At 36.2% G+C, this 144,179-nt stretch overlaps 2 protein-coding genes across 4 annotated transcripts; one reads left to right on the top strand and one right to left on the bottom strand.

The window, feature by feature from the left end:
- Positions 1–10,423: 10,423 nt before the first annotated feature.
- GJA1 (gap junction protein alpha 1) lies at positions 10,424–20,178 on the bottom strand. Its single transcript, XM_079332592.1, has 2 exons — positions 19,546–20,178; positions 10,424–13,526 (listed from the first exon to the last, which is right to left on the bottom strand). The coding sequence occupies exon 2, from the start codon at positions 13,508–13,510 to the stop codon at positions 12,365–12,367; it is 1,146 nt and encodes a 381-aa protein (XP_079188718.1). The 5' UTR covers positions 13,511–13,526; positions 19,546–20,178; the 3' UTR covers positions 10,424–12,364.
- Positions 20,179–59,583: 39,405 nt separating this feature from the next.
- Positions 59,584–131,822, top strand: TBC1D32 (TBC1 domain family member 32). Of its 3 annotated transcripts, XM_079299332.1 has the most exons (34): positions 59,584–59,683; positions 61,821–61,975; positions 65,276–65,437; positions 66,620–66,797; positions 67,443–67,514; positions 68,673–68,798; positions 69,656–69,734; positions 69,892–69,992; positions 70,078–70,139; positions 70,618–70,762; positions 71,463–71,522; positions 73,326–73,425; positions 73,681–73,818; positions 75,190–75,282; positions 75,537–75,679; positions 76,364–76,488; positions 77,416–77,617; positions 80,801–80,883; positions 82,511–82,649; positions 83,158–83,245; positions 84,673–84,791; positions 85,407–85,523; positions 88,842–88,930; positions 98,833–98,955; positions 100,202–100,310; positions 101,166–101,259; positions 108,769–108,894; positions 115,128–115,211; positions 123,177–123,246; positions 124,051–124,166; positions 125,144–125,298; positions 126,712–126,852; positions 128,589–128,777; positions 131,053–131,822. In XM_079299332.1, exons 1-34 carry the CDS (start codon positions 59,618–59,620, stop codon positions 131,170–131,172), a joined length of 3,969 nt encoding a protein of 1,322 aa, XP_079155458.1. In that variant the 5' UTR covers positions 59,584–59,617; the 3' UTR covers positions 131,173–131,822. The 3 variants fall into 3 exon arrangements, with proteins under 3 accessions (XP_079155458.1, XP_079155459.1, XP_079155460.1); XM_079299333.1 differs by lacking the exon at positions 75,190–75,282 and having other exon boundaries at positions 59,599–59,683; positions 131,053–131,722; XM_079299334.1 differs by lacking the exons at positions 59,584–59,683; positions 61,821–61,975; positions 66,620–66,797 and having other exon boundaries at positions 65,370–65,437; positions 131,053–131,722.
- Positions 131,823–144,179: the final 12,357 nt, after the last annotated feature.

Raw genomic sequence — 144,179 nt, 5'->3', positions numbered from 1 at the left:
TGTATAGACAGTGCAGCCATTGAAAGACCTTTAACCTGCTTATCTTTCCCTAATAAAGTTTTTGCAATCTGTGAAAGAATGACTTTGTTATTCATCACCAAGCTTCAGCACATGACCCAGCTTTTTCTACCATTCAAGGAATGTAATTTAAACTAGATTTAGAACCCTCTGCATGGCCAAGAGTGATGCCCACTGGAATGTTCAGCTTATGTGGAATTGTTTGGTTCAGTTTAAATAAATAAATAGCATTAAAATCTAATCATGGAAAATGTAGCTGTTAAAAATAGACTGAGGTAGAACTAACTCAAAGCCTTGAGAAAAGGTATGTGCAGGAGGAGTCTGAGAGCCGATTCATCAAGTGCAAGAGCAACCAGATGACCAGCGCTGGCGAGCTTTCAGGCACGTAAGCATCGCCACCAACTCTCCCCACCCTGCAGCAGGAGCTCCCAGCTTGAGTTAGACCTGTTTCCTTCTCTTTGCACCTCAGCCACCTGCTTTCCCTCCAATCAGATTCTCCATGGAGATACGAGATTCTCATCGAACCACCTGTGGTGAGCCTGGCACCCAGCATGAAAACCACTGTGCGCAATATTTCTCCACCTGTGAAGCAGCTGTTTAAAAATGAAGCAATACTCAAAAGGAATCTATTTCTTAGTTTTGTTTGCAGCTTTTGATGCTGAGTTTTGTTTCTCTGTGCCAAAGTATAGCCACAGCAAGCAAAAGATGCCATGAATCTAGATGGCAAAGACAGTTTCTCTCAAGTTGTTTCACCTTGTGCTGTTTTCTACTTACTTTCTGTCAGCCTTAAACATGAAACTGTTATCATTCTTGATTAAGACATGTAAGTTAACCAGAGAATTTAACAACAACAACAACAACACTGCTAATAGCAAGTCATTTTACATCTTGGGTTCCATTATCAGCTTGTGCTTTTTGACTATTTGTGAATTTTTACAAATGGAAAAGAGTACTCCATTTGGAGCAACTTATTTTGGATGTTCCAAGATGCACCATGAGAACAGAAAAAAGGCCTGGATATGGTGCATCATGAAGCCTTTAATGCAGCCTGGAAACCAACCAGGAGAGCTTATTCCAGGCAGCAACTACTTCAAAGACCAAGTGATGCTTTTCTCTATTTTTGTGGTATTTTTTTCACTGCAACTTTCTGTACAGCATTCCATTAAATTCCACTTTCATTTTAGCTCCTGAGAAACTAAATGCCTATGGAAAACACAAAACTTTCTGACCAACTGTACTCAAGCATAAGAGGGATTTTTGATAGTTGAATTTCTGTCTCTATGATTTGATGGTGATGTCACTAAAGATGGCAAGCAAGGTGCTCAGCTCCCTACTTCAACTGCACTGCAAGAGAAAAGAACAACTCTGTTCCTAAATCACTAGGTTACAGTGAGATTTGGTTTAAAACTGTGATTAGAACTGGCTGTGTAATGCTGATATACACATGAAATCTCTGCAGGAACCGACTGGTCAGTGGACCACATCTTGCTGCCCTGAGGACTGGTGCAGCAGACCAGGGCAATGATTCTATCTGTTCTCCAAAGGTGAACCCTGCCTATGTCTCAGATGAATCTAGTTCTCATTGCCAGTAATCAGTAATCTCCTTTCCCCAAACCTTACAATTTATCTATATAGGGCAGACAAGGGAAGGGAGTTCAATTGACATTTTTTTACAAAGGAAATCCAACAGTAAAGGTCATTCAGTCACAGACTGGAGATTTCCTGAGTCTTCTTATAGGGATCCTTTTGTAGTCACTATTATTGGCTCTGATAAATTCCAATTCATGTGTTAAATATCATATGTGATATCAGGTCACTACAACAAATTTTATGAAATTCACAAAAAAATTTAGAAAATGTGTAACAATTTGAAGTTTTTTTAGAAGTGAATAAAGGAAGTAAAAAACTCTATGAGAAATATGTATGTTTGTGATGAATGTTGCCTGCAAAAAGCTACATGATATTTTCAGCTCATTTACTTGCAAATTTATTAAAGAGCCGAAGAATACGCAGGTGCCAAAATAATAATTTCTGACACTCTGGCTCTAAAAAGCTGCAAAATGAATCCTTCTTTGCCAAAAGTGTCTAACCATCAACAGATCAACTACTCATTTACAGGTGATAAGGAATACCTGAAAAGCTCACAGTTTGAAAAGCTTGTCAGAACATGTCCCAGAGCAATGGAAAATAGGGCAAGATGTGACAGAGGTCAGGTGGGATCCAAAAACACAATTAAAACCTAGGAGAAAAATCAGTGTGGATGAAAATGCTGAGCAGGCCTGCTGCAGACAGCAGCCTGGTGCTGCTCTTTCCTGAGATTTCCTGTCCTGGAGCCAGCACCAGCCTGGGCCAGTGCCTGCTGGTGACTCAGCTCAGCAGGGCGTGACAGCTCCAGAAGCGTGGCAGCCACACTGCTGTGGCACTCAGACCTGCTCAGTAACATCACCTTCTCTGCTGGACACACTGAATCACCCACAGTGTCACTGGGATGTGGAAATACTGCCCCAAGCCCTAGGGCTGGCTGTGCCTCTGAATGGGTGTGCTCAGACATGTGAGTACACCTGGCCACTGGATAGAGGCAAAAAACAGGGGAGCAATGTCAGACAAATAATAAAAATGTAGGGCCAAACAAACCTTCAACACAAAATGACAGTGGGAAAGCTGAACATAAGGCTTTGAAAATGAGAAATCTAAATCTGGAAAAAAAAGAGGATGAGTTTCCTCCTCATACCCTTGAAGTGGACATTTTCCCTCAGAGTGGCTGTATACTGCTTGGCAGAATTGTGCAGCAAGCCACATTTCTCTGCTGAGATATGTATTTATTATTTATGTATTTATTTTAAAAGAGTGCAGTCAGGCCCAGAGAAACTCCATGAATTCCTAGAGATTCTTAAGCTCCGAGTTTCTCACCTCCAACACTTCCACACTGTAATCTCCAATTCAAAGTTCCTTTATTGTTACATATGGGAAGATCACAGAACATCTTTCTTTTGAAACATCCGTTTCCCAGCTGTCACCTTTTTCCTACACCACCTCTCATGTAGCTGTGCCTTGTCACTCCCTTTCCTTCCTCCTGCTCCGAGATCTGCAGCTCCACCACTGTAAAAATAGCTGGTGTGGAAGGCTAACTTCTATTGCTGCAGAAATAAAACAGCTGTGATTGCTTGAAATCTGGAAGAACTACCCAAATCATTCCTCTCACTGCTCTTCCCCAGCCCTTTTCCTTGTTTCACTGCTTTTCTAAAACATTATTTCTTGTTTGAGGATAGGTGGATGTTATAGTTGTTCTATAGTGGCTGTGTTAATGAAGCTGTACTGATGCACCACAGGAGAGAGAAAAGGCAACTTTAGTAGGTGTCTCTCATGCTCTTGAGGTCATGTGCTTTTCCTTAAGCAGTCCAAGAGTAGCTAAAAATAAGCTGAATGTAACATACTCAGAGAATACATTTCAATTAAAACTAATGGAATAAGCAGCAAAAATAAAAGCAAAGAGTCTGAGTCCAAACCATCATTCATCAGTAAAGCCATTCTGACATATGGTTATGTTTATGGTTTTGTGTGATATTTAAATATAACACAGAAGAACACCAGTTTTTAAAAAAGAAACAGTAATCTTTAAATGGAGCAAAAATCAAGACATGTGAGTGCACGTACCCATTAGCTGCATGGGAAGCAGAGCTGTTTCTGCCTGTCCAGCAATTCTGCCTGACCACAACTTTTGAAAAATACTCTCAAGACTATTCTTCATTTGACCATGAATATATACAATGATGTAAAATGGTGTCCTTTTGTCCTATGGAATCATCCATAAGAAAAATTTATTTGGAAAAGGGCAAATAAAGCACCTTAGGCTTTGTGCTGAGAAAATAAATGCTAGGCAGTGTACTAGAGTGAGACAAATAAAAATTAGTAATATTCAGAGATACTCCAGGCATCCTTTATACAAAAATACTCTGTTCCTCTGCATTCTTATTCCCACCAGTTTGAATGGACTCTTACTGCTTTTTTTTTCCTTCTCTTTTCCTGATGCTATAGTTTTGAAAAGGCTGTTTACAAATTTATGTTGGGAAGATAATCTCCAGCAAATGTAAAGCTGATTTAAAGAGCAAATTACTGGACATTGACAAGGACTTGTTGTAAGCTAACTAGAAATACAGGGAAAAATACTATGATATTAAAATTGTACTCAGCTGGACTGTCAATTGCCAATGGCATACTCCAGATAAATTGTTCCCCTGGAGTCCCTCTAAAGTTTGTACAAACCTGTTTAATGTTATATTTGTTGTGTCTGCATCCTTTCTGGATTCATCAAATCAAAACTTTTTACATTTTTAAAAAAATTGATAAATTTTAGTTGCATGAAGATGAAGATTCCATGCAATAAGATAATCTACCTGTGATCTTCTGCCAGCTTTACTGAGACACAGTTCAAGGTAAAATGTGTTTAGAATATGTTTAGAGATCTGAAGTAGTAGATTACCAGCAAAGAAAACATTCCTGTTTCCTTATCATAGGGAGACTGGCTTCCTGCTGGTTGTGGATCCTTCTCCTGTGTATAGTGTTACAACATACTTGTTCAGCATTTTCAATTTCTTTTAGTAGTGATGTGGAGGTTGTGTATGGTCTCTGTGACTGTTCAGATTCCCTGTTTGACTCTCACAGTGGGTAGCACTGGGGTTCAGGCAGTATCGTCAGTGATGACTCCAGAGCAAACTAATTACACAGGGTTCTCAAAGCACTTTGAAGATGAAAGGCACTGTATCAGTGCAACTCCAAGTATTATTATTATTATTGTTTATATAGCATACATAATTATTAGTGGGAGCCTAGATATGAGTCCCTTTAGGACTAAGGTGGGAGGAAGATTTGGACAAACTCCATGTCCTGACACTTTCACTGCACCTGGTTAAGGTAGATAACTAGAATTCTGAGTTCCTCTGCTGTCTTCCTTAATTGTAAAATAGTGTGAAAAAGAAAGTTATCTAAGAAAATGTAGACTCCTATGAGGTGAGATACAAAATTACTTCCTAAGCTGTCAGAAAAAACTTTTAGTAGTTAGCACTCATTCTAAATAAATTAAATAGAAGATACGCCAGCTTGTTAATTAATAGATATTTAATGGAGCAGGTTATTCTAAGAAATTTGAGTAGTCCCCAGCACATGACACAGGAAAAAAATAATCATATGGAAGGCTTTTTTAAAAACAAAACAATAAATACCTGTGGCATAAGTGATATGCAGAAAAGAAGAGAGTGACAAGAGAAGATGACTCCATGAGAGGAGTGAAGAAGACAACAGAGATTAAGATGAAACTGCAGCACATAGTTGAAGGCTCTGTCAGAATGCAGGAACCCTTTCACACCTTTGCAGTTTGACTTCTCAGGACAGGGAAGGATGTATTACCAGCTTGCCCTGATTCTATAGGAAATCCTATGGGAAACAATCCAGACCCACTTTTTCTATTTTCACAGCCTTTGCCATCACCAACTACCCTAGTATTGAGGGACTGTGCATTACAATCCACTCCAAGTCTACAGGGCTGGGACAACCAAAATGGAATCAGAAGAACTTCCTCAGAGATTATCCTAGACCTCAGCAAGTTACATAGGCTCATGGTCTCATGGTTGGATCCTCTCTGTGCTTAAAAAAAAAAACCAAAAAACCAAAAAAAACCCAAAAAAACCAAAAAAAAAGCACCCAACAAAAAAAAAAAAACCCTACAGGGACTTGAACAAAAGAAGGAAGTAAGAAAAGCTCAGAGAAGAGTTTTCATCTCACGTTACTCAACAGAAACTCCTTGTCCTCAACAGAAGTGCTAGGTCAGGCCAGGTAGGATTCTTGCCTGAGTAATACTTCTTTGCCTCCACACACAAAACCCAGGTGGCAATCTTACAGCTGGCTATATATTCAGCTTTGAAACTACTATGATGAGTCTCCCAAATATATGTCAGAGTACTCCCAGCGAAACACTTTGAAGTAGTGATGCATAGATAATTTTGAATATTCCCCTTTGAATAGGGAAATTCAAAGTGTAAGCAGAGCCTGTGTTTTGAAGAAGCCTTCCTGTGGAGGGTGTCCTATTATATGCAAATACTACCGAGAATAGCATGCAAATTTGGTCATTAAGGAAGGTCTGAACTTTTCCAGAACAACTTCAAATTTGAGCCAAGGTACTTCAGCCTTCAAAGGCAGCAAACCCTGTGACTCAGCAGAAGCTGAGCCTGAAAAGGCCTGTTTCAGCAAGGACCAGTGGATTTCAGATGCTAAAGTATCCAGAGGATTTTCTAATGCCTTAAACTATTTTCCATGTTTCTCTCGTCTTGAGTTGGTTGCAGACATGCAAAAGAGAACTACTACCTATTCCCTGATTGTAATGTTTTGTTATCAACTGTGATTGCATTTATTTATATATTTTGGACAACTTCTGTTTTCCAGTATGGAATTTATACTATAGATGGAAAAAGAAAGAGGGGGGTGAGGATGAAAAGACCTCTACCCAAGCAAAGCTCTCAGAGAAACTGCTCAGGTGTTTGGGATATTAAAATCTTTCTAACAAGGTTGAAGAGAGACAAAGTAAAGATTTCACTCCCCAGCTGCCTAACCCAGAAGAGTTAGATGTATGTTTTATATTAACCCACACTCCCTTATGTAATCCTGCATAAATTTGATATGGACATCATGTAAATGTATTTCATTACATTTAGAGAATTCATGTCTCTTTATAAAAAACGCAAACCTCTAGACTATTTTTCATAAATTTGCCTCTAGACCAAGTTACAGTAAAAAAGACTGTGAGGAAATAGTATGATTACACATATTAAAGCAGTCACCTTCCAAGATTTCATAGCTTATACTCATCAGCTTTCCCCCGTCAGTTATATAAATGAAAATTAAATGTCATAATATGTCTTTCTGGGTCCAATCTGTTTATGTTTGATGTTGAAAAGCATTTTAGCATTGATTTAAATGACTGAAATCCTGGAACTCATGTGAGCATTTTCTGTCAGTTCTAATGGGAAGCATGTCACTGTGGTCTAGGCTTGTTTCAAGGAGCAATTTAAATGTCTGAGCATTTTCCCTTTTATACTGGTCTAAGCTCACATGCCTCATTTTATTACACAAATTTCCTCAACACAGCAGCAGAGACCTTTAAAGTGATGGGGCTACAGCCCCCAAAACCCCATTATTTTCACGAGTGACTCCCCCTGGCTGTGTATTACTAACCCAGTACATGCTGTCCCAGATTCTCTGCTTCCAGCTCCCAGAACTAAGCTTCTCCAGAACTTCCAAGGAGTCAAAACAAGCAAAACAATCATTGTAAAAACATGCCTGACTTTGTCCAAGGTGCTTTTGCATTGCGAATACCAGAAAGCTCAGAAGCCAGATTCAGCATTTTGGCTACCAGGCAGAAGGAGTGAGGGCAGCCATTTTAGAAGAGGCTGGTTTTACCACATTACTGACCAGCTGGATCTATTTAAACTGTTTATATTCATGGTATCCATTGATAATGCTCAACATGTTTACATCCACATCATCTTCATAGTCTTGGTAGTGCTCCAGGTTAGGAAGTATTTAAGATAAGTTTAAGACAAGTGTTGGTTTTTTGTTTTTGTTTTTGGTTTTTTTTTTGTATGTCTATCAAAATACCTTTTAAATAAGAACAGGAACAAATAAGCTCTTCCTGTTTCAATCTAGTGATGTGCTAGCATCATGTAATTTACTTCTGACACACTTTTCTAGGACTGGTAGAGTCTGGGTGTGAATATATCCTTGGGCACAGTCAAAAGCACATGACTTAAGTCAGAGAAAGGCAGTCATCTCTTTGCAGAGCTGATTTTACAGCCCCATGCTTTGGAGCCATTGTATTAGAATAAATTTAAAATGGAGGATAATCAAATAGTTTCATGCAACTGAGGCAGATAATACATCTAGGCAGTGATTTCTCAGACATGACTTATGTTTCTGACCTTATTGTCTATGTTGACAGTAGAAATGAAAGTAATGTAAAAAGTAGCTCTGTGTCATCAAAGGACTGGATTTTTGCCAGAGAAATCCTCAAGGGCCGTCCACCCCGTCTCTGTCATCTGAGTTCTTTGGTAGATCTAACTGCATATGGCTGGAGAAGCATGACTTCTCATGAGCAGCATGAGAAGTCAAGACATCTTCAAGGAGATTATGGCAAATCTGACCATTTGAATAATAGAGTGCATTAAAAAATGTATGTCAAGCTCAGTAGAATGTGCGGTTTGGATTAGGGGTAAATAGGAAGGAACAATTCTACAGGAGAAAAATAAATCCTACGTTCTGCCCTATTTTGTTTAAATTCTTGAAAAGGGAGCAGTGGTAATCATGGAGGAATTGCAAGAAGAATTAAAAGTAGTTCTGTCTCAGCAGAATAGAAACAGACACCACAAAACTGGAGGAAGTTTTGATCTGACATACTCAGAACTCTGGAGTAAGCAGTCAAGGTAACCTCAGAACTCCTACATTTGACTTGAAGAACCCTACTTCTTACATAACTTTTTTTTTTTTTTCTCTCTGTTTTAATCAATAACAAGCTGTAGAGAAAGTCTGAGGCAAAGGCAGCATGGTGGTAGTGCACAGCTGAGCCAGTGTGCTACTGCTGAGGAGCACAGGGGTGCTGCAGACAGATGTGGGAGATGTGGCTCTGGACCAGTGACACAAGTGCATTGCTTAAAAATGATGGATTTCAGTGGGTGAGACAAATACACTCCCATAGTTAGTTCCAATTCTCAAACAATTACTGTAGCTTCCACTTTAAATATAGAAATTGAATTTCTAAATTAGGAAATAACCTTCAGTGTGTGCTCACTGTATTTAAAATGTCTTGAAATTACATGATATGCATATAGATTTAGGCGGTCTGTAACTTTTCCTTCTAACTTTACTCTTTGAAAACATTTCAAATTACTGGGATAGGGTGGAGGCCTTAAAATGTTTTCCCTTTTTTGCAAAATACTGCTACACTAAACTCAAACAGGAAGTGAATTTGGCATTTATGTTTTTCTTTTAATTACCTTCAGAGATTGTATTTTTCATCTTTTCCAGTTTGAAGTCAATATCTAACATATCCTTCTACAAAGGCTGAGAAGTGTGTGCTAGCTTTGTATCACAGCTTATTTTGTGTCTGCAGACAAAGCGAATGCTGCTGCAGGGATGCACTGGGAGAAAGAGCCTAAAGTGCTAGATGAATGGCATACAAAATTATGATGACTTTGAAGTGTATTGTAAATAAAGTTCACAGAAATAAATCTAGGTGGGAGAAATTGCCTCTGGGAAGTCTTTACCCTACACATGCACACACATGCATTACCACTAAAAAAATTCACTGAGAGCCTTGGCACTGAAGCACTAAATTACTTCAGTTGTCCCAGACGCCCCATGGGACATACCTGACAATCAGCCTTCTAGGAGACACTGCATTTTATCTCAGGGTGAGCCCTTCTCTGGATGCTTCAGTGTCCACCTTTCCAAGGGCATGATCCTTACAAAATGCATGGAATGCCCTTCCGTTTGTACAGACGAACTAGGACAAGGCAGATTAAATATGACTCATCGTTAATATTTAAGGAAAATTTCAAGGACTCAGTTCTTGTGCTGGTACTTATGTAGTATCTCTCAGAGCTGTAAATGCACTACCACTGCCCTGCTTTTCCCCCATCTTTACTAATAAGAAGGGGAAGAATTTAGACTTAAAATAAAAAGCAAATTTGAAAGTAAAAGCTTTTACGATAATCATATGAGAATTATATTTTGATTTTTCAAATAAAAAAAGGAGTTGAACCACCTTGCATCTATAGTTCAATTCTGAAAAGCCAAGCACTGTATGACTTTATTAGTGATGGGGACATAAAAGGAGAGGCAACATCCAAAATCCCAGCCTTATCAAAATCAGTGCCTTTCTCCTATCAAGTTTGAAGAAATTAGTTTTTAATTTCAGAAATTGAAACTGACTCTCACTTGAGCAATCTGATGACATGGGGAAATGTAAACTAGATACAATTATTTCATAATGTTAAATCTAAGCCATACATAAAAATTGCTTGAAAAATAATGTGGTAATATTTTAGTACTATATTTTTTATAATAGTTTGCAAATAAATATACATTTTCTGAGACTTCTGGCAAGATTTACTCATGCTGAACATTACTTTGCTTCAGGAGTGGCAGAGACAATGCCTGTTTTTCCAGTTGTTGTGAGGGTGTCTGAATCTGGGCCTGTGGAATTTCAGTTCAAAGCAAATCCAGATGGATTAAATAAAGGATGCTTCTGAAATGGAAAGTGGCTGGGGAAAAAAAGAACAAGGGAGGAATAAGTTTGGATTATCAGACTGAAACTAAAGATATATATGGACATATGAAACAGTAAAAGACAATTAGAAAATGTATTTATACTAAATTAAAACTTTATTGACTAATGTTCTCCAGACAACATGATCCGACAAACTATGGCTGCATACATGCAATGAAGTTGAAGACAACAGTAGTTTAACATGGAATGTCAAACAAATTAATATAATGTATTAAATGAAACAATTTATCTGTGTTGCTGCAAAATGAAACCAAGCTATGTATTTCCTTGGTCAATCTGTGTTCAGCTAAGAGGCTATGCATTTGAAGAAACTGGTAGATTTCTTTAGCATATATTTCAAATAAATTAGTTAGAGTTGTACTCTTTAAAAATCCTTTCAACTTCACTTGCATTTTAAACATAATCTAACTGTAAACACTAAAGTTGCTAGAGCCATCTAGAAAGACTTAACCATCAAACTCAGTGGACATTGCAGTTCAGTAAATGTGAATATTTAGAACAAGAAAAATACCAGTTACTGCAAAAGCCATTTAGGCATATTTTATTATTAATCCAGCACAAAAGCACTTCTTCTAAGTTTCTCACATAAAAGTCTAAAGCTTGCTTACAGTACTACATCTTCTATCATTCAAGCATCATTATTACCTATCAGGGAGAATGGCTAGATGACCTAATGGGTCCTTCCCACCCCTACCTTCTAAAAAAAAGAAAATCATTCATGCCAGCAAGAACATGGTTCGCTACATCTTGGGCTTGATCCTGTAGATTTGTTGAGGCAAAACTCCCAACAGCTTTAAAGAGAGATTTTCCAGAGCAAGACATCCAGGATTAGGCCCTTTAGTTTTTTTTATTTTTATTTTTAAAAGAGCATCCATTTAGGATACATGGAAAATATTTCATAGAATTAAAAAAATATAACAACGTGTGCTTCACTTACATTGAAGGAATCAGAGAATGTAAACACCATAGTGGCCCACATCTTCACAACATCCATGAGAAAGTGTCAACTGCAAGTAACCTGTGTGCGTTTATTTCTCAGCCTATGCTTCTGAGGGTGTTTTGTGTATACCTTTTCCTCCACATCCACACACATACTTATGCCCTTAGTACACATAAAGATGTGATAAAATTCACTAAAGGCAGTTGCTTGCTTGTCTTGATGCTTAAATCTGCAAGTGGGAGCAAACTGTATTTTCTATAATACTAAAGAGATCTATGTAAGTAGCAGGACACAAGTATCGCTGTGGGCAAGACTGTGTCATTGCTGGTTCCACATGTGTGGAGCCCTCCCATTTACGCACATCACAAAATACACCTGCATGAAGGGTTGGAAGAGCAGGTGACCAAACTATTTCTTGGTGGGCCATGCCTGAAATTTGAATTGAATGACTCAAAGACTGCAAATCGTCCTCACAGGAGCCTTCCAACCACCCGGAAGACCATGTAGGAAAGTTTACCTTCAAAGTGCACTTTCTAAGAATGGAATGTTCTTGACAGGGAAATGATCAGAGGCAATCCTGGACTTTTTTGCTTGTTGAATAGGAAAAAATGTTTTCATCTTCAGGTAGCACTTCACCCTGACAAATGTGAGTTCAGTTATTATTGGGTTTTAGTATTACAGAAGATTCTTTAGAAACAAACATGATAGTACACACATACACATACACTCAGATATTTACAGCCTTTCTAGAAAAACAGCCCTTTACCTTAGTACTACATTTTTTCCTTTTTTTTTAGTATTTAAATTCTTTAAACCAGCTACATTAAATATCAATGTGTACTGTACCACCCCACACCAACCCCACACCCCCCAAAGAACCAGCAAGTATTTCAAAAGTTTGTTTGCTTGTTTGTTTTGCTTTATTTTTTTGCCTTTTTTTTTTTTTTTTTAATGATTGTTAAAATCTCCTGCTTGAGACTGTTAAGTACCACCTCCACTGGAACAAGATCAGCACTGACGGCATCTTGGGATGCACGTCGTTTCGTAGTTGAGCAAGTACTGCATCAAGAAGCTTAGATCTCCAGGTCGTCAGGTCGAGGCCTGCTGCTGGCTCGGCTGCTGGCTCTGCTGGGAGGCCTCTGGTCCACAATGGTGAGGGGCTGCAGCTCATGTCCTGACGCCAGCTTTTTCGTGTTCTGGTGCTCGTCGGAGAAGTCGAAGGGCTGGGCATGCGAGTTGGAGATGGTGCTGCCAGCCTGCCCCATCCTGTTCTGCTCCGCGCTGTAGTTGGCCCAGTTTTGCTCGCTGGCTTGCTTATTGTAGTTACGACAGGAGGAATTGTTCCTGTCTCCAGTAACAAGCTTGTAGCCTGGGGGAGACATGGGAGACAAGGGGGCGGTCGGTGACGAGCAGCCATTGTAATAAGCATATTTGGGGGAGCCACAGTCCTTGGAAGGGCTCATGGCACCGCTGTGGGAGTAGGGGTCGGTTTTCCCTTTCACACGATCCTTGACACCCTTGAAGAACACGTAAAAAAGCTCAATGATGTTCAAGGCAAGAGACACCAAGGACACCACCAGCATGAAGAGGATGAAGATGGTTTTCTCAGTTGGACGGGAGAGGAAGCAGTCCACTCTGTGCGGGCATGGGTCTCGCTCACAGGTGTAGATGGCGTTCAGACTAAACCCATAAATGTACCACTGTATCAGCAAGAAAGCCACCTCGAAGACAGATTTAAACAGGATGCTGATGATATAAGTACGGAGCAGTCCCCCACGCATCTTCACTTTGCCATGCTCTTCGATACCATACTTGAACTTCTTAATTTCTATTTGCTTGAGATGCATATCCACATTCACACCATCATTTGCAACTACCTTAAGCTCTTCTTCTCTTTTGTTCAGCTTCTCTTCTTTCCTCATTACATAGAACACATGTGCCAGGTACAAAAGGGTAGGTACAGACACAAATATGATCTGCAGAACCCAAAAGCGTACATGTGAGATAGGAAAAGACTTGTCATAGCAGACGTTCTCACAACCAGGCTGTTGAGTGTTACACCGGAATGCAGACTGCTCATCTCCCCAGGCAGATTCGACTGCTGTTCCCAGTAGCAAGATTCGGAAAATGAAGAGGACAGACAGCCACACTTTCCCTCCTGCAGTAGAATAGGCTTGAACTTTGTCAAGAAGCTTTCCCAAGGCACTCCAATCACCCATTTTCACAGGATGCTGGCTAAACAAGGACACAAAAGAAAAAAATAGCAAGGGTTAGGTCAGAGTTTTAATACCTTTGATACTAAACCACTGATCAATGTTAATAGAGCAGTGGTGCCAGCTTTGTTGTCATTAATGTATTTTACACAATCAAGAAAGACTGGAGTTTTAGTTAGTCTGCAGGTGAAGCGGGAAGTCAGGGAAACTGAAAAGAGAAAGTAACATATAATGTCTCAGAGCACAGTTGTAAAAGTTCCTAATTTCACTCCAGTTTTCAGGAAGCCCATTACCCTCAGTGACCACCGTGTTTGGCACAGCCTCCTTGATGGCAGCCTCAGTTCAATGACTGATACCTGCCTCAGGTGAAGAAGAGCTGTGACACACAGCTGAAGCAGGGTGTGGAGCTAAGTAGTAGCACTGCCTAAATATGCTAGGAATATATGAAAGGATTCTACATTTCAGTATGGATTGATCATTCAATGTAATTTTAAAATTCACTCTTTCACATACTAAAAAAGCAAACCACAGCATAACCTAAATACAATAGGTTAACTTAAATTAGTATTAGGGTCACACAACTAAAATTCTACCTTTGCAAAATGCACGCAGTTTTTCCTACTCAGCAATATTAAACTAATATTGCTAAATTAACTAGTATAATTAAACTGAGTTCCTGCCTATCACTTCATAGCACGTAATACATTTAAGAGTATATTTCTAATGATGCCAAGTTTACACTCCGCTCCACTTCAGAAAAAGTGTTTGCTGTCTAAATTAAGCTTATGATTAGTATTTGCATCAATAAGATCAAAGAAAGCATCCTTTACCTATAGTTTTATGAAGGAATGAAAAATAGTAAATACATGAAACACACCTAAGATCATGTTACCATATTGGAGGAACTGGTTTGCTGTTTATCTGTGATTTGCTTAATTCATTGCAGTTTCAGGTTTGTATTTGCATATTTTTGTATTTAAATTACTTCTTCTTTTTTTTTGAAAGGAAAAGTTTTAGCAAGGGAAAAATAAAAAGGTAAACATGCTCTGTTTGTAAGGTGACTCCTGGCTTGCAGTTTGCATTCCAAGTGTTGAACACTGCAAGTTAAAGTTTCCTGACTTGAGTTTTAAAGCACGCGTTTCTAGGACACAGGCAGCTTCTCAGGATATCTGGAAATGCACAGGATGAAAGAAATGAAATAGTTTGCTTGATGATCTAGATTCCTAGGGAAAACAGATTTCGCTACAGATTTTTATCATCTGAAGAATGGCAATCTTATAAAAACTTACATTTTAACTTCCCTGACATAAGAAAGCATGAAATCAAATGAAATCAGGAGCTTAAAAGGAAAAATAATCATGAAGTTTCCCTTTTAAAGGGAATGCTGCTGGGCATAGATATTTGTTCCATGGATGCTGAGTAATCCCTTCCTGGTATTAACAGTTTTGATAATGTCCAAATGATTTCCTCCCAACTGCATCATGGATATATTCCCTAGTGAAGGTCATTTATAGAACATGCGCTTTTTAGATAATTTATAAAATAGGAAATTTTTAGCACCAAGGAGACTTGCTTTCAAGAAGCAGTGAGTCACTGGGAACACAGATTATAAAGCTGGAAAACTCAAACATAACAATAGATGCCAAATAAAAACACACCATTCCTGCCACCTAGTCTGAGAGACTAATGCAAGACAAGTATTCAAAGCACTCGTTCTGATAGCTCTGAGATGCCAATTATCTTTGAACCCCTGAAAAATATCCCAGGGCCATTTCCTCCATCTGCCTAAACAGCTGGCTCTGAAGTTCAGGCACTGCAGCCTATTGACCCTTCCTCATGTAATTAGCTCTTCTCATGAATGAATCCCCATCAAGGGATCAGGCCTACTTTAAAATTTTTAAAACTGGAAGCCTCTGCCAGGAGAAGCACACAGAGCATGTTTGTCTCTGACACAGCCCCTCAGCTTTCATCCTTCCCAGAAAAATTGAGTTTGTCTTTTGTGGCTGGTGCGGCAGAGAAGGAGTCAGGCAGAGAAGTGTGGAGGTCCCTGGAAAGGCTGGAATGAAATGTGACCACGTTCCTCCTCAGGCAGGGATTGTTAAAACAGAGAACAGCCTGTAACTACACAACACGTGAAGTTTGTTTTAAAGGCAAGTTATTTGCTCCATGTCCTAAAAGTGCAAGTGGACAGAAGGAGCCTTTTTCAAGTAACAGCTTCTTGATTTAATTAGTCAGCTCACCAGTGACTAGAAACTATCGGGTTAACAGACTTTCCTCAGACTCAACATACTTTTTTACTGTCTAAATGTTATTTCAGATTGAAAGCCTGATTAAGAAAACAGAGGATATGTTATTTCTAGGCAGATATGTGTTGTTTGTTTTCTAATTACACTCCTCTCTGGTTCATTAATGCAATATGATTTATTTCAGTTTTGACCTTCTTAATCCCACACCTGCAATATTTGGAGAATTTACTACCGATTTTTTAATTTGCTTCAGCATGCAAAATTGCTAGGTTCCATTTGTGTCCGCTGGCAATATAAACTCCAGGAGGAAACATTCCATGCTTGAATTACTCATACATAGTTCTGAAAAGCAACTTTTTAAAAAAGAGATCAGTTACACGCTAGCCTTTGCCAGTGATAAAAAACCCCACATCAATTCAAAACATTGTACTGTTAATCAGATAACCTTGTGGTGGCACAAATATATTATTCCTTTTCTTAAGTGGATTCCATTGCTTTATGAAACACAGTACTTTGCTTTGTTGTAGAGAAAATTCATTCATCGGATCTAACTTGTTTACTTTCAGGGCACTGAAAGACCAGTTTTATTAACTGATTACAAATCTGTTTACCAGGTATAAAAAGAGGGTTTGTATCAAACAGGTACTTAGCTTTGTAAGTAGTTTGAAATGGTTGGCAGACAACCTTTAAAAATAGCTCTTTAGTGTTGTGGACTTCAGCTTGTTTTAGCACCTCCAAACACGTTAAATGAGTCCACTGAATGACACAGGCTTGCCTATTGAATTGATACAAATTCAGTACTTGAGGAGTTTAAGGATATGGCTGATGATGAGTACATGCATTTAATGAGTTCCTATTGATTAATACTTCACAGGATCATAACCTTCTCTGAGGCAGACTAATGCTGGCCTAGCATTAAAATATAGCAGTCCTTAAAAGATGGATTTCTTCCAGGTCCTACTGTGTGTGGGTAAAGGCAGGGAAAAAAAATACGTAGAGCAGCAGGAGATCTGACAGCATTCATCTGCACGGGTTTGGGATGACCACATATATAAGACATTTGATTTGTAAGCCACAATTAAGAAATTCTAGAACTGTATTTTATGGATGGCATTCATGTGTCATCTGGTTCATATTTTCCAAGAAGAATAATGCAAACTCGGTGCTGTGGTCTGACTATAGTGTTAGAAGGTCACAGCTAGGGGATGGAAGAGCAGCAAGGGTTAGAGTGGGTTCTAAAATGGGATTGAAGTAATTGGGAAGCAGGCCAAAGCTTTTGTTTTCCAAATTTTTATATCTTTTTTTTTGTGCTCCCACACACCTAGACAACAAAAGAGAAGGCTCTGGACCCTGAACACAAATAAGGTTGATTAGGTAACATTCATTGCAGAGAAAGCAGCTGAGATGTACAACTCATTGGGTCTGGACCTTTTGGAAGAGAGAGAGCTAGCTTTCCAAAATCTTATGAAAAGAGGCAAATGCCTTGCATACATTCCCTTGGGAAGGTGTAGTTCATATACAGGTCTGCAGATGAGCTTCAGTTCACTTCATCCACCGGACAAAGGTTACGCACAAAATGGTTGCAGTAACTAGAATTTAAAGTGTCACAACCGTGTTTCTTCCTTTGTCTGCCAGCACTGCTGGTGGTCAGTCACTACCAGACCTACCCCATAGCCTCTGCCTCTCCCATCCTGTACCCTTCACACCTAATTTAATTTGAAAGCATATTTGTAAAAGCAACTGTAAGCACTTTCTTAGACATTCTCTAGTTGTACAATTCAGGTCTATCCTCTGTGTTAATGCTCAGATTCATCCCTCTCCTGACTCACTTTGGAATTAAGAGAAGAAACGCTGAATTCCCTGAGGGAGCTCAGGCCCTCTGATGGTCCTGCTTGAGGATCTTGAAATCTGGATGTCTAAATACATAAGAGGCACAAGCAACAGCCCAGGTGCCTCTACATGAGACAAGTTCAGTGAGTAACATGGGAAGGAGATACCAGAGATTGGGGGGAAGAAAGCAATGTATCTAATGAAACAGATGCATTGCTCAATGTCCTCTAACCTTCCCCATACCCACAGGAATCCTTGGCCCTGGTTCATTGCAGAGAAAAATAAAATTAATCTCTGGGGCTTGCATAATGTGAGACCCGAGATAACTTCAGAGTGCTGAATCTGTCTGCACTCCTGTGTGTGTAAGCATTCAGCTTTATGTCGCAAAACAAATCCCTTGTGTCCATCCCTCTCTTTCCTCTCCTGATCCCTGCCTGCTCCTTGCCTTTCTCTCATTCGAAGGCTTGTTAGGTATTGTGGGTCAGCGCCAGCGTTTGGCTTTGAAGTTTCTGAAGGAAACACTTCAGTAAACATCCCAAAGACTAGAGGCTTAAACTCTGCCGCGCAGTGTGCTGTCCAGATGTTAAAAATGGCAGGATGAAAGCTTCACGCAAAGCGCTCCAACTCGCTCCCTGTGCACACACACACACGCGTGCACACACGGGGACGTCAGGGAAAAGGTCTCTGTGTCCCGTTTTTGTGCTCATTACCAGGCTTTTTGTCACAAGTATCACGTACAAAAATGAAAAGGAAATCCTCAGAGGAAATATGCTGCTTCATGAGGCTAGCTGATTATCTCAAGGCAAAATATGAGGACACATATAAGCACACAATATTCTTGTTCATGTGTTACTCGATAAGATAGACTGTCTGCTTTGTCTGCCTTTCAGCTGAAGGCTCTTTTCTCCTTCCTCGTGCTGCTTTTTGACTACTGGTGAGCAGCAGGCAACAATTGCTACAAGAAATCACTCCAAGTCTCGCAACATGAAAAGGTTTTTAATTCTCCAAGAGATGCTACTCAAGTGTTTTTTCTTCTGCATTTTGACAATTAGGTCTTTGAAGCATTATACAGGGAATGTGTCATATGGGGATTATGTGTAGTCCTTCCTAGAAAACTTTCATTTATGTCTAACCAAGACTTTCACAGACATTGCCAACGTGGTAAGGCATATCATGATATCCCACATTCCTTCTCTAAAATCCCTCACTGAGGTTGCTAAAACAGAGTAACTATATACAAACCAGGTTAAAAATCCATAACCCGTGTCTGGATTGTATCACATCTATTTTAAAAGAAAAGGGAAAAAAAAAAAAACTTATCAGGAAGACCACGTGAAAGTCTCTACTTCAGTAGCTGTAGCATTTAACAAGGCATCTAATTAAGAAGCTTGCTCTGCTCAAACTATCAGGCATCAATCAGGATTTCCATATGAAAGCAAAACGTATGGGGAAGAAATGGGACGCGTCCAAGGCAAGGTCTCCCTGTTACTAACTTCTGATGCAATTTGGTACAGCAGAGCAGAGTAAAGCGCACCTCGGCTTTTTCTTTAAAGGAGCTGAGTGAACCCAAAAGCTGCGGAGGGGAGAGATCGCTCGCAGCAGCAACAAATCTGCAGCTCGCTCTCAACTTCGGCTCAGTGCCTCCTTCGGCTGAACAAGGTTACAAGTTGTAAAAGTGTAGCACTTCTAGAAATGTATAGAAATGTGGCAAAAGAAAGCAAAGAATTCCTCCAAGCTGGAACTTAGCACTTTAAGAGAATCTAAGCTGTTTAGAGATGTGTGTTTTTAAACAAGTTCAGCCTTCAGCTCAATAACAGAATTCCTAGGGTGGGGGGGAAGAAAATTATAAAAAAAAAAAAAAAAAGAAAAAAAAAAAAAAAAAAAAAAAAAATTAAAAGAAGTGTTTTCAGAAAAAGAAAAAGAAAAGATACACAAAATAATGAAAAAGGAAAACTTTCAACTTACCCTTGCTGATCAGCAGTGAAAATGGATCAGAGTACTTCTTTGGAGGGTTAAACTAAAATGGAAGAGCACGTTCAGGCACTCAGACCTGTCTATTTAAACTTTAAAAGTCTACTGCAGTTTTGTATTTTTCATCCTTCCTTCCCCACTAATGAAAGAAAAGTGCTGATACCTCGTAAAAGTTTTTTCTAACTTGGAACGCTGGGAGAGCTTTTAACAAGTTTTGTAGCCTCTGACTGTGCGAGAGGAGGGGAGAGGGAGGGGAGGGAGCCCGGGAGGAGGGGCGCGCTGCGGGCGGAGAGCGGGAGCTGGGGGAGGAGGAGGGAAAGCATTGAAGGCACAGCAAAAAAAAAAAAAAAAAGAAAGAAACAGCCCGCGGAAAGTCAGAGAGCATGGCAGCCCGCTCTTGCTGATGTAACAAAACAAATACACGGGCAGTCAGCAGCTGCCCCACAGCCCCGGCCCTGGGGCAGCCGGCTGGCACGGTGACCGCGCTGCGCTCGCCTGAGACACGCAACAAGTTGGGTCCTGGGGTGAGCCAGGAGTTTCGCGGCGGGGAAAGGCAGAAATGCAGCGAGAGGCATTAATGGGAAACCAGAGTGGACATTCTGGGTGCTGGGGCTGCTGTCTCCCAGCCACCACCCAGGAGAAGAAGCCCTCCCAAGCCCTCTCTGCTTTTTCGTTGTGAACGCAGCCTTGTTTGCTAAGGTCAATTTCCTTTACGTGCACACATGAAAGTACACACCAGGAGCAGCGTGTTTGTTTCCACGGGAGATACAAATCACATATTTTTTTACTATTATTTGTGTGTGCATGTGTGCGTGTGTCTGTCCCACGGGAGAAATTAAGAAATGATCTCACATTCCAGGAAACTCTTTCCAGGAAATTTCAGAAAATAAAGCATAGTACAGACAATCAGGCTTCAATAGTGAGAAATGTTCTTGATAATTTTTGAACACATTCTAAAGAATGCTTCAAAACTGATCTATGCAATTGGAACAAAACTAGTTTGGCTTTGCTCATGCCTAGACCCTGGTTAAACACTCCTTGAAAACTGCCTTGTCTGTAGAACTGAGATTAATTGATTTGTCTATGTTAAGCTCCTCATACATGGAGCTCAAACGCCATTAGGGATTGGTCTTGTCCTATCATGGAGTATTAGCTGCTCCATGGGACTTCTTAAGAGCTTCTCTAGAAGTGCTCCTGATCAGATAGTTCTCCATGAAGTTTCACACTTTGGGTTGTACCAGGCTCACTTGGGTCTCAACTCTTGTTATTCTCAAGGGCTATTTCTGGGCTCAGTAGCATAGATAAGCATTTTTTGCTCTTTGAAGGGGAGAAGTTCAGTAATGGGTATGGAGCTACGCCTAGGCAAAGGTCGTCTTTACAGTTTATTTTTGAAATAATGAAAGTTACACTGTGCAACACAACCTAGGTATTACTGCTTGTTTTTTCACAGCTCTTCCCCAGTGTTTTTTTTCACCCAGTTCTCTCCAGAGAAGAGGAGAAGATCTTTATAGAAATATACTCAGCAGGGAGCTTTGAAGTGAGGAGCTAAACACACTCATCTTGGTTCTTGCTCTGGAGCAGTGAATAGCAGCCCACACTGCCTCCTGTTTGCCAAAAAGAGCTAGTACACTACAATGCACACCTTCCATTCTCCTTCTTCCAGCTGCAGATGGACACAACTGCTTTGTTCAGTTTCCTCTCTTTCCTGTGATAGTGCCTGTTAGTTTGTTACTCTTGACTTTTCTTTCCCCCTCCCGCTCTTGTTTTTACACTTGTCCAAGCCATATGGCAGAAAGAAACTTCATGTTTTCTGAAGGTAGTTTTCAGATTGCCTTTTCTCATCACATTAAGGGAGAATTGGAGCATTGTGCCTCACAGGCTTCTTCTTGAGAACTGTAAGATAAACTGTAATATACAAACCCTAGTGTTTCATTGTATTCATGACTGTGGTACAGACAGTCAGCACCGTACACGAAGGGGCTCCTGCTACTGTCTGTGAAACACTAGTTATTCTGGAGCAAAGTATAAAACTCTGTCAATGTGACTATGTGTGTCAATGTTGAGACACTGAGGACATTTTGGATCTTGAATATGTTGGTCCTGAAAAAATTGCCCCTTAGGAAAGCAGAATTATGCCAGGAACAAACCCCTGAATTATAGCATGCAAGAATACAAAGCTATCATTCCCTGTTGAAGCTGGCAAGATCACAAGATCACGGGGTCCAGCTTGTCTGATCTTGCATTTTCCCATTATCTTCCAGTATAAGCTTTGCAATTTTTCAAACATTATGGTTTTGAAGGAAGGAAGAAGAAGCATTTCTCCACTGAAATAAAAAAAAAAAAACTTCAGTATTTGAGAGATGCCAAATAATCTTAAAACCCAGTTTGGAAAACTAAAGTCTGTACATTAGCAACATGGGAAGAATGGTTTTGCAGCCATATTAAGCATAGAACTTGGTTTTGCTACGGCATTATCTACATGAAAAGGGAAAGTTTTACAAGTCTCCACCACAATACTGCGTAGAATTGGGGAGGACTATTGTCTGTCCTGGTAAGAACTACTTGGAAATGTCTCTTGGAGTTTGGAAATATGTCTCCATGATCACATTTTACAGTCTATTACCAGAATATATTCAGCTTCAGGTGATGCAATGATCTACCATTTCACAAGGTTATGAGAAAATCTCACATTGGTTTGCCTTGCAATGGAAACAATTGTTTCAGGTGGAACAAATGTCCTCACTCACAATCCTTCTTCAGCAGAAACTGTGTTCAACAGTAAAGCACAGGGGTGTCACATGTGAAATATTTGTAGATCTGTTCATAGTTATGCACTAAGAGAGGGGTAAGAAGATCACAGCTAGGTTTGAAGTCATGCATTGTAAAAGACAATTTCACATAAAAAAAATAAATATTTTGGGGTATTGAACTGTCTAGGAACTCTCTTGCCATCCATTGACACTTTGTCTTTTGGAGCAAACAGTACTGTCCTGACAGTTCAAGGACTCCAGAACCTGCTTGTCTTTGTTTTGGAAGGCAGCACAATCTGTAAGGGCACAGTTGCACCATGACCCAGGTGCAAAGCTGGAGCCCGGGCTCTGCCAAGGGCATCTCTGAGGCTGAACCTCAGGGTGACTTAAACAGTTCTTCTGTCCACTCTGTGCTGGATCCTCAGCTAAATCAGTGAAATAATTCAGAATCCACACTGCCCACTGCTGCTGCTTTTCTATGCAGACTTACCAAAGGGAACCAAAATTTGGATTAATTAGTGTTTGCAGCTTTTGGCAACATTCATGGTTAATGCAGAACTCACTCCACTATTTTCTTTGTAGTTATTACCTTAGCACAAGTTCAGCATTTTGTAAAAAAACCTTTTTTATCCCGTATTTCTTCCAAATAATCCCTCCATAATATTTGAGCAACCTCATTTACTAGAAAAGCCCTAGTGAATATTCAATTTGGAAGGCTATCCAGTCCTTTGACCTTTACCAAATCTCCCACGGACACCAGTGGGGTTCATGGTCTACTTCTAATTAAGCATGTCTGTAGTTTATGGAGCTCTTAAAATGAATCACATGCCTTCACTTGTTTCCAATTTGCTTGCAAAATTCCCTTCCCAGTACTTGCATGCACGGCACTGTCCTCGTCCTGTGTGATTTGGGAGAGGAATCCACAGATCAAGTAACATAAGCTGAATATTCACCAAATGGAGATTAATATATACAGGCAGTGCAGATTCTCTTGAGTGCTTTCAAGGTAGCTGTACAGTTCCCCGTGACCCTGAATGGCACATAAGCTTTGGTAGGTTGTCACTGATATCCCTTCTCACACATTTGGCTTTGAAGACAAACTTGTTAATAATGCGTGGCCCTGTATCATGCCCCATGGAAGTAAAGCTTTTCAGAACATCCAAGAAACAATATTATAGTATTTCATGATTACCTAAGCACATAAATGTGCAGACTAATGCTTTTCTTTTCTTTATTTTTTTTTTCACCCAGTGCGTTTTTTTTTTTTTTTTCCTTGTTTAACGAATTTGCGTCACATAGAAATACAACTCACCTTTGAAGTAGCTGACCACAGTGCTTGCACACTCTTTCAGCTGGGGTGACTGGGTTGGAGCCCACTGATGCACCCAGCACACCCTTGAGTCTGAGAAACACAGCCCTGTCCCAAGTTTCAAAGGGTCATTGCTTGTTCGAAAGAGACAGCTAAAGTCAATTGTCATACTTCAAGGTAGTATCTGGTCTCACTTGGGTGGCACAGTGCATAGTCTATAAGCATATTTTCTGATAGTTTTTAAGGATAGTAATAATAAGGAGGATAATCACAAGGCTGCCTCTTGGTGCGTTCACCTTCCATTCCTTGGGGAAACAGGTCTCTCAGATTCATTTAATTCAAAGCTAGATATTCCTCAGGGGAAAGGGAGTCTTAGTCAGCATAAGATACGTTTCTGCTCTTACTGCCTGCAAAAGAAAATAATTGCTGCTTTAAAAGAGACCCTGCTGGACAAAACAGCAGACTGAAGCACCCAAAATGACAGCAGGAAGCTCCCTATGACAGATGCCATTGCATCAGAGAACCACCCTAGGAAATGGCCACCATTCTCTGGAAATACATTCACTGTTGTATGTACAGTCATCTGTCTACAATCTCAGAGTGTTCTATAAATATTATCACAGAAGAAGTTACGTTACAGTAACTTTTATGGACTTGGAAAATTTGTCATGGAGAATATCAGCAGCTCTTCTGAGTCAGAGACAGCTCATGGCACAATCAGAATGGGAAGCAAAACTTCTTAATGCCAGCATCCATCCTTTAAGCCCCAGATTTTTCTGATTTGTTATCTAGTTGCATTTTGGAATATCAGCTAGCTGGACAAACAACTAAGTGTGAGTTTCTTTTAAAAATTTATGAGGAGAAGGAAAATAAAGTGCTCAAAACTTGGGGTGATTGTTTCCTTTCTGTTCTTTGTGCTGGTCAGAACTTGGCACTTGATAGCACTAAGGTGTCACCAAAACTTCATGGAGATACTCAGCTTGCTCACTTTCACATTCTGAATTTAGAAATATGAATTCACTCCTGTGTCACTGATGGAGAAAGTGAGAAGGATAATACCTGAAGGTTCAGATGTTCTTCAGCTGTGCCAAGAAAGTTCTAAACCCCATTAAAGACAGCTTAAACACCAGAAAAAGTTGGTCTGAAAAGTATTTATCCCAAGATTGTGAATGATTACAATCAATACGTCCTCCAAACTAGCTGCCCCTCCAGAAAGACACTAGAAAAGTATTCAAACAAAGATTGAAGTATGAGTTCACAGATCCTTATGAATTTGGCTCCACCTTCTGTACACAGTGAAAATAAACATGAATTATATTGGATCTTGAATGCCAAGTAATAATTTTGTTTATTTTATTTTTCATTTCTCTTTAAAAAAATCCAGCTGTGAGAGGGTCTTACAGTATTTTATGGGCTTTTGTTTCTCTCTATTGGTGGTGGGGAGGCTTCCAAGTCTTTCAGTCCCAAAGGATGGGAGATTTTAAAAACCAATATGGCCATTTCATGTTTTTGAACCATAGAGTAACATAGAGTAAAAGTAACATTGTCTTTCACAAAACTTTCATTATATTCTTCAGGAGGTCTGGAAATGGTGGAATATATTAATAATTAAATAAATTTCAGGATATGCATTGGCATTTTTTGCTACTTAGTCTTATGGGAAGTCTCACAGAAGACAATAAATTTACATACATAAAATACAATCCAGCAATATAAATAAACGTTGTACAACCAAACTACAAAACAGCAATCTTCCCAAAAGAAAGAAAACCAGAGTAGGTAAGTCCCCAAAATTAATACCCAGCTGAAAATACTTTTGTACCTTTATTGATGAAAAAAAAAAATTTTATTATAAAAAAAAAAAAATGCTGTGCAATAATCATTTGGCTTGGATGTTTAGAATAAGTGAGCTGTTTTGACATAATTCTAATACTTTTTATCCAGAATTTACAAACAGAAACTGCTCCTTTATATGGAAGTCTTACAAATCTTGTAGAGATTGATGAGTTTTCCACATGTGTCTGAACTGAGGGACAGAAAGTTTGGCTACTTTCAGAGGAGCAAAGAGGAAATGGGTGAGCTTCCTTCCCCTCAAGAAACCATGCCTTTTCAATCCTATTTTCAGAATACCCTCGAGTTTTATCTAATTTTGATTTTTTATCTTATTTAAATAATTATAGATTCATCACCATTTGAGTAAATTTGTTAATGAGTGGCACTCTGTTTTACTAACAGAACAATATTTTTACATTTAGCTAGACAATATAATTGGTTACAGTGAATTAAACTGAGCTGGTTCAATATTTCAATAAGCACTGGAAACTAACTAAAAGGGATTTTTATCTAGAACATCAAAATGAATATATTTCATTGTTAGCCTATACATTTATATTTAGGGAAAAAGTCCCTTTTTTATCAATTCCTACATAGAAAGAAACTAGGATCAATATTTTATAGACTCTCTTATTATGTCATGCATTAGAATAAAATGTGTTAATCATATTGTAATTATAACTGTTTTGGGGTGGGTTTTTTTTGTTTTTGTTTTTGTTTTTGTTTTTGTTTTTGTTTTTGTTTTTTTGTTCCTCACAAGATTAAACAATGCTTTTGGGAAGCCTTTTCCTGTGGATACAATTATTTTTAGGTTGACATGTGGCTTCATTCACATTTCACCGTGTGACTCTGCTCACTCACCTGCAGACAGACCATGCTGGTCATTTATTTTAAATTCTTCTCCCCACATGACTGCCAAGGAAATAAAGAGGTTTATCTTTCCTCTCCCTTTAAGAGGGTTTTTCCCTGCAGAAAAGAGAAATTTAATGTCATCTAAGACGATGGGCCTGAAGCACACTATTTAAAAAATTTCTGAAAATCAGGGGCAGGGTGAGTGAGATGTTCTTGTCTGAAAGGGAGAAGTGCACTCACTGGATTTCTTGATAGCACCACAGGGATGTTTGAGGACATGAACATTTCAAGGCTTCCCTCTCATCTCCCCTTCACCACTCTGTTGCCATTTGCTGTACAGCTGCATAAATGTTGGACAGAATCACTTGAGCATAACTGCTTCCTTCTTTTGGCAGCCTGCAGGATTAATGGTGGTGTGGACATGAAAGGGTATGCAAAGAACTAAATGTCAAGAAATTCTACATAAAAGCAAAGTAAAATTATTAATAGGGTTTACTGCTGGTAAAAAACACAAGTTGATTTAAAATATACTACTTATTAAGGGGTTCCCATAAGAACAGCTTTGGGAAAACAACTGGAAAATTAATCTACTGGAATTAGCAGTTTCTGTTATAAGATTTTCCCAGAAGGGGATCTTCTGGTATAATCCATGAGTCATTTTCTTAGGCAGTAAAGAACATCAGGCCCAGAAATCTGCTTTGAATTTAAATGTGTGTGCATTCATTAATTTAATTTCTCAAAAATTTTTAGATTAACTGAACTGAAAAAGAAATGTAGTCAAGTTACACAGTATATCAGTAATCTAATGACATGCACAAATGATGCATAAAGAACATCAGAATCCCTGACCCCACAGTTTAGGCTGGGACCTGCTCATTAGTTACTGCTCAGCAAACATGAACATAGGTGCATAAGGGAAAGCATCACATAAAAGAGAACAATAGATTTCAGCTATTAAACTTCAATGCAAAGTATTCTGTATCAAAAGTATGCTGAAAAATGTGAGAAAAATTAGTTGTAATGGACTGAGTATTAAACTAAGGGTTTTGTTTTACATATCAAATTTGAATAGTAAAACCCAGCAGCTTTACAACTTTATGAAGCTGTATTAAAAATAAACAACTCTCAATTACCTGCCCTAAAAACTGACACCGGTGCATTATCCAAAAATGTAGTTCTTGTACACTTGATACAATGAAACTCCAAATGGGTACTAATAATCTCAGACTTTTCCATATGTACAAGATACTTTTAGAAGAAGGAATGTAAGAAATAAATGAGTATTCTCACAACCAAGGTTATGTCTGGCAAATTCTGTCTAAAATCGAAGTGAAAAATGGTAGACAATGCCTGTAAGATGCTATCTCCTATGAAAAAGGAAGTTCTTATGCAATAGTATATTGATGGTGACCTAGTGTTTTCAGTAGTGAGGATGAGAATGAATACAGAATTAAGGTCCCAGCACAACAATGGAGAACTGAGGCACACAAGTCCTAATATCTGGTCCTGCTGCCTTTTTCAGTGATCACCAGGCTCTGGAAAATCATGGATTCCTGCAGAGCTCAGGAAGCACCCGTGGCGCCCTCCCATCCTTTCTCTGACCAGAAACCCCAAAATACCAGAGGTGCTCCCCCTCCCTCCCCAGAAAGGCCCCATTTTGTCCCATATTATCTGAGGCAGCCCAGGAGGAGCTGCCATGTGTGGCTCCTTGCACCATCCTGTTCTTCCTGGATTAAGCTGATTGTGATTCTGCTGCTGCTGCTGAGATTTTTGCTACTTATTCAGTGATCAGAACACTTGCTCCCAAAGTGGTAAGCTTGCTTGCAAGCCCTGCTGAGACTGTAAAGTTCAAAACAGCATCTTTAGCTTTCAAAGCCACTGCTCTAAATATAAAAAGCAAGGACAACTGAAGGAAAACTGTGGTTTAGCAGTGGGCTTTCCCACATGCTGGACTTATGGTTGGACTCAATAAAGATCTCTTCCAACCCTAATAATTCTATGAGATTGGAACTAGATGATTTTTATGGTCCCTTCCAGCTCAAACCATTCAATGATTATATGAAAAAGAATTGAAAAATTTAATAACATGAGAAATAATTGAGAAAATTATTTTTTCTTAGTCTTTTTTTTGGTTTTTTTTTTGGTTTTTTGTTTTTTTTTTTTTTTTTCAAAAATGGTCCTAAAAATGGGATAAGAATTCATAACACTGTTAAAGAAAGTAAATTTATTTCTGTTGGTTTCAGGTGATCACAGCACAAAGTGCATGCAATCTACATGAACCTGAGAACCCCCTGGGCCACCCACTGCACTCTATTCTGTGGAAATTGTGGGTGACTACTACATTTTGGATTAACTTCTTTATTTTGATGAACTTCTTTATTCAGTTCTTCTGAGTAAATTCTTAAGCATGGAAAGCAGTCATGGGTATGAAGCCAGTTAAGCTGATATCTGTAGAAGATAGTGCTGCAAATGTTTACTGATAAAGGAAGATCCTGCTGATTAGCCAAGTAAGTCAGAAAAGAAGGGGTAATGTGAGTATAGGACAGGGAAACACACTATAAACTGCAAGTTAAATGCTAAAACAGAAGTAAAATCTCATTGGATTACTTCATGAATGACTATATAAAACACAGATCCTTTTATAAATGCATATAAAGTGATACAAATGCACTCCCACAAATTTTTTGCCTTTCCATGGCACATAAACAGCTCTTCGTTGCCTATTCAGCCTTTGTTCTCTGCCCTCAACAGCATTTGATTTCAAGAAGGAATTCTACATCAAGAACAAATAGGGTCTCTACCAGCCTTTGAAATGGAAATGCAAAAGTCTCAGTGTGAAATTGTAAAAGTCCTTGATATGCAATCTGCTTGACCTGCAGACTGCATCTGAGAAGTGCATCTGTTGGGAACCCTGGTGCTATGTATACTGCCATAAAACAGCTCACTTCTACCACTGGTCTGCTGTAACAACTCACCATGAGTTTTAAAAGAAGTGTTTTGCTCTGATGGCGTACATATGTGTAGATTTATTAAAAGACAGCCACCTGGGAGTTAAGTATTTATTGACTGTAATTATTCTAATATTCATGAAATTTAGGTAAACACATTAAGGCAATAACATGCACTTAAAAATGTGTGAAGCATCTTTAGGCTCCTTTATGAACTCCCAAGAGCAAGACTGATAGGGAAAAGCATATTACTTCTTTTGTCCTATAAATTGTCCTGAGGAAAGTTTATTCCCATAAAACTATGAGTGCTTGCCTGTGTTTTCAACTTAGGAATGGAAAAAAATAAAGCAACAAATGCATGAACAAAAGTTATAAAATCATTGCCAGGATATTCAGGAAAGAAGCATACTGAAGATCTCTGCAGATCAAATCCATAAAAGGGATCCCTACACCACAGGACTGGTCAGTATGGCCACACTGATGGCCACCACAAACACAACCTATTCAGAGCCCTGTTTTAGCCTAGAAAGGTGCTTTCCTTACCCACAGTGAGGCACCAAGCAGCTTCATGCTCTGAAGACCAGCATGCCCCTCAGCAGTCACAGCAGGAAGCAATTAGTGACTTCTCAGAAAATGAGGTGCCTCCAGATGCAGCAGTTGCTGACTTGGAGCTTCCAGGCTATTGCAGCAGGAGAGAAAGGCCTGAAATATAATTCAGCACCAGAAACATTGCATGTCTTTAGACCAAAAATCTCAGACTTAATTCCCAATGTTACACTGAGACATAATCTTTCTTTCTGCCCCTGTTAATTACCGGTTTTATGACAAGCTCACATTTCTAAGCAGCTCTGCAGACCAAGGTTGCAGAGAGATATTAAGACCCAATTTTCACATTGTGCCAAGAAGAATAACTGCTGCTGGGCAAAAAGCCCAAAGGACTGTTCTGACATCCCAATCCTAACCAGGGTTTGAAGTTTCGGTGGCTAGAAAAAAGAATAATCTGCCAATACAGCAAATTAGCCGTGAAGACATCGAAAGACATCACATATGAATTTTTACATTTTACATTTACTATTCAGATTTGCCCTACATCTAAATATAAAAGAACTTAGGGGAAAAATATACATAAAACCACAGCGATATAAATAAATATTTTAAAAATATATGTTTAAAAATATTTTTAATTTCTGTACTGTGTCACTAAATAATTTAAAGGCGGATATTTTGATTTAAGGTTTTGAATAAGGAGAAAGAGTCCGCGTTTCCGGCAGGTGCCGCCAGGGGGCGGTGCGAGACAGGGGAGCCCTCCGCAGGCGGCTGGACCGGGAATGGGTGGGATTCGCCCTACACCTAATACAAAAGAAGCCCTACACTTAGGAAAAAATATACATACAGCCACCCTCAGTTGCCTCTTCTCCAGGCTGAACAGACCCAGCGACCTCAGCTGGTCCTCACACAGCTACCCTCAAGGATGCTGTCTGTGGTTTAATCGCTTTTTTTACGTTGAGGCACCCCAAACTGCACACAGCACTCGAGGTGAGGCTGCCACAGGGCAGAGCAGAGCAGGACAATCCCCTCCTTTCCTGGCTGGTGATGCTGTGCCTGATGCCCCCCAGGACACATTTGCCATTTACACGGTGTAGTGATTTGGCTAGTATCCCAGTGTTTTCAAGGTCTATTAGTACAACTAATTAATTGTCATTAATTCTTTTTTGCTTATTTCCTGTCATTCATATTACTCTATTAAAATGTTCTGGTTCTTCTGGGAACAATATGTTGCATACTTTTGTCAATAAACCTACAACACAAACATTTTTCATTAAAAGTGTCAGTTGCACAGAAAGTGAGTGATCACTTGTAATTGATTTGGTCAATTTCTTCTGGGAAATATGATAGAGCAATTGTTTTAACAACAATTTCCATTTTAGAGATTGTATGTCAGGTCATAGTGTTCTTCTCTGGAGATAATGTTTACCTGCAGAAAAAAAAGAGTACTTGGATCACTTGAGATCTAATTATCTCTAGAAGCATTGAAATTCCTTTACAGTAAGTTAATATAAAAAATGTCAACTGGTAATGATACTTGAGGACATGTTCCCATCTGATGTCACTTCTAGAAAGTGCACTGAATGCATTTGGGAGAAAAAAACCAAACTAAGCCCTAAGGTAAGTAACCTTAGGTAATATGTGGAGTCACTGGTGGATGTAAGCTGCAGGAGTTTAAATGTTTTCTTATTGCTCTTTATAGGAGAATCAAAGCACAGGAGGCACTCCACTTGTACTGTAGATACAAGTTAATGTTGCAGTAAATAAATTAACAAAAAGTCAAGATTTCCACAAAAAAGTTAACACTTCCATTAGTCTTAAGTTGTTGTAGTGGTCATGAAATAGTACATTATAAACATAGTAAATAGAATATCTAATTAATTTAGGCAATTCATTTAGATATTTACATATTTCCAGTTTGATAACTGCAAAAGTATCCATTGCTAAACACTATCCATTTAAATATTTACATTAATGTATTGTAGGAATGTCTTGGAAACACTCCTGCAACACCTAATTCCAACTCTTTATTTCCAGCATGAGTTATTTGTAAACTACAGTTTGTGGTTGTTACATTGATTGACTTCTTAAACCCAGAAAGGACCTTCCAGAATGTGTGCTCTGCTTGTTCACCCCTAAAAAAAGACACCCATATTAATTTGTTTCTAATATTTGATTTTCAGAAAAAAAAAAAAACCAAAAAAAAAAACCTGATAACTTATCCTGTATGAATATTGTGAAGGAAATGTAGAATACAGCATAAGATAGTAGGCAAAACAGTGCAATCTAAACCCCAAACCAGTAATACAAATAGAAATGAAGGATAGTGGTAAAGTTTGGGATTTTCTTGTTTACCTGATTATTAGGCTTTTTGCAGAGAAGGGGAGAAAATACAGTTAGTGAAAATGAGAGGTAGAAAGAATCTCTTGAATGAAGGAAAATGTTTTCCACTTGCCAGGAAATGGAAACTTCATCTTGTTCTCAGTCTTTTTATGGCCTGAGTTGTTTATAACTAACTTGGACACAAATCCTCAAAAGACAAAAATTTTGCAACAGCAAAACCATAGGTGAGAATACATAATGAAAGCCACTCTCAGCTCTACATCTTCTGATTTTGCATTTCAACAATTGAGGTCTTCTCCTTTTATTGGGGAGATCTGACATATAGTCATAGGAAAATGAAAGACATCCTCTACTTGTGTCTTGTTTGAAGGCTTCAAAGATCACTCTCAATGAAGTGAACAGTACAAAGAGATATCACCAAAGGCATGGGTGTTTTTTAAACATCAAATCACAGAAGACAAAACTACCTGAAAAAGAAGCATAGCACACAGAGATGAAAACTACTTACTGAAAGCCATGCTGTGCAGGATGGATATGCACAAACTTATTCAATATTACTACAGATATTTCTAGTAAACTGCTATCTCTTTAGAAAATATATTTTAGAATTTCCAATAGCTGGAAGGAAATCTCAACATGGAGTTGCTCTTAATGATGGTGCATCCTTCAGAAGTTGAAGGTTTTTTATGGGAGAAAAATGCAGGTAGGTCTGTACAAAAATAGCAATGGCACAAAAGAAATAGTGATGTGATTAATGCTTCAATATGGGTTATACTTCCAAAAATGTAATCTTATTTGCTCTTGAAACAACCATATTGAGGCATTTGTTTTATTGTGATCATTACATGGACATAGATTTTCAGTTTGTCTTTTCAGTTCTGGCTTTTGTTTGTTTGTTTTTTTACCTTGTTTTCTACTTGCTCTGAGTGTCCACTGCTCAGAATTAAAAACTTTTCTGGATTAACGAAGTTCTCAAAATCAGATTAAGTACTGAAATAACCTGGGCTTTAAATCATGGCTCAGGATGGAGCAAATAATGGATAGATGTAGGAAATATAAATTATCTCAGTTGTACAGGTGTATGTGAAAGATAATTTCAAAAGGTATCTCAGTTATGTGAGATTTAATGTTTGGATAGACTCAATAAGAAGTATACCTCCATTATGAATTTTGTGCAAAGTTATGGAATGTACACATGCAGTGCTGCACCATTAGTGGTTTTGCTAGATCTTACTCTAACTCATTTGGTCACCTTTTTTCACCAGTTTTTGGAAACTATTCTCTTTCTATCAATCAGGGTTATATTTGACACATACCCCCTCTGGCAATGTACTGAAGGAAGACATGGCTATGAAAGAGGCTATATTAAAAGACGTTTTTTTCAACGTAAAACTTCTGTGGTAGCTATTGTATTTACAGTATCTGGGATGGAAAGCCAGCCTTAAAACTCACAATTTGAAAAATCAAAATAATTGACATTTTGTAAGCAGGTGCAAACTTTTATTTGGAGGTGAAAGATGAGTAAGATAATCATTTGGGAACTGTAATTACTAAAGAGGGAACAATACTCCAGTCTGCAAGTCTCAGTGCCTCCTCCCAAAGCTGAAGGTCCACAAGTCTTACAGTTATCCCTGATATAATTTCTTCTGTAGGTTAGCCCTTCCCATGCTCCAGATTGTGAACCAGTGATTGCTTCCAAGGCAGAGCTTTTGCTCAGGTGAGTGCACTAATGTGTGCCAAATGATCAACAGGTTCATATCTTATTCCAATATTTTAATACCAACAGTTCATTTTTTTTTCCCACTTTCTGAGATCAAAACTCCAATTTTTGTGGAGACAGGGTTTTTTCTAGCCATGATTCTCTATGTAGTTCTAGGATTTGGTTGCTTTACCCTCAACTTTTCCTCCAATTGTAAACACAAACACAGGTATATGAATTCCTGTCAGGTGGTTTCCAAAATAGCCTGGCTATTGAAGGATTAGCATTCAATATCTGTTACATAGTGTTCTTCCATCCAAAGCATAATTTGCCAAAGACTTGAATTTTCTTTCTGTCTTGAACTGGCTGGTTCATACATGTTTTTAATTTTGAAGTTCAATTGCTAAAATTCTGAATATTTGAATTTCCTGAATTATTAAATAATGCTGCAGGGCAATGTAGCTTATTCATGGTCTATCCATTTAAAAACACAATAGCAATTTTATCAATGTTTTAAATAATTATTCATACTGAGACACAAATAGCTAGCTATTAATGTGAACAATTCTGTCATAGTGAAGCAAGGATATTGAGGGAGGTATATTTGTTGGAATACAGAACAAAATTATATAAAGCCATTTTTATACAAGGCATTTCCTCCTTCATCAGAATTTTAGTTGAAGTTTTCTTCTATTATTTATTCGAATAATGTAATAATCTGTTGCAGCGCAATTAAAAAGACAGATTGGACTGAACCCATATTTGGAAAAGAAGGATATATCACTTTTTGCTGCTGTAAAAATTCTGTTTAATTAGCAGTGAAATTGGCAGCACTTACCTTTCTACCTAAATTATTGTAGCCAACTAAAGGCAATACTTCCATACCTGTAAAATGTTCAGTATAATCAGGAAGGAGCAAGTGGAGCCTTCAGACTCTCCTACAGATATAGCTGAATGCACTCACAAATAAAATCTTTACCAGTATCAAAGTAGTAGATTACAGAACTGGCAATAGCTTCAGATTTGTTAAAAGACAACACAGCTATTCAATAATTTAGAGTTGAATCCATTAATTTCTTGGTCTGAAAACAAATCTGTTATTTTAATGTTCAATGTGCTCAGCAGAGGCAGGCTGTGGTCTGTGTGCGTTTACATAGGAGAAAGCAAGAGGAAGGCTCACCAAGAACAGAAACATTAAGGCCCAAATGTTCTCAGCAGTTGCACAAACTGGAAAATTGTCAGAAGCTGGGCAATATCAGTCTAGCAGTGTCACCTGCCTGAGAGCCCAGGGTGCATGATTTTAATGTCACAGTCAAATTGCTCCATATGCTGCTGTCTCAATGATCGTTGTGGAGATGCAGCCTGTTCCACAAGCACCCTTCATCTTTCAGATGCTTTTAGTGAAATTAATAAGAACTTCCAGCCCAGGAACCCCTACAGAGTTTCTGTGGGATGACTTCCAAGACAAGAGACTGCTTTGGTGAGAAAGGCTGGCAATCTTTGTGAGGAAGAACGAATTAGGAGCAAAAGGGTGGGAAAAGCTGACAGATAAGATAATATTTCTTTACAAAAAATAGTTTCTTTATCTTTTTGATAATTTGCCATCATGAAGAGTATAAATTTCTATCTGGACCCAGGAATTTTCATAAGAGGGAGCTGCACTGAAGGAATTTGCCACCCAAGCACTATGATTTTGTATCAGAGATATCCATCTGCTTGTCTGATCCTTCCAGCCACCATTAACCCTTCCTGCTAATCCTACCTCTTCTGACATCCACAGGGCATGGATTTTTTCTTATGAGATACCTCTTGTGGACCACCCATAACACAGCTCAGGAACCTCAATGGAAGGAGCATGATACCCGGTTATTCAAGTATGAGTAGCTCATTGGTCAATCAAACTTGCCTCAGTAAAACACGGAATGAAATCAGTTTCTAACTTGTCACTACAATATTGTAAAATTGTTTCTAAAGACACATTTTAAAGTTCTGGCTCCATTTGTCTTTGAGGGCCTTGGAACTAAGTTCTGTGTTCCTGCTGTAAAACTCACACCTTTTTGATGGGCTCTGAACTGGAGTTTGTCCTGGGAATGGGTAAAGAATTCTTCAAGATGATTTGAACTGTGCAGCTTTGAAATATGTTTTTCTAGTAGGAATCTGTCAAGTATCACATTTCTACCTTATGCATTTTATTTTAAAATATAACTACAGTCAGATGCTAATATGCCAAACATCCATGCCTCTTTCTCCTGTCACTGACGAAGAAGTATTTTCCTGATACAGAAAACTAGCTCTTTTTTTGCTGTTTTTATGGGGTTTTTGTTTCGTTTTGTTTTGTTCCTGGAAAACAAAAAATATGGGTTCTAACCTGAGTTTACTGGGAAAAGTCAAAATTGATAAGAATAGCAGATTCTAACTGAGATGTAACTTGAAGAGAAAAAATTGTATGACAGCAGGGGTCTTTTCTGTGTTAAAAAGTAAGATAAAATAAGACACTGCCATGGCTAAATTGATCCTCCCATCACAAATCATAAGCTGATATATGTTATTGATAAAATAAAGAGAAGGAATTGTCTTTCATTTCCATTTGTTTAATTGCTGTATTCACCACTCTGATCCCACACACATTAAGTGCCTCAGAGTTAAAGGGGATGAGTGAAAAGCAAATAGGTTGAACTACACTTCAGTGACAGGTGTGGTTTCACACACAGGATGTAGGGACCTAAACAGAAAGTAAGCAGATGTTAAGGATAAAATCTAGTTGCGTGAATTGCACATAGTGAGACTGCCTATATTTACAGGTGACTGGGGCCATTTGGTGCACTTAGGATATTCAGGGGACTGTGAAAAAGACAGAACAGAAATACAGGAGATGCTCAGCCCTTTGACAAGACTTTCCTCTAAGTTCAACTAAAGTTTGTTCCTATATTAGTAGGAACTTTCACCTGAAAGTGAGCTTAAACTGAAGGATTGATTCAGCAGACTCAAAGAGACACCTAGTGCCATTTGGGATGCCTTAGGGCATTTCAGACGTGCATACATCTGGCAGATGTGACAGAGGACAAACAGGATGCCCACACCGTTCTGGAGCATCTGGGTACCACACACTGGGCCCAAGAATATCTCAAACTAAATTGCATTTATAGATAACTGAATCTGATGCTTATTGTCCCACAAAAGGTTTCAAAACAATTACCCACAACCATGTATTGTAATATAGCAAAAGAAGGCCACACTTAACCCAGGAATTTTCATGTGAATTGCCCTACAATAAAAACCAGATTTTGTTAACAGATGGATTGTTTTCCCATTGTTATTTTTATGCTGTTCCAAATCATGTTCCCTCCAATTGCAGGGTACTTTACAGTCCTCATTGCAATGAAAACTCACAAATATCAAGTAAGATGGCTTTGCATGTCCCAGTTCTGCGCAGCAGGGTGGTTCACATAGCCAACAGATCAACACTTGCCCACATGCCACTGCTGCTCCGCCAGATACTGACAGAAACAACTTTATGAGATTCCTTTGAGCTCACTAAACAGAATGTTTTAATCAATTGTCATTTGTACTTTCATTCTCAGCACTGATGACGTGGAAAGTAATGACCCATGTGCAGACAGAGCTGAAGCAAAGGCTGGCAGGTGCTGCAAGAGCCCCTGAACACTGGAGCACTTCTGTCACTTGCAGTCTGTCAGGGAAACAGGGTAAACTGTTGCATTCCAAAGGAGGCCAGGCAGAAAAGAACTTTAGCACGAAGTCTATGACTCCATGTCATAACATGGACCTCACCTTAGCTAATTCAGTTTCTGTTTCCTTTGGCTCCCATTTAGGTGATTGGTACTTACAGAGATTTTGAAAGTAATTTAGACAGATTCTCCCATCACTTAGAATATTATAAATGGAACATGACTTCCAATGGACTAACTTGTTGGTATAAAATAAGCAAAAACAGGGAGAGAAATCAAATCATTTTAGATTGTCTGCATGCCTTCTCTCCATTTACCACTATGCCATTAAGTCCTTTTGATTTTCTTTTGTTTATTCTTCTAGTTAGCAGTCTCTCAGTTAAAGAATTTATTTTTGCCTTGTTTGTTATTCTTAGGCTCTTGGAATAATCTAAAATAACTGATTTCATTATTTTATAAACTAACTGGTTTATAATCCAATTCCACTGAATAATTTTCATTAATGTAAATACTTGAAACAAATTAAGTGTTCTTCCCTTATATGGCTTGAGATTTGCAGTTGTAAATTACTTCAGATTTACCCAGCAGGATACTTCATAATAATAATAATAATAATAATAATAATAATAATAATAATAATAATAATAGTACAAGAAGAATGCAAATTAGTGAGTGTTCAGAGTTAAAGTGTAAATTAAAGGACTTTGAAGGTTGAGAAAGTAATGGGAAAATATTAAATTGAAAAATGTCAATACTAACAGTGTGACATTTTTGAAGAGAGATGCATGCAAACATTTACAGGGTAAAATATCTACTATGGAGAAAGCTTTATAGCAGTGCCAAGCTGGAAAGTGCAGGACAAAATTTGTGAGTGGAGACAAAGAATTCCTCACTGGAGGAATCCAGTTATGGTGAAAGAAAAAAAATTAGGAAGTATTATAACCTCATTTTTTTAGGAAACACAGCAAAACCTTAAACAGAAAAGATTCCATGTTTCATGTAAGGACCACATTGCTTTGTACTAACAAATATTAATCCATCCCACCCACAAACCTGTGCTGCAGGAATCTGAAGAAAAAAATATTGGCAAACCAGAGACTGATAAAGAAAGATGCTAAAGAAAAGAAACTGCCAGGGACTCTGTATTAATTCAGGAACTTCTTTGCTGTTATTTTTTAGCTGAAAGATGACCAGATACTGTGATAATGAATTGGAGTATAAAAACTATACTGAGAGTTATTTTCAAAACAGTAGCAGTGAGACTGGCTAATCAAAATGCAAATCTGATTATCTGAACTCTCACAAAAGCTACCACATCAAAAAGAAAGCAAAACAAGCACGCATGCACTAGAAAACTCTGCTGGAGTATATTGTAGAAGAAAATTCCTTGACAGACTTTAGGACAGAGGGTATGATCTTATGAGCCAAGTTTTGAAAGGCTTTCAGCTTTGGCTCTAAATCGAGTATGTTGCCTGCAGGCACAAACAGGATCTGTGATTATCAGATAAGATTTTGCAATGTTCTCAGATCACTACTGGGTCAGTCACACACTTGCATGCAGTAGATCTACACGAGACCATTAAGGACTCTTGTAAAGTTGCTATGACAAGTCATTTCCTTCTCTGATTCATGCAGCTCTGCAACAGACCATGCTAATCTATGGACAGCTTATAGCAAGAGCAGATGGCATCAAGCACTGAGTTTATTCTATCAGCAGGCTCAAAGCTTTTCACTACTGGGAATGTAATGTCATTATATATTTCTAATACCAACTTTAATTCCATTGTGACTCTCCCTTCAACTTACCTCTTTCATTGTAGTTTCCTCAAACCTTTTTCTCTTTTGCTCCTGGTCCCTCATGCTAGTCCTTCTCTCTTTCTGCAAAATCCTAGCTCCTATTCCAGCCAAAAATATCTGCTCTGAGCCTGTAAGAGGCTGCAGGTTTTACTGCTTTCTGTCATCCTTATACTGAAAATTTATTTCCAAAAGTAGTTGAACTGGAAGAATGCAAACTCTTTACGCAGCTTTCTCAAAAAGAAATTTCAAATTTCGATTTCCTGCTATTATGGACAAACACCACAAGACAAACTGGCACACTCACAGAACAGATTAGATGGAAAGGAAGGGTGCACAAACAGAAGTTGGAATGCTTTATTTATAGAGGATATTCTTTCTTCTGATGCTAAAGTGGCTCTTTAGATTAGTTTTGGGAGGCTTCTCCCATCACCTAGAACTGATGTAAGAAGGTAGACAGATTTTCAGCAGTAGCTGGCAGTGATGTGTGCAAAGGAGACACAAAGGAGCATTTCCTAAAAAGCATGCCCCACCAAAGTTTCCTGAAATATACTTAAACACCCCAAAAATCAACTATATTTTCTGAAAACCCTCATCTACACTTTTTAACATCCTCACAGTGTGTCACTATGAATAAGCTCTTGAGGGAACTCTGAGTAAGCACTCGGAGCTCTGAATGGCCATTTCCTCTCTCCACCTAGGGAAACCTTCATATCCACTGAAGTTAATCAAGTCATTTACACAGTGATCAAAATCAACACAAGAACCCCAGTGTGTTTTGTTGCATTAAGGGAGCAGCCACTATAACTTTAAATAACCAAATTCTGATGGTGTTTTTTTTCAAGCCTCCAGCAACCAGTGCAAAATCCATGTGGTAGAAATAACCTCTCAATTCAAGCACACATCTCTAGCCTCTCAGTCTTTCCTTTATCATTGATGTAACCACTTCTTTCCTGCCACTCAACACATAGATTCTGTTTTCTTTGTATCCAGTCTTGTAATAAAATGCATTGAGAAATTACTAAGTAGATATAATTAATTTTTTTTCTCTTGCCCTCAAAAGACATGCTCAGAGTGCAGTAATGGCTGAGCGGTCCTGAAATGTTATAATTGTACTAAACAATACAAAACCTCAGAATTAAGAGGAAATCTTATCTATAAGCACAATGCAAAAATCAGGGAAGAGTGGAAAACATTATCAAGTATCTGTGTTGGAACAGACCAAATCATAACTACAGTATCTATACATTTTTTTTAATTAGAAAAGAAAAAGAATTTTTTCTCATGTCATTTTATTAAATATAACATAGCCAAATATGCTAATGGTTTTAAAGCAAACACACAGCCCCATCAATTTTTCACATTTTTCTTTAAGGTGTATGGCCAGTGTTTAACAATTATGCAGCACTGGCCAAACATTGCACTCCCTGGTGGAAAGAGTGGGAACTTTATGGCCAGCTCAAATGTTCAGTCTCTGTGATCTGTCAGAGGTTCATATGGCTCTGGACCCTGTACAGCAGCCTGCTTGCTTTCTTCAGAGGACTGTGGGTTTCTGTCCTTTGGACTAGTTAGACACAGGCTGAATGGTCAGTGGCAGGGAAAGTTATATTGTTATACATTAGGGATGTAAGCATTATTTCTGACGCGTATAATGGAAAATTAAAATGTTTCCCATACACTCATATTGTGTGTGACTAGGAATATGAGGCACTATGGTGCTGTTCTGAAGCAAAAGCCTAAAGCAATGTAAACATCTATTTATTCTTAAGTATTTCAGCCACCATTGTGTCATTATGTTACTAGATAAAACTGCTGTTGCTCTTGCTGGTAATCTCCTACTCAGTACATGCATAATCAGTGTAGACCTAATGACTTCTATTCACAGCTAGATCAGTGGCCACAGGCACTGGTATACAGACTGTATGATGTTTCCTGTACTTTGTGCACTTTGCTAGAGCTCATTACCAAAGGAGAAATGCTCCAGCCCTGCTGGGTGGGCAGAGATCCTATTCTGGTCTCCTGGGACCAGCTTCCTATTGCAGGCACCTTGCATCAAGAGAGCACACAGGATTTAGATTGTGAATGGCTTCATTTATCCTTCGAGTAAATAATAAAGTTCCACAGCTTAAAACTCACATTGCTGACTCTGGGCTTTTCCCCATTGAAAAAAATAGCAAGGAACCAATTGATTGGACTGAAAGGCAGCTGCTAACACTGCAGCACCATCTCCTCAGGTCCATTAGACTTGTTAAGTGCTATCTGAAAGTCTGCTCAGGAGCACTGAGAGCAGAATTCTTTACAACTATTTGGTCCCACTGAAAATGACTGGAAGAGATTTTGCAGCCTAGGGGAAAAAAGATAGGACATTGACTTGTCTAGTAGTAATTTACTAATTCTAAAGAATAAGAATTTCTCTCAAAACTATTCTCCACCGTTCCCTACAAATCTGACTCGAATATTCATTAGCTAAATAACTGCTTTAAGTTTAGTATTTTTCATGAAGATCTAGGAAAATTTAGACTGTGGTTTTTTGGCCACTCCAACTTTGTACAGCCTAATTCAGTCCAATAATCTTCAAAACACTTCAAGTAACTCTTAATTGACCACACAGTAAGCTATATTTTCATGTAAAATTACTTTAATTTTCCTGACTGTTAATAAAACAATTTAAAGCAACCTTCAGTAATGTAGTGAAAACAGTTCTATTGATTGACTTCCTGCAACACAAGTTATCAAATGTCACATGTGGAAAAGGAAAAACAGTAAAGCAAAATGCCTCATCAGGAGGAAAACATCTAGGATTCAACAAGCAGAGTATCACTTTTACAAAGCATATCCATCCACAATTCTTCAAATGTCTGTAAGGAATTAGTAAACTTTGTTTTTAAATGCAGCTTCAGCTTTTTGAGAAGGTGTTAGTCATTGAGGCACCTTGCAAGTATGCTCCCACCCTATTGCTGCTTGGTGCCCGCAGACACATTTTTCTGTCTGATTTCACGCTTTTCTCTTCTCCCCCACTTCAGCAGACCACCAGACCACAACCACAGGCACAATGGGGAAATGTTCCTATGATGTGGTTTCTGAAATTTGTCTCAGTTTTTCTTTTCTTGGCAAAAGCTTATTCATTTCCATGCTCTGCGCCAATGCTGTTCCCAGTAAATGATAGCTGTGTGAATACACAGTGCTGAATTTGGCTTTTTGTGTTCATCTGGTTTCACAATGACTTCTTCTGACTCAGTGTTCATTCTGGCAAACAAATTCAAATTCTAGTAAGTAGGGTTGCCACTTAGCAATTTATTTTTTTTTATTAGTAAATAGATTTATTCCTACTTCTTTGATTTTGTTTTCTTTTTCTCTGACATTTAAAATCAAATCCTCATTTTTAAGAACCCTCTAGAGTACACTAGATTAAATTTTCAGATGTAAGTAACATAGTTCAACCTCGACAGAGCTCAGTTGTGCCTGGTTCCTACTGTAAGCAATCTAAAAAGTTACTTACATGGAAAGAACAGTTCTTCAGAAGGGGGAAAAAAACCCCAAAAAATAAACCAATATAATTTCTAAATATATCCTTTACAGAATGCAGACACTGACAGTTGTACAAAGGTTATATGTTAAAATGCTTGGGAGGTCCTAGCTGCAGCCCTGCTACAGGAGGCTCAGTGCTGGGCTCAGACTGGGTGCTCCTGTGATGTCAAACAGAACAGGTCCCTGGGCAGATGCACTGGTGGCACTTCACTGCCACCAGCCCCCAGGTAAACACAATCCTCTAACTATTCTCTGTCCTTGGAGCCCAACCATCCAACTGCTCTTTAACCAAATATCTGTATGCCTGTTCACAGTGTAATGACTCAACTTAGTTCCACGAATTTTGAAGGAGGGTCTGTTGGAAGCCTTGCTGAAGTCAAGGTACATGACATCCACTGCTGTCAGTTTGGTAAGGTATGATTGATCACTACCTGGAAAATCCATGCCATCTGTTGACAATAGCTTCCTTCTTTACCTGTCCCAAAATGCTCTTTAAGAGGACTTGTTCCATGGTCTTTCCTGGGATCAACATTCTGGAGACTACTCTAGCAGAAATTGTTCCAAGTTCCATGTAAAATAGATTGTATTGTCTTCTTGTCCAATGTCCTTCTCTACTATCGGATTTGAAACCTTCCGAGTGGATACAACATTTAATTGATAACTGAACTTCATTTTAAGATGGTGTCTTCAAGACTGAGGGTCCTGGCTACAGTGAAAGGGAAGAATCATCAACATAGATCTAGTTGATAAGTTCTGAGACACTTCTAGGTTATGTGTCACTGCCCAAAACAATTTTTCCATAGCTTTATTTCTTTCCTTCCCTTCTCCATACACATCGTTTATTATGACAAAATGGGGATCACAATTGCCTGGTTTGTCTGGCAGACAATTAGCAAGAATTCAGCTTTTCTTCTCCCTGCTCTTGCTCTATATATCATACTTCAGGGAAACATACAAATTTGGGGGCACTGCAGCAGACTTGGAGATAGATCTAATTCCAGTCTTAGTTGTATGACTTGGCATTGCGTATTGATTCCATTAGAAACAATAACTGTTTTTTTTGCCTTGGCTTCTGAATTAGCCCAGCCACAGAGTTTCACAGACTGTGAATATTTCAGTTTGCTATCATAGTCTATCCTTGTGGTCCATGTGTTAAAGAAGGCCAGTGGCAGTATAAGGCATTTACACCTCAGCAGAAACTTACCAGAATTTAACAGGACAAAGAAAAAACATTTCATCAACTATAACTACTCCTCCTGTCAAAATCCTTCTGCAAATTATACACACCCACCCACCCACCCATATATATATATATATATATATACATATATATATATAATGAGTCTTGTAGAAAAATTTGCAATAATGCTATTAAATGCAAAGTGTATAAAAGCCAGTATTTAGCTGAGTTTCAAGATAGCAAAAAGGAGTGCAACTCTGTAATTATATCTCAGAAGGCCATCTGCAGAGGTATTAGCCAACAAAGATGCTTGAAGAGCTGTGTCCAGCTTTTAACTCCACAATTCATAAAAAGACATGCACAGGCGAGAGTGGATCTAAATGAGGGTCATGAAGATGATTCAGTGGCTGGAAAACTGGACTTACAAGGAAAACTGAAGGAATTAGGCCTTTTCTCTCATGAGAAAAGACTCATGTGACCTCATCACAATTTTCTAGTACTTAAAGGGCAGTTAAAAAAACACACAAAAGTTCACTTCACAAGGACACATATGGAGCAAACAAGGGACAATGGGCTCAAGCTCCATTAGGACAGGTTTCACTGTGATATAAGAAATAATCTTTTCACAGTGAGAACAATCAGGCATTGGAACGATCTCTCAGTTGTGTTATAGTCTCCATTGTCGCAGGTTTTTAAGATACCACTGGAGAGGGTGCCAGATAACATCATTAGGGCTCCCTTTCAAATGAAAGTTTGAAACAGATGAACTGCCTATCTTTTCCAACTTAGGCTGTTCTATTATTCTATGACCCCCATCTACTACTTTTTGTTAGCATTTGGACATTATTAATTAGTGTGCCTTGCTGGATTTTTTTGTTTAGGTTTTGTTTTTTTTTTTGTTTTGTTTTGTTTTGTTTTGTTTGGAAAGGGGAGTGTTTTGTTGGGGTTTTCTGTTGTGGATTTCTTTTTTTTTCTTTTTTTTTTTTTTAATTCAGAAGTTCTATCCAACCCTGAAATGTAGAAACAGATGGGACAATTTACCATTTGCTTGCCTAAACAAGATAACATCAGAGATCTCCAAAACGTTTTATTATCTCCTTTATCTCATCCTGTTTACAATTCTGGATTCTGAACCACATTTGATAAATTGTTTGAGGATTTGGTTTTGACATGAACAATTGCCTTTTGTTGTGGCTCCAATTCATAGTCAGCACTGAACAAATGGCTTATCTGCCTCACACTATGATTCTTTGGCTGCCTAAAATAGAGAAATTATCAATATTGCAGTGACCTCTTTTTCTCCATGATGAAGGATCACACTGATTTTTTGTAATAAACTAAATTACTTTGAACATCTAAGCTGGCAGAGATAAGAAACTAGAAAAAAAACCCTACAGTTGAGAAATCAGAGTAAAATGAGGAAATTGTTAAAAATATCAACCAACAGAATGCAATTTGTGGATCAGGTTGCATAGATTTTGTACTTTCTTAATTTGACGTAACTTTAAGCACAAATCCAGCACATAAACCCCAAGGATTTAAAAACACATGAAATTCTAGTCATCAGAAAAAAATAAAGGACTCCAGAGAATATTCTGATTTATTCTTAAAGGCTGGAAAATTGTATCTTGAGGTCAAAAATAACTGTCAAAAAAGAAAAAGAAATTACAGAGGAAAGATCTTGTGTAACTTAAGCCCAGAACTCACGAATACTTGAGTATGCATAATTAGGATATATGTGTGAAGAAGAAAATTAGGAGTTCCAAGATATGTGAAGTAATTTCTTCAATTGCTCATTAAAAAATATTAATACATCATGTCCACCCTGTTAAACTAATTTACCAGTCAAATATTGAAATCTGAACAAGACTATTCTTAGACTGTCGGCTAAGATGTCGACAATTTTTAAACTACTTTCAAGAAGTAGAAAAACTTTATTAAATTAAGAAGTTCAGTGAAGAGTAACAGAAATGGTCAGAATGTTGGGACTCATTATAAGGGACAATTAAAAGTGTTGAATACCTCAAACTTAGCAAGGGGTCAGCTGAAGAGCAACAAAAGATATTTCTTTAAAAATGTTAACTTAAATATGATATGAAGTAAAACTTGAAACAACAGGGTAAGTATCAGGAAAAATTAGAAATACACATTTTCTTGTTTTCTTTATGAAAAATGAAGGAAATCGCATACCATAAGAATATTTGGTGCATGATGCATCATTGTAATAGTGCAGATGTATTATAAAAATCAGTTGACCACTTTCTTTTTTTAAAAAAAGTTTTTTTGTGGAGAGGGAGCAAGAATTCATAATATTGCTATCACTGAAAAAGTAATATTTCCAATACCTCAAGAAACAAGAAAGATTTTCTCACTGCTGCTGTAGTTACCACTGACTATAACAGTGAACAAGTGTTTTGGAGAATGAGGGAGAGCCATGGCATTGTCCTGGATTCCTGGATAAGGTTGCTACAGAAAGAAATTCAGACTAACATGGCTGCAGTCTCACGGCCAGTACCAAAACCTCCCTGAAATTATTGGAGTCTTTCCATGGTCTTAAATAGACTCTGTCAAACTGCCATAGTGAAAGGAACTTATGGCTAGCACCCAAAGTTCAAGAAAGCAAGAAAGCCCAGAGGACAAGATCCTGACCTTTCTATGCCTAACAAGGGGAAAGAAAAAAAAAAAAAAAAAAAAAAAAAAAAAAAAAAAAAAAAAAAAAGAAAAGAACAGTAAAAGAGTAGGGCAGGCAGGATAATAATGGAGGCGTAAAGGAGAATAGGAACTTTGGGCTATGTACCTCTTGGAGAAATTGATAGGGAAGGGAAGAGAGATGATCCAAGGAAGCCAGGTCAAAGAAGAGTGATGAAGAAGAACTGGAACAGCAGAGGGAAATTAATAACACAGTTGGCAGCCCCTTCATGGAGCTCTGATTAGAGCTGCAAGGATTCAACGTCCTCCAAGCACCTCTCACACTTTCCTATTCCTATTGCAAGTTCCAGCAAAACTGAAAGCAAAAGAGTAAAGAAGACAAAGAGGAAAGCTTTTGCATTGGAGCAAGAAGCTAGTTTGCTAGTAATGAGAAAAAGAGAGAATGGAAATCACAGACCAATGCAAGTTGCTTGCATTCATAAGTTAACACTGAAGAAAAGGTTTTAGCTCAGAAAAACACTTTATGTTTAAAGAGAAAGACACATAATCCAAAAAGATTATTAGCCATGAGCATGGTAAAAATGGTCCTCTATTACTCATGAGCATGTATGAAGCAGAATGGGTGGCCTTAGAAAGGGATTATGAGAAGAGATGGGGAAGAAACAGAACACCCACATCAGAAAACTGATGAAATGCATAACAACAATAAGCTTATATTAAAAATATTTTAAGCTAAGACTGCACTAAGAGAGCTTTAAAATTCTCCGTCCTGGGAGATGGTGAGCAGACCACCTTTAACTATTGATGAAGACAGCTCCTCACCCAGGCATGGGTCATGGTTCAGATGACAGGTGCTTCTCAGAGCTTTCATCAGCAGTGACTTGAGTGGAAGGGTTTTGCCTTTCTTCCCCTGCCAGCCAGTCCAAGCACTAACATTTATTCAAATGAGATAAACAGTAGAAACAATTTTTTGGAGGAAATAGATATTCAGTTTATTAGGACCATGAAAACTCAATGCCAGATATTTAAAAGTATAATCAAACCACTTAAGTCCAGCCATAACATTTAGATTCTATTTAATCCTAATGTATTTTTGTAACTGATTTTTGATGAATCAGGCTTTTAAAATTTTTTGCTTAAACAGTTCTTTGGATTTATATGCAAATACTATCCTTTGTAAACCAAAATGTTGGCATATATTCTTTCCACAGTGTACAAGTAGCCTAACTATTTACCCATCAGTTTATTTCTAGATTTTTTGATGGTAAATAGCATCCAAAAGGAAAGTGCTACCTTTTGGTATACCACTACAATAAACAAGAAGGCTAAACTGAACCTGATGGGTTAGCTCAATTTTGTTCTGATTGTTTGCTTAACATATGCATTAAGAACAGTTTGGGAAATTACCCACATTATATATGAGCTACTTCAAACACTGCTAGAGTTTGTCAAAACATGTCATCTTGCAATGTTCCTAGTTGACCAAAATGGTATTCTTACCTCCAACTGAAGTGAGACACCCGAATATAACAAAATTCAAAATAGGCTACAAATCAATCTCTTGAACACTTGCTGATCTCCTGTACCAGTCTGTTCTACAAAAAGGGAAAGAACCTTTCATTTTCTTATGTCCCCATCCTGCTGCAGCAAAGTGTGCTTCTTAAACTTCTCAAGACACTTGCTTTTACTCACTACCACAGAAGCTTTCACAGTTATGTGTTTGCCCTTGTGCTACAGATATTTTCATCCCTGTTCAGTAAACTGGAGTGGTCTAAAAAAGTCATAGAGGCTACAGAAAACAAAAGTCACAGACTGAGTTAACACGATATTTAAATATAGTGAAAGGCCCAAAAATGTTAGAGCAAAAAGTCTCTAACCTCACCTTTTAAGAGGAGCAGAGATTCAAACTTTATCTTGCGTCCCACACTCTACATTTTATGGGTGACTGAAAGTTGTAATTTCAATGAAACATGGATGATGTTCATTCTGTATTTTGGTGCAGTCTGTAATTACAAGCTCCTACAGAGGCTTTCAGCTCTACTTCATTTATATATTTCTCATAGTAAAGAATAAAAAAAACCCAACTCTGAGTAAAACACTCTTCTTAACACACAGAAATATACAAACCCCCTCCAACAGCACATTACTACATTAGGCACCACATTGCAGGTCTAATGTGATGTCCCAAAATTCTTAGCTAGCACATTCTACATAAACACCCTCAAATATCACATTTGAAATGCAAACATACAGGATTAGGCATAATGAAATAATATACTATGCATATATTTAATATAATGCAACATGAAGACAAAGTAATATTTTTTTTCTCATCAGTCAATTAGATCTTGCTCAAACAGGCACTATATGTAGTTAGGATTTATGGAGATATTTTGAAGAGTTCACACAAAGCTCTATGCAATACTAAAATTTAGAGAAGAAATGTAACAAGGTTCACCTGGGGACACTTTTAGCTCATTCCCACATATGTTCTTTAAATGTATTTTGTCCCTTGGTGCTGCAGAAGCAAATTAACAACATGGGAAATCTACTAAGGAAAACAGAAGGTGTACATTAATTTCACACCTAATTATTAACTGATTTGCTCAGGCTCTGCCAGAATAATCAGCACTTGAACAGCTTCACTTGTTCCCAATGAGCCTCTGCAGTGCCTGTGTTTAAAATTCCAGGGGGGCACACAGCAGCAGGGTGAATAGTAATGATTGTAGGGATTCTGAATCTGGCTAGGGTATTCTTTCTGTGGGGCCTGCACCACATTCCTTTATAGTACCAAGAATGACAATGCTAGAGCAGATAGATAAAATTTCTTTCTAATAGATGTGCTACACTATCATAAAACTGAAGGGGAGGATGATACAGATGAAGCAGTTCCATTGGTTTTGTGTTGCTGTAAAATCACAACAGCATTAAGACAAAGTCTGTGTTTTTCACACTGGAAAAATCACTCAGGACAAAAGAATCTGCATGATGTATTATAAAACAAGGAAGGTTTGGTGCACTGATACAAACAATATGTAGTGTTGGGAGATGACAGGTTCAACTAACATTAAATAAAACACAAATCATCTTTGACAGACAGATGACCTGAAAGGCTGACAGGAATTTTTCTACATGCTGCCTCTATTGCAGATAAAACGTCTAAACATATAGCCCAATGTTTGATCCAGATTGTCTTCCACTTCCTTCTGTACCCCATGCAGATTTTAATTTGCTGTAACAGCTGTCTGATAAAAAGTCTTACATTTAGAAGTGAAAATTTGAAAAAACATATTATGCTTATTTAAAGATACAAACATCTTCTACATCCTATCCTTATTATGTTATCCCAGGTTACAGAAATTGATATATAACCTGTCATTGACCCAGAAAAAGCGGCACATGTAAAAAACAGAAGATATTTAGGATGAGATTAAGAAGGTCTGAAACTGAAAATTAGGGTGCAGCCTCCTGTTTGGCTCTGAAGACCCCAAATACCTACACACCTCTTTGCACTTCAGTCTCACAGTGCCTACTGACAGCATCTAACTCAGCTCTAGAATCTGCTCCTATGAGAATTTTTTGGCTGAGAAACAGGCTAGGCTCATGAGGACTTTCTCTTCTGCTGAAGATTTGTGAAGGAGGTCGTGGCTTGCCAAAGAGGGAGGGAAAGCCAACAAGTGGAAAATTGACTTTGCAGAGACACTTGGGTAGGAGTGAGTTGTGGGACTGTGTTGTCAAGACTGATCATCCATTTTATATTAAAGAGTGACTGGACTTCATAAAAAGAATAGTAATAACACTCCCGCATCAGTATTACCACAATGCTACAGTCAAGCTTCACTACTGTGCAAGATTTTAAGGAATTTTTAATTCCTTTGGGAAAGGAATGCTTTCCTTCCCTTCTCTGTGGAGCTCACCATACAGGACGCTCAGAGGGGAAGATTTGCCTAAAAAATGCAATTTCAGTGGCTCCTTTTGACTCTTAGGTCCCTTTCTGGAATTAAGTAAATAAAATGAGAGCCACACAGTATATTTCTGCAAAGCTCAGCTCATCTCACTAAGCTTAGGATCATATCACAGAACAATAGAAAATTTATTTAGTCTCTAAATTTATTCTCTTAGGTGAGTATTTAGTCTTTGATAGATAGGAATTGGGGTGTTGTGGTTAGCATGCAAAAAAAAAAAAATCTGCATAGGATAAATAACAGAAAGAATAAATGGTTTTGGTCTGCAAAGTTAGATTCTCGGCATCCATTGCCTTCAGAAACAATTGAGAATGTGCAATAACACTCAGGAGTGATCTTCAAGTAACCTCTGAGGCAAAGCATTACAAATAAAAACTAATTTCAAAAGACAAGTGTAAAAATCATAAAATCCTAGCAGAGCTTATTTACTTTTTAATACCAAGATCTATGCTTCCATAAAACTTTGTGAAACTGCACCTAATTTACCACGAGTTATTTCTTGAATAAAAACTAGGAAGAAAGGTAATAATAATTTCCCTATAATTTTATATTATTTTTATCACAGTAGGTAACCTACCTATAATAAAAATCCACCAACTTTGTTTTGTAGTACTGTGTTTATTGTATTGAGTTATATGCAATATAATACACATCAATACCATATGGTGCATCAGCAGTAAAATAGAGTATGAAACACAATGGCATTGCAATTATTTAGGGCTATAAACACTGTAAAGCATCAGAGTAGCTAGCAAAATTGTTCTAAAAACTAAGCAGGTATTTTTAAAATGTCATGAGAGCTTTGCCAAGATCTACTCATCTGTGAGTATATTCTCCTTTCTCCTTAACACTGGGGCTGAATCTTCCACTGGTGTATTTTGATAGATCCATCCGCATAAATCAAGTTAATCAGCATACAACAGCCTAGAGTTTACATCCACATGGATTTTTCTCTCCATGCTACTGAATTATTTTCCTTGCAATGCAAGCCCAGGAACCTCAGTTAAGCAAAAAAGAGGGCACCAAAAGGGAATCAGACTTTAAAATTGTAATTATCACATTCTCAGCATACTTTGCATTCTACAGAAGTTCTCCAAGGATTCCAAGCAGAATAATCAGTCTCCAATCAAATCACAACAAGTTCACAAAACCCATCTGACAGATGACAAAAGTCTGAAGATTACACTCAGCCTTATCAAAACAGAATATGCTCCCATTTGCTTTGACTGTAAAGCCAGGTTATGATGTTCCAACCCACATCAAGAGCAACTTTTATTCCAGAATCACAGCTCTTTGCCCCTCAGCAGCACCGACTTGCACACTGCAGGTCTGGTATAATAAACATGACCATTCACAGGTCTGGTAAAAAGATACCTTCTGAATCAAGAGACCTGACTCTCACCTTGTGAATACAAATAAACTTCTAACCCAGGAGAACAGGAACTCAGTGTGTGTTTGTTCTGGCAGTCGCCCCAGACAGGTGTACAAGTACAGTTTCCTGGTTCCCTGAAAAAAAAAAAGGATTGAGAAGATGAATTTTCTGGACCAAAGAGGAGATGAGGGATCTGGATTGATGGGCCAAGGCCAGTTGTCTGAGGTTGAACAAGTTGTGCCCTCAGGTCCCAACAACCCAGCACTACAGGCTGTATGAAAAAAATATGCATTACAAAATTTGTAACAGTCAGTGAGCAGGTGTATCAAGATATAGAAGTATTTGTTTGACTGACAAAATCATCTCTCTACTGGAATTTTACTCACATCATGAGGTACTTAAAAAATACGAGTGAAAATATTAAATATTCTTGTTAGAGATTTTTCATGTCAGAGAAATGTATTTACAGATTCGCTGAATCTAATTAATCCTTATCACTAAAATTCACTAGAATTATATTGAGATGAGGGTGGCATATTGACTTCAATAATGCAAAACTATAAGACTTTTTTTTCCCCCCAAAGAAATTAGATTCATTATCTTAAGAAATGCATGTTACTAATAAGATTCCATTGCACAACAGATTCTGTTATCTTAAAATAAATTTTTATTAAAAGACCTTATTTTGTGTATGAAGGCATTCAGGACTGGTGTTTTTCTTCATCTATTTTTCTTTATTTCAGACACAGTATTTGTCCAAAGAATCTCCAAAACCTTTTCTCAGATATAAAATTCTGTTAGGAGCACAGACATTATCTAAGTGAAATAAAAGAAAAAGTAAAAACAAGTGTTTTCTGGAATTTAAATAAACAGTATTGTTACCAAGCAATGCTTTTACTATTTCTTTAAAACACAGCTTTGAGGAGGAGGCCACAGTTTGCTAGGACACAAAATATTTAAAAAACAAACCACACAGTTCATGTTGCTGAAAGTACACAAAGGAATAAAGTGTGGCAAAGGATGGGCCAAATTCTGTCTTCCTGAGCCTGTCTTATGAAAAGTACGGCTTCAAATGAGCAGCAAAGAGCACGATTTGCTTACTTTTCAAGCATTTTACAACATTCCAAAAATGAACAGAACAAAGTTATCTGTGCGTCACATCTGGCCAGATTAATCTGTACTTTAGAAGAGACTCTTACAAGAAGGCCATAACTTATATTAACAAGAGAATATAAAAGAACAGCTTACATAGCAAATGTCTCCAGTATTTGACTCCCTGCAAGTATTAAGATTACAGACAGCACTTGGTTGATGATGCAGGAAGGAAACTGTATTGTGTTTGATGCTGGGATTCTGAACTATAGCAGGATAAGCCATTGGGTAGGGAGAGCAGCAGTTTATCTGGATGGCTATAATTTCCAGAAGACAAATGAGAAACAGGAAAGAGAAGGTGTGGTTGTTCAACACTTGAACCACAAGTAACAAAATCACTTATGCAGGTTTTTTAGTAATAATGGTGTAATAAAGGAAGTGATAGCAATGACACATTTTAGGGAAATTTAAGAGGGAGCAGAAATGCAAAGAGGAATAGCAGTCAGTGTCTGTAAAAGAACAACACATCAGCAGATGAGCTGATGAATGAATTCTAAAATGTGACAAGTGCAGGAATTAATGCTGATCTTGAGAGGAAATCTGAAGGAAGTTACTTTAGCTATACTTTACTAAGAATGAACATAAATTGAGCAATTATAAAAATATTCAACTTCAGGATATCAAAGTACTGTTTTGAGAGGTAGGACAAACAGTCATTGGCAAGGACAAGAAGAAAGATGAACAAATCTAAGGCACAGGAATATTCACACAGAACGACTAAAAAGGCCACCAGGTTTGCTGAGCAAACTCCATAAGAAGCACAGTGTAATAAATTCTGTCAGCGTAATTTAAAATCGTACCATTTCTGTTCCATGCATATTTAGGAGAGGAGACTACTTTTTTAAAAAATACAATTTCTTCCTTACTTTTCTTTCAGGATGAAACAGTTAGATCTGAAGGCATGCAAAGATAAGGGAGTCCATTTGGACCAGTGAAGACTTACAAGGAAGACCCTGTTTATGTTTTGCATTTTCTTTAGAAGCATGGCCACTGGCAGCTATGCAATTGACAGAATCACAGAATAGGTAAGGATAGAAGGGACCACTGGAAATCATCTGGTCTAACCTCCCTGCCCAAGTCAGGTCATCCTAGAGCATGCACAACAGGATTGTGTCCAGATGGTTCTTGAACATCTCCCATGAGTGATACTCCACAGACTTTCTGGGCAACCTGTTCCAGTGCATGGACCCCTGCACAGTAATGAAGCCTTTACTCATATTCAGGTGGAAATTCCTGCATCAGTTTCTGTCCATCGCCTCTTGTCCTGTGGCTTGACACCACCAAGAAGAGCCTGAGTCCCTCCTCTTGACACCCACCTTCAGATACTGATAGACATTGATGACATCCTGTGTCAGCTATCTCTTCTCAAGGCTGAACAGGCCCAGCTGCCTCAGCCTTTCCTCCTAAAGGAGATGCTTCAGACCCCTCATCATCTTCATAGCCCTTGGCTGGAGCCACTACAGGAGCTCTATGTCCCTCTCGTACTGAGGAGCCCTGCATCAAAGTGGCATTTCTGGGACAGCAGTACCAGTACTTGGGCCCTTGTCCTGGATGCATTGTGAGAGCAGCCTGGAGCTGACAGAAGACTTGCAGGCAGAAGAATCCCCTGACATAATGCTGGTTTGTTAGTGAAAGACAAAGGGGAGGAAAGCCTGCTGCAGAGATGTCTTTATGGGCTTCCATGATCCTCCATTTAAACTGCAGTGTAATCTGCAACTCCCTGACCAGGCAACTGCTAGCAAAATGAAAGGACACAAAAGTTCTCTAAATTATTTAATGCTTCTAATGTTGATGCAACTAACTTGCCTCAGTAACAGAAGCATTTAACCATAATGTGTAAAAGAAGAGTTAAACTTTCTTTTTAATTAAAGCCCCACGATGCTGTAAGACAGTTGGCCTGAGTGGCTCTAGCAGTGATTTTAAATGATTAAGATCAAATGGAGGAATGGAACTGAAAGAAGCCCTACAGTCAGGCTATAATCTTCCTTCAGTGATCACACACTTGCAGTGTTTTGAGAGCTCCACAAACGAGCTTACAGCTCACTCCAGAAAAGTGAGGCTTCAATGAAGAAAAAGAAATTTTAACTGCAAGCAACAGTGATTCGTTAATTAAAAATATTTAATACTTTAGGAATCCTCCTTTAGTTTATGAATTTTTATAATACAGAAGAAGCAGCAATTCTAACACTCCAGGTCAACCTATTTTCTTCATATTTTTTAGTGATATTGTACATCTACAATATGTACAATGTCTACAACTACACATTATGTCATCAAATTTCAATTTAAGCATAATATTAATATTAATAAATAAGAAGGCATTTGCATTGAAAGAAATACTGTATTACAGGTCAATAGGTTCAAAAGTCAGACATTCATGCAACTCCTGAATACTGCTGCCACCTTCAGGAAACACATGATAAAAAAAGGACAAAAATATTAATTAGAAAAGAAATGGAAAATAAAGTCAAGATCTATGAGGTCACTTGTTTTTTATGTTGTACTGATGTGAGATTGATTTTCATAACAGCATATAAAGATAATTTTATTATTCTCAATTTTCGATAAAGACCTAAGTCTGGTGCTAAGAGATCTGCCTAAGACGAGTCAAAGCTAGTAACACGTGTCCTTGGCTCCTGGAAGTTTTGCCAAAAGAAAGTTGTGGATAGGAAAATTATTTTATTGGCATTTGGATATTTATATTGTCATTGAAGCTTATTTTGTCTTTGATTCTTTGAGGTAGTTACTTAGCATTGTAGTATAAATTTCATCACCTAAGTTCCAGTAGTTACTTTCACAACCACAAGCAGAGCATCTATTGAAAACTGAATCATAAAATACAAATGGAAAAATCAGTACTTTTATATTCACTAAGTTAGATTTTTAATCAATAACATTCCTGATTGGTATTGGACAGGCTGGTTCAGAGCTAGTGCTTTACAATGTTATGTGAGAGTCCTATTGATTTCCTGTCAGTTTCTTACTTTTCAGAAAAAAGAGATCAGAAACAACAAAGTAAGATCTTTGGTCTTTTTCAAATGTCAGCATAACTGAAGTTTAATAACCAAATAAGCAAATTGACCCCTTTTTTTTTTTTTTTTCGATTCCTATAATAGTTTACATGCATCTCATACCAGCTTAGCTCTCAACAGGTATGTACAAAGTCATCTGATGTAACTTAGACCTGTCAGGACACTTTACATCTTCCCTGTTATGGAACTGATATAAATTCTGTTTGCACGGGTTTTTAACACAAGACTTCTAAGTGCAGCTGACAGCATAAATGCTCCAGCCTGCAACCCTGTGACCATTTACCCACCAGTTCCTTAGTGTTTTAACGGAAACATCTATCCAAGGGTTAGTATTTCCCCAGAGTGCACAAGGAGGAAAGGACAGATGGTCTCCAAACCAGAAAATTTCCTTTGGAGATTATTTTAAAAGATTTTCCCATCAGCAATAATATTTTAAGCAGTTTCCTTTTTGATATTTATGATTAGATTATGATCTAATGATGTCTTAAAATATGTTCATTGTTTCTCCAAATTTGGGAAACTGCCGTCAATATGATGTGAGAGGGCAACAAATGCCACAGCATTCATAGAAGGGTTGATGAAGTGTCCTTATCTTTTATTTGGAAGCTCAAGAACTGCTTAAGGGATGTCAGTGTGCAGAAAGGTGTTGAAGACTTCTTGTGCTACCTCCAGAATCAGAATTCACACTTATTTCTCCTTTCCTAACTCATTTCCTCCTTTTCATATCTTAGTCCCAGTTTGAGAAACTCTGAATTGAGGACAACTTAGCTCCCTCTGATCCTGATGTAGCTCTGAAATGGGAGTATAGAAAATTGCTTTTCTTTTGGTTTGGTTGGGTTTGTCTTAGTCTAGTGGAGTTTGCCTTCCCTTTTAGCTCTTTGTGATATACTCCTTTGAAAACTGTATCAGCCAAGGAAAGGCTGATAAACTGGAATTTTAATACATACTGCTATGCTAATTTTTAAAATCAGATACTAAACCCCAATTTCTCTACACCTTCGTGTGTCATCCAGAAAAAAAAAGTGGTCTTGTGGGAAGTAACAGTGAAGGAAAAGAGAAAAGTCAGAGCAGAAAGAGAGGAAAGTATGTCCCTGTTGTAATGACGTGCACTAATATAAGCTATTGCCACTACTTCCACCAGATGTAAAGAAGATTCCTCTGTTTTCCACAGTTTCCTTTTTTTCTGGTCTGCCACATTGAAGACACTGCAGAAACATTTTAAATTTACAGAAAGTTGGCATAAACTGGTAATTCAAATTTTGGGACATGTTCAGGGTATGGGAAGAAACCCATACAAATTAAATGAAACTTCTCTATACTACTTAAATTACTCACATTCCTATAATGCTTCACAGTTTGAAACTCTGCTTAGCTTATATGCTACACACTCTAAGTATTTGTGTAGTTATTGTTTCCTTTAAGTTTCTAAAACTATAGAAGTGAGCATGTGACTTTCTAACAATGCTGAGACCTTATAAAGAGTTATTTGTATGTCATGTCGTCCTGAATCGGGGTTAGGAGCCAGGTTTTCCTGTTTGTACAACCGAGAGAGAACATCTGGAATATTTTTACCAAGGAGAAGGAATTCCTAGAGTAAGAGAGAGTGGAATTTTACCAGTGTGAAATCCACATGAACAATTTTGCAGCCTCTCATGAGACAGACATCCATCCATGTAAATGTCCTGTACTTCAGAACTGTGTTGTTCACTCTGGAGTATCACCCTCAGAGGGTGTCTGCCTGGATGCATCCCTATAATCATGGCCAACAGCATCTGAGGTCTGCCAGCTTTGTTCACAACAAATAGCTTCAGGTTCCAAAGGCTGCAAAATGTGGCTAAAGAAGCTCAATGCAAAACAGAAGGTGGGAGAGTGTAGAAAGGAATGGAAGGGTTTCAGGAACACCGCAGGCATCATGAGAACATCCTTCCACGATGCCACTACAAGTGCAACTTTTCTTAAAAGGTGTTTTATAAGATAGGGAAGTCTTGTTAAAGTGGAGGCTCTTTCAGTAAGGGCTATGAATCCTGAACATTATGTACATTGATTTTTTTTCTATTCCTTATCAGCTATGAAACTGAGATGCTGTCATTTGAATCAGTGTTTGTGAAGTGATAAAGGAATTAGTAATGTTGGAATGAGGACAGAAAAGAAGCAAACTATTCTGTTGCCTGTGAAGGAAGAGCCTGGCATAGATGTGGAATAAGCTGCTGTCACTTCCAGCCCAACAGATGGGCTGGAAGATGGGGAGAGTGCATGGCCAAGCTAACAGGACTCTGGTCAGTTTACTGGAGCTTCTTTGCAAGCAGTACCCAGCAGACAATTTTTCCAATTTTATCTTGTGGGTACCTGAGTGCACTGACCACATCCAAGCACTGAAGAGCTCCGCTGCTAAAGGTATCACAGAAACTGTTGCAACCGATCAAAATCTGGTTTTCGAGAACCGGCAGTAAGAGAGGCTGGTGTTGCTATTGAATGTCCCTTTCAATAGAAATAATACAATTTACAAGCTTAATTCTACTGTGCCAGTAGACTCTCAGAACTAAGCAGAGCTAAGTGAAGGGGGCTATAGGTCCAATCAAAGAAACGAGTCCCCCTGGAAGATTAGCGTTTAATCCATTCTATCATCACAGAAAATAAACATTGAAATGACGCATTATCATGGAAGATTAGCATCACCCAACATCAGAATCATTAGTAAAACGTAGGAGGGAAGGATAATAATACATTATGCATGCAAACACATTCATGTGTGTTTACGGCAACCAAATTCTGGTTTATTATAGCCGACCTAATAGAAATTATTTCATATCAAACTGCTTTTGCTGGTTCTGTGTTATGCATTTATTTGTTGGAGAGAAAAAGTACTATTTGGCATTTTTGTAGTAATTCCTTCATCACAGGAGGGAACGGAGAGTTAGAGGACTGAAAAACTTCTTGTCTTTCGCTATTTTATTTACTGAAACAACCAGCTCCCCTGCTGATGCAAATTGGGAATAACGGCATGACTGTACTCCTTCGGGAAACCTGGGGCCACCACCCCGGGCTGGACAGAGGTGAGCCCGTAGTCAGGCAGCGCTGGGTGCCGCGAGCCCATCCCGCCGCCGGTGCCGCGAGCCCATCCCGCCGCCGGTGCCGCGAGCCCATCCCGGTGCCGGTGCCGCGAGCCCATCCCGCCGCCGGTGCCGCGAGCCCATCCCGGTGCCGGTACCGCGAGCCCATCCCGGTGCCGGTACCGCGAGCCCATCCCACCGCCGGTACCGCGAGCCCATCCCGGTGCCGGTGCCGCGAGCCCATCCCGGTGCCGGTGCCGCGAGCCCATCCCGCCGCCGGTGCCGCGAGCCCATCCCGGTGCCGGCGGCGGTTCCCCCCGCAGCCCCCACGGCGGCGGCACCGCCGTCCCGCGCGGGCGGAGCGCGCGGCCTCTCGCGATGTTTCCAGGGCCCGGCGAGACTCGGCGGCGGCGCCGCGGTTGCCAAGGGCCGCGGCTGCCCAAGGTGAATCCCGGCGGGCCGGGCAGCGGCGCGGGCTGCGGGCAGGGAGCCGCCCTAGGGCAGGGCTGGACTGGACGGGGAATGCGGGCAGGGAGCCGCCCTGGGAGGGGCAGGGTTGGGCGCGGGGGCGAGCGGGTGCGTGGGGCGAGCGCATCCGCGGTGGCCGGGCAGAGCTCGCCCGCGCTGTCTGCGGTGGCTGCGGGAGGCGCTGGGCAGGCGTAGCTTGGGAGGAGAGCGGCTGCTCTCCTCGTACTGCAGGGGCTGTCCGGGAATCCTGCTGGCGCAGCCGAGGGACGGGCGGTAGAGCGCCAGAAGGGGCAGGGATTCTCACACTGCTCGCATTCTGGGAGCTGCTCCCCTCGGTTTGTTGCTGAAATTGACTCCTTGGCCGGGCAGGGCTTGTGTAAGGATAAATGATGGCGACAGCAGGCTCCTTCTGAATCGTTGCCTGAGTTGTGGGGGAGGATTTGCATTCGGGATAGAGCCGGGACCTTGCAAAGACTGCTGTAACTGGGCTTTGGGTAAAGTTACAATTTAGGGAGAAAACAGCCATTTAAATATTGCCCGGAAACTGACTGGGGGATATGCCTGCTGGGAAATAACCTCCAAAGCAACAACCGCCAAAAAAACAAGCACAACAAACCACAAACCTTTACAAATGAAATGTTAGATATGTGTATTTGTTAGTGATGACATAAGTCAGGTAAGACTTTTCAAGGTGAACTGGAAGTGGAGCTGCAATATTCTTATGATTTCCTTCTATGAATAACCTGAGGCGTTACACTGACTTCCAGCCAATATCTCCATACCTTGCACTTCTAAAAATGCCTGCTTATACCGAAATACTTGGTGATTCCCCCAGGGGATTAGGATATTGTCTGATGTTTATATTGACCTAAAAGTGCACTGACTTTGATTAAGTATCTTGAGATTCTGTAAGAAAAGAGGGCTGCAAATCAGTGGGAGGGATTACAAGGGATTCGGGGTGTTTTATTTGCTTGCTCTGGGATTAGTTTAATGAAATTTCTGGTGAGACAATTGAGTTAATATTGAATAATGATAGATCAATGTAAAATGTTCAGCAACTGTGCTACTTACCGCAAAAAAACCTGCTACCTTGAACTGTTATCTTTCATAGAAGAACTCTTCCAACTGGTGCAATATGGTGCCCTTTTTTTTTTTTTTCCCCTTTCCTGGTTGATACTATTTGATACTTAAACAGTAATTTACTCCATTGTCTTTTCCAACTGTGTATGTATTGCTTATTCACAGATACTTAGAGAATCTTTAATTTTTAATTCAAAAAAGTCAAATATCTCTGAGTAATTTTTTCCTTAAATAGGTTAGAAATATATACGCTAAAACTGATACTGAGGTTTGAAAGTATTTAATGGCATATAAAGATCGTTAAGCCATTGATTAATCAAGATAAAAAATGAGCTTGTATGTTTTTTTTTGCAGCTCTTGAAAATTTAACTGACATCTGTCTTCTGGACTTGATAGATGTTTCCAGTTTCTCACTGCTTCTTCTCCTCTCAGTTTTTTCTCAGCAGTTTCATTTAATTGACAGGTCAGGTCAGGTCACTGCTGTTGATTAGCACCATTAAACTGTTAGGGCAATTAAACTGCTCTGATAATTCCACCTTGCCCTTGCAAAAACTGGCAGCAACTGCTCTAAGTAGAGGGATTCCAAAGTCAGAACTGGGTAGTAATAGTGGATGAGAAGCAGATGAGAGACTATAAAGTTTTCTTCTCAGGATAAGATCATTACATCTGTAAAACCTTCCCTCTCTTTTATTTTTTTTTTTAGCTTATCATGTGGTCCTGTGCCTCTATGATGGGCAAGTACAAATAGGAATATTCAAGGTTTTCTTAATGTGATATCTCCTTTTCTTAATGTGATATAATTCCTTTAAGAATGTAATGCTACCATATCAGGACTTTTAGTGAAACTGATTTGATTGTTTTCAGTTTGTTTGAAGATAAGCTCTATCAAATATTTGTCTGTGATTGTGTCTTTTGATAGAAAATCCTGTTGATAACAGTAAAAAAGTAGCGATTTAAGGAATTTGTGCATTTCTTAGCATTTTGAGTAAAAACAAAACTGTGAGAGTTTCTCATTCCTGTTTGTTTTCTACAGATGGCTCATTTTACAAGTGAAGATGAAGCTCTATTACAGTCTATGGTTAGACAGTTGCTGCAGAGTGTGAAGGAAAAAATCACTGGAGCCCCATCAGTAGAATGTGCAGAAGAAATTCTCTTGCATTTGGAGGAAACAGATGAGAATTTTCACAAGTAATAATATTTTTTGCCGTTTTTAGTATTTTGAAGAAGTTGGTATATGTTAAACTGTACTGTTCTTGGGAAATGCCTACACTTCATTGCTTTGTAAACGTGTGTATATTTATACATATATAGATATTCATGTCACTAATCAACTCTCAGATGATGCTAATTTAAATAATAAAATTAGTGTTGCTATTTTCTAGATTTGCTTTTTTGTGGATCCACTCTTGCTAATACATTTTTACTGTAGTAGTAATTAACGAGTGTTTGTGAGAGACGACTTTACAAAGCTCTGATCCATGTGCACACATAATGCACACGTGAAAAGGAGCTAGAAAAACTAGTCATTGAAGACTCTGAATATATTTGACACCTGCTAGACAACATAGTCTTGTTTTTCAAAATAGAGTACTTTTTCAGAGGGCCATTTGGCTTCCATTTTTGATTGTTCTCTCTGGCCTATATTACTGAACATGACTATCTTATGTATCTATTCCAATTATTCTTTTAATTTGTTTTTTTAAATAAAGCAGAAATATATCCCCATCACACTTCTCTTAAATCAGATTTGACAGTGTGCCTTCACATGCATCTAGATTTCCATATCCTGTTCTTCTCTTTCCTTTCCATGATGTTATAACTTGATTATTTTTTGGCTACTTGGGAGATTTTTAGTACACATTTTATGACAAGCCAAGAGAATGTCAAGCTGAAATGACATGAAGACATTTTAATAAGAATCAGAGCTCTGTGACCTGACTTCTTCTGAGAAAGCTGGTTCCCAATCAGTTTTTTTCAGAAGTGGAACTAGTTACATTGTTTTAAATTTGCTTAGGTAATACCATTCCTTTGTCAGTGGTAGAGTTGGGTAAAAGTAAATCAGTGAAATAGAACTAGGGTTTATCTAAAATTTCACTGGAATTTTAAAATCTTGACACATGTGTTTTGAAGATTGTTTAACAGGTATTTTAGCTCAGTTTTAGTTTTTGTTACAAGTTATGTTGCTTTTACTCTTGTGAATTTTGAGTAGTAAGTTGCTGGGTGACAAGCATGAGAGTAAAAGAATTTTGTTGTAAACGACTCAAATTTGAAAGACTTGTAATTTTGAAATGAAAAAATTATTTAGAGAAAAAACAATATACAATAAAGCTCAAACAAAAAAAAAAAAATTGAAATTATTTCTGTCATTTTTTCTGAGAACCTGATAGAATACCAAGGGTGAAGGGAGTGAAGTCTGTAAGAGTTTGAAGCAATGCCTATATAGCTTTTCCTTTTACAGCAGTGAAACCTTGACATTCATTACTTATTCTTTTATGTTAGAAAATTGGTGATCCTAAAGATACTTTATTTTCATGACAGCAGTTTTAATTTATATTTAATGGAAAGTCAAATGATCTTTAAATTCAGAACATGAGGATTGCTATCTGGTGCTGCAATATTTCTGGAGATATTCTTGTCTTGTTTGTGACCCATGGCAGTGCAGACTGGTTTTTGTGGAAAGTCAAAGGGGTCATATGGTCATTTATAAGTGAGGCCATTTAAAAAGTTCCTCCTTAACCTATCCATCCAGATTGCAAGCTCTGTTATTAGTAGTGTTTGCTTTTGGACTGTCTGTCCAGTGTGCTCTAGCTCAGCTCAGCGTGTTTCTGCCTCATGCTTATTTTGATGCAGTAATTTTACCAGATTTTGAGGCTTTACTTTACCCTTTGTTCCTACTTTGATGTAGAAGAGACAGAAATGCAGGATCCTCAGAAGGCTAATAAAAAGGAAAATTGAATCAAGTAAAAAACTTCTCTGCAGTGGTAGACATCAGGATTTTAAACTATATAAGTAGCATGTTTTCTGTTATGTTAGAGATATTTTTAACACCACCCCAAGTGTGATTCCTTTGCAAATCCTGCCAGATCAGGCTGGATTGATTCTGCTTGTGAAGAAGTAGTATTGTCATTGCTGAAACACGTAATTGTAACAAAACATGTCTAAGGTAGAAGAATATTGCTGAAGAAGAAGACTAGAACCTCAGACATAAAAGTAGTAGTGTGAATTGTGATATGGTTACTGTATATTTCTGAAACTGCACATTGCAGTATCTGCAACAACAGATACCCTGAAGAGTTGCCCTTATAAACAAAGGGGAGACAGTTTCATGAAAGCTTTCATACAGTGAAGAGTTGTGTGCAATTTCACAAATTAAAGCAGAAATAAATATGTTTTGCATCTTTCTTGAGATGTATTTCTGTTACTTTCAATGAGAACAAGAATGGAAAAGTAGGGGGGAAAAAAATACTGACATACCTGATGGAACCTGAGGTAGGCAATCCAGTGACAAAGTATCTATCATTATACAGTTTTGCGTGTTTGATGTTTGTTTTTGGGGTTTTTTTAACCAATTTAACGTGAAGAAGTTGCATATCTGCTTTTGATGCAATGAAAATAAAATTATGCATCTACTGTTGCTATATAATTACTTTTTTGTGTATTTATGTTTGCCTTGCCCTTTTTCTTTTTTTGCCAAAAAGAAAAGTTGATTGATTCGGAGCAATTCTTTAGCAATTTCTATAGCTAATATAAAGTTGGAGGACTCAGTAAGAGTCTTTAGTTCGAGATCTCCCTCTGATTATTCTGTTCTTTTAGCAAGTGTCTATGGATATCTGGTCATAAGGCTGCAGAGTGGTGAATCCTTGAGTTTTATGTTGCTGTAATCACAGACGGCTGTTTTGTCAGTTTGTCTGAGATCTGTGTATTTTCAAGACACGTAGAATTTCATAGGCCATAGGTGTTGCCATATGCTCTAATTTATAAATTGTCTTTTTTGTATCTTCTAATTTTGTATGTAAAATGCATAAATAAATAAATATATGTATAACCAGACAGTTTATACTTTAAGTCTTAGACAGTTTTTACTCTGAGACATGTTCAGAGTGCTACAAGGAATGTTTCTTTTGGAATTTGAACTTTCTTGATACGCATTGTTTTTTGTCTACAAAACCTTAACTTTTTGTCTGAGTGGATTTTTACTTTTAGATGAAGCACAAAGTGAAATTGTGCTATTTGATAAACTAACCTGATTTTGTTTCTTCTGTTTGGTATTGTTTCTTCCTACAATATGCTAATAGTGACCATATTGAAGAAAATGAAACTGTAATGTGTTATTTTACAGTTTCGACGCTTATTTCTATGAAAGTCATAAACTCTTATCTCAGGGTAACAGATCTACTGGAAGAGAAGATAATACTTGATATAATGTTGAAAATGTTCCTTGGTGAATTCAACAAGATACTACATTTTAATTTTGTGTATTTCTTGCAGCTATGAGTTTGTGAAATACCTTAGACAATACATAAAAAATACTGTGGGACCTGTGATTGAAGAAGAAGCAGAAAAATGTACCTCTGCTCAAAATCAGGGTGAAATATCTGGCTATGACACACTTGTCCAACATCTTACTAAGAAGGCCCGTGAATCAAAAGAGTGAGTAATTAATTGATTTCCTCTTTGTCTTAGTCTGCCTTTCACATTTCCATTACATGTTCTGAAGAAAAAAAGGGATACGAAAACCAATAACAATTCTGAACCTGTAACCAAAGTCAGCACTAAGGAATTCAGATATTGCCACCCTACATTGCAATTTGCCATACTTTGTCTCACTCTGGAATTGAGAATAATTGCATTAAAAAGATAGGTAGAAAATATGTGAAATTTTTGAGGTATTTAGGATTTTAGGATCAGTGGTCATTTTTATGTATTGCAAAATAAGATAATAGGAAAATAGAAGTTAGAATGACCATTTTTCACATTATGGTGTTTGCATAATTTTGTTTCAAAGATGAGGACCTTAGGGTTTTGTGCTTATTAAAATTAGTAGAAGAAACTCCAGTGAACTAAACATGTATCTTATTAAGTTAAAATAAAAATTTGACATGCAGGAGGATATTAAAGCACAATATGATAATTTGTATTTATGGTAATTTGTATATTTGTATCTTTTGTTTTTAGGCAAAATAAGTAATTGCAGCATTAAAGTAAAAAGTGAAATAAAATATCAACTTTTTACAATAGGATGCTTTTCTGAAGCATTTTTTTATTTTAAAATGCTTCCCTCTGGATATTTTTTTTCGAATTTTGGAGATTTTAAAAAGCCTGGGTTTGTTGTAAGAAAATTATTTTGTGTGCATGACCTGTACTCAAGATCTTGAATCACGGTGATATGTTTGCTTCTACTGGTTCTGCTCAAGGTTTATAGCAAAAGAAAAATTGGATGTTGAACTATCAAAAACAAACAGTAACAAGGATGAGAACTGGCCTGTTTTCTCAGGGACAGATCCTCCTTTTTGGTGGGCTCATGTTGTTCTTTCTTAAGAACATCCCAAAATAGAATTATGATAGTGGTATTTCTTTGAATGGTTCTGGAAGGGAAAAAAAAGACTTTTATTGTAGTTTTAAACTATCATTAACTGAAGCATGTATGGTACATACAAGTTGCCTTGCTTGATTTGGATTCGGTATGCATTAATTTCTGTAAATTCAGTGAGTTCAGTTCCAATTTGCATTATGTCATATTCAGTTATTCATGATGTAGTGATTTTTTTTTAATTTTTTTTTTACATAGTGATTTTTGTGTTCTTATAAATTAAAATCATCTTTACTTTGAAGATACAGGGAAATGATGAATGCGTTGAAGAATGTCATGATGGTTGTGGTAGAGTCTTTGATTAACAAGTTTGAAGAAGATCGGATGCACGATAAGGAGCTGGCTAGTAAAGCAAAGAAAGAACTTCAGAGTGGCTATTACACAGACAACTGTTCTGATAGTGACTCCTCCTTCAACCAAGTACAATGGATTTTCTCTCTATGTTATGAATTAAGCATGATACTGCAAAATTGTTGAATTTCTGTCTGTGGAATTACCCTAGAGAAAGATAGTTTTTTTCCCATCTTTGTTACATCTTAAACCCAAATTATTTGTTTTTCTTTGAGTTTTAAGTACTAAGCTTATGCTAGCTACATTAGGCATGATATGCTACTTGATATCAGTAGGATGCCCATGTACTCCAAAGTACCTATCCAAATATGGTATAGAAAGCTAAAATCAGTTCATCGCCTAACTTTCTTGATTTTACTTTAGAATCTGAATAATGTGCAATTCATTTCCAGACTACTGTACTATGCTACATTTCTTGCCCAATAAATTATTATAAGGGATTTTTTTAAGATATAGAAAACTTTGAAGTGAAGCAAACAAAATACGTGATTTATATGTGTGATAAATCTAATATAGTGATTTCATTATCGTAAGTTTAACTTTGGGTAAACAACAGAAAACGTTTGGAATGTTGACTTCATAATAAAATTAGTATAAATGTTGAAGTTCTAATTATTAAAAGTGAATTAGGTATCAGAAAGACTGATGATTTTAATCTCCTACTGTTCAGTTTAATAAAATATACTGATGATCATTTTATAATGTGTATTACAGAGCTATGCATTCATGAGTCAAGAGCAATTGCAGCTGCTTGCGGATAGGCTTGACCCTAGTCAGCCCAAGGAAGTAAGTTTAAAAGTAGAAATGAAATGTTAATATAAATGAATGCTTATGGCATATTGGAGAGCATCCTATAAGAGTTCCTATATACCTAAGTGGAAACTTGTCTTTGTTGGTTCATCTGTCTTACCTTCAGTGCAGAAATTACTCTGCTGTGTAATATTTCATTTTTTGTAACCAGCTGGTTCAAAAACTAGTGTTGCAGCAAGTATCTGTTTTTTTTTTTTTTTTTGAGATCTATGTGGTATGGAATTGGCATTTTTAGTTTAAAAAGAAGTTGTTCCATGATAAATAAAGTTATTGAACATTATTTGTTCTGTATACATGTCCGTTGCCCTTCTTGATAACTTCTTTGTTGCCCTTTGAGTTACACTGTCACAAGAGAGAGATGCTTGCTGATTTGCCAACAACCTACTGCCAAATGATAAATAGACATCCAAGTTAGGTTTGCTGTCATATCAGTGGCAGTGCTAATTTGTCTCTCTAACCAACAATCAGCCCCAGCTGTTGGTATTTTTGAATCTTGGAGAAATACCAGTTTGACTGTTCTGTCTCGATAACACTTGTTGGGGCTTGTCTGGAGTTGGAAAAGACATGGTTGATAGGAGCTGATACAAACATTTAATGGATTTTATTAGAAAACCAGATCAAAAGTCTGATTCTACTAAATGTTATTAAAATGTCCTAGAGTTTCTTTCAGTAAGATGAAATAAATTACTAGAGATAACAGTTGTCTATGAATTGAAAGAAAAAAGTTACTTGAAATTATTTAGAATGCTGATGAAAATTCAGCAGAATAACATAATGTCTAATAACTGTGTCAGCTTCTCCTAGCTGAGAGCTTTAGAGAGCTATATTCCCCAACAGCAAAATACTTGATTACAGGCAGAAAGTAGAACATAAACCTTGTATCCAGTATTGAAAACCCATTTAAAATGCTTTTATTGCTTCTTCAAATGCATGCATTTTCCTCACTGTGATGTAGTGTTTTGTCTAAGTAGCCATAAAAAATACAGCAGAAGATAAGTATTTGTTATTCCTTATCTATTCTGCAGCCAGGTTCTGTTCCTTCCTGTCCACCCACCCTCCCTCTGACTTGTAAATTGCGTATTTCAGTGGCTGCTGTGAATGGATTTTTGGTGTTTATCTTTTTGACTGCTCCAGGTTCGCCAAGAGGCTTTGCAGACGCTGTGCTTGGCCCCTGCCTCTGATATCCTGAGCTCTGAGAGTTGGCCAAGTTTGCGTAAGCATCTGACAATCTCTCTGGCAGATCCTGATGCAACATTCAGTGTAAGGGAATGCTTTGTATCTAATAATCAGATTTGTATCCAAAGAAAAGACTACCAAAGAGGTGTTAGAAGTTATATATGTATTATAAGTAGTCTAGCAGGGTTCAAGACATTTTATTCTTTGTGTGTGAATCACATAAACTATTTTTTGAAGTAACAAATACAGGATTCCAGTAGATTTAAGTTTAAAGGACTACAACAGGCTTTCAAAAGGTTTTTTAGACACCAAAGTACAAATCTGCATTTCTTTTAATGGCAGTGAAGACCTTTAAATTTCTTTTAGCAAAAACACACGTAAAAAAATGGACAAAACTGCTCTGTAAAATAGGTCATGTTAATATTTCCTGCTCAAGTCAGTTTTATGCTCCATGATGATGAGAAAATGATACATAGTAGTATTACACAGGCAGTGATGAGGAAAAGAAATGAAATCTGCTTAAATGGCTTTTAGATTATTTATTATGTCAATTAAATTTCTTTACTTCTTCAGATTTTAAAGTGAATACCAAATAAATTGGAAAGATGCCCCAGATGGTGTCATATATTTCTCTTTCACCTGAGAAATTTCTTTAAAACAGTGATAAGTCACTGATTCTTAATGGAAAAGTAATGTTCCTTGGTCTACTTTGTAACTCAGTGAGGTTTTGCATTGGTGCTGTAATTCGAATATTTGAATAAAATTTCCTTTGAAGTGGAGATTTCTGTAATCATTAACTATATTTTTGTAAAGAATGTTTAACATCTGCACAGATGTTCATATCAATAGTATGTAATATTAAGAATAATGATACATTGATTATTTTGGAATTATAAAACACAGCTAATTACTAATACACTACTTGCTTTCTTCACTCTTAGGAGAAAATTCTTAGATTCTATGCAAAAACCTTTTCTTCTTCTCCATTTAATATGACAAAAGAAGTCTATACAAGTTTAGGTATGTACATTTAATTACATTTCTAACTTCATGGGTCATGTACTTTTTGAAAAGTTAAATTTGGTAATGAAGACTGTATAAGACAGTCTGTTTTCTCACGGTTATCATGGAGGTAAAGTGTTTTTTTTTGTTGGGTTTCTCTGTTTTTATTTTTTAGCAAGACACTTGGAGTTGTACTTTCTTTCTGGAGAATATTCTCTTCATATTTCAGCTGGTCTGGATGTATCTAACTCAGATGTAAATCGTTTACTTAAAAAGGTATAAATGAACCTTTTGTACCTTTTCTATCAATACTGAAACATTGTGCATTAATTATTTTTAATTTGAATAATTATGTCTTCAGGTTCGCCTTTTAAATGAGTACCAAAAGGAAGCACCATCTTCCTGGATTCGACATCCAGAAAAGTATGTCACCTTGAAAACCCTGTAACTGTTTCTTAATTTAATAGTTATTATCATAAAATAAGATGCATGTGATTTTAACAAAGGCTTTATTGCAGGATGCACAGTGCTTGGTCAGTGACAACAGGGGAAAGAAAAGTAGAGGGTGGGAAAAGTAAAATGGGAAGTTGCAGAGGAGTAATCATATTAAGCTCTTTTTGGAGTGTTCTAAGTACTTTTGAACAAAAAATAATTGGGATGCAAGTGTAATATTCAGCACTAAAAAAGTGTAATAACTCAGGAGAATGTAGAGGCATATTAGCTTTATTTGTGGTATTACAAAGAATTAATGCCCATACAAGATCAAGTTCAAGATAATGCTGTTGGACTTATGATTTATCTGATCAAGGTTTTATGAGATATTTGTTCTTGAGTATTATTGGTGGAAGGATTTCTGTGATTTTTTTGTTTTCAATCCATTTTTTCCCATTTCTGTCATAAGGTACATGGAAGAAGTAGTGGAGAGTACCTTGTCACTTTTGACATTAAAACACAAGCCTAATCACCCTGCCTCTCCAGATTACTTGAGTCCAGTGCACTTCTTGGCTCTGCTAGATATCAAAGCAGTGTGGTTTAAGAGGTGGACGGTAAGCAAACAACCCAGAACCCAACAATACATAACTTGTTCATGTCAGATATTAATTTTAAAAAGTTACATTTCTGACATTGTGGACCTATTGTGTCTTGTAGCAGCCTGTACGGTGATTAAGGAAGTGCAGGGTTTTTTTAGACTTTTATGTCCACTGCTTTTCAATACTTTCCGTCTCAATTTCTGTTAATTTGGTTGTTTTAATGAGATTTCTGAGTATTTTCTGTGCTTTGTGACTTCACTTCCTTTGGTAGAATTGACTGACAGCTGCCAAAAGATGCAAGTATTTTTTGGAAGAAGTAATGAACATGAAAGAACATTTATATATTACACCCTGCCCACAACTTGCTAACTTCAATGGACATTAGAGCTTTTTCCAGCCTACTGTATATAAACTTACAATTTAAGATTTACTTGTCAATTTCAAAATGCATAGTTTAAAATTTCTGATTTTCTGTTTTAACTAAGTGTTCTATTACACTTTTTTCTAATGATGTAGGTTTTGTTGGTCATAAATGACTGCAAACAAAAGTCTCAGTTGAGTATAATACTGGCTTACTCAAGCTGGAGTTCAATACATTGAGTAAATACCGTATATGGGATCCCTATTAGAACAGAATCAGAGATAATTTCTACTTTTTAGTTAAAAACCAGAACATTTCTTTGCACTTGACATTACATCTTCTTTTTCATTCAAGCATGCATATTACAGCAGAAGAGTGGTATTTAGGCTTCTGGAAAGGAAATATAAATCCTTGGTAAGTGCTTCTATTAATATACTTTATTGATTATATATTCAACCATAGTCTGTAAATAAAATTTATTGATAGAACCCAGGGTGCTGACTTAAAACTGAAAGAAGGTAGATTTAGATTAGATATTAGGAGCTTCTTTTTCTGTGGGGGTGGTGAGACATGGGAAAAGATTGTGCAGAGAAGTTGTAGATGCCCCTTCCCTTGAACAAATGTTCAAGGTTGGTTGGATGAGGGTGCAAGGTGTCCCTTGGAATTGTTTGGAACTAGATGATCTTTAAGGTCCTTTTCAGCCCAGACCATTCTACAATTCTATGGATTACTGAGGCAAGTTTATTTGCAATTTAGTCTTTTTATGCACATAGTGGAATTTTTTTTTTTTTTTTGTTGGAGCTATTCTGTGTTCTTCAGCTAGATAAACCTTTTGGATTTTTAATTTTTTTTTTCAATTTGTCTTTGCTTAAATATATCACTGATAAATGCAAAGAAGTGTATATGGTCAGATCTGAGTAAGGGGAATTTGGATATTTTATTGCAGGTGTGTACTTAGGGTTATAATTTATTAATTTGCTATGTTTCATTCATATTTAGAATTATTTCCAAAAAAAAAGCATAAAAATGACAAATTGTGCATGATAAATACCATAAATACACTGTACTAAATTTGGATTTTTGATGAAAAGAGGCTAAAAAATATTCCATTGTATTCTCTGAAGCATTAAGGGTTCAAAGTCAGCAAGATAAATCAAACTGGGAATATATATTTAGTAATAAAGCTGATAGTCCTATCATATATTTTGTATGGGCAGCTTTCTTTACTGAGGTAGAATTTTCATTGTTTTTAATAAGATCACTGTATATGTGAGATCCATTCATATAAACAGGACTTGGCTATGTTTTGTAAAATTTTGGCTATGTATTATAAAATCTTGTCATACAAATGACATCAAATGTAAAATATATGGGAATGATAAAACCTTAAGATAGAGAAAAGGATGCAGACAACTATAAGAGATCTTTTCTATCTGTGTGCACAGAATAAAGCATAATCCATGCAACAAGGAGTTTACAATAGAAAGTCCGTGAGCAGGGTAGTCTAATCTAATTTATAAGCACAGGGTGAACTTCTGATTAAGGTTGGAGGGTTTTTTATTGTGCAGGTCTGTGTATTTACACTTAGGAATAAATCTTGGCAGCTCCAAGCTGTAATGAATCTAACTATTCTTCTCAGATCATAAGAAAATAGAAACAATTGACTCTATCCCAGCTGAAATTAGGACAATGTGTTTGGGTTTCCTTGCTACAACCATGATTATAATTTTGAAACTTTTATATACCTTGATTAGCTTATAGTGCTGTGACAATGATACACTACCAAGAACAGTAATAGCACCTGACAGCACCTGGCAGCCAAACCTACAATTTAGTAAGCTTATCAAGACAAAGTTTTTCACGTGGAAATTTAAAATCTTCCACAATAATGACAGTAGGGCATTCACAGATTGCTATTGAGTTCTCAAAACACTTCCACATTCTCTGTGCTCTTTTTCATAGACTGTCTTTATGAGTATAGAGCTAGTTGTGTGATAATGTAGTAAGAATGGTGGTATATTTTATTATCCTTGTAAAATTTTGCCTCCTCTTGGTTAATCCCTTTAAAACACTGAAAAATGAAGTCATTAAGGTGAAATGGAGATTTAAGTTCTTATGTTACAGGACAGTACTTGGATACAAGAGAGAGTGAGAATTATGTGAATTGTGAAATTGTGGAATATCAGGTACTTTATTATTTTCTGCTTTATTCCACAGATTAATGCAGCAGTCCAGCAGTGTCTTGATTATTTTGAATTTTGCAAGGCAGCGGTTAATAAAAATTCCAAAGTCAGTGACTTTTCCCAGCAGCACTGTAGTGAGTATCTTTGTGTGTCTCAGATTATATGTGCATACATGCTCTTTGGGTTTTTGAGCATGCAGAGGAAGACATTCTATCTATTCTATTTCTTACCCAAATGTTGTATGACTGTCTTTTAAAAGAAAGCTAATAGTAGTGGTTAATTACTTAAGCGGTCTTTATGTACAAAATGCTTGTGTTGCAGGAAGTAGTTAGGTACTGTAAAGTAAACTACAAGAGCAAAGTTGTCATTTTTTTGCTTTATTGTTACAGGTGATATGCAGAATTTTTCTTACTCTGAACCAGAATTGCAATACATCTATTTTGTTCATTCATTGTGCCTCTTAGGAAGATTGTTGATCTATAAGCAAGGCCAGAGTCTCTTTCCGGTACAGCTGAAAAATAAAAAAGGTAGGGAGAGAGCTGAGGAAAATGGAAGCTGCTGAGAAAAACTGAATCCATTCTTGATACATATTTATATATTTTCACTGCAATATTGTGGACATTGAAGTACAATTCTTTTTTCACCAGTTCTGAGCCTGGAAGGTGATGTGTGTGTATATATCTGTATATGAGCATCTACACATAAGTTTTTTATTCTTTGATGGATGTGGTTGAATGGATTGCTGATGTGTTTTACTTTTAATATATTAATTTATTGTTGAAGGCCAGTTGGATTAGTGTGTAAGTGATTCAGTTTTTCTAGATGTGAGTAATAGCTTCTGTCAAACCATTTGATATAATTGGTTGGAAGAGAGACATGTCCACGGACCAAAACTTTTTCAGGTGTGAAAGAAAAGTCAGTATTTCAAGCTAATTGCAAATTGAAAACAAGTACTCTGAGTTTAATCTGTTAATTAAGATAAAATAAAATTAGAAGAAAAGCCTGTGGAACAGAGGTGTTAATAGGGACACCGGATATGAGATGGAAAAGCTCTTGTTGGTCAGCCAGAGAAATCTACATTGTGCAGGCTGGCAGACAGAATTGTGTGAGGGCAACTGTAGCATTTCATTGCTTTTAATGTCTTTATTAATTCAATGTAGAATTCCAAACATTAATGGATACTAGTTCTGCGACTTTTCTTTTGTCCCTCTGGCTAGAGGATCAAGACTTGATAGATTCAGTGTAGAGAGCAGTTGTGAGTAAGAAGCATCAACTAATGAACTGCTTTTGTCATTTATGCATTACCTGTGTAACACCCCTCCAGCAGACATCCAGGGATGGTGGTTGTTTTTCTTTCCTGTAAAATGTAACAACCTTGCCATTTCTCTTCTTAATAGTATCCTTCTCAGCTTCTTAGATGGCAACTCTTTCCTCACAAATTGGCTGATTATTAATATAATTACATTGAACTTGGAGTAATTATTTCCAACTTGCATTTAGCTATATTTGTGGTTTTTGTTTCAGACCTGAGAAAGAGCTGTGTGACAGGCTCTCTCTTTTTCTGTTGTTTCACTTTAATAGGAAGGTAATTCTTTTTTTCTACAGCCATGTATATTCAGTATTTTCAAATGTTGGCTGCCATTTGTTGCAGTGAAAGACATTGTAAATTTCAATTTCTAAATTGAGAGCAAGATCAAGTCTTATATGTTGATCATGAAATACTTTAGTAGAGTCCTGAAGATATGTATGTCCTTTGCTTTATCATTTGTACATATTTTTTTTCCTCTATATAGCAAAGAATTATTTACATATATCTACAAAATCAATTTTTTATCTAGAAAATTAAACTTAGTCTTTAATTTACATAGCACTTTCTTTTTTTTTTTTTTTTTTAATAGATAGTGTATCCATAACTGATGTGTTGGTATTATTTGCTCAGCTTATTTATTACTCTCCAAGTTACCCAAAGACAGATTTGGTAGCAGATACAGGTAAATACTTTCTTTTCCTTATGTGCTATTATATTTGGGTTTAATGAGGCATATGATAACTCCTTTTGCAATTTTTAATTTGTGTCTGTTATTAGTGCAGTTTTTCTCTTCCCTTCCACACTTACCCTTTCTTCCTCCCTCAGTGTTGAATTAGCACTTAACAGAATTAATAATAATTCAGAAGCAACTATGTAAGTCATATAGGGATATTTGTGTAAGTTAAAATATAAATAAATATTTATTGTGTTCACCAGACAATTATTCTCCAGAAAGTCTTGTTATGGAGATTCTGCAAGTTTTTTGTGATCAAACAGGATGTGCTGCAGAATGTTTGTATACAGACGCAGTGATAGATGCCCTACTTCATCCTGTTCAAAGTTTGCTGAGTGGCACAGAGGTTTGTAATAATTGCCCAAATGATTTTTACATGTATAGAATATTTTCTATGTAGAAGGTTTATTTACTCACATAATATGGTAGCTACTGAGGTATTTTGTACATTTAACTGTCACAGTGTGCATTGAATAGTTTAGTCTGTTGCTGTGATTGATCTGACATGGAAGTCTTGTGAACAGTAGCAAAAATTGTGCTGTAGTGAGACTGTTTCCTTGGGAAAAAAACTCACTGCTTAATTTTTTTTAAATTGGTTTTGGCTTTTTTCTGATGTCTTTTGGATATTTCTTGGATGAATGTTTTCTCTACTTTCTAATTGAAAGGCAACCCACTTTTATTTTTAAATTCAGTTGGTTAGATGTTCTTAATAACTAGTGTAAGTAAAATATAGAACTCTCCATGGGAAGTTATTTTTTTCTGGATTGATAAAAGAAGAAGGGTTTTTGATCTTTTTTTGGTAAACATTTCTATAAAGATTATGAAAATATTGGGAATTAGTGTCCTTTGTAATGAAGATTTCTGAGTGATGACATTTGACCACAAACTGTTAATTTACTGTGTTTAAGACATTAAGAAATGATCAGAAAGGTGACCTTCAGGTTCTGCCTACCTAATATAGACTTGCAAAAACAGCTTTCACAAAAGCATTGAATTTAAAGCTTCCTTTTTTTTTTCTTCTTCCAAATAGGTGTATGTAAACTGTCTTGAAACCACTTTACTTGATGTAGCTGATATTTTGGCAAGGATTGCTGCTTCAGAAGATGGTCTTTCTCTTCTTCTTTATGGAGAAAATGAAAAAAATGCCAAAGACATGTAAGAGTGCATTAATGTATAGCATTAGTGAGCACTTCAATGAATTACATTGTTTTTATGAGACTCATTTGCTCTTTTTCCAATTATCTATAAAGTGGTACATTCTGGTTTTGCTTGGGTAAAATACCTGATTATAAGTTAAAGTAGTAAGTGTTTTATAGAATGTATAGGGGGGATATTTATGTTAGAACCAGGTGAAATGATAGTGTAAAGAAATACTTATAGTAAGGGAGATTTTAATGTTTTTCTTCTTTTTCTAATTCATGTGAGAGCTTTCCTTTCTTTGAATATAGTTCCATTATATTCATAGTGTTACTTTTCAGACCAAAGGCCTCTCTCCAATTTTCTTTGTTTTTAAAATAAGTATTGAAAACAAAAATTTATTGAAAGAATAGTTTTAATGTTGCATTCACATTTCAATTAATCTAATAGAGACAGATCTTGTATAAGAAACTGCCATGTGTAACACTGTACCTAATTTTGGATCAGTGTGTTCCTGTGGGTGGAATATAGTTAGCTGATGCTAAAACTTGTAACAGCAGTAGAACTGAGATGAGCCTTAAAAATAGTTAAACTGCAGGTCATGAAAAGATTTGTTTGTAATTCATGTCTTTTAAATGGAAAAATATCAGAATTGTCTTCCCAACTGGACTCCTATAAAACATAGTAGTTCATGGTCCTGTGGGCTGTGTGGAAGGTAATGGGTATATTTTACATTACATACAACTATTTGCCAAAGTGACATCACTGGCTGTGTGTTTCTTCTCACTGGTGTTAGAAGTTGCAATATAGTTTGTCCCTTCATAGAGGGCCCTAATCTCTTTCCATAGTTTATTTTCCCCTAAAAAACTTGAAATAAATCCTCTGACTAAACTTATTTAAAGCTTACTACAAAACAAAATTTTAAATGTATTATTATATTTTTAGTCCTACAGCTGCTCATGTACTTGTTCAGTTCACCAAGAAACTTCTTCATGACAACATTTCTGTTTTATCTGGATCAGAGCTTATGCCAGTTATTAAAGGAGCTTTCATTTTTGTATGCCGTCAAATGTACAGAACTTGTGAAGGCCTGCAGATGCTAATTCCTTATGGCTTGCATGAATCTATTGCAGAGGCCTGGAAAAAGGTAAATCTTGACTTTGGATTGGAAAAAATCTTACTGTGAGAGGCTCACCTTGTGCAATAGTTCTTATAGGTTAACTATTTTTAAGCAGTTAAATAGTACTTGAAAATGTTGTAAAAATGAAGTTCTCTTGCAAATTTTCCTTCTGAATGTGAACCTAGCAGAAGTTTGAGACTTCTATGCCTGTGATTAAAACAGGAACTCTTGATGCATTGATAGATTTGTCATTCATTGTCCTTGATGGTAGAAGTCAATTGATGTCATGATAACCACGGTCCACCACAGATTTTTCCTTCATTCTTGGTTTGGGATATTTTTAAAGAAAATACTCCTAAGTTGTGCTTTTACTAACTTTTAGTTAAACTGGTTTGTGCCAAGTGGGAGATACAGAGGAAAAAAAAAGCAGATTGAAATTATTTGTTAAATAGTTAGTTGACATTGATATATTCTCAAGAGACCATATTGAGAAGTGCCAGGGAGGAGTTTTTGTCTTACCTGTGTACATGGATTTGTTATGAAGTTTAGACTCTCTACTGCAGCTTCAGTTTGATTGCTAGTCCAGTGTTTTTTCTGCAAGGAAAAAGCTTGGATCCAACAGTTCTGTGCATTTTTCGTTCTGTTATCACAGAATGGGTAAGATGGGAAGGGTTCACAGTGGGTCAACTGGTTCAGCCTCCCTGCTTAAGCAGGGTAATCCTATAGCACATGGCACAGGATGGTGTCCAAAGGGTTCTTGAGTATCTCCAGTGGGGAGATACTCCACAACCTCTTTGGGCAACCTGTTCCAGTGCTTGGCCACCTGCACAGGGAAGAAGTTCTTCCTCATGTTCAGGTGGAACTTTTTGTGCATCAGTGTCTACCTGTTGCCTCTTGCTCTCTTGTTTGGCACCACCCAGCAGAGGTTGAGTCCTTCCTCTTGACACTCCTTTCAGATACTGTCATATCCCTCTCAGACATCTCTTCCCAAGACTGGACAGGCCCAGCTCTCTCAGCCTTGCTTCATGAATAGTGATGCTATAATCCCCTCCTCATCATCAGCTCTATTTTCATTGTTCTGATAGTCACATGCAGTGTGAAAATTCTTGTATTGTAAAAATTGCTTAAGGTGGAGAAATGATGGCAGATTCTGCAAATGCACATTTCAAAACATTCACAGGGAAGCAAATTCCAACATTTAAATCATTAAAATTGCATTGGCACAATTTAGGTAAAGGTAGCAAACGAATCTTCAGTTTTGACATCCTGCTTAACCAGAAGCATGTTTAATTTATGGATATTAGGACTCACAGTGGAAAACCAAACTGTAGCTGTGTTATTCACGTCACAGTGAAAAACTGGACTATCTTTTTTATACATTAGGAATCAGATTGAGCTGGAGCAAAGAATGGACTAAAAAACTAAATTTGCTTTTTTCTGGGGACGAGGCAGTGGGAGGGGAAATAAATGAAAGGGGAAAAGAATGTGTGACATCTATTCTTCCTTCTTCTTGTATGCTTCTACTGTATTCTACTGGCTTTTATTATGATGAGATATTTAAAAACGAGTCACAATGTAATCTGAGGCAGAAAATACCTGAAGGGCAGAACATGAATAGAAGATATTAGTGTTTCGTATATTAACATTGCCATGAAGGGATATATTGTCCTGAAAATAAAATACATTATTACTTAAAATCATAATTATATCGCAGTCAATTCTTTTTCTCATCAAAGAATGTTGGTTTTGAAACTTATGTTCTTCCTTGTATTGAAAACTTGAGGACTTTTAGTGAATTAAGGATCTTAGTTCACTCGATTCATGCTGTAATTTATGTAGCTCAGCAATCTTTTTGATGTTTTGCTATTGTGTAAATCATCAGTCTTACTCAAACCAGTCTGTTACTCTATTTAATGTTTGTCACAGAGTGTTAAAAGCTTTTGATGGACATTTCCAGTAATTTCCTCTAAAAAACCACAGCATTTACACTTTGTATAAAAGGCTTATTTACACATTAAAATCCCTTATTTTGGTATAGAACATAATTTAGAAAAATTGTCTTGACACGTACAAGAGAAGTAAACTGAATGTGTGGAATAAAAGCAAAATTTACCCTACAAAATGCTATTTCTTCACTTCACTTTGGTAGTCAAATATAAACTGAAGTAGAACATATTCATCAACATATTCTTGACTTTAAGAATCAAGAAGTTATTACAGGAAAGCCAACTCCATCATCTTACTACTTTTAAAATTATTTTCTGTAATTTTTCAATTTTAAAACTCCAGGAGTTTTAAAATATCTTCACTGTTTTTGCTACACAATGGTGCATTCAAAGCAGTAGTGTAAAATTTTAATGGCTGGACTAGCAATTGCTATCCTTTTCTTTTACATGTCTCCTGGAGTTTTAAGACTGATGGAGAAAGAAAATCTTTTTTTCTTGGCAGATTCTGTTGAGTTTCTGAGACTGAATTTATAGAGATAATAATAAAAGGGAAACAATAGATTCAGTACAATTGACTAGTTTAATAGAAGAATGTTGTTGATTTTGTAAATCACATTTATAAGGCAGTAAATTAATAACTGCTCATTTTTATTACAGTGGTTTAATTTGCTTTTTATCCCATAAACATAAAACAACTTAATTACTTTTAAATATGTGGTCTTTAATGCCAGTTATTTTCAAATAGAATTTGAATGATCCAATATAAAAAATGTATAAATACCTAGGTCTGTAACTCTAATGACATCTATATCAATATAGATATATTCATAGAATTTATAATTAAAAATAAAAAGTGGCAGAATTAATCAATAAGTTTGATATGGTGACTCCAGAGGCTTTTATTTCCATTTTCTGAGACAGAAATAGAGTGAAGAGTTGTGTTATAATTTTTCCCTTTTTTTCTTTTTAAATGCCAATTTTTGATTTGAGAGTCTCCAGTTGAAAAGTAAGGAGATATATTTAAGAATTCTAATAAAAGCATTTAAAATGTGTTAACTTTAAAATTGTTTATATCCAAGGAAGAAGTGAAAAATAAGCTTTTCTGGAATAAAAACAATATAGTGGAATTGTGTATTCTGTGCCAATCACTACAACCTGATCACTGTTTTTTCTTTTGTATATAACAAGAGAATGAACAAGATCTGGAGTTTAAACATGGTGTAAATAAACATAAAGGAGGTGTTTGTTTATTTTCATTTTACAGACAAATTTGCTTTCAGAAAGAGTACCTACTCCTGTAACTGATGCAGACTCCACTTCATCAATAAGTCAAGACTTAAAAACGAGGTAACTTGGTACTTAATTTCTGCACGTGTAGAGATAGGTGTGAACACACACTGCTGCTTTAACTACAACTGAGATACCTTGTAACCCCATTGTTGTAGTTTGGTTCCAGATAGCAACTAAATACCGCACAGCCGTTTGCATCCCAGTGGCAAGGGGAAGAGAATCAGGAAAAAAAAATTATGGGTTGAGGTATAAACGTCTAATAAATTGAAACAAAATATAGTAAAACTAATAATAGCAATACTATTAATGGTAATAATAACATTAATAGTAATGAAAGGGAGAGAGGCAGAGAAGTAACACACAAGAGAAACAAGTGACACACAACTCAATTGCTCATCACCTTCTGAGAGATGCTCAGCTTATCTCTGAACAGCGATTTTTGGCCAACTTTCTGGGAAACTCCCTGCATTTTATGTACTAAGCATGACTTCTCATCCTGTGGAATATCCCCCTGGCCAGTTTGGCTCAGCTCTCCTGGCTGTGCTCTCTCATGTTTTCTTGTGTGCCCACTCACTTGCAGCGGGAAAACAGAAAGTTGTCAACTTGCTAAGAGCTACTTGGCAACAACAAAAATATCAGTGTGTTACCAACATTATTCTCATTCTGAATCAAAAAACCCAGCACTTTACCAGCTACCTAGAAGAAAACACACTCTATCCCGGACAAACCAGGACAGCCTTTTTGCCGAGAGGGTAGTGGTTGGTGGAGAAACTATTTTAGCATAGATCTCAGTAGAACTACAAAATTCTTCCTGACCTTTGAGAACTTTCTTGGCTTAGAAAGAGGTGTCTGATCTATGTAAAATTTACTTATAGTTGATTCTCTTTGACTAATAAATTTGGTTCGAGGAAAATGTGAGTTAGAAAGCACAGAACTAAACAGCTGTCTGCTTATCTTATGCCTTTGATGTGGCATTAATTTTAACTGCTGTTCTGCTGAATCATGTTTACACCTTGAAAATATTATGTAGCAAGATTGACAGCATTTTGGCTGAAAACCTAGTATATACCAAGTGAAAGGTGTCCTCCTTTTTATACTGAAACTTAATATCCCTTTGTAGAAGTTTGTTCTTATTAAGATAAGAAATACAAAAGTATTTGGGAGTCTGAAAATTCAGGGAAATGTTGATTTTCCATTTACTGCTCCTTGTATGTGAAGCTTTAGTGTAAATATGGCACCTTTCTTCATAATTCTGTACCAATTTCTTGCAGGAACCTTTAGCTCCTTGAATGTGAGTTCCTTATAGTGTTTTTACATTGCTGAGAAATTCTGTTTTGCCAACATGCAACTGCCATGTTAATATTTTAAGACTATGGAGTCAAATTGTAATTCGTGCATATATTTAAGGATAGTAAAGGTCTTTTGGGTTTCCCATTGCATCATCCCTCTCTTCTGTATTCCTACCTAACCTTAGTTTTGGCACACTGAGTTTGAATGTTCACACAAATTGCAGTCTAGTATATTATCTGTTTTCCCAAATGCTTTTTTTAATCTAACATAAACTTATAAATTAATCGTAGAGTCCAGTGAGTAAAGTATTGTTGTTTTTCAAAGTTAGGAATTGTACTTTTATCTCGTGCTTTTTTATATGTAGTTTTTAATTACTATTTTATTACTCTTGCAGTTTGTTATGGGAAGAGACTTTGTTAGATGCTTTGCTAAATTTTTGTACCACACCCAAAGGACTATTTCTGCTTCATGGTACAGGTGCCATGCCTGACTGTGTGAACTTTATGTTTAACAGTTTATCAAAAAAAATCCAGGTAAGCATTGCAGAGTCTTTATAGTTTACTTTTTACTCTAAAGTTTGAAATGTTATAAAAAATATTTTTTTCTTTGCTTCTAAGTGCAATTTTTTTTAGACATTCTTGGTAGGTAGTGTTGAAATTTAAATATGCTAGAAAAAGCTTGTAATATAAACAAAAAAATCCGATAATATGCATTTTTAGGTCAAAAAAAAAGTGATTCCAAAGGCATCCTACTGAAAGAGTACAAAAGCATTATAATACTAATGGTTTTATTTGCTCATATTGCATGTCTCAACCATAGTATTTTATGTTTAAAGTTTTATAATATACTTGATAAAGATGTTTGTTTGGGAATCTGACCCTGGTAAGTCTGTAGAGGATATCTTTGAACTGTTCAAGTCTAAACATAAAGTGCATTAAATTCTGTAAACAAGCTTAAGAAAGATCAATATTTAAGCAATTGTTTGAGAGTTTCATGTCTTCTGAATGACTAACACTGCACTTTTATACTTCTTATTAACAGACAAATGAATATGAAGACTTTGGTAATAGAATCATTGTTACACAAATGGCAACAACACCAATGGCTGCAGTAGCTTTGCGGAATTCAGGTAAATTGAAGAATGATGTTATTATGAATAATTGCATGTTGTAGTCTTGCATTTTGGAAAAAGACTGTGAGAAAGATGCTAAAGAGAGATTAACTGTGTAAAATAATTGCACACTATTAGCAAAAGCTCCTCATTGTTTCTTAATTTCTTCTTGATGGAAATTTATTATCTCCAGATTTCAAGTTATTTGTTAATCTTGATGCAGCATTTTAGGATTTGTTTTATTTTTTCTTCTGATACTATACGAAATCTTTAGTTCACTAGTTTGGATTTCCAGAAATTTCTTATATGTATCTGAAGACATTTGTGCAGTTTAAAAATAAGTTTGCAGGTGCTTCTTATTGATCTGCAGATCAGAATGAATAACTGTTGATGTCTGTAATTTGTATGTACATTTCCATGGTTACTGGCTGTTCAAAGGGTGAGGAACTGCAAGGGCCCGAATGTCATTGGTGCATCTCACGTTAGCAAGATGTAAATGAGATTGACAGTGAAGGGACTTTATCTGAATTGAAAATTCTTCTTGTAGCACAATCTCAACTGTTGCCATGTCATTAACAGCCCAGGTAGCCATTATATTAAAACTAGAATCTCATCAATAAAATGAAGGTAATGTCTTAAGTTGCTAAGGAAGTCCATGTGGTACAAAAGTTTCAAATCATCTCTTTGAGTATCTAGAAGTGGCTGGTGTTGACTGAGAGACTGTCAGAAAGGCAGGCAAATTCTGCCAGTCAGGGAAACTGATTAGTTTCTTATTTATGCCTCTGGGCTTTTTCACAAAGCAGGGAGCAGATCTACTGAGGAGTTACCCATCTGTCCTGTTTAAAGTTTTCAGCCAAATTGTTTCTTATGGCCCTTTTATGCCCTTTGGCGTCAGAGACAAATGATATACCAAAAATAATCAGCATTGATTTTCAGCCCTTACATGTGAATATTTTAGAGTTAGATGGCTGTTTTCTCTTCTATTTCAATATTTAACATTTTAAATTTTAGCAATTTAAATTCAGCTAGTAGTATCTCTTAAAGCTGAGATTTTTCTAGTCCTTTTCACTGTGGTATCTTTTAATTTATTAAGGAGTTATTGTGAATCTGTATTTTTAGAACCACAGTGACAATGCTAGCTATGCCTTGATCCATTGCAGGTAACTTTTTAAAGAAGGGCAGAAGCATATTTACATTGAATTTAAATATAATCCTACTCTAGTTTAATAGTCTTTGGAAACCAGACTGTAGATAGGATCTTAGCAGACTGCTCTAGAACAGTAGTTTTACTAAAGAATTGAAAATAGAATGGATATTAACCCTAAGGCAACCTATGTTGTAAAATTTCAGCCTTCAGTATAGAGAATTTTGCGAATCTTGGTTAGAGTTGTGGTGTAAAATATTTCTAATATGAAACTCATGATTAGAGCAAACATTTGTTTTAGGCTTTATAAAGGCACTTCTAACTGAATTATGGGCTCTTTTGGAGTGTGGAAAAGATGATTTGAGGATAACCCAACCCAGACCAACTCCAATTGACCCTATTGACCAAAGTTGTCAGAAGGTGAGAAATTATTCAATCTTATGTCTTTGTATGGAAAGAAACAGTGCAGTGGTTCAGATAGGATGAAACATACCATTCTGGAATTTTTTATTACAACTATACTTGCTTCTTGGCACACGGGTCGAAATTGGTATAATACGTTGGTTAATGGATGGCTGATAAAGGATTCTTGTATTGCATGACAATTGAAAATGCCAAGGATTAACTGTGAAATAATGAATAACAATCATGACAAAACTAAGGTTTAGATTCTGGCCTTCAGTTTATGTCCAGATTGCTGAAATAAAGTAAGAAAAAGTGATGTGTTTTAGAGTATTCTTTGTCTCCAGATTTTAGAATTATGTGGTAATGAAATATTGTAGTTTTCAAAACTGCTTCTACAATTTGATGCATAATAGATATTAGATAATAGTGTATCAGACACTACTGCCCTCTTAGATTACATAGATGCCTACTGGGGTATACAGCCTTATTTTGGGCAATCTGTTTATGTTAAGTTCAGCCTATAAAGGATAAGGACAAAGTTAATGTAAATGGCAAATAATTGTTAACACTTATTTGAATGTACTTAACTGATTAATTTTCCCTGTGTCCCTCCTTTTTTTCTCTCTCTAGTCTTTTTTGTTTCTGGTAAACGTGCTCACTTACCCAGCGGTTTTTGAGCTCCTGAGTAAACAAGATATACCAAATAAATCCATATACTCATTACGTGAAGTGCCCACAGATATAATTGTAAGTGTTTTGAAAGAAAATACTTTTCTGAAGATGTTTTTCCCCAAGAAAATGTTATGGTTATAAAAGAATAAGTTTTTTTCTTGTTGAAAGTTTTTTAATTTTTCTGCATTTTGTATTATATACAGCATGAGGGCAGTATATGCACGTATCACTTCATATTATCCTAAATTTTCATTTTGAAATCTTAAAGGTAATATAAATTTTGATGCCTAATTTAAAGATCATCTTTCCTGACTTGTGTTAGAACTGTGTTTTTCCAGAGAAAAAAAATAACATAAATAAGCACGTTTGTGTGTACATAGAGTTACATACGAGAAAATGTTGAAAAATATATATACTTGTATTTCATACAGCATTGCTCTATCACACTATCTGTGGATTTAAAAAGAATAAAAGAAAAAAATTAAAAATGAGGACACAAAAACCCCATACCTCAGGCTATTTTTTTAATAGGAGACATGATTCACACAAAGGAAAAAATCAGTAATTGGAAAGCTACTGATTAAGACATCCTTCAGAAAAATAGCTTCACCATTTCCGTATTTGGTTTTATTTTGTATTCAATCATTCTACTGCAGTCAATTACAGGTCTTTTCCTCATCTACAAAGCACAGATAAGTAATTTGTGACCTTGTGTGGCAGTTAAAATCAGATTTTTTTTTCCTAATGAGTTAGCACTTTAAATTGCTTTTAGGTTTACGTGTTTGTTTAGCACAGGCTCTGGATTGGTGATATTTTAAATCATTTAGAAAGATTTTATCATAATAGTGTGTGTTATGTTTGTAAGGGATTTTTGAGTACGTTTTTGCAATACTCTTTTGATGATTTCAGGAGGGAATTGCATGATAAATTTCATTTTTTCAGTCTACTCAATGCTAGTGTGTTCACCAATGGATAGCTTTGTTGAGTTGTCAAGTTTTTTAAAGAACTGAGAATGAGATAAGTGTGTGCTGAAGACAATAAGTATTTGAGAGCTTTCAAATTGTGGTAGATCTCGAGAATGATTCTTGTAACTTTTGAAAGCCCGTGTTATTTCAGCTTTTGAGGTGCTTGAGTATCTTTATGAAATTTTATAGGTTTCTAGAAATGCCAATACTGGTATGATTGTTCAAAGTTCCCCAAGGAGATAAAGATGTTTTGGATGAGGCTTGTTTCAGTTAACTCTGTGCAGCAGTGGATTTTAGGCATCCAAGATTATAAGAAAGAGGAAATAGTCAGATACTCTGAAGTTAAGAAGATATGTAGGTTTGTTATAACCATGTTTTTGAGCAGTGATTGCAGAAAGCAAAAAATAAAATATTTTGACCGGATATAACTACAGGAAGCAAAGTAAAAGCAACTTCTGTGCACTAGAAGATGTCATTGGAAGTTGCTAACTACTTTGTGTGCATTTTTTTTTTTCTCTTTCTGAGTTGTGTCACATTGCCACAGAATGTTTATGCTAAACTATAATTGCTAATGTGCAGACCTTAATCATTTTTGTATATCCTTTATTTCTTGAATACCCACGATTTAAACATTTTTACCTTCTTTGTATTTTTATCTGACTAGCTGTAACATTGATGAACAGATTATCAGTTAAACTTTTACAACTTTTAATTGTAGACTAAGCAGGTTTTTATTTGTGACCTTAGGAAATTTTTCTTAATACATGCAAAATTTCTCTTTACTGTGTTTAGCGTGTAAAATTATTTTAGAAAATGGAGCACATAAATGAGGGCTCTTCTGCCTGCCTTCAGTCTTTGAAGGTTTCTGCAGTAGATATATATTCAGGGGAGTCTAGTTTGGAAGGTATCCTCTATACCTGTAGCTTTGAAAGACATTAGAACAGGTGGTTGTCTTCAGTGATTCTGGGGAGTACTTAGATGGTTTTCTAAGGTACTCAAGGACATCTGACCTGTAATATTTAAGCAATGCTCTGTAGCTGAGCAGTGCAGATCTGTCCACACATTTTTTTGGGTGAAATCCGGTGTTAGACTTTGTTAATTATCTTCCTTCCTAAAATCCCAAATCAGAGCTTAGTCTCCTTTCTCTCTCAGTAGTCCTCTCACTGTGCCTGCTCTTTGTACTCTTTTGCAGCTCCAAGCTTTGATTTATAAATGACAGGAGGTTGATGCCAGAGAAATATCCCCTAGCATTTAACTCTTTGTATGTACAAATATCTAAAGAAATCTTAAATCCCAAACAAACAATTGCTTTCATTATCAATTTTATGAACAGCCTTGAGGTCCAAGTTGTGTTTTTTAGTTTAAAATTTTATTGTAAATATACTGTGTGGAAAAAGCTGTCTCCCCTACTGCCCCAAAAATCTAATAGGAAAAATATGCGTTCGCTGCATTTTAAATAAGAGCACGTTCTATTAAGACAGTTTACTTTGAAAAGTTCTGGATTTTTTTTTCTAGTGTTGTGAGTTTTACTTATGATTTTTACTTTTCTTTGTTGAAAAACAGAGATTTTGTTGATTTCATGAAAGTATGGTCTTTAACTTTCCTTTCATATCTTATTGAAATGACTTATTGATCTAATTAGGTGAATTATAACTCCCTCTGCTGTCTCTGAAACTGTACATCAAAAATGTGGAGAAAATAAAGCTTTGTATTTAATCAAGATTAAATAAAGATCATAAGGATTTTGTAATTGTTTCTTCTGACCATAGCACAGCAATCTGTCTCTGACATGGTAACATCACTGAATGTTTCTGTTAATTCCTTATTTTTTTAACAAAATAATTTCTTCAGAAGCAGTTTGCATATGCAGTGAGCCAGAGGGGAAGATAATTGTTGGCTTTCTGGAAGAAGTGGGAAGCAGCCACAAGTAATTGTCTGTTGCATGAGATGCTCCAAGATAAAAGGTGTAAGCCTCAACATCTGAGCCAAGCCTTGCCAAACTGAGACTAAATGGCTGTGTCTTCAAGCACACAGTACTAATTAGTGTGAGAAGGGGTTATTATACTAAAGGAGTTGCTATTCTCTTCATTAAAATAGACATGTACACACTTCAAACATGCAAAAAACATTTTAACTTTTTTTTGTGAACTAAAAAACTAGGATAGTTGATAGGTAAGGATCTTTTTGTATGTTTATATATTTAACAGATTTTTTTCCCTAACCTTCTACATGGTTAGAAAATTTTTGCCATTTTTGCCTTCATTTTTTGCCTTTGACTTTTGTGTGGAAAATACCTACTATTACAGAAATAATTTCAGTGTGTGTTTCAATAATAGTTTTCATTCAATAGTAAATATCCCTATGAAATTATGATATACATAAATTATAAAAGCATACATGGTTTTTTACATTTCTCTTCATTTGACAGGATATCATTGACAGGCTTATAATTTTGAACTCAGAAGCTAAAATTCATTCTTTATTCAATTATGAACAATCCCATATATTTGGTCTAAGGTAAGAGGCATGTTTTTTATTCTCTGGTCACATTAACTAAATAGGATATAATATGCTTGGATGTGTTACTTCTGACAAGATAACATTGTTTGGGTTTTATTATGTATGAAGGTGAAATTCCCCTTTTTTTTTCCATAAGAAGATTAAATTAAAAATGGCCTACAAAATGAGAACGGTGGTAAATCTAATCTTATTATCTCTAAATGGATATATTGTAATATGAGAAACAGTGATAGAAACTGCATGTTATTTTGCCTACTTGACTGTAAAAAACAAGTTGTACATCCACTGTACACCAAAATATTGAAATTATTTTTACTATGTCAGTTTGGGTTTTGTGGTTTCCCTGTATTTAAAATAGTTTTTTTAAGTATTTGTTTAATTATCACCTATTTCACAAAATCTTAATTTGAGGAGTATAGCATTTGATTCCAAATATTTCTAGAACATGAAGAACCTTTTACATATTAAAATATGCTCATACTATTATGCTCATGTATTGTAACATTTAGTGCTTAATAATTTTAACACAGAAATTAGTTTCTGCATTTTTATTGTTTTCCATAGATGAATGAGTAAATCCTTGAATTTGCATTTTTCTTAGGAACTTACTTTGGACAGTTAAAATAAAAATCTATTGGATTGTACTTCATAATATGGGAAACTTTGATTGCCTTGCTTGAGCAAGATATGGTCTAACTGATTAAGTTCTGAACCATTAGCTTTTTGCAACCATATTTGTTCTTTGATATCACCATGAAATTATTTCATACTATATATGAATAACCATAAGATACAGTATAATTTGTTGATAAGGATGAGCATAGAGGAGATGAACAATGGCAGAGATTGAAGTTGGGAGATATGTGATTTTACATGTAAATCAGAAGTTATAAATGCTGCTTTGGAGCAAATCACTAGTTTATATAGGAAGAAGTCTTAAGATAAAATTTGAAAAATAAAATGTTGTTCTTTATTTGGAATTAGACTGACTCCATTGAAAACTTGACAGAACTTCCATTGGTTTAATTAGGATCAAGAGAAAATGAAATGTTTTACAGTTTAAAATAAAGGTGGTTGGGCACTGGAACAGGCTCGCCAGGGACACCAAGCCTGACAGAGGTCAAAAAAGCTTCAGACAACACTCAGTGTTACACCAGCACGTGGTGTAATTCTTGGGGTGTCTTTAGGGTGCAGAGCCAGGAGTTAGACTAGATCCTGATGGATCCCTTCTGCCTCAGGATTTACAGTTTTCGGAGTATTTATTTAGAATATGAAGACTTGCAAGTAACTGTGGGCTGTATTACCTGAACATGAGAGGTATACAGCTAAAGCTCCGTGATCTTTCCTGTGAATGCTACTGACTGCAGAAATCCATGTTCTATAAAATGAACCTTGCCTTGGGTCCTTGACCAAATTCCATCAAGAGTTTTAAGTTCAGCAGTAGATAGACTAAATATTATTAGATGCTTAACAGATCTGAAAATGTGGAAACTAGAGCAAAAATCTACATTTCTGTTTGCTGTTATGTAGAAATTAAATATTTAGATGTTTGTGATAATTACAGTATCAAAAAACAGTATGATTTTGTGAAGCATTTGTCTAGAAACATTTCTGCTAAACTTAATCCCCTGATAATGCAGCCAAACCCCCATTCTTTTAATTGCTCACAGATCTCCACAGCCATACACTGTATTTATATGTGGCCTACCCAGAGCTGAATACTGAACTTCAGATCTGTTTAACTCACAAGTTATGTTGTAAGGTCCTGCTTTTGTTGTTCAAAACATTTATACATTTACTTTCTTGATTGATACAACTTCTGCAATTTAGACCTACATTTTCCTTCATGTGTATACTGAGCTTCAGTGTTTTAAATTATTTTGCTTATTAGCTGTGAATTTGAATATGAAACATAAAATACATAGATATTTCCACAGTCTGTTTAATCCAAAATGCACAGCACAGGTGTATATGTTAATGTTTTTAGTGTTATTATTGCATTCTCTGGTGGATAGTTTTCTTCATTTTGAATAAGTATGAATTCTGAATTATAATTTTGAAGGACAGTCTCGTAGAAACTTTACTGTCAATTTCCCTTTTCAAGCTTAACTACTGTGTAAAGTGGTGGGCATGCAGAGGAAGTCAAAGGGAAAACATAGGGATGCTAGATATGGTGTGTGTAGCCAGTATCTCTTAGTCTTTAAAGAATACTCCCTATAGTGCATTCATATAGATTGGGGTTTGTGTGGTCAAGGGTGAAATACGCAGCTCTACCACAAGCTGCAGCCAATTTCAAATCTGTACTTCCTTTGTTTTTCTCCTTGTTATTGTTTGTTTTTGTTAGGGGTTTTGTTTGTTTGGGTTTTTTGTTTTGGTTTGTTTTTTGTTTGTTTGGGTTTTTTTAAAAGTTCTTAGAAATACTACCTAGGACGGTTCTTCAATAGTGTCAGAGACAGTGATCTGCTATTCCATTAATTGTATCTATTGTGTATTCTGTGACAAGATTTGTTCACTTGAAGGTCCTTTTAAGCTAACTGGAAAAGATGTTGTTATCATTATTATTATAATTTATTTATTAAAGGGAAACCTTAGGCAAGAAGTTTGAGATAAGAATAGAAGTGTGTAAGTATATAGAAAGTTCCTAATTTGTGTATAAAAGAGTTTTCAAGCCATCAATTCAGCTTTCATCTTCAAAGCAGATTTACAATTTATTTAGAATCAAGAATCTCCCAGTTGGCCAGTATCAGTTGATAAAAGAACACTGAAGGCTGTCTCAGGCACTCTTTTGTACAGGCTGAAAATCTGGATGCACAGGAACTAATGCAGAAATTCTCAGTGGTCTTTCTGTTTTAGAAAGTTTTAAACTTGCCATCAGAGCACAAATCCTACAGAAGGGAAATTCTGAGCAGTGATTAAAGCAATATATTTTTAACATACTAGACACAGAGTATTTTCTTAATTTAATGAGCAGCTTTATTTATCTGATACAAGTGTACCCATAGATCTGATTTTAAAGGATACTGCATATAAGAAATAAGTTTTCTTGAAATGTGACACTAGAAGTCTTCACCACCTCCCTTTTAAGGCCAAGCTCTTTGAATCTCTAACTTATAATAAACAAATCTTTCAGATTAATTATTTTATATATCAACATGATTTGTCTAGTATTTCAATACAGTAAATGCATTAATGGGTTTTGAGTTTTTACAGCCTGCCAAGAAAAGAGATGCATAATATATGTATTTTCAAAGTCTTCGCCTGAGGCATTATTCAGGCATTTACATACTGCTGTTCTCTCTATTCAGAAAATAAGTTTTCTGTGAATGTTAGTGACACTGTTTTTTAGCTGGATTAAAGTGTGAGAGAGTAAATATTTCTACCTTTGATAATGAGGTTCCTGTCCCTAAACAGTATCAATACCCAAAATAAATTCGAAGATACTCAATTAGTGTTGGCTTGAGTAAAAACCAGAAACAATATTACAAGAATATTCATAGACTGTAGGCATTTGGAGGGGATAAGAGTTGGTTTACAGGCAGCTTTTCAGAAATTCCCTTTATTTAATAGAGTGCTTTTGTAACACACTGTTCCTGGAATCTCTTTTTTTGTGGATAGATGATAATATGGCAGGAGCATTTGAATACTTTAGAGAAGAAAACTAGACCTTTTCTTTCTTTGGCTATGTTATTTTTTCTCCAATGGCTTATTTTGACCATAAGTCAATGAAACTCCTAAATATTGTGAAGTCAAAAGATCTTTTGTATGTATATGCAGAATCATAAGAACCTTTGTTAGCTCCACCCTTGTTCACTGAGGTGCCTCCTGCTAATGAGAATCAAGCAACAAGGAGAGCACTCTGTTAAAGAGTTTGGCCTGCAAAGAAATACCTGGAAGATTCAGGGGGCAAACCCTTTTTCTTTAGATATGGAAATTATGACTGTTTAATTTTAAAGACACGATATGCTTGCCTATCATTAGAGGTATCTGAAGATAACCCATTTTGTAGAAGTGTAATTTGATTTGCAATGAAAAATAGATTTATTTTTAGCTTCTGTAAGGCAAGGCTGAAAACACAGTATTTATTACAATGCTCTGTGTGAATAAATGCATTTCTGTTTCTGTGGAATTATAGAAAATTGTAAATATTAGTCTAAGTCATATGCTCATGTGTATCAGCCTCAGGATTGTAAAGCACCTGTCTGCTGCAAATAGAAAAATAATATTGGCTTGTTATTCTCAGGTTTGTGTAATAAAGATTTTGACATTGTTAAGTCATATTTTCTTTGTCATATAAAATATCATGGTAAATATGTTTTTTGCTTATGTTTTCTTGCTTACCAAATGAGTGCACAAAATGATAAAAATGCATTGTATCTATTTCTGTTGCCCTAAAAAACTAGCAGAGAAAGATTTAGGAGAGAAAATTTAAATGCCTTATACTATACTGACATCAAAATCAATCAGCATCTTGAAATTTGCCTTAAAGCAGTACATATCTGTCAAAATTTCTTCCAGAGCACTCCAGGGAAATCCAGGTGAATGAATTAAATGAAAAAGAAATGTGATAGGCAAAGATAACTTTGTGAATTTAGGAAATACAAATAATAAACACCCCTGCATTCTTCGCCATTACCTTTTTCAACTGCATTGTAACCCGCCCCCCCCCTTATATAACTGCATTTTAATAGTGAGGTAGTCTCAGTATATGTAATAGGTCATTCCTTAACTGTACTTGCATTGAGTGTATTGTTAATTAAGAGAATGTGTGACTTCAGTGATTGCAACATAATGCTGTTTATATTTACTTTCTTTTTTCCTTTCTCTTTATTAAAAAGCATTATGAGAAGAATCCAAAGATAAAAAGGGGACAGGGTCTGAATTAGCAGTAACTACTAGTGATGGGGATTTGCAACAGGATTATGTGAGACTGCTTCCACATTATCTATGATCATATAGTTATACAGTTAATTCAATTTTTTGCTAATTTGTCTGTTAATAGCAGTTTGTTAGGTTTATTCATTTAAAACAATTATTAATAAAATAGGAGCAGTAGATTCTGTGATCAGATGTCACTTGTTCGTTGACTTTTTTTTGTTTACTTAACTGAGGGCAATTAAAACTCTTCACTTCTGGGTCCTCTAGGCTGGCAAGTGATGCTCATGAAAAGCGTTTTTGTTTAGCTAGTGAAACTTTTTATCATTAGCAACCACATTACGTGTCATTTGTAGGTACATTGGGTAGCTGAAGTGGTATAGGTGCTCTTTCAAAAACCTTTTCGTGTGAAACACATGGTAAAGAATACATTAGTCCCTGAGTTTCCTTCCTAGGAGAAACATGACTGCCCTAAGGTAGTAGCTTCCAGCACCCCGGGCACCAAAGGTGTAACTTTTGTATCCAGAAACTCATATTTTTTTTCAAAACCATGCACTGCCCTCAGTGGAACAATTAGTAGTCTCAATCCTTTAGCTAGACCAAGTGCAGAGGCATTCTCTATCTGCTCATTGCTAATGCCTTTTGTTCAGTTTGCAAAGGCAGTGTGCAAGGCGGAAGCTTCCAAATGCCCTTTGTATTCCAGCACTGACTGAGTGGCTTTTGACTTCTTTAGGGCTTTTTTTTGTTAGCCATTGCCTTTGTCTACTGATCTGGCACTTGATAATAATGCCATTCACCAGATCCACATTCTTATTGAAGTTTAGGCTCTTGCTCAAAGCATAATAAAGAATAAATCAAATTATTAATATAAACTCTGGTCTTAAATGTTTTGAGGCTGTCATCCATGATGATGACACTGGAATTGTTTAATGCAATTTTGGCTTTAGATTTCTCTTGTGTTTACATACTCATTTAGTGAAAAGAAGGTCCTGCTACTGCAAAGAGGTTCCAGTCCTTGTTTTATCACTCTTTAGTTTTTTATGTTTATTCCTGAGAGATAAAAAAAAAAAAAAAAGCACCTTATCTTGTCCCACAGCTGAGCTCTCTGCAAATATCATGGTATAGAAGATGCTGTCATCTGTAGAAGTCAGTAACTACAAGCCAAAATAAAACCTTTACTAAAGACCAGTTTACTCCTCCATTTCAGCATCATGTACACTGTCTATAGCAGAGATGCAAGCATTTTGTGTTTGGTTGGCCATTTTATGCTGCATTCACACATCTATTGCTGAGATTGTAGTATAGTTTACTTTGGATGAGCTGCTTTTTTCTGTATGATGGAAATTTTGTGCTGTTTATAGCATAAAATTTTATCTTGTTTCACTTGAGTGCATACAGAATGGGGTTAAATTTTTTAATAGCACCCCACAGGGGTGCTGTGTTTTGAATTTGGGACTAAAAGAGTATTGATAACACAGCATGTTTCCACTGACACTGTGCAAGCAACTGCTCAGCAACAGGACTTTCTTTTTTATCAACATTAGCCAGCAAGTAGGCTCGGAATGGGGAAGAGGTTGGGAATGAAAACAGTTGGGACAGCTGACCTGAACTGACCAGAGGAATGTTTTATACCATATAACATCCTTCTCAGTAGTAAAAACTGAGGGGCTTGGAGGTTGGTCTTGTAGGTCTCATTGGTCAGAGACTGGCCAGGCAGAGGTGGTGAGGGAGTGAGAAGTGGGGGGTTCTTAGTCGCTGACTGGTGTCAACCCACCACAGACTCTTACAGCTGCTGTGTTCAAGAATAGTATCTTGTCTCTTTCACCACCCACTGAGAATTAGCAGATATGTCTAAAGTGAGGACAGAATATCAAAGTGGCTTTGGAAAGAATGTGTATTATGAAAGTAAGGAAGACTAGTGTATGGTGATGCAGTGGGAACTGCAGAAAAATGGAATTGGGTTTACTGTAATAAAGGTCCTGTTTGAGAGAAACGTGGTTTGACATTGGAAAAAAAGAATGAAGGACACACTGTTTTGTTTCCTTGAAAGGAATTAATAGAAAAAGTATTGAGATGTTAATAAGCTATCTTCATAGTATGTATTTTACTAACTCAGAGTAAATCAAGGGCAGTTTAATTATATTATTTTCAGGCAAAAAAATTTAGAGAGATGGCATAAAAATTAGCAAGGTTTATTTACTAGCTGATTTATATCTCACAAAGGACATTTTGTTCTGTCATAATTAAAGAAGTCATTATGATTCCACATACCAAAACCAAGGAGATAGCCTGTGGAACAAAATACTAGTTAGAATACCTTCTTTTACATTAAGGATTTCTACAGTGAAATATTAGTTGTGAAATTGTAGTTGAAGGGATAGAATCCAGGGAGCACCTTTTAAGAAAGATGGATAGGGCAGGAAATGCAGAATTGAGAACAAAATTACTTATTCCTAGCATATTTTCAAAACTATTGTTATATTTTGTTATATTGTTATATTGTTTTATATTTATAACATTGTTATTGTTTTATATTTATAACAATATTGTTATATTATTTTCACAACTATTGTTGTATTTTGATATTTCTGAATTTCTTTAAAATCACTCTTCTATAAAAGACTGCATTCAGATAATCTTTTCCTTCATATGCATTTCAGTTTGTTCCTGGATGTATGGTTTATCTTACTTAGTAATGATCATAGGAGATGGAATATTGTATAGTACAACTGCTCTGCTCAAAGTGGGTTCAACTAAAGAACATTACTCGGTCTGTGTACCTGAGTATTGCTCTGTAGTTTAGCATATTGTCAAGGCTGACAATCCTACAGCATCTCTGGGCAATTTGTTCCACTGTTTTACCACCATCACAGTATATTAAAATGGAATTTCTTGTTTCAATTCATGTCCATTGTATCTAGTCCTTTCACTGGGTATCAGTGAGAAGAGTCTAACTCAATTTTCAAACCTTCCTGTTCGATATTTATACACACTGACAGGATCTCCCCTGAGGTTCCTCTTTTCCAGGCTGAGCAGTCACAGCTCTCTCAGCTTTTCCCTATGTCAGATGGCACAATCCTTAATCATCTTCTTGGCCTTTGCTGCACCTTCTCCAGTGCACCTATATCATGCTGTTACTGGGGAGCACAGAACTAGACCCAGCATTCCAGAACCAACAGAGGGGCAGGGTCACCTCCCCAAAAAGGAACTTGTGGCAGCACTCTTCATTACACAGCCCAGGTTTGCCCTCAAGGACATGTTTCTGGCTCATGTTCAACCTACTGACCCCAGGTCCTTGTCTGCAAAGCTGCTTTCTGGCTGATTGGTCCCCAGCCTGTACTGTTGTGTTGGGTATACTTCCCAGGTACTTCATTGAAGTATATGTTCCAATTTTCAGCAGTATTCAGGTTGGGAATTCTGTCTTCTGCTTTCCAAAGAAAATTTTTAAGCATATCTCAAAAATATATGCTTTAATCTTCTTGTGTTATATCTGTAAAGGTTTTATGCATTTTCATAAGTATATACTTTTTATAGATGAGATATTGAGATGGGAGTCTGATCCAATTCTTATGTTCCAAAAACAAGCAAAAAAGAAAAAACTCCATAGCTGTATTCAAGCAGGTTACAAATATACTCATTAAAAATGAGTTTGTTTGGGTTTTTTAATTGTAAACTTTAGTCTATACATTTATGACTTTGGAAGGTAATGAATGGAATATTACATTTAACAAAATACATTTTTAACTGTATTTTTCTATATAGGTGAAAATTTCATTTGAATGTCCAAGCAGCAGCTGCTGTTACTGGATCTTGTATATTTTGTCACTTGTTCTAGCACTATTCCTTCTACCTAATTTTATTTGCTCATGATTGGTTCATCTTGGTTTTCTTTTTTGCTCTGCCTTGCCTACCAGAGGAGATATTATAAACTATTCTCAGCTCTAGTCTATTCTCAGGTGGTTTTTAACTGCTGGAAACACGTCTTTGCCATTTGTTGTACTCAACAGAAAAAAATAGCCATCTTCATAATGGTTTCAGTGCTCTTTTCTGTTTTTTTTTCTTCTAAATAATCATAAAAATTATAGATATCAAATCTTATGTGAATACAAAATATAATGCTGATCAGCCTTAATTTATGTTGCATTTTATGACTGTTATAACAGGAAATAAAACCAGTAACAAGAATGTTTAGTTACATTGTTTTCCTTGAACTGGAAACCCTCAATGAAGTTATTCTGTTGTGGTTTTATAGTGAATAAATTAGTTAAAAGAAAAAGTAATATGATTTGGATTACTTTATTTCAGATTTATATGAAAATATATTGGAGTACTTACCCTGTTAATTTGCCCCAAAGTTATGGAAGAAAATGGTATATAATGTACTCTCTTGTGCACTTGTTATTAATTTCATTAATTAATTTCATTAATTTATCAATTTTACAATTTGTTTTTCTATGAAGAAACCCCAGCCCAGCAGATGTATTGGTTTTGTTATGTGTTGGATCTTTTATTGCTTTTTGAACTGTGTTAAATTTGATGATACATAAGCACTTAAAAGCCTCTTTTCTAAAGGAAAGATTTTTTTTTACTTCTCTGCCTTCCTCCCATTCAGGCAACCTAATTCTGAGTTGCTTTACCAGCCTATTATTGTATAATTTGTGTGCATTTCACATGGAATATCTTACTTAGCCTGTTTAATTTTTGTTACAATGTGATGTAAACTCAAAAGCAGACTAAGGTGACCAGTGGGTATTTCCCTGGTTATTCAGTGCACACAAAAAACTGTTGGGAAGCATTCTCTACTTGCTTAAGGTTGTGCCACTTGAGTGGTTAAAAAGGATGTAAAAGAGTGTTCCTGACTTAGTTGTGTCTGGGTTATTTTCAGACACTTCAAGTGAGTTTTTGTTGTTGTTTTTTCCTCCCCTCCCTTTCCATTGCAAGACCTCATAAACATGTTCACCCTTGTCTTTCTGTGCGTTACTGGAGTCCTGACTGATGTGCTACCATTTCAATGTGTCCTCCTGCAGGCTGTTAAATGTGCTGTGCTGTGAGCTCAATACCCTTTTACTCTTGGAGACTCAGTATAAAGTGTCACAGGTTTTACTAACTGCTCAGGAGGAAAATGCCACAGAAACTTCAGAAGGGTCAGGGTAAGATGTGATTGATGTAAATGTTATTTTAACTATCACACTCTTCTTCTGAGAGCAAATACGTGTATGCCTTGGTAGCTTTAAACATACAAATGCTTTCACTTAAGCTGACTTCTAATGTCCATGAGTGTCCTTACATGCAGGTTTGTCAGCAGTTTTAAATTATGAAAAGATTAAATGGCCTTCTCTTTCTCTCATGTTCACTCCAAAAGTATAAGAAATAAAAAAGCATTTTTTTTCTACTTTTTAGTTTGTATTACTCTTGTTTCTAAAACAACAAATGTTTAAAACTTGAGAATGTAAGTATGCCTTTTAATTTATTTTTATGGTATATATTTAATATAAAATCAGGGTATTGTTTTAATGTTCATGAATCAAAGGCATCATCAGTACTTTGGGGGTTTTATGGGGGAGTGTTTTTGTTGTTGTTATTATTGTTTGGTTTGTAGCTTTGTCATCTCTCCAACAGTTTATTTGTAGCTTAATTAACTCTCCAGCTTCTGTGATTTTCCACTGATGTCTTCTAAATAAAATTGCATAGCCCATCCTTTTAAAAGGAAAAGAGTGGTTTTGGGACAGAGGCAGTCATTTAGTTACTGACATTTTTTCCTTTCTCACGACATGCTGAGTTTGAAGTATTCTCCTCTCACCGTTTGTTATATGGGACCATTACAGAATGTGAAGATGATGGTTATTTACTATTTAAAGATGAAACCTGCTGTTTCCCTACTAAGGCAAAACTTTTATTAAAATTTGGTGAATAAAAACGGAATTTTACTGCTTTCAAAAATTTTGTACCTTGGGCTGCACAGTGACTTCATACAGCAAATTGTCTGTTTCAAATAATGAATCACTCTGCTTATTTGTGGCAGCAGAAGTATACTGTTAGACCAAATAAGGAGCAAATTTTGATGGTCCGTTAACTGTCACTGCCCTAATTATATAATTTTTTATATGACATAAAAAAATTTGTGAGATTTTCTACTCTTTTGGGTCCAGTAATTGCTCAAATTTTTCTAATCAGTAGTAGGTAGGGAAGCACAAATTTAGAACAATGCTTGGAGACATCTCAAAATGCTTCATGTTTCTGTTTATTTGCACCTATATGTATTCCAGGCTGTGTTTTAACTCTGGTATGTTTCTCAAAATAGTCTTACTTCTTTAAGTTTTCTGAATTAAACAGTCAGTAAATCAAAGCTTCTAATTTTTGTAGGTATATTGTGTTTTGTTGGTTTTTTTTCCACAGAGTTTTTATAATTGATGGTCTGTCAGTGGAGAGAAACCATGTTCTTGTAAGGATAAATCTGATTGGAGGACCACAGGAAAGGATTTTGCCTTTGAGAGAATTAGATAAGGTTAGAACCTACAGTTTACCAGTTTCTCTTTCTGTAATTTCTGCCTTCATTAACTGAACACTTTTGCTGATAATTTGGCATGTGAAAAATTACTTAACACCAGACCACCTTTAGTTTTATGAAGGTTACGTTCAAGTGTTCATTTTAAGGAATTGATACACAGAGCAAATACATTGCTTCCACTATTTAGGGATTGTCATGTATCTAGGACATATTATGTTCACATGACATGTTTTTTTAATGTTACTTTTAAGTGAATACAATTTGTTTGGTTGGTTTTTTTAAATTTTTATATTCCTGTGTTTTCTTTACTAGCTTTCCATTTATCTTCGTATTATTGATTTTTTTTTTTATTTTTCCATTCTTGGGTTTTCTAGATATTCAATATCTAATACCTGGAGCTTTCATCAATGTTCTAATAATGGAGTGTTTGTTAAGGGACTTCTTTAAGTGTTTTACTTCTCACTGGCTGTCAGTCTCATAAATATGAAAGGCAGATTACTGTCAGCACAACAAAGACACCTAAATCAATGTATGAAGTTGGAAATACAGCTTAGTAGGTTGTTGGGGGTTTTTTAAAATAATTTTTATAAAATTTGCAATTTCTGTTTTGGTTGAAAAAGGAACTGTAAGATCAAAACTGGCGGTGGTATATACACCATAAAAACTATATTCTCAAATGCTTTTTAGATTTTTCTATCTTTTTTTAATTATAACACATCTCATTGGAAATCATAGTATCAAGAATAATTTTGGTTCATAGGCAGTATTTCTGGGAACTGTACCTTTGTGTGTTAATTGAGAAAAGCTATTAATTTTTCTGCTAAATTAATTTATTTCTGGTCCTATTTCCAGGACAGTGGTCTATATCCTTGGCCAATGTTTTCATCGTTGCCTGTGCCAAAGTGCTATGTTGCAGAAATTCCTAGGAAAACTGAATTCAGACAAGGTAAATAGAAATCATGCAAGCAGTGTAGATTTCATGCAAGCATCTCAGTCAATTAAAAAAATTTCTTTTTCCTCCCTGCACCCTGCTCTCCACCCTCACATCCCAGAGATTATAATCTCGTTAAGTACTTAAGGTTATTTCAGTGCTGGCTGCAATTGTAGCTAAATAAGTTGGTTTGGTTTTGCTTGTCTGGTTTTGTGCAGCTGTCAATCTGCAAAGCTCTGTTTGGTAATCTAATTCTTATGCACACTTCAAGATTAACCTCCTGGCTGGTCTCTGGTGGGTGACTCATAAGGTACATTTATATCATCTCTCTAGTAACTGAAGCAAGACAGTTTGCTTAAACTGCAGAGTTTTTTGTACACTATTTTCGTGATTCACATCCCTGTGTTTACAGAGCTTGGTGGTGTGTGAAATAGACAGTGTTTAGGATAGTTGGTTTCCACATTGAACATCAATTTGGAATGTGAGCAGACTGAAGAATTCTTTGAAGAACTACCTAGGCACAGTAGTTTAATTCACACAGAGAAATTGTTTTAAGGTTTTAGTTTGCATAGACAATGCAAAATAATGTGGTGAATGGTTTGGCAAATAAATAAGTCATTGTATTTGTTCATGTTTCCTATATCCCTGAGATTAATTTAACAGAAACTGTGAATTTCCTTAGCAGAGGCAGATGTACAGAAGTGATAGAAATTCTACACTAACTGTGGACTGTAAAATAGTCTGTTTGTATATATCTGGGGAAAAAATTAAAAAGATTATTTCCCGCTCTGACCAGAAGAAAGGACATATAGTTATAAAAGAAGGGATTTTTCTGTGTCTTAGCTTTGTAATACTGTTCCAGGCTTCCCAAGGCAAGTTTCACAAGACAAAAATCCAATAATGGTAAAGTGGGTGTCTTCAAGGAGGCACTAGTATCACTCTTGGGTTGGAAAACCATATTGTATCATTCTTATTATTCTCAGAATGTGTTCAAAGGATCCCTATGTTCTCTTGGTCAGAATCATTCTGTTGCTCATCATTACCCAGTGGGATAATGAAATAGATATTACAGTTGTCACATTTGTGGATGAGAGTCAGCAAAGAAAACTTGGGTGAAACTTTGGGTAACAGTAAATTTGCTGAAATGAAGTTTCAAAGATTTGCAAATGAATTTGATGAAGAATTGAAATCAAAGAACTATTTTAATTTAGAATGGCATTTTTGATGTTAAAGGTAACTGAAGTAAAAGATTATATAACTACAAAATGAATGGAACGTTTGGTAGTGGAAATAAAATATTTTGTGTTTGTTGTTTGAAAATAAAAGAGAAGTAAACCATTGAAAGTGTTCTATTTCAGTACTCGGTTAAAAAAAACAACAAACCACCAAAATGTGAACATATCATTTGCCAGACTGAAGCTTTCAGGATGTGTAAGTTATTTTGAAAGAAAATACTAGGATAAATAGATCAAAAATTAAAATAATTAAATTCATAAACTGCTATTGTAGTGCTTCCAAAAACAGAAAATCAAGAGTGTGAATAGAAAATAGAGAATATCTGAACTGTATTTTTAAGCAGTATGATATGGCAGTGATAGAAGTTTTCTTTCACAAGAAAGATGATAAGATAGATCCATGAGTTACATTTATACATGATTTTACAACTTCTTTGTTTTGAAATTCAGAATTCATGTTGTGTGTTACTCAGATCGCTTGGAGTTCAGAAAAATACTTCTTGAATTTTCATTCTGCATTAGTGCAAGGAGATGGACAGGGCTCACACAGATGTTTGACTAGCAAGAGTTCTGCAGCCGTGGTGTGAGTGGGAATGCGTGGCTGCTTCGTTGTATCTGTTGACAAGGATGGGAGACCAGCACAGTGTCTCTGGTTCCCTGAACCTGTGTTCAGATTTCATGCTGTGGTGTTTCATATTGTGACCTCTGAGGTATCATTCTTGTCCTCTTATTTTGAGTGTTTCTATGGCATGAATAATTAAGATTAGTAGATTCTTAGTACTGTTTAAGAATATATAATTTCTTTGGCTGAAAAAGCTGTAACTGTAGGTTTTATTCTGTCTGTCCTAACGTCTTATTTGTCCTCTTCGTTGCTTAAGACATGGACACCTCAAGAGAAGCTTACCTTTTCTTTGTACTTTGAAAATGTATCCTACATCCATCACATAATTGTGATGGCAGGTGTAAAACATAATCTGAGTTGATTTTTTAATATTTATATAATATATATTTGAGTTGGCTGGTGAGAGTTTAAAAATGTATTTACAGATGTGCTTTTGAATATGATACTGCTAATACTTCTGTTTCTAACCCTCCCTTCAGATGGAGTTGAATGACAGATGCCATAACAGAACATTTTTGAACTAGAGTGGCCAAAGTGAGATCAGGGAAAAGGAAACGTCGTTTCCAGATCCCTGGACTTCATTTATCCTTTATCCGTGTATTTCATATAATGTAAACCATGGATAAAACTGAAAGCAGGTTATGAAGGGTGGTTACTTAAGAGGACTTGTTCACACTGATTTTTCTGGCATGAAAACCCATGAAGTGGGTAGGGTTTTCTATTCTATAAATTCTTTTGAAGGACAGGGCTGGGCCTGCAACAGCGACACCTTATGGTTCAGTTTGGGGTGCAAAGGGAGGAGCACTCTTGAGCTGTAATAAAAATCAGAGCAGTGGTAACTCTGACAGTGTGTATGTGTGTCCCAGCACCAAGGCCTGAAGGCTGTATGTAACACAACTCTTTTTAACACTCTTGCTTTTATTCCTTGCTATTATAGTGATCACAGACACTGGCAAGTGGATATTTTGACTCACTGAATAAAAAAGGACTCTATTGTAATTTATGTTGGCAAATTTAGTAACTGCAGTGGAGTAGTGGAGTATATCTTCTGTTTCATGAGTACACTTTAAGTAGACTTGCCCAAAAAATACATTTGTATTTGAGGAAAATTTGTAGTGCATCAGTGTTTGCAAATACCTGTCCTGGTTTTGCAGGTGTTAGGTATTTGTCTGTGTGGGTATGAGTCTGCAGGAAAGGATTTATGGAAAAATTAATTTGGTTGATTGTATATTAATATGCTGTAATCATTTCAGGCAGCAGTTAGAGTTTGAAAACTATTGGATAGAAGTATATTAATGATTCACTTCTGTCAAAGATAATTTATAGTGCAGCTTCAAATTATTTATGTGGATCATTATTTACATGTGAAAATTAATTATGCCATTTCTACCTGTTTACACCGAAGCAAGATAACCTGTTTTTTTTTTTTTTTAAATTGTTCAGTTATTATTTCATTAAGGTAATTTGAAGAAGAACTATTAAGTGGTTTTCAAAGAGTTATATAGTCCTTTTATATTCAGGATACAACCGTGGAAAAATTTTTTCTTTTTTTATTTGTAGTACTAACTGTAGTAAAGATTATTAAAAGATAAACTCTTTAGAAGGTTATTAAACTGTAATATTCACTCCTCTATTTGCACAGAATGTATTTTCCTTTTCTAGTCCTAGCTCTGCAGTAATGATAGTTGGTAGTGACTGTGGCTGAAGAATATTGTCCGTAAATATCCTGCAATGATACATTCACTACTTAGCATTTCCCTAAACTTGGGTACCCCACCATTCATTTATCTTATTTTCTTCTGAACTCAGACAATCCACAATTGGCACCAAAAATCTCTGGTTATTTCTTGTCAAAATTATTTTGATAATTTATTTCAACCACTGTTCTCTCGGTTCTTTGCTTTATAATTCTAAATTGAATGGGAACTTGCTGTCATGTTTCAGGTTTGGTTTCATTGAGGATTTCTTGTTTGTTTTGTTTGGTTTTGCTTTCTAATTTTTTTTTTTTTTAATACCTGGGTATTTTAATACCTGGTATTATTTTTATTACCTGGTATTATTTTATTCTTTTTCTAAACTTTCTCTGTCAAAAAATCAGCCATATTATCTTTTGTGTTATCCCTTATAAGGTGACAAATGCCTTTGTCACCTACATTTCTTTGATTTGTCCTCCTTTTTATATTTGTCTTGGTATTCGTGTATGAGTCTGTTGCCTTTTGCTTTTAAGTCCATTCAAGTAAAAAAGGATGAAAGGGTAGTAATGGCTATGAGAAATGCACATGAGGTTTCCTAAATTATGTATCTCTATATGGATTTGGTTCTATGTACTAGTCAAATAAATTGTAATCAGGTTGTTCATCTCTCAATTTAGATTTTGAATAAGATATGCATGGATTTGCTGATCTCAGTTATTAATCACAGAAAAACACTTCTGCCACAAAGCACAGTCAGATGAGAAAAGGCTTCTTTTATTTCCTATGTTTTATAAAACATTGATGAATTTTTTCTGGGTCTTACTTGCTTTAGAAGAGCTAAACATGGTAGCTGGAGAATTATATGAAGAATTATAAAGCAGCATCTTTTAGAAAAGGGAGATCAATTTAAAATTACTGTTTTGGTATAGTGATTCAGATTTCATACATGCATGTAAGTGTAGCTTATAGTCAAATTTCATAGCTTCATAAACTAGTAAATGGGTTTTTTTTGTTGTTTTTTTCATGAGATTACACAGAACAATCAATGATAGCACAAAGTAAGCACAATTAAGGGATAGGATGGCAAAATATAAACACATATGAAGAAGAAGAGAGCAGGAGTGCAGCAGATTGGTTAAACTGACATTAGCTTCTTTTCAATCGTGACCATATTTAAAAGCTTGCTAGCATGAGTAGAGGAAGGTCTTAGTCATTTTCTTCATCATATTTTCTCTTTGTTCTAGTTTTTTATCCTTCCCCTGCTCCCTCACCTTCTATCCTTCATGTCATTCAGCAGGTCTAATATTTTTCCAGGAAAATGATACAAGTCAAGTAATTAATTTAATATAAATAGTGACCACATTAAGTGACAAATCAGAAAAGAGAAGACATAAAAACAGGACTTCTGTTTCTTGGTGTTGGTGTGTTTAGAATACCTCTAGTGGTAGTGGTGTTGTGACATCTTGCCCTCAGTAACACACAATATGTATAGCCCAGAACTGTGGTGTTGCTTAAGTTTCAGCTACTGTTTCAGCTACTGTTGTGAAAATAACCTGGCATTTTTTGATATCATGAGTTTTTGTAAGCAACTCTCATTCCAAAAAAACCCCCAAGGTTCTGTCTTTTTATTTTTTTTTTTTTTGTACTGTGATGACCTGCTGGCAGAAGTGGTAGTCCACATTTAATGGCAAGTTAAGGGAAGCAAGTGGTTTACCTGGAAGAAAATAAGCTGCAGTAAGTTTCCACAATATAATACCAGTTACAGTTTGTACTGGATATATTAAATACATGACTGCACCACAGTATTTATTTGCAGGTCTAGAATTTTCTAACACTGAGGACTTATTTATTTGAGAAGATACTGAGGACTTATTTGAGGATAACAAAGAAATCTCAGGTTAATTTGAGATCATTATTAATGATAATAATTAGGTTGCTATAATAAGATTGTTTTGAATTTTTTTATATTGTATAATAAATTCCAACGAAATCATTAAGGTATTTTAGATGAACTTAAAATAAATCACATGCAAAATCATAGTTCTGTTGAAAATATTGATAATCTTAAAAGAATACGATCATTTGAATAGTGCTTTGAAATAGAAATGCTATAATGAATTAAAATTAACAGCAAATATGCTAAAAATCCGTAGACTGGCTCAAACAATTGATGACACTTGTCCTGGTTCATTATAAATTTAGGGAGAAAACCTCCGAAGGGTTCCCTCTAGAAAACAGATTCAAGCAGCCCCTCCCCCCACCAGATCCAGAGAAAAAATCTACTTCAAGAAAAGTGGGAAAAACGGTTTATTTAACAAGCAACATACTCACAAACATGAAAAAAGAATTATATTAAACAATGGAACCTCTCACTGCTCTGAAGATATGGCAAATTCAGAAAGTCCTTTCTGTTGGGTGTAGCTCAGCTAGCTCAGTCTCTCTCAGTCCCTCCTGCTGGGAAATGCTACATCCTAGCCCTGGTGGGACACAGGTGTGAGCTCCTGCTGTCCTTCTGGGTTTTCAGTCCAGAGCAGGGCTGATCAGTTCAATGAAAAAGAAAGAACAAACCCTCAGTCTGGGGAACTTCTCTGACTCTGGTAGCTAAAAGAATCAACTATAAGCCAAGGAGAACTCTCTGCCACTGTCCATGCAGCACAGTTCAGGAGAAGGATGCAGTGGAGCAAGTGCAGTCTCTAATAACACACTGCACGCTTCTTCTTCCCCCTTCACTCTCAGAATCAGTCTTAAAGCTGCAGAACTTACTATCCAGCTTAAACAGAACAGATGATTGGGGGTACAAACATCATGAAGTCACCTAGGACAATGCTTTAAAGAGAGGCCACCTTTCATGGCAGCATTCATTTCTATCATGTCCAAAATGTAGAAACAGAATAAAGGAGATCTTGTGCAGTATGAAGAACGTTTATCAGCCTAGTGAATACTTGGTGTAGGTTGCAATCCTTTCATATGATAGGAACTGTGTGGTCCAATAGCAGATTGTACACAGCTGTAGCGAATGCATATGCATTTGCCTTGTCTCAGGTACCATCTTTATTTTTCCACTCAAGATGGCCAGAAACTGTTTCAGAGCAGCATCAAGTGTTTTGAAACCCAAGTTACCTAGTAGTTGCCAAGTGCTCTCACAGCCAGGAGGGCCAACCTTTTCCAGGAGGGCATCGGTCACAACACTGTCAGCCAGGCAAGGAGGGGATTGTTCTGCTCTGCTCTGCACTGGGGCAGCCTCATCTCGGGTGCTGGAGGCAGTTTTTGGAGCCACAATATAAAAAAGACATTAAGAGATTAGAGGGTGTCCAAAAGAGGGCAGTGAGGATGGTGGAGGTCTGAAGGGGAAGCCTAATGTGGAGGGGTTGGGGTCACTTGGTTTGTTCAGCCTGGAGAAGACTTGTGGGGAGACCTCACTGTGGTCTTCAGCATCTTCATGAGTGAAAGTGGAGGAGCAGGCACTGATCTCTTCACACTTGTGCTCAATGACAGGACTTGAGGAAATGGTATGATTAAGGGGAGGTTTAGATTAGATACCAGGAAAATACTGTTCATCCAGAGCATGGTTGACTTGTACAGGGTTCCCAGGTAAGCAATGCTTACACAGATCTCTAGAACATCTCTAGATTATCAGCTCAGTGTTCAGCACAAATCCAAAACAAAGCCCCATACCAGCCACTGTGAAGAAAATTAATTCTGCCCCAGCCAAAAGAAGCCCAAAACCCCATCAGTTAGTAGAATGAATGCTCCTGTTTTGTATAAAGTAGAATGTCATTAACTTTAGGACTGCCTCTCCAGTTTAAGTGTCTCAGGAAAAGACATAGTTCTGCAGTCTTTTCTTATGAGGTCTGCCAAAAATACACGTGTCAATGGAGTTGGGGCTATGTGATCTTTGAGGTCCCTTTAAACTCAAGGTATTCTGTCAGTGTATGATCATTATAAGATAACATTGATTTTTCACTTCTTCCAGATAAAGATCTTGACAAGCTCTTAAAACTCCTCAAAAGTCCAGACAAGCCAACTAGGTGGGAAGAAATTTGTAGAAAACTGTTCTGCAAAGTCATGAAAACCAGACCAGATAGCATCAGTGGACCAAGTAAGTATGACTTAAGAAATTTAACAAAGAAAGCAGACAAAAGACCACTAGTATGCAACTCTTCTTCATATTTTTTTTTGAGGAGTACGCTATCTATAAAAGAAGTCCATAATTTTGTGTTGACTATGAAAACTATTTTGATGGGATTTTCGCAAGAAAACAAGTTTTATGCTTTTATGTCCTATTTTTCTCTTTACAACTGTTATCCCTCTATGTTTTTGGTGAAATTTAACAGAGAAAGAGGGTTCAGATACAAGTCTTTATTCCAGGTCTCTAAAGGGTCTATTATTGAGGTACTGAGAAAATGAAAAGGAAAGCCTGAAAGAAAACAGATATTTTTCAGAGATTAGTGCATGAGTTAGCATGGGTTGGGAAATTATATTAATGGGCAATTTCAGTAAAAAAAAGTCAGAATTTAGCCATTCTAAATATCAATGAACTTGTTCATTCAGGTTTTTCTTAATTTTCATATGCTTTTCTAATGAACAGTGTGATCATGCAGGAGCACTGCTATAGCTCAGTTAAAAAGCCAAAGCAGCCAAAGAGAAACACAGATCATCCATATGACATAAATCTTATTATGGTCAGATGGTCAGTATGTAGTCTAACTTGTTGTTTACAGATGCCCAAGGCTTCTCTTTATATTATTTAGATAAGCAGTTAATACAACTGGCTGTTGCAAAGCTCTTCAGATGTTCTCTATCTGCTTGGAGACATTTCAGAAGCAGCAAAATATCTGCAGCTCTGTGGTTTGAGACATTACATTCACTGAATCCATTTTACAAGAGACAGCTGTGCTGCTGTGTATCTTTTGCAGCATGTGAAACTCTCACAAATTTCAGAGGAGTGAGAAACTTTAGTCCAGATGTCCAGAAATCAAAACTTTCTCTGTAGTTGCAGATGGAGCAATCTCTCTGGTTTACAGAACAAAGTGCAGTTGTGCTTTCTGTACTGGACCCAGGAGTTAAACAAGAATATAATGAGCAAAGACAACATTAGATTCAAGGACTGTATGCTGTAATGTGTATTGATTTGTTAAATATATTCTGTGATCTGGTGTCAGGATTACCAGATGCTGAATCTATAGAACCTACTTGAACTCCATCAAAAAATTCTAGAGCAAACTGTATACTATCAATATCTCTAATTCACCTTTCCCTTGTTGCTTACTCTGCCATTGGCTTGGTCAATACTTTTGTGCTAAATGCTCTGGTGGTGCATTGCTTTTGGGTTGCCCTTAGACTGGTGTTTTCTCTGCTAAAGCATCACCTCTGACTGTAGCTTTTAAGTAATTTCTGTGCTCAAACATCAAGATCCAGTATTAAGAACTAATTCAACTTTATTTAGCAGCCTTATTGAACTGCTAAAAGGAGATGCAAACCTTACTCAGGCTTGCATGTCTTTTAATATGTCGGGACTGAAAATCTGGGATTTTTCTTGGTCTCCTAAAAGCGAAATATACTGTAAACAACCAGAAGTTTTCCTACAGTCTGTTGTTGTAAGCACAATAATCTGTGACAAAGACATTCTTCCAGTCATTCCTTCCATGAAGGTGCCACAGATTTTGGGTGTTAGGGTCCGTAGATCCTTGTTCTCTTTGGGTTGCTTATAAGCTAGAGAACCATGGGGGAGAACCTTTGGTCAGGTTATGTCCTTCAGGTACTGCAGAAAACATTTCTGTTGTTTTCCATTCCAGCAACTTCTTTTTTCATCTGTTCCCAGTAAATATTGTATAAGCAACTGACTTCTGGACAGATTCAACATCCTTATTCCTCTCCCCTTTTAGAAGACTTTAACCCCAAAGAAAAATTAAGAGTGTTGCAAAGATCATGTCAATTTTATGCTAATATTCTGCCCTTCATAATGAGATATTCCAATCCCAAATCCTATTCTTCTCAAGCTTTATGTTCATATGTGCTGTGGATAGGGATAGTAAATTGAGCTTAAATTTCTTGCTCCATAGAGTCTTTCAGATTTTCCATCACCTCTCTTCCTAAGGATCTGAATTTAGATCTCCAGCATTCTTTAGTGCGTATTAATTTACCTCCAAATCATTTATTCTTAATAAAAACCAACCAACCAAGAAAATTAAAGATAGCAGCTCTTGAACTTGCATGTGAGAACTTATGGTAAAACATAGGAATTTTCTTCAGCTTTTATAAGTGCAATGTTTGATTGAAGCAGAGTGTTTACAGTCAACTCTGGAATCCTTCAATATTTTGTAAGCTCTGCATTCACTGAGATAGCTCTATTAAAACATGTTGGCAAAAAATACAGTGAGCCTTTGAGGCAGTGTCATTGTTTGTGATGTGTGTGTGCTGCAGTCTTTAGCAATTGCAACAAAAAGTTGAAACTACCTGCAGGACTTTCCCCATAGGATAAACAACCCATGACTGTTGTGCTGTAGTAGTATTTTTAGTTCAGGATAACAAACTGCTGATATTGTATTTACAAAAGGAGTTTTTAGAATAATACTAAATAGATGTTTACATTATTGTGTCCTTGATTTTCCAAGGAAGCTTTTGTCAGAATTCAAGTGGAACAGTGTGTCTTTATGTTATGCAGAAATAGCAATTGCAGATCAGAAATTCTTTCTTCTGTTCCCCAAATCTGTTTGGAGCCACTGTAAGAAGTGTGAATGCACATGAATGTGCATGCTGGTGTGTAAATATTTGGTTTGAATTTGAAGGGATGTTTTTTCCACTAATAAAGAAAATACTTGTATGTTGATATAACATATGTAATGTTCATCTCTAATGGAAGCACTGTCAGAACTTTTATTATCTTAGTGTCTTCTTTTCAGAGAAAATTTAGGTTGTTCATTTGTCATTTTAATGTACAATAATTGAAAGTCCATCTTGGTGTTGCCATCAACAATGGAATTGCTAATTGTTTTTCATATATTTAATAAACTGAAGTGTGGTTGATGGAGTTAAACATTTCTGACACTACTCTTGCAAAAAAGTAATCTGTCCAAGATTTTCACTCCTGAATTTCTAGTCTCTAACAGAAGTCACAGAATCAGCTGAGTTGGAAGGGACAGTCAAGGATCATTGAGTCCATCTCCTGGCCCTGCATAGAACCATCCCCAGGAGTCACACCTTGTGCCTGAGAGCAGAACTGCTGTCATAAGAATCCTTTGTATTTTCTTTTAAACTCCTCTGAAACATCTGGATCATAGAATATGATCCAGTAACACTGGTTATATTAGAGGATTTAAAAATGTTTGATGCATTTTCTATTTTTTGGTCTTTTTTGGCTTAAAACTTTCCATGTAGGAATTAGGTTAGTGCTCATGGTTGTTACCTATTAGAATAGTTTTAACCACTTGTGTTTTTAAAAGCAATATTCTTATGCAGTTTTGAAGCTGTTTCAGTTACCTTCCTTTTGTATACTACTCTTCAAGGAAAAAGAAAATCCTTCAGGAATGTAGGTGTTTTATGAGCATACTGCAATAATTTAAGAAATTTGCAAACATTTCCATTTATTTCATAGATGATTACACACACCCAAATGAAAATTCTCTTTATTTTGTTTGTAAGAATTAAATTTCCATGAGATAATTGCAAGACTTTTAAAAACTTCAAAACTAATACACTTAAGCTGCTATAATTTAAGAAAATCAACATTTTTAGTGTGTTGGTAGGCCACATAAATGTTACCTGAAAATTTGAGGTTTTACAGCACTTCTGACTGTACTGTGCAATGAACCTGCCTAAGTGTCTTTTGTCTAGTTTTTCCTTTGGAAAAGGCGGTGTCCTGTGAAAACCCTCTATTTATATATTAACTACATGTGTTTTGCTGTCTTTCAAATTTGATTAAAATATTTTCAAAGATCCTGATAGGCACTTAGATAAATTCTTTCAAATGATGGAAATCAATTTAGTGCTTGAGTTTCAAAGTACTGCCTAGTAGTTGAATTGTCACTTCTCTTATTAACTCAAGTACTGAATTGAAGTGTTCACCTGCTAGGTCAAGCATGTGGATGCCTTATGACAAAAAGGGAAGAAATGTACATTGTCCCAACTTGGTTCTAATTTTTCTGAATTATGGGCTATTTTAGTCATAACAGAGTTCCCATTTATTATTATAGTATGGCATGTTTCAGTAATCACCATGCTAATAGTCATACAATAAATACATATCTAGTTGCAAATTTAATTTCTGCTTTTTACTGTCTACAGTTTCAGGAATATACACATTTACTTGTTTTATACAAATATTTGTTGTATTGTTTGTGGGCCAAATTTCACTAAGCATATTAATGAGGATTAATGAGTTTGTATATTCTTCAAAAAAGAATAAATTGTTACTCTTCTGTAAAGTAAATTGCTTTTTTTAGTCCCATGTGTTTTATTAACTATGATTAAAAGTAGCTATGTTATATTTAATTAGCAGTTTCTTTTCACTATAAGAGTGCATAAGAATATAAATTACACGTGTAGGTTTTTAGTTTTAATTTAGTAGTCCTTTGCAATGCAAAATTAATTGTGTTACTGTTGGAGTTGGAACTGTAGCAGTAAACTCATGTTTAGCTCTTGTAGTGAAACTTCTTAGCATTATCAAAATGCAACTTTTTAAAAACTTTTTTGAGACTTATTCAGTGTAAATTAATTTGTGTAAATGTTTTAGGCAATTAATCAAGATTTTAAAAATTGTGATTTAATGTATGTTAGCTTAAAATAATTGGAAGAATAATTAATTGTCTTTATTATATTTTTTTCTTCATTGTTTTTCTGGCATAGCAAGCATCAGACTGAGGGTGGAGGTTCTGTCTTTCTCCTCCTCCTCATTCCCAAAAGAGCTTGTGCTGCTCTTTAACTGCTTGTGTCAGTTTTCCTGTCATCATAGCTAGCTCAAGAGGTCTCTAGCTCTCTCCATTGCCACCTCAAGCACGTGTTGTTGCTCCACCTTACTTGTGCTGCTGCAGGTGCTCCTGCCACTGTCTGCTTAAACAGCGCAGTGGTACTGAGTGTTCTTATGGTCCCTTCCGATCCATGCCGTTCATTGATTCTGTGCACTATTCAGTTTAAAACCAGCACACCCACCTGGGCAGGAGGTGCCTGCAGTTAGGGGGAACAGGAGCTGGAGCTTCATTCCTGTTAAGTGGAAGTGCTGCCAGGGAAATGGTAGCATGGTCTTTAAACAGGAAATCCCACAGGTAGCAGCAGTTGTTACTCACAAAATACACTCTATTGCTTTGCATTCTTGTGAGAAGTATCCATATGCTTTATACCCTATTTATGAAACCAACAGCAGCTGTTTTAGGATAGCATTTACTTAGAATAATATTCATTGTTGCTATCCTAAATTCCTAATATGGCTTACCTCGTATGGGCTCCCTCCATGCAATTTGTGTAAAGGCTTTCTCATAACCTTAGTTTAAACTTGTATGGTGTCATGTGTTCAGTTGCCATAGTCTCAGATTTGCAGAATTGAGGAATCAGGAGCAGTTTGGATAATGATTTGTCAATGAGAGCTCTTGCTAACTTCCTGGCTAGCGTCCTATGAAGGTGGGAGATAAGATTTCCTTCATAGTGAACAGATGTCAGTATAAGATTTAGCTACACAGTATTTGCAGACTCAAAGTTCCATAGCAAGAACTGAAGAAGAATATTATGGTCATCATTGAATACAGAATTTCCCAAATGAAATACTCCTATTGCATAAATGTAAGTCATGTGATGGCATAGGTGGTTTTATATTGAGGTTGTTTGGAAACAGCCCTTAAACTTCATGTTCTTTTGTTAGTATAATTTTCGGATGGTGTCAGGTTTTTATTCTATGTAGGTTTTTTTGGTTTAGTTGGGTTTTTTGATTGGTTGGTTGGTTTTGTGGTGTGTTTGTCTTATTGTTTCCCTTTCCTGTCTCCATACACAGACAAATGGGTTAAGAGGTGATAGTTTAATTATAGTTAATTTTCATTGCATATTGAAACCATGTAATAAATTCTGAAGTAATCACTGGAGAATATAGAGATACTAGGAGATTCTCTTTTTGTTTACACTGAATATATTCTCAGTAAAGCTATTAAAATTTAATTTAAGTTAGGAATGGTGTTAAGAATGTAAAAGTTCAATGCATATTTTGAGTTGTTCCCCCATAAAAATATGAATAAATATGCAGGAATTTAAATAGCTTTACTTTCCCACATGTTGTTATTTAGTTAGATAACATAGTTCCATATTTTGTTGATTGCCTCTAGCATTTAAATGGGTTTTTACTTCTTGCAGTTTTGGCAGAATTATTTGAAAAGTTCGTGTCACATCTTTCTGAAAGCAGAACAGATTGTTATTTCAGCACGGAAAGCTATAAAGGTCAGTCTCCTAATAATTTATTGCCATGCAGCCTCTTCATATTTAAATTGCCTTTTTTTCTAAATGTATCTGTATCATTTTGGGGATTGTTTACAATGTTCTTTAACAGTTCAGAAATTCATTACTTCACTGGTGGGAAATACCTCACTTTGGAGGAAAAAATGATATGCTAGAGTGAACAGAACAGATAATTATTAGTGATAGGCTTTCATATTCCTATGTGTATAATTGAAAGATGAAGATGCTGAACAGGTGAGGGTGTAATTCAGAGTATTTGTTGACACCTATTATAGATGATTTTCAAAGCTGGTGGCATAAATATTTAAGACGGTGTAAGCAATCTGGTTCACCTCTTGAAAGCCCCACAAAGGTATACATTTTATATTGTGTTAAAGGATATATATTAAAGAACAGTTATTGTTGTCAGAGTAATCTGAGTGTCAGTTCTGTACAGATGTGCTTACTGCCAAGAATAAAGAGTGAATGATAAAGTTGATTTATTCAGAGTATAAAGTAATGTGTTTTAGTACTTTGATGCACTGTTAAAATTAGAAGATTTAGAACCAATGTTAATATCTGCTGGAAAAATGCACTTTCATTCTTCAATGTTTGTCCACAACTCTTCTGTCAGGTTATAGTTCAGCCATTATTATGTTACTAACTGTGGAGAATCAAGCTTGCTTTGGGGAGAGTCTATTATTTATGCTGGTATTTTACTCTCTTATCCATAGGATGCAAATATAGTATCCTTGGAGACTTGGGGCCTGCCTTTGAAGTTTCAAAACATAAAACCTCTTTAGAAATTTTAGAAGCTGTCTTTCTTTTTATGCAGTGGCCTTTACCTTCCAAAAGCTTGCTAACAGAATACCATCAATTACATTTGAAAATCTGTCTCTGGTTTTTGAAGAGAGTTGTTGATGGGACAGTTATTTCTATCACAATGTAACTCTTTCTTAAAAAATACTGAAAGTGTTTTGTCTTGTCCTGTATTACTTTTCAACTTCCCATGAGGCATAATGAGCAATAAAATAATTCCATGGACTCACAAGGCCTGCTGATCATGTATTTCTGAGACTTCCTAATTCAAGTAATAATTTTGGTTGTTCCTTTAAAAGCTCAAACTGCAAAAACGAACTAGAGGAAGAACGACTATCTAAATGTGCATCCTCTAGATGGATGCCTTGCCCAGCAAAGGTAGCAATCCTGCTCTTCCTTAATTATGATAGCTAAGTGCTTCCATCCAAGGTGAAAGATCTCTAAAGAAAAGCAGTAGGCCTTACTCCATTGACTTAGTCATCAAGTACCTTATTTTTAATCCACTGCTCTCAACTTTTTGGTGAAAGCTGGGATTTAAAATACATTCAGGTAGTTTAAACCTAGGTCTTCTATTTATTTATTTCACCATGAACCACTGATTAGATGGAGGTGGCATCAACACTACATTATTTATCTAAAATTTAATGTCAACTTTGAAGAAAGACCAAGTCTGAAAATCCTGTGACAATTGCATATATTCAATTAATTATCTAGAATGAGAAATCCAAAACAATAGATACAGAAAAAAAGATAACATATGAAAACCTCAGTTCTTGGTTTTCTTGAGCCTTAAAGATTTTCTTTTACTATTAAACCAACTCAGGCTGATATTTTGTTTTGTATTTTCTGAATGAGGGGGGGTTTGGGGTCTTATACAGGTACTATTGAACATTAATTCTGGACAAGTTTGCCTATTCAGTCATCAAATAAGGGCTCCAACATTTAAAGGGTTGTCTAATGAATAGTTTTCATGTGCAAATGCTTTTGATATTCCGTGTGTTTTAGTGAAGACAAGCTTTGAAATGGGAGAATAAGAAGTCTTCTTAGTTGGTAATCTGGTGGTAAGTGTAGGCAAAGGACTGGTGATGCTTTACTGAGTTCTTTCCCTGTCAGCAACAGCACTATCATCATCTTCTTTTGTGAAGAGCTCTCCACCCAGGAAAGTGTGTTGCTCAGGCAAGCAGCACATTCCATCACCAGTTTCTTTTAACTTTTATAGGAAAATAGTTATTAAAACTTCATAGCACCTTTTTCAGATAGGTGAAGCAATAAGGGTGAACCACAAAAGTTAGTTTAGGCCTATAAATTCATCCTGATTGAGATGAAACAAAAGTCTGTAACAGTATCTTTTTCATATACTCCTATAAGAGCCATCTAACCCAAATCCTAAAACTAGTTACAATAGAGACATTTTTCTGTATGAGATAAAGCTAGAAGGTAGCATCTTTCTGGCTCCACACCTAAGTAAGCCAGTGTGAACTTTGAAATTGTGTGTATCCACCATTCTCTTCAATATATTTGGGTCTGAGGAACTGAAAACCAGTTTCATATAGATGTTTCATTTCAATGAAGGAAAGTCACATGTTTCATTAAAGTGGATTCAGTACAGTACATAGATACTCAGTGTTTATCGTGTTTCCTGAAATGAGAATTTGATTATCTTAAAAAAATGACAGCTTTGTAAACCTGTAGCTAGTTGTAATTAGAATAACACAGTCATCCATCTGCTGTGGAACCCCTCAGGATTTCAGTCTCTTATAAAATTTGCAAATATGGAAAAAATTAAATTAGATTGGGTTGTTACCATTTTCAAGATAAGAGAGAAGGAAAAAATATCTGACAAAACACTATGCAGTTGCAATGTTCAATTATAAACAGTAACACAAATCTTACATAATGTTTATTTTCTGCTAGCAGCAATGATACTGCTGTGATGTTTATTCAGATGACTGAATCTGTGTATATGTTAATGATCTCTGTCTGTCCCCTTTCCTAGAATTAATAATTTCTACTTTGCTATTTGTCTTTCTCCTTTACAAACCCTAAAATATTGAAAACCAAATCACTCGTGTCTAGCTGTAATAGGTAATAAAATGGCAAGAAACTGAAATTTACTGTAGCAGTAAAATACCATGCATTTGTATGTTACTCATATGAAGATCCTAAAATAGCGTTTTTCTCTTTCTGTTAGCAAATTCCAGTTCGGTGTAACAGAAATACTTCGTGAAAATCTTACTGTTTTCTCTAGGTTTTGACAAACCCATTTATCAGAGAAAGGTGATATCATCTAATGTATTGGTATCTGTGCTTCTCAATTGATTGCCATGACGTGTGGCAGACTCCCCCAACTTGGGACTGCTGTAGCATTTTGTGATCAGCAGGATTTTATTGGGAGCTCTGCTTTTGCAGATGACCTTGCAGTCGAGTCCTCTGTTTCCACTGGACTTTGTCTCTGAAATAGTTCTGCCATGTACTGCCAAAGGGACAGAACCTCAGGGATTTCATGTCTTGGCCATAAAACTCAAATGTCATGGTGTGTTCTGTCTCCTAGATGAGCCTTAGTTCTCTGAACAAAATCTCGTAGGAGCTTTCTGCCATTTAATGAGCTTTTAATCTTTGAAGGGTCATATGGGTCAGGTAACAAACTGAGAAATTTTAAAAATACCAGTGGGAAGGCATCAGTATAGGGCTGTTCAGAAGAAGCAGCAAATGAGAACTGCAGGATTACAACCTGAAATTGGGATGAAAGGGAAGGAGAAGGAAGGGAATTCTTCCATTCTTTGTGCATCATTTGATAAATGTGTTTCTTCAAACTGTCTACCATTTTGAAGATGTTGTTTTCAGAAAGAATTTTACCCATTGCCAATTTAGGTAACTGGACTGAAATACAGTTCCTTCTTAATGAAGCTGTTGCTAGAAACAGCTTCAGTATTTGTGATGATCATAATGAAGTGCTAGAAATGAATATTTTGATCCTGTGTTGGTATGTGTAGAGTACTGATGACATAACATACTATATATACTATAACATACTATATTCAAGGTAGAATTACACGAGATTACCTCTGAGAAGCCATCAACATTTTCCAGCAATTACTCTTGGATCTTGTTTACATTGTCTCCATTCCCAGTTCAAACCCAAGAAAAGTAATACTTTTCTTTTAAAAAAGATTTTTTAATAGACAATTCTAACAATGAATATGAGGTCAGACTGTCAGAAGTATTCTAGATGAGTAGCTTGGTGAAGGAGGTGACAACTTGAAGAAATAGTAGCAAAATGGTGGAAGACAATATGGAGATAAACTCATGAATTTTGCTCTGACACAAGTCCAAGTAATGTTTAAAATAGAAAACTTTCCTAAGAACATCAGAATGAGAAAGGATAGTTACTGACAAAACAAAGATTAATATTGACTGCTTGGGTATATGCCAATGGACAGGGTCAGTGTTTAGGGAGCTATTGAAGAGTAAGTGAAAACCTGCTGGTTTGTTAACTAAAATAATAAATCGTAGGAAAAAAATATGAGTTCCACAATTTCAGTTTATATGGACAAAGCCATGGACTAGAAATCTGATAACAAATATACCTATATACTTCTAAGTATTTTAAAGCATTTGTGGGAATTATGCAGGTCGCTCTGGCCATCATGGTATTTGCAGAATCTTTACTTGAACATTTTCTTTGAATCAAAAGTCTTTTTTGTCCATAGAAAGAAACCTAATCTTTCTTATCATCACTGAAGTTAAAATTTAGCATCATTAGCATATTGCAAAGATTATTTATGTAGACATAAAACCATTTGGCCTGGGCCCCAGGAAGTGAAAGAGCTAAACCAATAATGTGAGTCACAGCTTTAGTAATATTCTTAAGACAAAAGGGAAGCCAGTGGTGTCTTTGGCGTAAGAGCACTTTAAACTGGGAAATAAATTAAATGTTATGCAAAGACCATACAAGTTACCTGAAATACACTGTAAAGCTGCTTCAGCTTGACATCCTGTAATTTCAGTATGAGTGCAATATAGCCCATTTTCTGACTTAAACACATAAAAGCTTTGTCATGGTAAGAGGGAAAATGAATAAGAAAGTAAGCTTTCATATAAATTGTAATGTTAATTGAAGTGTAGGCTGATCATAAAGAATGCCACAGGACTGTGCATGGCAGTTAACTTACACTGGCGTGTTTATAGCTATAGACTGAGCAGTTGCCTTTGGAAATCATGCCTCATGGGAGTCTCTTTTTGTGCTTCTGAATGCTACAAAACATTTTGGAAAGTGCTGTCCATTGGAGTGCTTTTTAAGAATTTCCTTAGATTATAAATCAACTCCTACAGAATTCTGATATCCTTCAAGTCACTAGTTTAATTTTGGTTTCTGTTTTTCAGCATTTTTCATTTTTTAAAAAAAGAATTGTGAAATATCTGTTCAACATAGATTATTTTGCTTTAAGATAAATAAAAAGGAAGCTGCCAAAGTATGTTGTTCATTCCATTTAATGATAGCCAGTGTGCTGTATCATAGTATTAATTCGCAGTTCAGAGGTGGTCTGGCCTTTGAGGATGAATGGCATTCCTATATAGACAACTGATTTTTCTCCATACCATTGTTATGAAACCTTTTGTGTTTCAAGACAGTTACATCAGGTGTATTGAAAAATATTTGTGAAAAAAGTTTTGTATAAAATTAACTTAGTGCGTTAAATCAGATGTATGAGCATCATCACAATAGTACAGTCAACAAGCAAGCTTTTTGTACATGGATTGCAATATTCAGTATTTAAATATTCCACTTGTTTTTCATAGCATTTTTCTAAGTTTAATGGAGCATTTATGATTTCTAGGTCCAGTTTTTAATCAGGGGGAAGTAGTCCTTTGTGAATTCTAAATGACTTTACAGTGTTCTTAAGCCTAGTTTTCCCACTTTCTTAAGTGGTAAACAAAGGGGAAAATAAAAAGTTTTGATCCACGACAAAGAAATACAATTTGTGAATTAGCAGAGTACACAGCTGTGATTATGCCAAATACAGTAGTGTCTGAAAGCAAGAAGTTTTGCCTTGATAAGGTACTGTGTGATATTATTATTCAATCCAGACTTCAAGTTAATTTTGTCTTCCTTTACAATACAGAGAAAAATAACAGAAGGAAGTGGGATGGGGGGGAAAAGCCCTTTCCAGCCACTAAGAAATAGCTGCAACAGAGAAGAAAAGTCAATGAAAATCAGTGAAACCAGTTATGTTCTTTTAATGTTAATGGACAGTGAGCATTCAGTACTTGCTGTAAACTGTTACAGAATGGACACTGGGCTCATAGAGCAGGTTGTGATACAGCTTTTCCTCATTACACCCTTGCTGGACTGAGATACTTGCCTTGCCATCCACAAGAAGATCCACTTCAAAATGGAAGCAGGACTGCATTGGAGCTTAGAACTCATTTCCTCTCCTTGCCCTCTGCTGCTGTTAAACATAGTGGTATTAGGACTGAATTAGTCATTAGCCATAGCCAACTCATTTAAATTCCACCTGTTTTCTAGGATGTATCTATGCTTCTTGCTTTCCCACTTGCATACACAAATTTGGAAATGAATTGACTTAGTGTGGCAATTGCAGCCTGAGTAAACAGATAACTTTGAATAGGAGCTGTCAAAAGTTATGAATATTTCAGTTATCTCTGTGGGGCTTTACCTGAAATGCCCTATGAATTCATATGTATTCTTTCAAAGATTGCACTGCTGGTGTGCTATGCAAAAGATATTTGAACTTCTGTTCTTGGGATTGCAAAAAGCCTCTCAGATGTGGGTTTACTGTTTCAGTCCCATCAGATTATTAAATAGGATAATTTTGCTCAAAGAGAGTTGATTTTTGTTATGCATAAGTATATTGTTAAAGGTACAAGGTTAATTTCTCACAACCGTAACACTTAAATTATTGCTCTCTGTGAAAGTTATAAAACAGAGTGGGGTTTTATTCTTGCCATACTTCCTCTGCTTAATTTTATTGCTTCATTGTTGAATTTAATTTTGCTGTATTATTATTTTCTTCATAAAAATTCTAACCTACCTCATCTCATATGAGCAGAGTCTTCTTTTTGATGTTTTTTGGGGGGGTTTTGTCTTTCTCCCCCCCCCCCACCTTTGAGTCCTTTTCTCCCTGAACTTGTAACTGTTTCATCTTTAATACCTTAGTCCCTGTTTGTGTGCTAGGAACATAGTTGTGTTTACCTATATAAATAGCCAGGGAATCCTTTATTTTCTCTGGCAGGTTTCTTTGTTTGAGGATATAGAAAAAATGCATAAGAAGCTTCTGTGTGATCTTCTTACCTAAATTTTTACATTTATCGTTTAAATGAATAGACTTTAACTTCTACTGCCATATCTATTACATTTTTAACAAATGTTGTCAGTTGCTGTTTTTAAGTAGCACTTTCAAAGTATATTAAAGTTTTATTCCCTAAGCTTTGTAAGTCATAATTTTTGTCTGTGGTATAGTTATCTTGGATGATAACATGTACCTGATAGAGAAAACATCCATTTAAAATTTAATTTAGAATTTGAAATTTTGAGGAAATGCTACAGCAGCAGTTGCTTTAAATAATTATTTATTAATTTTTCCAGCCTGGATTTTTAATTTAAACAACTGCAGAAAATTGAGTATATATTATTGTATGAAAAAATGCATGTAAATACAGGATTTAATTAATTTGTAAATCCCTCCGTTTTAAAGTTTTCTGTGATTCATATAAAAATAGAATTTTTGTTAATAAAGTTGGAATTACAGCTAGGAAATTTTAAGGCCTCTGGAATGGAAGAAAGTGTCTCAGAGTAGGCAGCCTTGTCTGATTTCTAGGCTGGAAAGGATAAAGTTCTACTAAGATATGGGGTTGAAAAAATGTCACTTGCTGTAAATCTAATGAAAACCATCATGATAGCCATACTAGCCATGAAGAGTTCCTTACAAAGTGGGTGATTTTCATTTTTAAAAGTCTGTGAAGAATGGAAATTCTTTATGAATCCTTTCCAAACACTACCAAAATAATTTTGAATAGGAGACAGTTCTCCAGAATTGGTATTCATATACAGAAAGAGTTTTACATTAGCATTCAGTTCATATCATGTATCTTATAATACTTAATTTAATTTATTTTATTTTGTTTTAGCCATGGATGCAGATGTGAAGAAAGAAAGCCTTTCATCTGTGCAGCAGCTTGGTGTTGAAATGACAGTCAGGTACATGGTATTAAAATATTTCCCTTGAGTATTTCTAGGATTTGTTTGATTTTCATGGAATGACTTAATAATACTTAATCCATCAACTCATTGCCTTATACCATTTAAATCTAAGATAAACTTTAGGAAAATGAATTCCAGCTGGAATTGAAAAAGGTATTAGTACATAATTAAATTATCTTTACAGTTTATGTATGTTATTATCCTCTATTTTTGTAAAGACTAATTGTAACGTGCTAGTAAGATTCACCATAAAATTGCATTATCCTGAATTATGTGTCTTTTTTTCCCCTACATTATTTCTCTAAATGCTTCTGTTTAGCTGAGCTTAGTTTTATGCCATTTAAACATTTTATTTGGCTGGCAATTTGCAGAGCTGGGATAAAGGAGAAGCTTAGATGTCTGTACTTCCACAGATTGCTATCTTTAGCATTAATGTTTGAATTCTGGTTATAATAATTAATGTACAATAATTATATACAATTCAAAATATTGTATGTGTAGAAACTGAGTCGTGTTAGAATACTTCCCACCATGATCTCTAAAATTGAACTAAAGAGAATTTGAGTGAGTATTTGTAAAAATGAGCAGCAGATGTTTGGTGTTGTATCCTTCCTAGATAGAGCATAGAAGGTTTTATGTAATCATTTATGTGTGAATCTACAAAATAGTTTTAGTGATGAACAACTTTATGATTATTTAACTTTTAAATACAGGTTTATTAAATATGAGTTCTTTCTTAGGAATTAAGGAAAATAATATTTAAACAGATTTGTTTTGGGTTTTTTTAACTCTTTGAAATAGATATGGAAAATACTTAAACTTGCTAAAAGAAGATGCTGAAAAGGGGCTGTGTTTCGTGTTAATGAATTGTGAGGAGTTTCTGAAACAACAGCAAAGAACTGTGGTATCTTCTCTTTGTATCCTTTCCTGATGATATAAGTTCTGTTGTCTAAAAATTTCAGTGGAATTTGAACTCCTGGTTTTACATTTAATAGTGGTGTAGATGTGTAATATTTATGGAAAGAAAAAAATTAAAAGAGCACCTTTACTTTGAAATTATAGTAAGTTAAATACATACCCAATGCACTCAAGAAAATGTTCACTCTTTTGTTCCCATACTTTGTTAGAAGTACAAATCCCATTCACATTTGTCATCAACTTATTTGGAGTGGGATCACATCTTTAAGTTTGATAAAGAGCCTGCAGCAATATACCTTTGAACATTAATAAGTATTTGTGGTACTCTCACAATACCAACACTGTTAATGATACTGCCCATGTAGTGGTAAGTGTGATAAGTAGAAGCAGTCTGACCAACAAAAGTGGCTAGACTTTTGGTTCTTTTGGATCAACTATGGAACTTTCTGTAAAAAATTAAAACAATTAACAGCTTTTCAACAAGTTTTGCTATATCCTTTTCTGTTAGATTTGCATGCCACTATTAAATTATACTTCAGGTGTATTAGTCAAAATGTGCCAAATCTCATTTTTAAGGCTTTTTATTTAAGTTCCTTTTTTCTTCAATAATTGTAACTCCTGTTTTGCTCCTCAACTATGCTCCTTTCTTGCACTTTGTAAGCCCACTTGGTTTGGTGCAGGTTTTTTTTCATTTACTTGCTTTTTGTTTACTTTTACTGATTCAGCTTGACTACTTATGTACTAAAACAATTACTGTATGGGGAAAATATAAATTAAATTGTTTCTCTTAGTTGAATTTGAGAGACTACTGTGCCTTGATGCTGCCTTCTGTGCAGCTCTGTTTTCCTTGGTTATGTCAAACAACCCAGCTCCTCACTCAATGTGCATGGGCCTGGGAAAGAGAAGAGCTGTGGTTGCTGAAGGAGAGTAGGAGAGTGAGAAGATCTCTGCCCAAGTTCCTTAACTTCCTATTCAGGCTGCTTGCAGGAGCACTATGCTGGTTATGACTGGTTTGCATCTTCCATCTTCCTCATAATGTCAGGGGACAGGGAGAAAACACTGACATTTCTGCAGCAATTTTCATGTCTTCTGGTTTCAGCATTCCTCTGGCTACCAAGACTGCATTTATCTGTAAGGATTTATAGCCTGTTTCTTACTGAAAGACTCCTTTGAACGTTTACAAATGAGACTTTATTTATCTTACTCATCTCCTTAGTTTGGTTTACTTCTTGAGGTTTTTTTTTGTTTTGTTTCTTTTTTTTTCCCTAGTGCCATATATTTTCCTTAAGGCCCCCTAGCTAAATTCATGACCCTGAAAACTTTCATGGAAAAATGTAGATTTGATATTTGCTTAATTTTTTGTTTAAAAGGAGAGAAGTAGCAGGTGGACTGATAGTGAAAACAGTGTTAATGAATTTGAGAGCTGGTGGTAAAACAGACTTTTTTAGTGGCATTAAATTCTGTGTGAAGTCTGTGATACTGCTAAATGACCTTTGCAGAGCAAGTCCATCCATCTGTTTTTTTGTTTTTTTAAGGGACAGTTTTGAATAATACATTTGAGTATATTTAGTAAATTTTTAAAATTATTACTGCACACATACTATATGATTAACAATTTTAAATTGTCAGTATTCTGGACTGAGGTTGTAGTATAGGAAGCATAATTTCTGTCTTTCATTATGGGTGTTCCCAGCTATTCAAAATAAACCCCTTTTTTCATTGTCATGTTGTCTTAAATATTTTGAACACAAACTAAACTGTAGTGTAGTCTCTACCAGAGAACTCTGGAGTACAAGAAGCACAGATTAGATTCTGTACTTCTGCATGGTGACTTCTGTAGTAATACCAAGTGATCTGTCTTGTCACCAGAAGGGATAATGGTATCGGTCCATTCAGCACTGAGTCTGGCCTGGGGTTGTTCCAGCATAATGAAATTTGTGCTGAAATTTGCTCCATTGTATGAGTGCTAAAAAACCACTGGTGCCATGGATTCATTAACTGGAACTGGGCATTGATATCCAGAGCCTTCCATAGTGATATAACCTCTGCTCCTTTTGCTGCACATAATAGAATTTCACTCACACCCTCCACACATACTGCAAAGATATGTGCAGACAAAAAACAACTTCAAATATAATGGAAGTTCTACTCCACCACTCAATGGAGAGAAAAAATCCAGCAGAAATCAGTCTTTTTTTTCTTTTGTTTTCCTGTTTAAAATATAAAAAGTTTCTCCATCCCTGTTTTGATAATTTAAGCCTGTATACAATAAGGAACTAGACTGCTAATGCACTATAACAATCAGGATGTACTTATTAACACTTTAATTATCTACATGTTTTTCTTGATGGAATTACAGTTGGTTTTTTGTCCTGTTTCCTATCTCTAAAATAATCAGAATTACTTATCTTACATATAAAAGTGTATATTTTTTATATATTGCTCTCAACAAGGCATTAAAAACCAACACATTTCTGTCATCTTTAATCCTGATCCTCAATTTCATTGTTGATGAATGTTGATGACGCTGTTGTTGTTTACCAGATGCACCTGCCTGTTGCAACAGTGGAATATGGCATCCATCCAGTCTATTTTTGCAGTGCTCACCACATTGAAATATTGCTGAAAGCGGAGTTGCCCCTTGTCTGTTCTGCCTTCCACATGTCTGGTTTCACTCCATCCCAGGTACCTGATTAAAGTGTATTAAAGTATTGTCAACCTATTCACTTAAATCTACAAAATCAAGAACACTGAGAAACTACTGGCTGTTTTTAAATGGCACTTGTGTGGGGGTTATAAAACTGAGGGTAACAGATAAGAACAGACAGTGATTTAGAGCATCTGAAAATAGAAAGTAACTGACTCATAGAATAATATCAGTGTACTGAGGCTGATGACCTTTTATTACATGTTCATGCATTGATAAAAATAATATATACTAAATCCTCAGATGTAGCATTTAAAGAGAATATCTTATTCCCTGGAACAATTATCTGCATTTTTCATAGGAGAGAAACGGGTAATTTGCAATAGTTATACTAGGAAGCAGTTCCTGTGATATTAGAAAAAAATTAATTTTATATGAGCTACTGTAACTATTACAATCAGGTAAACACTCTTCTTTCATATTAAGAACACAAGAATAATTATAACAACAGCTTTCATTTTGCTTCTTACAACAATTGTTTGGTAGTATGGAAAGCAATGGATGAAGCATTGTAAACATTTCAGTCATAATGAAGGGTAAAGAGTTCCATGCAAAGGACATCTCACCAGAGTGAGAAAGTGTATTGCTGTGCTAAGGCAAGAAAAATGCTTTTCATCTTACGCCTTCAAAATTCATTTTTGTTGTGAGATTTGCAGCTGAAGAGACTTTTAAATGGGGGCAGATGACAGTGTGGTACATGCACTGCTTAAAGTAGTCAGCTTGGGCTTTGGTTTTTGAGGAGAGAAGAGGAGCAGATTAAGGAATTTATCTCAGCATAGTAGTAAGGTGCTTGTAATAAGGTTCCTGTTATGGGATGAGGAAAACACATGGGGACAGTCACTCCTTCAGCTATTCTTGTACAAGTTACACTATTTTCTTTTGTGTGCACTCGGACTAGGTACTGTTCTAAACTGCTAACAAGGATTTTTTCATTTATTTAATGAATTACTGAAATGTGACTTGTGGGTATCACTTTATCTTCTGTGTGATTTTGCAGTTCTACTGCAGTATTAAAAGCAAACTGAACTGTGGAAACAGTTCTGATGTATTTAAGTGATTGTGTGCTTCAGTAAGTACCTCAAAACAGATTTACTGCCAGACTATGGTTCTTGTCATTTAATTAGAATCATGGTAATTCTGTCGCATATTTTTAAACACTTTAAGGAATGATTAGCAGAAGATTTGTGGTCTAGCACCAAATGAAATGTACATTATGCCTTTTAATACATTGCAATTTAGAACAGGGCTAAGGAGTCACTGTGTTCATACTCACTTCATTAAGTGGAAATGTGTCTTAGGGAAGAGTCTAACATTCATTTATAATGCAGAGAACTACCTTAATTTAAAGGAAAACCCACGTTGAACATGTCATCACTGTCATTACCCTTTAGGCCACATTTAAAACAAAATCTAGAAAAAATCTCTTTTACTTTCATTGGACTTGAATCTCAACCTGAGGAGGTGCTAAAATATACTTGAACAAGTGAGATGCATGGGTTCAGAGTTACATTTAGTCACTATATGCACTAGGAATCTATTCAAAGGCTGTGCATTAAAAATGTGAGTCTTGGCTTCTTTTGGATTTTATCCCTTTTTTCAGCTTGGGTAATATTATAGGGAAGAGGTTCTGTAGTATAGAAAAGAGATAAAGTTGATCAATTATGACTGAATGTATAGAATGATTTAATTATATATAATTTTTATTCTCATCTAGATCTGTCTGCAATGGATAACTCAGTGTTTCTGGAATTACATGGACTGGAGTGAGATCTGTCACTACATTGCCATATGTATTTTCCTTGGTCCTGATTATCAAATATATATGTGTGTTTCTGTGTTCAGACACCTACAGCAAGACATCCTGAAGCACACAGAAGCCCGAGATCTTCAGGTTTTTCTGAAAGTAAGTGTTTCTTAATTTTTCAACTGCTGAGGAGAAGGAAAGCTCTGAATACTAGGGATATATACATTACTTTATCTGAAATGCTTACTAATTTCACTTAGTCATTTTAAATGAGTGAAAGAATACTTCAATTTTATTTGTTCCTGGCTGGAGATTGTGTATAGTATTTTCCAGAAAATAGCTTTCCTGCATTTTGTACTGAGCAATTTTTTTCATGGGCAAAGAAAATGGGCACATTAAGTCATGAGAGCATTTGATTCAGTTCTCTGCATGTGGGTTCAATCTCACTGAATGAAGTGCTCTCCAAACGGGTGGGTTTGCACGGTGGTCTCTTGCTGAAGCTTGTAGAGAGATGTGGCACGAAGCTGAGCAAGCTGATAGTTTGAAGAAATGCCAATTACTATACAACCAGCCTCTAAATTTCATATTCTTTCCCAATTATAAATTATGTTTGGGTTTTTTTGTAGGGTAGTGCATAGCTATAGCTGCAGTCATAAATAGATACAGTTACTCTTCTTCACAGGGACATTTTTGTCTATTTCTCTAGTCTTTCTTCACCTGTCAAAATTTTTTTGAGAAATAGATATCTGCATCTTAGTCTGTTATAAGAATAATAGTTTTCTGACTGGTTTGCATCTAACTTAGATATTCTTAAATATAGAAAAATATCTCGGCCCAATCAGCTTCCCTGAAAATGTTTGATACACAATCTAATGAACATGTTGTTTTGTTTTCCCTGGTTTGTAACATGTCTTAAAAACTGTAAATTGATGGCATTATTGGATAGAATAATGAAGAAATAAAATATAGAAGAGAGAATTTCTGTGTTGCCATATGCAGTATAAACAGACTAGAGGTTTGGCATGATACTGTTACATTAACAAGAAAAGAATGTAAATGAATGCAGTACTGGAATATCTGCAATTTATTGAGTTATCACTGAAGAGAAAAATGGGGCATACTTAACTTGTACTCCTGCTATTGATAAGTCTTAATTAATTGAAACTAGAAGAAATTGAACCGCAGAGTGGTTTGAGTTGGAAGGAACCTTAAACATTATCTAGTTCCAATCCATCTTTCACTACAGCCTTGAACCTGGCCTTAACACTTTCAGCATTCCACAACTTCTTTTCAATGACTCACATCCTCACAGTACAGCTCTTCCTCATACTTAATCTAAATGTAGCCTCTTTGAGTTTGAAGCCCTTCCCACTTGTCCTGTCACTACATGCCATTTAATTCCAGATATGCATGTGAGAATGGAATAGAATAAAATTTTTATATAAATTTATATTCCACCATAGTCAGCCTTCTCACAATGCACGAGGAGCAGCTTGGAAGGTAAAATCTTACTTTACTTTGCTTCTGTTTAGAGGAGAAGAAATAAAACAGCTATTTTGAATTCCTGTTCAGATGCTGAAATGCAATTTTCCAAGCCTGAGTAGATGTTCTCAGGAGAATTCTACTTAGCAGAGATTCACAGTTAATACACCAGAGGTACAGCTTATGTCCATAGAGGCTGGCTCCAGAGTTTTTTGCAGCACAACCTGCCAACAGTGGTAATACTGATTATTAAATAATGAGCACAGAACAGCAACAAATTAACCCTTTTTACCTAATTGTTCTTCAGGCTCCTGTGTTCTGTGGTGCATCTTCCTTATCCCTCCAATACAGTAGCCACGAAAGGAACATTATCTCTTCATTTTCTGAGGGCATTTGTTTTTAATGTTTTGTTATCTTATGTTTGTTATTTTTTTCTGTGGTTTGGAATTAGTAAGAATTATTCACTTGTAGTGGTGCACAATTGATTCTGTTTTTATTTAGGCACTTGTTAAAGATCTTTTATCATTGATTTTAAAAATACACATCTACTCTTTTTCTTTAGAGTCTAGCTGGATATAAAAGTCACACTTACAAACTTATGCCATGTGCTGGTGTAAAATCTTCTTTCAAAAGAATATTTTAGTTCCTGGCTTTCCCTTCTTAAAGCTTACTTAGTTTTTCTTAATGAAATATTCTTCAAAAATGAGGTAAACAATGTGCCCGTGAAATAAAATTCTCTGATACCAAGTGTGTAATTAGAAAAAAAAAAACTGTCTGGAAGCAGATATTGCCAAATCTGTATTTCTAAATAAAACATAATAAAACCTATTTTAAACAGCCAAGCTCTGGCAATCGGAACAAAATAAGCTATCTTTAGACACTTGGAATTTCATTAAATTTGAGTTGTACCTTTTTTTATAGCTAATAGTGCTTTCAATGTGTATTTGTGCAGGAGGAAGCACTGCATGGATTTCGAGTGAGTGATTATTTAGACTACATGGAAAGCTTGGAGGAGATCTACAGACCGATGCTGCTGAAAGACATGAGGACCATAAGAGCAGAGAATGCATAGATGAAGCAAACAAGCACTTTATTTTATAGTTTTGATTACATCCTTTAAAAGGATGTTGATTGATTTATTGATTGGTACATCAGTCATCTAAAATCAGCCAGGCTGTTGAAATGTACATTCTGTAAAATAAATAAGAAGAGTTTTCAGAATATAGTTTTTCAATAAGACATAGCTTTTTGATAACCAGACTTTGCCAGACAGGTTATGTGCACAGCCTTATTTTCAGTTAGCAGAAGGCAGCTTTAGAAGCCACCTGTGTGAAGTGTCTTCCTGATAAAACTTTGAACCTGTTCTCATTGTCTCTTTGTCATCTCCTTCTAGCATCGTCCTAAAGCCTTACTTGGGTCAGACAAAGGGATTTTTTTTATTGTATTTAGAAACAACTGCTTTTGTGTATTCATATGCATGAAAAGTCAACAAATGAAAACAAAATTGTCTGTTACAACTTTGTGGATAACATTGAGAAAATGGGATGTTAGAATACCTGCAGTGTAAAAAGACTTAATATCCCTGTATTTAAAAAAAAAAATAAAAAATTTATGTAATAAAGCATCTGAATGAAATTAGAGTCTTTAAAAATTATTACTTGGCTAAAGAAGAAGGAAAAATGCTATGTTTTTTCAATGCATGCAATAGCATTTTATTTACAGGATGTCCAGAATCTCAAAATATCTTTATTAGAAATTAATGATCTAGTATTTTGGAATTCCAATGGAAACTGCAAACTTTGAATTTAGATTATGCCAATATTGTTACCACATTCCTGGGAGACAAACTAGACATTACTGCAAAGTTTCTGAAAAACAACTTTGCTAGATAAAATTAATATATATATACATGAATTGAGCACATACTCAAATTCAAATTAGAAAACACATTAAAACCTGCAATAAAATTTCTGAAATTATATGCAACCTAAGAGTGAACATTGACAAAGGTTTTGCCACTAACTTCTACTTTCCTGACTGTGCATTTCATTAGTTCACAAGTTCAGCTTTTTTTCTTGCCTAGCAAAAGACATGTTTTAAATATTTTTGCACTTTTGTGAACTGTGTTAGCTCACCTATATGAATAAAAGAGGCTGGCAAGTATGAGAAAGGAATTATGAGAATAAATGGTAGAACCAACTATTTGCCTGACACTGTGGCCAGTGGATGCTATGATTCACATGGTATCTATTCTTTTAACCTTAATAGCAGTTTCTCTTTTCTTAAATAACCTTATTTTGGCATTTTTCTCAAACCAAGAAGCAACAAATAACAAACACCCAGGTGGTGAATAACACTCAGACACCAATATATACATGTTTATAGACAGATCATGACTGATTAAATATCCATTATGAAGTAAGGCATTTTTCCTTTAGCAGCAGCAGAAATTTTTCAGGCAAATAGGCCCTTGTGATGGTCCCTAACCCAGGGACTCTTGCCATATAAATAGCTGTCATTTTGTATTCCTTGTCACCCAACAAAGGAAAGTACTGCAGAGCTGACCCTTAATACTAACAACTTTCATCACTATTGCATCAAATTAATTCAAAGAGATTCTGTACACAATAAACAGAAAGAAAAGTCAAATACAAATTGTAGAAAGCAAACAGCCAGACTACCAAGCAGTGCTACTGTTGCAATTTTTGCTTTACTTCCAGGAATACAATCAACTGAAGTTTTCCCATCTGAAAAACAGGTACATTTTCATACAGTCCATATATGCTGAGATGATTAATTAGAGAACATCCATAAAACAGTGCATAAAAATTTTATGTAAATGCTAAATATTAATACATGGTAATAATTTAAAATACTGATGTGCCCTATGAGAGAAACAGGACATTGACACCTATTGGAAGTAGACTTAAATAAAGCTTGAAGTGATGGGGAGACCAGTGGCATCTTCTCTAGATCAATGACAGTCTGAAAACAAATGACCATTTTACCAATAGATACCTGAAGACATGCTCACATACTACATTACCTCCAGTCTGAAGACTCCCTTAACCAGCTTTTCTGCTTTATATATAAATTTTTCCATTCAGCTCCTCATTTTATTTCAGGGAGCTATTCTACTGAGATGAAGACAGTTTCTATCTCAAAATCTATTTGTATTTTTCTGTTTTCCTCTTCCAGCTGCTGCTTCCTTGCTTTCCATTATGATTGTATTTACCTCTGTCAGGCTTTTTCTATCTGTTATTTTCAGCTATCTTATTGTTCCCAATCCCCAGTGACAGCCAAGCACTAAAGGATAAGAAGTATTTCTTTCCATATACCTAAAACGTGTAACTAAACATGATTTAAAATTAACATAGTGATGCAAAATTCCCAAAACAAGACACTAAATAAATCCCCAGCCTGGAAAAGCTGAGAAGTGGGTTGTAGGAAGACATGACCCTCCCAAATATGCTGTCAGCAGTCCTGACCTAGGCTCCTACTGGAGGTAACTGAACCCTGCTGCTTCTGCCTGTCTGCCATATCCCCATCAGCTGGGATGCCATGCCAGATAGAAACATCCTTGTTATTTCTAAAATATGCACAGTTTCCAAACTACTTCCTTTAGTCTCTGCAGCATGAGTCAGCCTTTTGAGATAAAAAACAGTAATATCCAAAAATACTCTTCATATATGCCCAATTGCCTTTTGCCAAATTACTTTATTTCTGGAAACTTTGAGTACTTTGGTTAAAAAAAAAGAAAAAAAATCAATAATGCTTTTTTATTTTTATGACAGTTTTGCAGGTGGAAACAGTTTCTCCATTACTATTTAAAGTGTTCATTCAACAAGAGAAATACTGACAGTGAAAGCAGCTAAAAATGTTAAAACATAATATTTTAGATGTGGTAGGGAAAAAAAACCAAATAGATCAATGATAAATAGTGGCACTCAAAACTCTGGGTTTGACTGTTTTAATGTGTCCAGCTCAAGTATCAGCTTTTCTAAACCATTTTGTGTTATCTTCAAGTACTTTTTAACTAATCCATAGCAATTGTCTATAGATTCAAAAGTAGATGGTAATTTCAGCAGGTATTTTCCCTTTCAAATTATAAATCTACCTATATATCAAATTGGACTGAAGATAAAAATTTACCTAGTTTGAGCAGATAAAAATTAAAAACTTTTTTGCAATGTAACAGTGTATTTGTGCAAAACAAAGTAACTATCATTTATTTGTCATTTGGACAGCTGCAGTGTTTGTACTGTTTCTGCAAATCTATGCACTATATTTTTGACACTTCTTCTGACATTTTGTTTATTAGCTGATCATACAGAAGTAGTCAGAGATATCTCATCCAAGATAGATTACAAAAGGTAGTTTCCAGTAATTTAAAATGACATTTCCATATACACAGATCCTGCCCTTTTAGAATTCATTTTTATTCAACATCTAAGCTAAAGGAGAACAATTCTTTACATTTCAGATCGTGAATGAGGTACCAGTTTTATTATTTCACGTAGCAAGAACTTATTCAAAAAGTTTTGTACACTCAGCAGTGTATCAGAGAAAAAACATCTTCCCTGTCCCTCTGATACCAAAACACCAGTAAATTAAAAAATCCCCATAGCTCCAGATCATAATGTTGTTTGTTTCTGCTTCATCACAAAAAACAAAAGGCTTTAAAGTATAATATACAGAACAGTGGTGCATAGGGAGCTTTCGACATGGTTTGAAAAATTAGTTTAGATGGTATTAAATCAGGAACTGACACCTGACTAGTACTTCATAAGGTCAGTTTCTTGCTCAGAAATAGAACAAGTCTAGGAAAATACATGAAATTCACTTAAAATTATGAATGAGTAAAGCAGGCTTTTTTGGAGTAGGTTTTTAAGGAAACAAACACCACAGGAATAAAAACTCCAAGGGAAATTAACAATTTAAAAGAAATTAGTGTTTACTCTCTCAAAAGATTTCATCAGCTCTTGGTATTTTCTCTGCTCTAACTCAAAGCCTATCATGGAACCAGATTCATCCATGTTGTGGGAATTAACTCCTTTAAAATTTGACTCAGCTTTTAAAATTATGCTTTAGTTTTAGTAAGACATCCACAAGCACAAACATTAAATTAAACTTCCCTCTCCTCAAAATTTTTGATGGTTTAGATATGGTAATTTTTTTGCATTATCCAGGCTATCTACTGCCACACAATTTTAACTTAGAAGGCAAATTACAAGTGTTTTTTTTCAGATCAACCTTTTCTTGATTTTTAAAACCCTCTGTTGTGAACAATGCCATAATGTGTATGCTGTCACAATTTCTGTCATGGATTTAATAGGTAAAGATTTCTCCAAAATAACTTATTCCCCATTTTGATTCAGGGTGGTGTTTGGTTATAATGCTCTTTTTTCTCTAGCTCTGAATCAACAGGGAAAAGCCTCCTGTTAAAAAAAAAGGATACCAAAGTTTGGAACAAATACAATTTTGGCAAGGAGTTCCTTCCGAGGGAAACTATAGACCCATGAAGCCAGTTAGACCATCTGTCTAAATCACTTTGGAGTCATTCAGATATTTGTAAGAAATTAATTTTGTACAGAATCTGGAAGTGAGAGGAAGCCATGGTCTCTAGATAGCCCAACCCTTTCAGACTCCCATGAAAATTAAATTTGATTAATTTTCAGCCAAGTCACTTGGAGCCATGCAACTTTCTCCCTTAGAAAAACTAATTTTATATCCTGAATAATTGCCTTGACCTCTAACATGCAGTAGACTTGAAGCATCAAAAACATTCTGAACCAAAGGAGTGGGAGAATATCAGAGTAGTGTTTAACAACTAGTGTTCTCTTTTTAGCCTGCAACACTGCTGCAGTTACCACTGGCTGCTCTTACTGCCAGCTGTTTCATACAGCTATGGACAACATCATGCAGTACTAACACACTATGCTGAGGAAAACAGGGATATCTTCCACCCCAAATCAGCTACTCATCTTCTGTGGTAAGTAATAACTTATCTCTACTGTAAATTTCAGACACTGAAGTTTGAAAGATTTAAAGAAACATATAAACATTCTTTATGATGCATCATGGTCTGGATTGTGAGCAGCCAGTTTTGACTTGACTTTGAAGAGCAGAGGGGGTAAATGTCAGAACTGGTCTTCCAAATGACCCTTTCAGAAGATAAAAATGGGTAATTAACTAGAAACAAACCCAAATGTAATTTCTGATTCTAACTAAGAAAATAAGCTCAGCACCTACAACAAAACAGAAATTTTCCTTTGGGAAAAACCCTGCTAAGACGCACAGCAGATTTTCCTGTCCTTTTGATCTGTCATTTTTCTCCACTGTCTACCACACCTGCCAGTGTCTATTGCTAAGGTCCTTGTATATCCATGTCACTTACACATTTTTAAAAACAGCAGAGGAGTTAACATGACAATTGCAATAGAAGATAACAAACTCATCTTATGAGTACTTAGGGGTACAAACTCTAAAGGGCTACTTCAACCATTACTTGCAAATTCCAGGTTGATTACAATACAGTCAATTCACATTTATTTTGTACTTGCACAATGTGGTTTTGGATCAGCCAAGTTTAGCTTTTCTCTAGCCTCTCTGACACTAACCATACCCTCTTCACACAAGGTTTGTTCAACTTGTTACTCTTTAAAAGCTGTCAAAGGTCCTATCAGAAATCTATCTGGAAGCTTGTCATAAATTGAATGCTCTGTTACTTAAAAGTATGAGCAGTGTGGAGAACTCCACATATATGGGCTTAGTTCCTCATTCCACATCTCTGCTCATGGGCAGTGGCAAATCGAGTTCTCCATGCTGCAGATCCACAGCTCTAGACCATGGAGAAGAATGCTTGGTCCCTCTCCACCTTAGCTCATGCAAGATCTTCAGGAAAGAGCCTTCTCCTTAGTATTTGTACCAGCAGTTTCTGTTGCAATTTCAAAAAATTTCAGGACATGGGACAGAATGTATGAAGAATTCCTTGAAATGCAGTAGCAATCTCACGATTTGTGTTCATGAAAAAGTCATTCACAAAAAAGAATGTGCTGCTCACAAAGACTAAGGGACTTAACTGCAGTTTATCACTGTAGCAAAACATTCAACTCTGCCATGAAGTAAAGGCCAATGTTGACACATTTTTATTTAATCCTGATGATAATTTCACTAAGATTATATTATTTGCGAATTCTACCACAATAGTTTCATCTGTGAATAGATAAAGCAATGCTAACACTTACTAAATCTTTTTCACAAAAAAAGATAAATTAAGGAATTTAGGCTAGATGTGACAGGTAAGTTAATACGTAGCTTTAGACATATTTAATCTATCTGAAGAAATTAAAGCTTTGTGTGTTCTGCTTGCAAATAAAATTTTAGTATCATAAACTCAGTGCACAAGACAAAGCACTCAGTTTAAAACTATAGCTTGGAAAAGTAAATGCTTTTCTATCTTGGCCTCAAACTGACATTATAATAAGGTCCATCATTACCTATAGAAAGAACAGCATTGGGATTTCTTTTAGTAATATCTTATTAACTCCAGAGCAACTGACCTAATAAGATCCCAGTTTTTGTTCTGATGGAGCTGAATGTTAGGTAGAGTTTCCAGCTGGGTGTCTATATGTAGTAAGAGCTCATAAATTTCAGCAGAACTTTGAGCAAACATACTTTGATCATTTGTGAGGTGACTGTGCAGTTTGATAGATTGCAATTATTATCAGTTAAAAGTTCAATTCTTTCCACAAAGTAATCAGCCAACAAAGATTAGTTCATTATGCAAATACAGGCAAGTGAACACTGTGTGCACAGTGGTGTAGCAAAGATGCTGTTCTGGCAGCAAGCTACTTAAGGTACAGAGAGAAACCAGAGCTTAAAACAGTAAATGTAATAATAAAAAACAATTAGAAGGAGCGTATAAATTAGGTCTGAGACTAAGAAATTAGAAAAGAAATAACTATCAAATTAGTATGCCAGCATGGAGCTGGAAAGCAAGGCTGTTCATAAAATAATCAGAGCACAACAGAGACCATCTGAATTTAAAACTGCAGTTTCAAGGATATGAAAGCATCATCTGCCTGCAGCAACAATCAGCCCCTAGGGGTACATGAGCTCTTATTCCACTGTAGGACGGTGTTTTCTGGGCAATGCCTTGCTGTTTACACAACCAAAAATTTCTTGACATAATCTTTTTTTTTTTTTTTTTTAAGTACCAGTGTATTGACTTTAGGCAGCTCTTTTGAAACATCTTATAGTGAAGGTTCTCTAAAAACACATAACCAGTATTTGGAAAGCCCTCCTTGCCTTACCCAAGATCAAACTCTTCCTGCCATCCCAGTCTGGCTGTTCTGAAAGTGGTGGCAACTATACCAAGAGCAAACTTTCAGACAAGAGTGATCAACTTTGAAGTAGCAGTTATTTCCCCATCTCCATGTCAGCCTAGCCAGTTCAAATCTCACCAAAGACTGCAAACTTTGATCACCTTCTTATAAAATGTAAGTACTCAAATAATTCCAAATTTTTCAATCAGAAAAAAAAAAAATATACTGGAAGTCCCAACACTAACATTTGCTTAGATATAGTTATTCCAATAGCACTACAACATATAGAAATTCTTGGAAACTAGCTCAAAGAAACATACTTGTTTCAAAGTTTGGGGCACCAATCAACACCTGGCATCCAATTCCATGTGTAAGCATTCAAATTGCCATATATACTCAGATCTTTCTAAAGGTATTGTTCATATGTTTAGAAGGATCAAAGCCTTTAAAAATGGTGTTTGGATGTTTCACTGTCAACCATGAGTGTGTGCCATAAGAATTTACTGAATTTTGCTCTACAGTATTTGGGTCATTCAGTCAATTCAAACATAGGTCACTGATACGTTGCCCTTCAATATTCAGCTTCAAATTGTTCACTGCTTTACAATGTGATCTTCTTCATGCTTTATCCACAAGCCACCAATAATCCATATCTTAACTGCTTTTTGCAAAGCAGGAAGCAATAATGGATTTTAATTAGCCACATACAGTAGACTGCTTTCTTTCTCACTTCAAATTGTGACTAACTACATATCATTCTGCCAGAGCTATTAATTTATTTGTGAAGAGAGAATGCTCTTAAAGAAAAATTTGTTCAGAAATGCAGCATTGCAACACTTCACCTGGTCTAGAGATGAAAGGTACAAAAGTTCTTAAGGACCAAAGGCTGTTCATCAAAGAGAAGGAGTTCAGACTGCAAAAAAAAATTAACACCCTTCACTAACAAAAGTATAGGGATTAAGCACATGTACAGTTTGATAGAAAACACATTCCTTGCTGTATGTTAGACTGAAAGTGAAATACAATTATTTGAACCTGACATAGATGAAAAGTTTGCAAAAAAGGAATTACAGAGGAATTAATGACAAAATATTTTGTTTCTCGAATTTCCAAGTAAACACCAAAATTGGTGAAGGAAGAAGTGAAAGAAAAAAAAAAAAAACACAAAAAATCCTCAAACCACTACAAATGAATAAAAATGGGGCTAGACAGTGATCTTTCGCTGATTATCTTCTAATATGACTTCACATTTCAGTTCCCTGCTGCTGTCTAATGCCAATAGGAGAAATGTATTTATAATTTATGATCTTGATGGAATTATGATACAGGCCACTTGCCATAACACCAAAAGAATTAAGACCCAACTACTTAAGAGTATTTTGGCTAATCTGCCTTTGATATGTTAAGATTCACTGCAGTTCCTTGATCTAACTCTGTAGACATTTCAGCCTGTGAAACTTCAGGCAGGGAGATTTTGAAACCTAAAATTTACACCTGGCTTTTCTATAATTCCTAGATCTATACAATATAATACCTAAATCTTGGGTATAATCTCAGCCTGCCTACTTGTGCACCAGAGAGGTCAGTAAAATAAATTTATACCAGCTACTACTGCTACGTGTCTAACATTTCTAAAGAAACTGTAAGGATCTTTATTTCACAACCAAAGTCCTCTGTGTTTACTGTGTTTTTCAACTCCACCTCTTTTTCTGTACAGTTCATTCACATGACAGCAATCCTTATTTGTACTGTTTCAGTTTACCTTGAGTCCAGTTTGCTGACACCAGAGCTGCAGCAGGCTCACAAACAGCTGTGGATTAAAACAATAGAGATTAATGAATTTCAGGCCAGAATTCTACAACATAAGCATTATAGCAAATGACCCACCCCAAATTATATCAGCACTTAGACAAACACTTAATTCTGCAGCATTTCTCCTCATTCCCTTTCTGATTTATCTCCAGGATGACAGGTGACACTTCCAACATGGGTTCAAGCCTTCTGAGTTCCCAGCAGGGCATTTGAAACAGAGTGTTTAGCTTTTTTTGATAAAGTGTCTTTCTGAGCCTTTGCTAAAAACTGAGCTCAGTATTTTGCCTTCAAAGCTAGTATTTTAAAAACTAAAAGAGCAGCAGGGCAGCCAGTGTAGGAGCCACACCAGTAACAAAGCAGTGAGAATATTTTTGCCATATTTTCCAGGTATCTGGATAAATTATTACTACAGTTTCTTTCTTCCTTTTTTCCTCCCCTTTTCTACAGCATATGCTAAAATTTCTTATTTTCTTCTTCTTTTTTTTTTTTTTTTTTTTTTTTTTTTTTTTGGGGGTTTTGTTCAGTTTTTTTGTGTTCCTCCCAAGATCTCTTTTATGCCAGAGTGAAACAGTGGCATCTTGATAGTCTGGTAGCTGGCCAATGTCAACCTCTCACAATCTGGTTTCTTCTGATATTGCTAATCACCTGTTTTCTACACTTTAAGAGGAAACCAAATACATTGTCTCCAATTTTTACAGCTTCTTTTCTTCCCCACAGAAAAAGAACAACTATTTCTGGTATTTTCCACATTTTTGTAACACCGGAGTAAATAACGTAACTCTTTGGTGTTTTTGTTTTTTTTTTCTTTTTTTGTGAACATTCCCATCCTTTCAGATGTTACTTTCCCAGTATACTGATGAATGGTGTCATGCAACTTTCACCATTTTCACAGCATGAACAATACCCAAGTTCAGCTTAAGGCAATTTGAGAATTCAGCTGTGGAAAATCTCATTTATTCTAACCCACTTGAGAGGATAAACCAAATCGTAATATGCATGATCAACTGAACAGATAGCAGGATTTGCTACAGTGGCTGTATTAAGAGGGCATTATTTCCAGATGCACAGACAAAAATACATCTATGACAGTGAATACAGACTGAAATTTTGAAGCCCTTCCCAAAGTCCTGTTGCATTCATGTTTAATATCCAGTTTTTAAAGGCATATAACCAAAGAAATTGATCAAAACATAGTCAAACAAACCTAAACCAAATACCTGGGTAGAATTTTCTTTAATGATGATACTTGTGTGTACAGCAGTACAGCAGAGGATATCACAGTGATCAATTCTGGATGTTCTTTTCTGAAGTACAGAAACAGTTAACTCAGCAATTTGTCTTGCAGACTTGCAAAAACCATTCAAAGACACCTGCATAATACGTTATAGTCAATTTTCACAGGCTGATGCACAATTCTATTTATGATTAAGCTACCTGAACCCTACATACAGTACTTGGCAAAATAATTTACAGAAGTTTGGTGATTTTCCTGATCATTTTTCACAATATACAGATTATTCTAGCAGGAGATTCCTGTTTTCAACACTGTTCAGGATACACACCTCACTTCCACTGCTGACTCTTCAGTGAGCACAGGTAAGCTAAACAACATTTCTTATTATAGCTTAAAGCAAGTTTTTCTTCAGATTGCATCCAGACTGATCAGTAAGTACTCATTTTTGCCCCTCATGGTCCTGTGCCTATACTTTCAAGACTTTTGTTACCATCCCAGGATTGTCATATGACTGCCTTAATGGTTCTGAATTATCTTTGCCCTGAGGTGCAAACTCAGCAGACCTTATTTCTGACTGGTACACACATTTATTAATGGGCAGCTGAAAATTTGTTCTTTATAGCCATGTTTCAGAACTAATAGAATCTATCAGTACAATGCATGCATTTATTATCCTCTATCTTATAATGAAAAAATAGAGATTCACAAAGATAAAATCTTTCCCAGCCCATGAACAGTTAATGATTTGAGCAACACTTGATGTTCCTGACCAAAAAAATACTTGGAAAGGAGATGTGCCATTGGCATTTCTGTTTCACAGAACACTCAGCAAAACACCCTGAAAACAAGTTAGTGGCAAGTGAGCGGGCACTGGTGAGAGCCTGAGGTGTATCAACCAGCCAGCCATGCTTTCAGTACCTACTGCTAGAACTGAACTTTAGGTCACTTAGGAGTTCATTTTAAGTCCACACTGGTCTCTGATGAACTCAGGATAATTTTTCCATCTATTCAACAGTCTCCATAGCACACTTCTTGTTCTTCCTTTTTTTTTTTTTGTATATAAAAGGGAAGATTTGGTGGCATATCTTTCACATGCTCAGAGACACTTGCTATGGGGAAAGCACTGAGAAAATTACAATGCAGTTTTAGCAGCATGCTAAGAGGTACACATGTAAAAAGATTGCAGACTGCATTACAAAGCTCTAACATTTAATTTTGCTTCAAAATATCCAAACAATCTTTATTAATTGCATTGAATGTTGCAAAAAATTATATTCCTAAATTAACAATGTATTATTGCCAATATTTTCCCACTTTTCCAAGAAAAGCAAAGCAGTTGCTTAGACTTAATTACAGGTGCACTAAGCCAGAAGCATCAGAAAGAAGTACTTGCACTATTAACATTGCAGTTCCACTGTAATGGTACTGACTTTAGCAGCAGGTCAGTAAGAAACTCAAATTTCTCATTACAAGGTAATAATAAAGATACCCAGCCAGTTATTCATTCCTTCCTTACTTAGCACAATTTTCTTTTACTCTATTTGTATGTCACTGTTTGTTCTCTCTATCCTGCTATGCTGCAATGATTAGCTTCAATTCAGTCCTCAGCTCTGAACCAGAACTTAACATGCAATACCTGGACCTACCTGGGGCAAGGTCAGCTCTGCCAGCAGTTGGATTTCTGAAGGTCCCAGATGATTAACTCATTCCAGGCTTTTTAATGTCATGCTACCTGTGTCGTTTACAACACCATGATGTGGCATAACATGATCTTTTTTTTTCTGTGAGAATGCCTGTTAATCTATTAGCAGCTGTGAGAAATAGAGGAGATTTTGTGAGCAAGTGTCAGTTTTGTCTGTGCAGTGTCAGGGAAAACTGACATTTGGTTCTTGTCAAGAATCGATCACTCTTCAACTCATAGAGAGTAACTTGGTATCTGAGCCTCTTTGAGGTATTTAGGATCATCCTCTGGGCTCTCAGAAATATCAGAAACATAATCCTTTCTAAGAAAGTAACAGCCACCATCAGAAGTTCAGACTTTGAGAAAGGAGGGAAATACAGTATGTCCATTTTGCCTGGCACTGCTGTATTGAACCAGAACTTTTTCTGATAGGCAGTGAGACACTTCTTACAGAATGCCATTGCTGATGAATTGATGGAAAACTAACACAGACAGCTAAAGAGGCAGATGAGGAAAACAAGGAACTGTTCATACTGCTTTGCCTGTCCACGTAAGTAAGCACTGATACCAGGATCTGATGGGAGTATAGGAAGTTAACATTTCTGTAAATAGAAGCTATTATTCATGATCACTGCATGTAGAAGTCATTATAATACATAGACAAAGGTATCAAAAATTTAACAATTTTCCACCCTCCTCAATTCTAACAGAAGTTCCAAGGCAAATTTCTATATATTTTTGTATTTTAGGAAGAATGAGAAATCATACCTTTTCCCATTATTTTTAAGTTCTGATTTATTTTTTAATAACAATAAGGCTTATTTATGGCTTCATGTTTATCTCATTACAAGAGCTGATTCTATGCAAATCTATAAAAGACTTCCAGACACTTAAAATCTTTTATAAATCACCATTCAAGGATCCAACTTTCACAGCTGAGAAATTTTCTGATTTTTCAGCAATGCTCATATCACTTATGCAAAAACTGTTATTCCACAGTAACACAACATTAAAAGGAGAGTGTG

This window comes from Erithacus rubecula (genome assembly GCF_903797595.1).
Source record: "Erithacus rubecula genome assembly, chromosome: 2".
NCBI classification, from domain to species: domain Eukaryota; kingdom Metazoa; phylum Chordata; class Aves; order Passeriformes; family Muscicapidae; genus Erithacus; species Erithacus rubecula.
Note: the sequence above shows the minus strand (reverse complement) of the source record. Positions and strands in the feature narration are given on the sequence as shown.

What these genes read in the sequence shown, in the direction of transcription:
- TBC1D32 (XM_079299332.1), top strand. Translation starts at nt 59,618, where the DNA reads ATGTTTCCAGGGCCCGGCGAGACTCGGCGGCGGCGCCGCGGTTGCCAA. An exon ending in ACAGCTGAAAAATAAAAAAG is followed by an intron (nt 73,819 to 75,189) that starts GTAGGGAGAGAG and finishes TTTTTTTAATAG; the next exon opens with ATAGTGTATCCATAACTGAT. An exon ending in CAGCACGGAAAGCTATAAAG is followed by an intron (nt 115,212 to 123,176) that starts GTCAGTCTCCTA and finishes ATTTTGTTTTAG; the next exon opens with CCATGGATGCAGATGTGAAG.
- GJA1 (XM_079332592.1), bottom strand. Translation starts at nt 13,510, where the DNA reads ATGGGTGATTGGAGTGCCTTGGGAAAGCTTCTTGACAAAGTTCAAGCC.